Here is a 119,311-nt window from a genome sequence, read left to right on the forward strand (position 1 = left end):
TATATTAATTAATTAAATTAGATATTATATTATTTAATTATTGCAGTTTATTGTACATTAATAGAATAATTATGTGAGCTAATTAATTGTGCACATGATTAATTATAAAAAATAAATAAATAAACAGGAAAAATTGATCATATGCTAACTTTAACATACTATATTTTTACGTATTATTACATCGTCCAGAGGAAAACCAGGCTCAGAATAAGATTTGCAAGTTTATTTTATTTTTTTATAAAAAAAGCGCACATGCGAAACTCGCATGTGTGAAGAACTGCACGTGTGAGTTCGCACACTGTGCGGGACGGAGCGTCGAGGGGAGAAAATAATTTTCCCCCTCAACTTAGGTATCGGGGGGTTCTGTGCCGTTCTGACGAGAGCAGTGGCTGGTTGATCTGACGGCGGCAGTAGGTGGTGGTAGGGGGTGACGACGACGGGAGAGGGTTAAGAGCAGCTGCTTTTGCTGGGGTACGACGAGGCAAGGGCGACATTACAAGAGTTGACGGCGACGGCGATGAGAGGTAGAGAAGGCGAAGCGTGGGGGGAAAGATTAAGTGCGGCGGCGGCGGCGGAAGGGGCACTAGCGGCGAGAAGGAGAAGGGAGATGGAAAAAAAAATTTCAGAGGAAGAAGAGAAAAGGGGAGGAGACCAAGAGAGCGAGAGAGCGGGAGAGAGACAGAAAAAAAAAAATTCGAGAGCAAGAGCAGCATGGGAAATGGCAAAATGCCAAAAATTTTCCAAATCTCCCCGAATCCGCTGCTCGTTAAATTAACGAACCGTCAAGCCAAACTTGGTTTCAATCGAGCTCGGCTCGGCTCGTTATTTTAAACGAGCCGATTTCAGAACTCGAACTCGAACTCGAACTCGAACTCGAACTCAAACTCGAACTCGAGAACCAAGCCGGCTCGGTTCGAAGCCACAAACGAGAGAAAAGTACTTTTGTCGCGAAAGCACCTCTATAGCAGACGAGTACGCTTCACCGCCTCAGGCGAAAGGGAGGGAGGAGATGCCGATGTCGGTAACCATAGCCAGCTAATGACGGCCGACTCGAGAGTCATGCCACTGATTTTGGCAGTGACGGTTGGCCATGGCAGGCAGATTGACAGGTGGGGACATGCAGAGGAGGGTTTTTAAATTCAAAATAAAAACAAAAAAGTAACGATGGAATTCATGGCAAAGTAGTTGATACAGCACTCAGCTGAACCTCCGAGAAGATTACTATGGTGGGCCGAGTCACAGATGTTCAGGGAGAGGCACATCATCCCGATGGGTTAACGGCCCATAAACCTATAATAGGTGGGCTGAACTCTCGTGGAATTAAAAACCACAATCGATGCCCAATGGCTTTTGGGGGAGATTTACACGATGTAAAACACAATTCCGTGAACAGTAAACATGAATAATAGCACTAAATAGTAAAAATTATTAATTTTAAAATAAGTTTGAAACAGTAAAAAACAAACACCCTACACACATTCAGTACCCTGTTGGAGTACCGTATGTTCAGTCATCGTGCACTTGACAAAATACTCAATGTGAAAACCCTCCTTACTATTTACGAGCTACTGTTCGACCATAAAATTGTAAGGCGCTTTGCTGCGTGGAAGGGGATTACCTTACTCTGGCTGGCCGCTTAACTCTCATCAAATCAAACCTGGCCAATATCCCCAACTTCTTCCTCTCCCTCCTTCCCTGTCCCGTGGCTGTTGCAGAGCAGATCGAATCTCTTTAGAGGAGATGTCTTTGGAGGACATGGAAAATACCTTTTGGTATAATCTGGTGAATTAGGGTGAGATTTGTAAGTCAAATAAGGCATGGGGCTGGGGACTAGGAAAATTGCATTCAAGAGTGACGGTTTGCTGTCAAAAGCATGTGGCGTTTTGGAACAGATCGTTACAGTAAGACCTCAGATTCTTTGTTTAAATTACAGGATTCTAGCTAGTTCCACCTTACTCTCGGTAGATGGGGTTCGTCATGCTTCGGCCATTTGGAAAGTTGTTCGCTCCAAGGCTAGCAAATTTCTTCAGCATGTGAAGCTGGGTGTCAGATTTGGGGTCCGGAATTCGCTTCTGGGAGGATGCTTGGGTAGGCCATCAGAGCCTAGCCAGGGAATTCCCCTTCACCTATTGGCCGGTCTGGGAGAAACAAGTCTATGTCAGCAAGCTATATGATCATTCCTATGGTGGGAATTGGAATTTGAATCTGAGGTGGCCTCTTCGTGACATGGTGATGTTGCAATGGAGAATTTGCTGGGTAAACTTCACAAAGTTTATATCAAGGGATCAGAGATGATCGTCTCATTTGGACAGCTACGACTTCTGTTGTGTTCTCAGTTGCCCTTGCCATCATAATCTGTCCAACTCTGAAACCGAGTGTTTGCATAGCCCTGTCATTGCTTGGATCCCTCCTTAAAACTAAATTCTTCATGTCGTGCTTGTTGAACCAATGACTCCAGTTTGACCTTCAACATTATTGCTGTAATTTGGTGGTATTAGTTTATACCTAGAGGAAATGGCCTAACCCTGTTATGGGTTTTGAAAGGAAGAGGATGAACTTGTGTTACCTGTCTGTAACCCTAATAAGAATCCTCAGGATCGTACACATCATAAGCCAATTATAACTCCTGCATACCCATGCATGAATTCTAGCTACAATGTGTCAACAAGTACTTTGAGAGTAATGATGGAGCAATTTCGGTATGGTAACAAGATCTGCGAGGTAAGTTGGAAGTTTCCAGTTCTCTGTTAGTTGGTTTTATTGGCATATTGCTTTGTTTTACTATGTATTTATTCTTTTTCTTATGTGGGTTATTGAATATTCAGGAGATTGAACTTAATAAAGTCCATTGGAGTGCTCTATTTGAGCCTTACCATTTTTTTGAAGCATATAGGAATTATCTACAAGTTGACATAGTTGGAGCTAATGCCGATGACCTTCGTGCCTGGGAAGGGTTGGGTAGAATCACGGTTGAGGCAACTCACTCTCAAAGTAAACTTCTATGATCTTAAGTTTATTGTCTATGCTTCCAGGATGAAACTGACCACGAGATCTTTCTAGTGAAGTGCTTGTGCCTGATGCTTTTGATAAAAGTTGATTTAATCAAAGATATACAGGACTTATGTTCCTTGTATATACATGTACATATTTGTGAATATTTTCTCACAATCAGTCTTGTTCTTGAAACTGATTGGCACCTTCTTCTTTCAGATTGAACGGGATACATGTGGGATGTTGCAGTGTCATCCATACCCTAATGAATACGTGGATCCGTGTAAGCAATGTGCACATTGTGCTTTTTTCATGGGTCTACAAAGGAAAGAAGGGATCAGGATTCAAGAGGGCCAGCAATTTGACATCCGTGGAACTGTAGATGAGTTCAGGCATTCAGTAAATATGTATATCTTCTGGAAGCCGGGCATGGAAATATACGTTTCTCATGTTCGTAGAAAGCACATTCCTCTATACGTATTTCCAGACGGTTACAAGCGGCATCGTCTTGCAAGACCTGCCAACAACAACCTTGAGCAGCTGCCGTGTAATGGAGGGGCTTCTTCTTGTGAAGTCAGTGATGAGAAACAGCTGAAGAGAAAGTTTTTATGTAATGAGGAAAATGATAAGGTGTTATCTAAACGGGCTGCTAATAGCCCAGACCAACAAAAGACCGCTTCTTCAGCTGTGACATCATGTGATAGCAGTCCTGGATATGCTTGTTCTACAGAAGTTGGCACTTGCAATCAGGCCAGTGCTTTTGTATTATCTGAGCAAGGAGATTGCCATGTGAAAAAAGAGGATGATGATAGAAGACCAGAGAAGTCCGCATCAGTCTGTCCTGATAGTCAGCAGAAGTCTGTGTCAGCTCGGGCTTTAATTGCTAATAGCTGCCAAAACAGGCATGATACCACACTGGAAGGTGGAACTTGTAGAACAGCACCACCCAACGTTTCCAATGAGGAGGTTGAAGGTGATTTCTTGGAGGCAGGGAGGAAGGAGGATGGGGGGGACAGTGAAGGAGTCTTCTGTAGATGTGACATTTCTTTAGAATCGTGGTTAGGTGTCAGTTGTAGTTCCTCTGATTTTGTTGATCAGACAAGTCTGGACAAATCACACATGGCCGCAAGCAGTAATGGAGATTCAATGATACTCCAGAAGAATGGGAGCTTGAATGGTAGCAATAGATATAGTAATGGCTTGACAGAAGAGTTGGAGGTCTCACATATATTTTTGCTGCCCAAGTCTCTTTGTCTTTAATTCTTTTCTCTTTATCTGCTGTTTTAACTTTTTGTTATACAAGTATTTTAAAATTCTGACCTTGATCTTTTGAAGCCAAACATTAGGCTTGGGATGATGTCATCTAGTCATGGTGAGGTTAGCACAGACCCTGTGCCACAGAAGTCCGGAATCAGGCATGTGTTTTCATTCACTATAAACATTTTGGGTGAAATTAATTTTGTGTTTATTTTTATACTGTCTTGTTTTTTCTTTCCTTTGCCGTTACTGTTACAGATTAAGTCTGAAATCAACAGCATGAGGATGCCACCCATATAAGCGACATGTAATCTGGAATAGAGGACTATCTGAGCTGAAAGCTGGAGGCCCGCCCTTTGCTTAGGGTAAGTTTCTTCTTATTGTATTCTGGGTGCTTTTTAGTGTGCATTTGTTTGCATGTGTTTATCAGCACATGTATAATTCACGCCAAGGGGCGGGGAAGCACTTGGACAAGACAGGGATTCTGGGATATGCAGTTTACTGTGCTATTGCACTTGTGTTTGACATTAAAGCTCTGTCGTGGAAGCTTCTTGCTTAGCAGCACTACAGAGCCAATGCTGGGGGACATTTGATTTTCTCTGAAGCCTGCAAATTCTCCTTTGATTGGCTATTTATTTTCATAGTAGGGAATGCAAAGGTGTACAGAGGGTGGTGATCGCATCGTTGTTGGTGAATGCAATTTGTATACTTCCATATTTCTCCTTTATTTGTGATTGCAACGTTGTTGGTGAATGCAATTAGTATACTTCCATATTTCTCCTTTATTTGTGATTGCATTGTTGTTGGTGAATGTAATTGGTATTGAGAGTACACTCACATTTAAACTCTCTCACGCACCCGAACGTAAATGTTGTAAGTTTTTCTTTTTTTTTACTAGTTGATATACTCGATGTAAAATTCTCTCTTGTGAAAGCTCTCCGGAGCTGGTTAAATGAAATATCAACTGTGGAATGTGGTTGGGCATCCAATACTAGTTCTTTGTAATATAAACAATATCAGTAGTCATCAGGATTTTTCTTATGGTGAATCCCTGAGTGTTAGGGCAGAGTTTCTGTAAATTCTTTTAAAACAGCGTTTGGTTTGGTTGCCCTTTCTTAAAAACGTAGCCTTTCACTGCGTCGTTCCTGTGTGAAATTGCTACTCGTGTTTATATTTACAGATGTGCCTGCCTGATATTAACCGGTTAAAAGTACCCAATCGTCAAGAATCGTACCGAAGAAGGTGGCGAATGTGCTGGCCTAACGCAGAAGAAACAGAATCGATGATTGCCATAATTTTCTTCTGCATGATTGATACATACAAGCCTGAAAACGGAAGTCATATCCTAGGAATTTTTAAACTGTATAGTGGGAGCTATTCAGGAATTTTAGTTTTTGTGAAAATGGAATCACAGACATTTCTTATTTGATCTTTCCCATTTCATGTTTAAATTTGGTTTCCAGTGGTTTATAATAACTTTGTTAGTGCTTCGTTTTTAAGTTACTGTTTTCCATATTTACCTATTTTGTGTCGTAATGCTGACTATATTTGATGCAAAACACAAGTCCAGCAGCACAGTAGACCAAATTTCCCGAAACCCATCTACATCGACTCTGGGGTGCTGCTAACCAGAGCTTCGACGACAGAGCTTTAATGCCATAAACGATGGCAACAGCACACTAGTCCCCGAAACCTGTCTTGTGCAAGTGTTTCCTAGCAACTTAACATACACTAAAATTCGTGAATAGCTCCCACGATACAGTTTAAAAACGTTTCTAGGATATGACTTCCGTTTTCAGGAGATATGACTTCCGTTTTCAGGGCTTGAATGTATCAATAAAGCAGAAGAAAATTAATGCAGTAAACTAGGAGGCCAGCACCATCGCGACCTCTTCGGTACGAGTCTTGACAACTGGGTTACCATCAGGCAGGCACATCTGTATATATAACACACTGGTAGCGATTTCACACAAGGACGTAAAGACTGTTTTAACAATTTTATCACAGGCCAACAAAACCAGATACTGTTCTAAACTGTTCTAAAAGAAGTTTGCAGAAATTCAGCCCTAAACTTTTAAGGATTCACCATAAGCAAAATCCCGCCGACAGCATTTGATATTTGTTTATATTAGAAGAAACAAGTATTGGATGCCACAGTTGATATTTCATTTAAACCAACTCCGGAGAGCTTTCACAGGAGAGAATTTTACATCGAGTATATCAACTAATAAAAAAAAAAGAAAAACTTACAACACGTTCGGGTGCTTGAGAGAGTTTTAATGTGAGTGTACTCTCAATTACAAATAAAGGAGAACTAACAGTGTACAAATTGCATTCACCAACAACAAAACAATCACAAATAAAGGAGAAATATGGAAGTATACAAATTGCATTCACCAACAACGATGCAATTACAAATAAAGGAGAAATATAGAAGTGTACAAATTGCATTCACCAACAACGATGCGATCACCACCCTCTGTACATCTTTGCATTCCCTACTATGAAAATAAAAAGCCAAAAAAAGGAGAATTTGCAGGCTTCAGAGAAAATCAAATGTCCCAGCATTGGCTCTGTAGTGCTGCTAAGCAAGAAGCTTCCACGACAGAGCTTTAATGTCAAACACAGGTGCAATAGCACGGTAAACTGCATATCCCAGAATCCCTGTCTTGTCCAAGTGCTTCCCCGCCCCTTGGCGTAAATTATACATGTGCCGATAAACACACGCAAACAAATGCACACAAAGAAGCACTCAGAATACAACAAGAAGAAACTTACCCTAAACAAAGGGCGGGCCTCCAGCTTTCAGCTCAGATAGTCCTCTATTCCGGATTACATGTCGCTTATATGGGTGGCATCCTCATGCTGTTGATTTCAGACTTAATCTGTAACAGTCACGGCCAAGGAAAGAAAAAAACAAGACAGTATAAAAATAAACACAAAATTAATTTCACCCAAAATGTTTATAGTGAATGAAAACACATGCCTTATTCCGGGCTTCTGTGGCACAGGGTCTGTGCTAACCTCACCATGACTAGATAACATCATCCCAAGCGCAATGTTTGGCTTCAAAAGATCAAGGTCAGAATTTTAAAATACTTGTATAACAAAAAGTTAAAACAGCAGATAAAGAGAAAAGAATTAAAGACAAAGAGACTTGGGCAGCAAAAATATATGTGAGACCTCCAACTCTTCTGTCAAGCCATTACTATATCTATTGCTACCATTCAAGCTCCCATTCTTCTGGAGTATCATTGAATCTCCATTACTGCTTGCGGCCATGTGTGATTTGTCCAGACTTGTCTGATCAACAAAATCAGAGGAACTACAACTGACACCTAACCACGATTCTAAAGAAATGTCACATCTACAGAAGACTCCCTCACTGTCCCCCCCATCCTCCTTCCTCCCTGCCTCCGAGAAATCACCTTCAACCTCCTCATTGGAAACGTTGGGTGGTGCTGTTCTACAAGTTCCACCTTCCAGTGTGGTATCATGCCTGTTTTGGCAGCTATTAGCAATTAAAGCCCGAGCTGACACAGACTTCTGCTGACTATCAGGACAGACTGATGCGGACTTCTCTGGTCTTCTATCATCATCCTCTTTTTTCACATGGCAATCTCCTTGCTCAGATAATACAAAAGCACTGGCCTGATTGCAAGTGCCAACTTCTGTAGAACAAGCATATCCAGGACTGCTATCACATGATGTCACAGCTGAAGAAGCGATCTTTTGTTGGTCTGGGCTATTAGCAGCCCGTTTAGATAACACCTTATCATTTTCCTCATTACATAAAAACTTTCTCTTCAGCTGTTTCTCCTCACTGACTTCACAAGAAGAAGCCCCTCCATTACACGGCAGCTGCTGAAGGTTGTTGTTGGCAGGTCTTGCAAGACGATGCCGCTTGTAACCGTCTGGAAATACGTATAGAGGAATGTGCTTTCTACGAACATGAGAAACGTATATTTCCATGCCCGGCTTCCAGAAGATATACATATTTACTGAATGCCTGAACTCATCTACAGTTCCACGGATGTCAAATTGCTGGCCCTCTTGAATCCTGATCCCTTCTTTCCTTTGTAGACCCATGAAAAAAGCACAATGTGCACATTGCTTACATGGATCCACGTATTCATTAGGATATGGATGGCACTGCAACATCCCACATGTATCCCGTTCAATCTGAAAGAAGGTGCCAATCAGTTTCAAGAACAAGAATGGTTGAGAGAAAATATTCACAAATATGTACGTGTATATACAAGGAACATAAATCCTGTATATCTTTGATTAAATCAACTTTTATCAAAAGCATCGGGCACAAGCACTTCACTAGAGAGATCTCGTGGTCAGTTTCATCCTGGAAGCATAGACAATAAACTTAAGATCATAGAAGTTTACTTTGAGAGTGAGTTGCCTCAACCGTGATTCTACCCAACCCTTCCAGGCACGAAGGTCATCGGCATTAGCTCCAACTATTTCAACTTGTAGATAATTCCTATATGCTTCAAAAAAATGGTAAGGCTCAAATAGAGCACTCCAATGGACTTTATTAAGTTCAATCTCCTGAATATTCAATAACCCACATAAGAAAAAGAATAAATACATAGTAAAACAAAGCAATATGCAAATAAAACCAACTAACAGAGAACTAGAAACTTCCAACTTTACCTCGCAGATCTTGTTACCATACCGAAATTGCTCCATCATTACTCTCAAAGTACTTGTTGACACATTGTAGCTAGAATTCATGCATGGGTATGCAGGAGTTATAATTGGCATATGATGTGTACGATCCCGAGGGTTCCTACGAGGATCCCAGACAGGAAACCCAAGTTCCTCCTCTTCCATAGAACAAAGCATAACAGGGTTAGGCCATCTCCACTGGGTATAAACCCTGAAGAACCGAGAAACCAGCATACTGGGAATGGCATTAGGATATAGCTGGCATACACGTGCAACCAAGAGAGCCCAGTTCACACCGCCGAGAAATCCAGTTACCTATAATTTCAAATGAAAATATTTTTACTTACAAAAAAGTAATATTTTCTACTGATTATGAAAAGATGCAAAGTGAACCCATCTCACATTAGAATAAACACCACGCCTTTTCGCCCAAAATTTCAAGCATCTCAGAGCTGCACAGAAGTGCTGCAAGATGGAATATATATGTTTGTCAAACAGGGAACAAATAGTATAGTAAAATATAAGGAGCAGAATAGGCCTTTTGAGATTATACCTCTACATTAGGAACCAAACGAAGAATTTGATGAGCAACTCTGCACCCATTAAGACTCCGAACAGTTTGTTCATCAACATCGTGCAGCACAGATCCATTTGAGATGTCTAAGTCCTGCACAAGTAATGGTAGTAGAAATGAAATGATACAATAGTTTTGACAGGAAAATAACGTGCAAGTAAGGTCCAGGCTCAAGAAGAAACATGTCAGCAATGAGTACAGAATAATATTTCCATTTCAATTCCATCTTCCAGAATCCAGCTATTTTCAGATACAAATTACGTCATAATAAAGAGATATAGTGAGGTTTCTACTTGACAACAAAGCAGTAAACTGAAAACATTAAAACAAGATGAAGCAAAAAATTTCCATCATGATTAAGTAGAAAAATATACAATAAAACCCAATTCTGAAAACAGAAGGCATAAATGTATAGTAATAGAACAAATAATAATTACACAAGTAATTAAATGAAGTGAATAGAGAGCTGCCAACCCATGATGTTTTCTTGATTACTTACTTCTGGCACGACCAAAAGGGAGATGCTAGCATAAAGAAGGTCTATTGATACCCCACAGAATTTAAATTTCATAACTGGAACATGAGCATCAGGAACTGGTTGTAGTTCAGTCACCTCCTCCCTTTGCGCCAGTATGTCATGCAAAATTATGAAGAAGTCCTCCTAAAGCAAGCAAAAGAAGCACTCAATTACTACTTTGAAATAACACAAACAAAACCTATGCATCAGAACTAGATAGTCAGGTCAAGCAATACCAAAAACGAAAGTAAAATTTTAATATGCTGTTAAAAAATGGGAAGATTTCAGTATACTCAAACATAGAAACCATAAGCAATTATATCCATCATAAGCCACACACACACCTCTCGATTTACATAGGATGGGCCAACACACAGAGTGTCAATATCGGCTCCAGGACCATGTACCTATAACCAAAAAACCATGAAAATATATAAAAAGATAAAATACAAAAATAACATTAACTATGTTTGTTTTAATTGTCTTTTTTGAACACAAAACCAGAAAAAATAAAAACAAAATAAAAAACAAAAAAACCAAACATAAAACAAATTGACTAGCCACAGTCATTGGATGTGATCTAAACCAACGCATCCTAACATCTATGTCATAGTACAAATTATAGCTTCCTCACAGAGACAATTCCAAAAATCATTCCAATGTACATTTCCAATTACAAGATCTTTAAAAAAGAGGCAAGGGGGTGAGGAAGAAACCAAAAAAGAAAGAAACCTACCCCAAGACGATAAGATCCAAAAGTAAATATGACTGCGTTAGCATCCTCCACCATATGATCGGTATAACCCCTTTGACGAGTCAACTGTTTCACCCAGGACTTCACAATCTACAAGAAACGGTCAACCAATTGTGAGATATGGAAGAGAGTATAGAATCAACAAAAAGTATCAGAATATTATAAGGTTTTTGAGAATTAGATGGCCAAAATAGTACCTGATCAAGCTGAGCGAGAACCTCCTCCCTCTTCATCGTTTCCTCCTCGCTCTCGTATAGCCCCGAATCTATTAAGAACTTTAATGTAGAAAAGAGAAAACCATCACATCGGAGAAAGAATAGAACAAACAATTTAATACTAAAGAAAAAAAAGAATTCCTTCAAATATACCTTTTTCAATTCCACGTTCCGTTGGAAATCGGCCTCTGTTGGTCCGGCCATAGAGATTGGTTTTGTTACGCCATACTGTTTCACAGCCGAAGCCGGTGAACCGTGCAAACCCTCAGCTGTAACCATTGCTAACGAAAGATGGATGTCGCCGAAGGTAAAAGAGGAGGAAATAAAAAGCGAAACCCCAATACCGATGGAAGAAAAAAGATTCACAAATTCACCATAATCCTAAAGATCTTGCTAGATCCTGCAAGATTGAGACAGCAGATCACACAAAGACTAAAGATACAGGGATCGAAACATGACGGTGTACGGAAACCCTGCAGAACCGCTATTGACGGAACAAAAGAGAGAAAACAAAGGGAAAAGAGGCCATGAGAGTAGGTGAAGATGACCAAAAAATAAATAGTAAAAGGGATTTGGACAAAAGGAAAAGAAGGATTGATAGGCATACCTGAAGCGGAGCGCAGAAAACCTTGAAGACCGGCCGGCGGAGGAGGAAGGTTTTGAGGGTTTCACGTAGGTCAGGCAGGCGAGGAGAAAAAATTAAAACGCAAATAGAAGGGCAGTCCGAGCGAGAGCAAAAATCAAGAGGCGTTACGAGGCGTTACTATAAGCGGATCGCCTAGAGAGACTCTTGCCTTTTGAGACGCGCGGCTTCAATAAAGGAAAGTAGACTCCGGTTTGAGTAACGGTTGTTTCTACGAAAGTCCGTTTATGAGATTTTCTCGAGCCGACACCGCGTTCCAAACATACCCATACACGTGTCAATTACGCAGTCTCGGCAAGTCGATAATATTGAAAACTATCAGGGGTTTTATCGACATATCATAAAAAATCTACGGCGGAACTTATCAGTCTGACGCTGGCCCGCTGGATTCGGAAAATCCAAAACGAAGTCACTCGGAAGTCGGAACGAGCCCAGTGAACGGACCAGAGACTGCAGAACCCATTCTGAGTCAAGTCATGAGTTAATCTGGGCGTGCTTGGACTCGGACAGACTCGTTGCGGTCCAAATTGAAAGACGAGTTTGTTCCACCCTAGACGATTGGGGACTTAACCGTGGTCATTAGTTTGTTATCATAAGGTTATCTATGCTGGAAACCTTGATTTGAATAGCTTAAAAGGTAGATGATTTCCACTTAATGCTTAATCACCCCCAATGATCAGTAGTCTCTAAAAGAAAGTTATAAAAAAGTCATGCGCCCCCACAAGTGGCACTCGGGACCATTTCGGTTTATAACAATCTTCACCAACTACACGACACACATACGTATAACTGGCTCTCTTGCTCGGTCAGCCCACACATCTTCCCTCGTGTGTTGGGTCGACCCATATGTTACATGTGGGGTTAAAGTAAGATGAGTTTTTTTAAACGATTGGATTGTTTCAACCGTTAGGATGGATCAACATGAGAGCCGTTAGATGGAAATGGTTATATGTTGGAACAATCAAATCAAGCGGTTACAGATGTGAACCTTCTTATCAATCAATTATAGATTTGAATTGTTATATCAAAGGGTTACGAGATTTGAACCGTTGGATCAATTCATGTAGTTATAGATTTAATGGTTAGATCAAAAGTTGTTACAAATCTAAACTATCAAATCAAAGTGATTACAGATCTGACGATCAGAGCATCGATGATCTGAACCATCATATCAAAGTGGTTACAGATCTCATATCAACCTCGAGATAAAAGAAATAGAGCTTCAAAATATGAGAGAAAAAAAAAATTGAGTTCTAAAAAGCTTTCTGAAAAGAAAAAAAATATTTTTCATGTTCCCAAAGAAGTTCTAGTGTTCTTGAAAGAAAAAAATGAAATATCCTCCATTTTCATTTTGTTCGAATAGTTAGAAAAGGTCTTGCAGAGTTCATGTGCCCGTTTAGTACTGTGCACGTCTAAAATGTCAGAAATGTTTGTTGTTTCTTGATAATGGATCATTAACATCAAATACACTATAGGAAGTGAATCTCTTTCGAATACAATGAATACATGCATTGGGTCTGTTAGAGGTGTTATTTATTATTTTTTATTGAATAAGTGAAGCGAGTCGACAAAAGGTATGCATCGGCACTAAATATTAATTTGGGTTTTATTAAAGTGTTTATTAAAATTATGTAAGTTTATTATTATTATCCAGTAATTTTGAAAGAAATTCAGACTTCTAGAATGGGGAAATCCGAAAACTTACTAAAAAAACACTGAAACCCAAACCGTTTGATGGGAAAAATTTCAGTAGATGGTAGAAACAAATGAAATACATCAGATGGATGTTAAAACAATCTTTCTCAATGGTAAATTAGAGGGTAAAATTTATATATAGAACAATCATGCAATTATTATAAAAATTAAAAGTAAAAATCGTAATTCAAAATCGTCTAGGCATATTGAGTTTCCTAAAAAAATTATAGTAATTACACAAAATCATAATTAAACAATCTCTAAATTTATAGCAAATTAATTGAACCCTTAATTCAACTAAAAAACAACAATCCCTTCATCTTTGGATCATGATGTTGCTCAACCTTAAGGATCAGTTATCTCCCTTTTTTTACCTCGGCTTTCCACCCATTTTCCATTCTAAATCCAAACAAATAACACTTTAAAATGCATAAAATTGCATATGGGAGCTATAACATGTGGATTAGGATTAACATAGTATCATCCCTTAGAAAAATAAAATAGTTATTTATCATCTATCGAATGCCCTTCAACTTCATCGTCCTACTTAATAAATGGACCTTTCCTCTAACAACAAGCATCCAAACAAGAAGCCAAGGAGAACACATTGCCCCTCTACCTTCTACAATGATTCATCATATATCAAATGGGAAAAGGTTTCTTCCCTTCCTATGCAACTTCGTTTCCAATGAAAGTAAGAAGTGGGGAAGAGCCAAGGTCTATAGTGAGTAACATAGGAATGTCCACCTGCCCTCTCTTCTTTCCTAGCACCAGAAAAGAGAGAGGGTAGTGGCCCTTTCTTATGTTATTCTAATTTTATTATTATTTTGAAATAATTTTATAACAAATAATTGTGTATTCAAAAAATTAAGATCATCATTATAAAAAGAATCTTCATGTCTTTTTGTTTCCAAAAATCCTCAAAACACATTTCTTCTTGTTCTTTTGTTTCCAATAACCCTTAAAACACATATCTTCGTCGGACGATGATCTTTCAGTTTGAAATTTCCAATGATGAGGTAGGTTAAGCAACGGGAATTTCCAGAAGGGTTCCAGAGAGGGGCGACGTTGTGGCATCGAAAAGAGGAATTGAGTGTTTAGCAATTGATGACGACAACGAAGGTTGGTACGATAGAAGAGGATAAGGGAGAAGGAAACGGAAAGTGCAAATGCCGAAGAAGAAAGTGATGGGGAGAAGGAAAGGGAATTTATGGTTTGAGTAGTAGAAGCAAAGGGCAATTGGAAGTCACTATCGGTGGTTTAGCTTGAATTGTTGGAGGGAGTTGCTAAGAGGGAATGAGGGGCGGAGAGGCAAAGAACATGGAATTTTTTTTAGAGGATGGTAGATGCAGAACATTGATCTGCTCTGATACCATATGGGATGTTGTCGACCTAGCAAAGTGTTGCCCCCCTTGGAAGATCCTTCACAAGAAAATAAGTAGCTAAAAATTAATTGGAAGTATGATTAGATTGACATAACTAAGAGATAGAAATAATTTTTTTATCATTGTTGGAACACAGAATATTATTTAAAGAAAATGTGTGGGAGAGTGTCGAAAAAGATTTGGAACCAATAAAAATAATAGGGAGACTCATGACATCACCAATCACAATGTCATCAATGTCGTCATAAGGGGTATGAACAGAGAGATTACTTAAGTCGGATGTAACATGGAGCGATGTGCCACTATCCAGGAGCCAAGAAGAATCAACATCAGAGGTGGTGGTTGCAAGATGGGATCGTGGTTGCCATTGTGTCAAAGGGCGTGGTTGCCATTAAGGAGTTGAACGAGGAGTTGACGATGGTGATAAGTGTGAATACATCTAATAAAAAATAGGACACAGTGGAACAATGTATCTTTGTGCACGACACCACTGGCAGCGTCCAAGGTAGGTATGGGGCCAGGGTCAACCATCAGCGATGAGCACAAACTCAGATGACAAGGAAATAATAAGTTCTTAGTGATGAGTTGAAAGATTAGAGAGAGAAATATGTTGGACCTCCTAAATCAAGCTGAAACTTGCAGGGCTCATGTCATCTTTAACCTTGCACGCATCGTTTGGTTGTGACCTTTGGTAGAGTTGAAATCGAATTTTTGTCGGGACTGCTAGTGCGAGACAATGGAAGTTCGCATCAGTGGCTTTATGAGTCTCCACCGAAGTTGGGTCACCTGATGGCGGTAATTGCAGTGATTCATATGAGTGCCAAAAAAGGTTGCGTTGTCCAAAATGAACAAAGGTGTAAATGAACAAAGAGCATAAACGAGTTGATAGATTTGTTGGTTGGGATTGTTCTTCAGATAGATGTAGTCAGATAGATTTTGTGGAAATAACTCGTGCAGATGCTTCGACAACAATTATTAAGTATGAGTGTTTGCCGCAAAAATCTGATAAACGGAAGCTCTGGTTGTTGGGGCGCTAATGAAGGTTAGTATAAAGGGCGAATATGAGGAGTTTTTCAACACATTAAAAATGTTCTTTGCATCTCTGTTGTCAATAATAAGGCAAAGAGAAATATGGGAAGCATAATTCAGAGCCTTGTCACAGCGAGAAGGAGAGAACTAGAAAGAGATGACGAAAATTCGTTGGAGGTAGAGAGAGACGATGATAGAGAGGATCATTTAACTCTACTCTGATACCATATAGAATAGTCAAAAGAAGGAAAATATTTCAACCGTATACATTGATGGAGACGAGCTCAATTTATAGATTACAGAGAGAGTAATCGAAGAGAAGATAAACATTCCAAAATAAGCATTACAATGAAGATAAGAGTTATCCTGGAGATTACGTTATATCCTTTATCTCTATTAAGGTTTTCATTGTTCTTGCGTTAGCATTTGGTTCGATTCTTCACTAAAGTAAGTTATCTCCTCTTGTTTACTTTCACCTTCTCTTCAGTATCTTCTCATACTGTAATACTAAGTGCAACAAAAATCAATAATATTAGAATAACCAATGTTAATATGCAATCTAATTCTAAATTCCTCAAATAGCTTCATGCACAGACAAAAGGCACCCAAAACAGCTATATTTGTTTCTCCTTTGATCAAAGGCTACATCTCTCTATTGTCTTCTTTTGAGATGAACCTTAAACGCCAAAAGTGTAATGATCGGGAAATTGTTGGTGAGTTTGTACTCAAAATGCCTGGAAATAGCTACGACGCGATGCAATATTCTACAAAATGCCCCAAAAGGATAGATGTTTGAATGTACCCAAGTTACATAGACTAAAATGATCGACGAATTTGTTAGGAGTGGAGGCACTACAAATGGCATGACGACACTTCATGTAGGTTCCTGAAGAATGTGCTGATTCGGATGGTGATGGTTGATGGATATGCGAGGAACGGGGAAAAGGAGACAACGAATCAAGTATTTTTGGGTATTTTGTCTTCTTATTTTTGTATTAAATTTTCTCTTGATATGAGTGAATTTTTTTTAATAAATAGATAGATGCTAATAGAATCCTTTGGTTTGGAACCCATGGATTTTGATCATTATTATTTTAAAAAATAGTTAGTGAAAAAGTGAATTTAACCATTATCTTATTTTTACTAAATATTTTTAGAAATAATAACGATCAAATTCTTATTTATTTATTTCATTTTCTTTCTAGGGTTGTAACCGTCATGCGAGCGTGTAGGTGTCATTTCATGATCGAGATTCATTAGTTATTTTGCCTTAATAATTTAAGTTAAGAACCTCTTTATATATATATTTAAAATAATTAATAAACTTTATGTTATATGAATTAATCCAACTAAAGAAATTTTATTTTTTAAATACTTGTTTTTTGTTTTATTTTTTCTTACCATGCTTCTCACGGTTGGAAAGCCAGGGAGGTCTCTCACAGATGCGACTAGTGACAGAGTATGAAACTGAAATGGCTCCAAGAGACTTTTAGGAGAAAAATGTACGAGAGGAGGAATTTAGTAGCATGAAGATTAGGGGAAATGGGAGAGACTCAATACTCATTTTCAAAGCTTACTTACAATCAATTCATGGAAAAAGTAAACCGGAGTGAAACCATAACGAAAGGTAGTAGGGAGATATCGCTTGATCCATTTCGTTCCCTTTTCTAGTAGAAAGTAGAAGCAGAATCTCCAATATGGTTTGTGATGGAAGTGCAACCTTCTCATGAGAGTATGATTACTTCATATCACTGGATTCATTCCATTCACTTTTCCAGTTGAAAGTAGAAGCAAAACCTCCAACATGATTTGCCATGGAAGTGTGACCTTCTTCTGTTAATGAATAGTCCCACATAGATTAATGAATACAAAAATCTTGAGTTTATTACTCGGGAAATAAACTCTTTAATTTGACTAATCATTTTGGGATGGGTCATGGACCTAACTTCAAATGGTATTAGAGCAGGTACTCAAATGTGGGTTTCTACCTAAATTATCCACATGTAGTCCCACAAAATAGGGCCTAAACGTGACGGGGGGGTCCCATATGAATTATTAAGTACAAATATATTGAGTTTATTAGTCGGGGAAAATAACAATAAGAACATAAAAACAAATCATTCCAAAGTTATGAGATTATATTAGATTGTGGAAAGGAACAATAAGAGCATTAAGACTGAAAATAAATTGTTTACACTTTTCAGACATTTTGCCGGCCCCACAAATGGAACCCCTCTTGGCAAAAACACGAAAGACAAGCGAGAAAGGTTAGACCGTGCGCTTGGTTAACAAGTCCCATTATGACTATAAAGCAATTCAGTTTTCTAATATATGACTAAAAGCTAGAAACTGCGAGATAATTTCAGAATGCCACAGACCAATACCGGGCTTCCTTGTTTGCAAAGCTCGAACTCCTCCACCCAAAAGCAACTCGCACTGTGTGGCTGCATCATTATAATCCTCTCTCCTACTCATCATTCATCTCCTTCTTTCCTTTCCTGCAAAGCTATCTATATCTAAAAAGTGTTTCCTAAACGGCAGCTGCGGACGATGATTGCACTTCTCCTTCAGTGAATCAGTAAGGTCTCATCGTCATCATCATTCCCTCGTTAAATTTCAAAAATGTTACTCGAGTATTTGTCCCCTCCTCCTTCCCCTGCACAACCCCACACCCTACTGGAAGCTCCGTCCGCGCTACCCAGAGTTCGAGAAAAACGACGGAGTCCTTCCAAGTTCCAATTCCAAGCCCAACCAGATTGCCATTTCTGCACTCAGTTAAGAACAGAAAATCACGCCAATCAGGGTTCTGGTCGTGTTTTATATTTCGGAAAGACGAAAAGATAATTCCATGTCTGCCCAACTTAAGATAAACGCATCGTGACGCCCATCCCTTTCCCGTCTTCGCAGTCTGTCTCCGATCCAGCAAAAGTACGCTGAGCTCTCTGTGCACGAAGAACAAGCCTCTCCACTGTGCACCGAATGATATTTTACACGTCGAACTTGACACGTGTACGGCTATGATAATATCAATTAAAGGATTCTCACCGACGGGTGTATCTAGTGGTTCAATTAATAGATTCAACCTGTTGACTCGAATGAAATAGTCAAAGACCACGTAACAAAATTCAAATTCAAATCAGATGGGGCAGATGTAAGTGCATCGGACGGTCACAGTACACTTACATTTAAAAGTGGGATATGGATGCTGGCAGAGTTACGCGCCATTCCTGAGATGGTAAAGGGTAAAGCTTTACTGCCGCGAAATGAAACCTTCGCTTTTCCTTTTTCTCCTTTCGTTTTTTCTCTTTCATTCGAAGCTTTGTAGAAGATTTCCTCTGCTTTACAGACGAGATGTTAGGTCCGGCTTAAGAAGCAAATAGGGGTATCTGCCTACATGACTTTCTCCCTGATTATCAGGCATTCCCTTTCCGGTGCTTAATTGCCGACGACGGACGGGGAGACACCGGGAAGTCTCTGAAAGTTTCTTACGATAATAGAAACCAAGCCGAATTCTTTTCTTTACTTCTCTTAAATTGTTATAGAAAACAGGTTTTTTTGGTGGGTTTTACTTTGCTGAAAATGAAATTCGGCTCTTGGGTCTTAACGTTAAAGCTTCCCCGATGTGGCGCCAGGGAGCTGAACAGTCACTCTCGTTTGTCTTTTTTTATTTTTAAAATTAGAATTGAAGAGCCATTTATTTTCTTCGGAGTCAGCTACTGAATGCAGTGTAATTAATCGAGGCTTTTCATCAGTGTATGATCAGACAAGATCAGGGGAGAAATCGGAAGACCCGTGTACTTACTGGCTTCCCATTTTTTGGCATTTACAATGAGGTTTCATATTTAAATCCACGATCACCTTTCCTTCCTATTTGCTCTTTTTATGTTGCTGAAGATCTTCCAGCAGAGGATAGTGCAGAGTGAGACAGACCCCATATCCATTTCTGATTTCCTTCTAGCTTGCAAGATTTCGTTCATTAAAGCCGTCAACAACCTCCGTAGCAGGAGAAGCTACAGAGTAGAAGGCTAGAAGCGTCATTTCATGATAAAAAGGAAGAGCAGTTTCTCTGGAGGCTGGAGCGTAGAAAATTTGGTAGAAGGGAGAAAAAAACGTATAAAAAACTGAGAGATTCACGAGATTGTCAGCTGCTGAGAAAACTGAGGTATCTTTCCTTTTGAAGGACACGTCTCTCCAAAAAGGTGGAGAGTGACAGAGGTGGAGAGATAACTCGAGAGAGAATATAAAAAAGTTCTGAGAGTTTTCAAAAGTTTTTTCATGAGTTAGCTATTGGAGGAAAGAAGATCCCAGTTGCTTTTGAATTCGAGAGACCAGGTATATTTTTTCCTCCTCGTTCGCTCTTTTACTGTTTATTACACATCTTTTCCTCCTGGCTCACCACTGTAACTTGTATAATTTAAGTTGTCTTTATGGGCTGCCCCTTTAGGTTCTGAATCTTTCTGCCACATCTCTTTTGTCTTATAATGCAGTTCTTCACGAGGAGGCGATAGGTTTTTCGAAAATCCCTTATCTTCATTCAATTTTTAGTTATTTTTTTCAAAATTATTCTCTGGTTATTATATTTATTTCATTCAGCACTCATTTACTTCTCTTTCTTGCAACCTGTAACGAAACCGCTCTGTTGCACACTCCATTTCTCGTAATACTTCCTTTTCTTCCTGTTTATTCCCCCCTCTCTCTCTCTCTCTCTCTTCACAGAGTGGAAGCTTTTCTTCTGGTTCTTCGCTTTCGGAATTAGAAGATTCTGGCAACCGGGCGATGGGCCGGGCGACGAGGTGGCTGAGAAGCTTGCTAGGAGGTGGAAAGAAAGAGAAGGAGCAAAGAGAGAATTCAAATATTAGCGACCGGAAGGAGAAAAGGAGGTGGAGCTTTGGGAAGTCGAATCGGGACGACGGCCAATATACGGCGAGCTTTCCCGGCGGTGTTCCTGCAGTAGATGCGACCTGGCTGAGTTCATATTACAGTGAAACTGATAAGGAGCAGAGTAAACACGCCATTGCAGTCGCAGCCGCAACTGCGGCTGCTGCTGATGCGGCCGTGGCAGCTGCACAAGCGGCTGTTGCGGTTGTAAGGCTCACGAGCCATGGAAGAGGAACCATGTTTGGGGGTGGGAGGGAGAGGTGGGCTGCGGTGAAGATTCAGACAGTTTTTCGCGGATATTTGGTATGGAAAATTGATTTTCTCCTCTTCTTGCTTTTGACGTCGGCTTAGTTGCGGGTCCTACGGGAATTTTATAGAACTGAGCACGGTGGTTGGTTTTCGTTCCTTGAAATAGATGCTCTTATACACTTGAGCTCTCTAGTTTTTTTTTTTTTTAACTGGACTTGAACATGCGCAGTTTAATTTGTTTGAAACGCCTCCCATCTTTGTTTTCTCCACCATGCTCCGTAGAAGTCTGCTTCTCTATCACTCTCTCAAGTTTCAGTTTTAGTTGAAAGTCATCGTTGTCTATTTGATCTTGGTTTTGTTTCCACTTCTCCATTTTTTCCTCTTCATTTGCCTGGGCTTTCTAGCAAACAAGATTCTGTTCCGGTCATTGCAGTTAGTCAATTAGGTTTCTTCCTCTGTTTTCCTGTCTTTTCATTTTCTTAGACACCTTCTTAGCTACTGAACTTGGCCGTGAATCTGACTATAGTTCTGGACAGGCAAAGAAGGCTCTTCGGGCACTCAAAGGACTGGTAAAGTTGCAAGCACATGTTAGAGGTTATCTGGTGAGGAAGCAAGCTGCTGCTACACTTCACAGAATGCAAGCTCTCATTAGAGCCCAAACATCGGTTCGAGCCCAAAAATCTCGTATGCTTGTGAACAGAGATCGTACGCTTCACCCAGAATTCCGTCGCAGGAAGTCAATTGTATGTTCAATTTAAACTTCTGTTTTTTTCTTGCTAGCTAAGTTTCCCAATGCATTCCTAGATGACTATGTCGGTGGAATCCTTTTTTCTGTGTTTTAATTTTCTTTCATTCTCCGTTCTGCAGGAAAGACTTGACGATTCGAGAAGCGAGCACATCGCGTCCATCCATAGCAGGAGGTTGTCTGCTTCCTTGGAGACTGCCATTAATGCTTTTGACGAGAGCCCGAAAATTGTCGAAATTGACACCTGTAGGCCCAAATCAAGATCTAGAAGAACAAACGCTTCTATGTCAGATTGCGGGGAAGACCCACCGTCCCAAACACTCTCCTCTCCACTGCCTTGCCATATCCCCGGCCGTCTCTCCATTCCTGACTGCCGTAACTATCCAGACTTCGATTGGGGTCTCACTGGAGAAGAATGTAGGTTCTCCACTGCTCAAAGTACCCCTCGCTTCCTCAACTCTGATAGGTCTCACTCGGGAATGCCGGTCACTCCTGCCAAGACTGTTTGTGCAGAAAGCTTCTTCCGTAGATACCCAAACTTCCCTAATTACATGGCAAATACTCAATCTTTTAGAGCAAAAGTAAGGTCTCAAAGTGCTCCAAAGCAAAGGCCGGAACCAGGGCCCAAGAAGAGACTCTCATTGAACGAAATGGTAGAGTCGAGGGCTAGTTTGTGTGGGGTGCGGATGCAGCGCTCGTGTTCCCAGGTTCAAGAAGTGTTCAATTTCAAGAATGCTGTACTGGGTAGACTTGATAAATCGACCGAGTTTGTTAGAGAAGAGGCAGATCACTTACAGAGGAGATGGTAATATGGAAGAAGGAAGTTATAGCTTCTTTTGTTCTTCTGCCATTTCGTCTGCAATCCTGACGTAAGTAATGTAGGAAAGCCACGCGGTTGTAGCTACTTCTCTAACACAGATTTGGATTTTGAATTTGATTGTATTGTATGAGAAAGGATGTTATGGTTCTGATCATGTTTGAAGGAAATGGATAAGCTTTTTTTTGTTGTTATTGTTGTCTCCTTTGAGGCAACTAATGGGAATTTTTTATTTTTTTCTTCTTGGTTCATGATTCATTGCTATCTTGCCGAGTAGGGCGAGTTCGTCATCAATGAATGCGTTCCTTGTTTCTCTCTGTTGCTCCTTCCCATGGAACAGTTCTTGGAGGGCACTTGGTCCTACCTGGTCCTGTTGTTTTACTACTTGACATCGTGGTGAATGGAAAAATTAGACTAGGCATCGACTACTCTATCTCTACGCAGCCTTTCCTCTTTCCTGAATCGAATTCATGTGGAGTCGTTTCATCTTTTCTGCTTTTAACGGTGAAAGTGATACATCGATCGGATTATCATGCTTTTTACTTTATTGTCGACTGATACCCATAAATTGTCAGGGCCGATGAGTATCACAAGCCCCATCACTGGAAGACTTGAGCATCGTCCTTTCAATATTTTTTACATCACTTTGTTAGAATGGCTGGAAGAAATCAAAGGTCGACGATATTTTCAGTTAAAACAATCGCTTGTATATCTGGGGAGTTACTACTTACAGAACAAGAACATAAAAGAAGGGCGCCGCATAATCTGAACTTCTGGGCGCGTTGATTTTGCTGCCAACTTAGAGGACGGTGATTTTAAATCAGGTTTTAGCTAATGATTAGGGATTGATTTGACGGAACGGTGGAAGTATCGAAACGTGTCCTTTTGGTTTTAAGATCATCAGAGCCCAGAGGCCATGCCTTACCCTGGTAACAGAAAATTCAAGGGCAATTTCGTTACTTGTGCACCATCTATGAGACTTTGCCTGCAACTCTATCTGGGTCTGTAAATGGTCTGGAAAACTGGCATTTGGAAGACACGAGTGTCGTTGTGTCTCACGACCCATGAGTAGCGAGGTCTCCATGGCTTAGCTTTTTCCTTTTTTTTCTTCTTCCAAATAGAAACTTGAAAATTCGAAAAGCCAACTTGGAAGTTCTGAAGCTTCGGTCGTTTTTGGGCTTCTGGACGGCTAAAAGACAGTAAAGATAAAAGCCAGCCGACACGAGGAAGCCTCCTGTGAAAACGACTGAGACAGAGGCAAACAGTAGGCAAAATGTTGTAACGTTCGGCGAAAGCTGTGCAGTGATTTGATGCATGAAACGCTTGAGCCATCCTCGATCCTTTTCACACCCCGTTGTACCTTTCGCAGCTCGGACCACGAGACAAAAAAATGGAGTTGCATGTTCCGTCTGCGTTTGCGGCAACTTTAGTCGTCATCTCGCCTTCAAAGGTAGACTGGCGAGAGGAGAGTGGTGACTGCAGACTTTTTGTTTAAAAAATAACCCTTCTCGTGTCGGAATATTTAAGCTGGTTATTGATCTTGTTTAATGAAAACCGAGGCTTATTTAACTACTTTTAGTTTGAATTTTAAACAGGGCGTTTGTCATCGAACCTTCATATAAGCAGTAAGCACCCTCATGAACTGTGTTTTTTTGCCAGACTCACCAGAAACCGTCTAGAAATCAGCTCCCTAATCCTCAATTAACTAAAACGGATCCGAATTCCAAATAGGTGTTTATGAAAATCTTGCCCTCGCCCTTCGGCTCTCGATTTGAGACGAGAACGGAACCCTCAAAGCATATCCACAAAGAATCTATGAGTGACGTGATTCCAGCACATCTCACTGACCCATTATGTAATCAGAGATTCAGAAGACGAATGCGTTTCATAAATAGAAAACACTAAATTCGGCGATTAGGCTTTCGGAGAAAGTTCCGAGTAGGTTTAAGCGCAGAAAATAAGGACACAGCGCATCAATAATGGCGCCCGTGAAGGGGGGTTTTCCGAGCAAAAACCACAGCCTTATTGGCCCATGGAGGGAGAAAGGAATACAGAATGCAACTTCGAAGCTGGATTTGCAATGCGTGGGATTTGCTTTTTAGCCGAGCTCGAATAGTTTGGGAGAGAGTTTTTTTCCCTCAAACTCGGTGACTTGGAAGGAGTGGTCTACCGTGGCCTAGAAGAGCTGGACCAGATTAAAAAATCTCCAGAAGGTGGCTTGCCAGTGACTATACTCGTCATTTTCTTTTTCTTTGCAGCTGTAAATTGGTTAAAGTAAGGAGGTGGAGAGAGTCTATAATTTAATCCATTCGGGGCCATCAATAAAACTTAATGAAATGAAAGGTTTGGCCTCTTCATCCGTCAGTTCTCTGGACCATGAAACTCTCCCTGCATACTTCGCTCCCGCTCCTGTGCACTTGTACTGCCCGTAGAAAACCGTCCTGCAAGTTTTCAACACAGATCAATCCTCAGTAAGAGCAAACGAAGATTGCTGAATTGCCAAAGAGAACAAAAAAACGCGAGATCCAAAAGGATCGTAGCCTCATTGGCACTATTTTATGCAGTTCCTTCTACCACCGCCGCCGCCGCCCAGGTCTCCTTTTAACTATTTAAGAAGGCGAGAGAAATTCATGGTCAGACTTCTTGTCTAATCATGTCGTAATGGTTAAACTCAAGCCATCCCAAGAGTACGATTTTGATAAATCCTCCCTGCGAGAGAAACTTACAGTGGACATGTAGCAGCTCTAATGAGGGTAACAACCATAACGTGAAGGGACTTAAAAGAATTCTTAACCAACGCCTCTTGCGAGAAATGCCAAGAATCTACGTCCTGACACGCCAGTGACATAGATTCGCCGCCAAAAGTGAAAAATGCCAAACTTACTTTAGGTCTAAATATTTGTGTTTCTGGCCAAAGCCTGTCCCACCCACCTTCCTCACACTCCAGTTTATGCTACTTTTAGGAACAGCCTCAGTTAATTACTAACTGGAGAAGACTAGTACAACTACGGATCGATCCCTGCATATATTCTTGTGCAAAGTGGAGAACGTTAGTTAATGGTTAGGGCCTGTAGCTTTTTAAGTGGAGAACCAATATGGCAGTATTATCACGCGGAAGCTGCTGCTGCTGCTGCTTGTATCTGGATCTCAACACACACAAGCTCTAGGACTAGCAACGGCAATGGCCCTTTTCACACAAAAGTGAAGTGCTTTGTAGTCCACTATTAGTGGGACTGGTTCTCTTCTGTCTTCCTCTTTCTATTTTGTCTACAACGGGTCATTTTCTGTGAGTTTTCTTTGATCCCCTCACATGTAAAGGGGATTTACTACGTTTGTAAGCGCTATTGGGATTATAAGAAAAAGGAAGGTAAGAAGGCTTACAATTCTCTGTTAGGGTCGCCCCAATTGTACCAGCCGGTGGGGATAATGATGTTGTCCATGTATGTGTAGGCAAAGACAACTCTTGAGAAGGCGCCCCAGGCTCTACCCAGATAAAGCACGCCTGATCCGGTCACCTTGCAGTGCAAAAACGAGAAACCCGTGTCTTCTAGGAGGCTCATCCTGTTCTGAGCTGTGAGAGCACCATAGTTCTGAGCTATGGCATGTACATGACAACCCTGCAAACAGAGACCCAGATTTTGTGATCCAACTTTGGGTAGATGATGGTTCACACAGTTACTATAAGTAATGATCTTGCTTATGAGTCTTGCAATTGATTCTCTTTAGTGAGTTTTTATTGAAACACAGAATTTTATGGCAATGATTATTAGATCGCTTCCCATTTTTGCTTTTCTCTGAAGATTGAAATGTCCAGAACTTAAGATGGGTACTTTTTTTCCATAAACAACCAGCAACATCTTTTCTCATCATGGACTGCCCACAACGTCTCTAAAACTATTGATGGCTGTCATTGGTAAATTGTATTCAATCTTATCTGCCATACTCAGTAGATTCAGATACCGAAAAGAAAATTCAAAATGAGGAAGATATATTCTTCCAATAATGTCAAATAAGATTCAAGGTGATAATCTACCTCAAAAAGGGAGAGTCCATTTCCGAATATGAAATCCACAGAGCCCTCAATATAACAGTCTTTGTAATAATGCCTGCCCAGATGATCATAGAGTGTATCTTGTGCTCCCAAGAATTTACAACCTAAGAAAGCAGCTGTATCTGCCGATATTCTTAATGCAACTGCTTGCTTTCCTGCAGCTCCTGGTGGAGGGACAGGGGTAGTGTTCTGTAAAGAAAAGTGCAGGAGAGTTAGAATCAATCATACGGCCAAAACCCACTAAACGAGGAAAAGACAGGAGAAAAACACATTATCCTTCGAAGAACAGCTAAAGTATATATCCTGGGCAAGCAAAAAGCAGGAGAACGATCCGAAATGTTTATAAATTGCATGTGAAGAATAATCGGGTGAGTTGCATTTAGTTACAAAAACGGATTTTTTTAAATAATGCTGAAGAATAAGTTATCAAATATCCACCTCAAAGAATAACATTTTGTGTAATATCAGAGAGAAGTCAAAGCCACGGAGTGCGTTTAGAGTCTAAAACAGGAAAAATCATGAGAAATGTCAACCTGGAGCTGTGGATTTGTTAGTTAGTTGACAAAGTGGGAGGAAAAATTCTCAGATATGTTGACTTGGTCGTAAAAACCATAGTGATCGCAGAACAGAGAAGCTAGATACTGTGGAAATGGTATGGAGAGAAGTAATTCGCTTCTTCCTTCAAGGGAAAAATGTTTTATCTTGAAACTAGTAAATGAGTTAAAGGAACTTGTAAGTAGGAAATAGATCTTTCTTTCTTATGTTTGTTTTTTCGCCACTTTTACCTTGAATGTTATGTTCTTGGCAATGAAGTAAGGAGAATTCACGGCAAATGTGGCAGAGTTGAAGGTCCCAATAGGCTGTCCTTTTGGTCCAAGTGTCTGAGCTGTGTCTCCCCATTGAACTACGGTAACATCTGCTCCTGCTCCTTCTATGGTTATGAAAGCTTTTAATGGAGGAATGTTTACCTTTTCCCTGATCAATTTTCAGCTTGTTACAATGAAGTCCAGTTAAGAGCATGTCCATTACAAAAAAAGAAGAAGAGAGATGGCTCACACGATTCCGGAGGAGAAAATCCAGTATAATTAAAAAAATAAAATCGAAGAAACCTTAGGAAATTACATCGCAACCTCCACATATATCAGCAAGAAGAACAAAAGTAGCAAATGGAGAATCGAGGAGAGGAGAAAAAAATTGGAACTTACGTGTAAACTCCTGCGTGAACTTTAATCACTACTCTCACAATGTTAATGAAAGGAAGCGAATCAATGGCGTCCTGAATGGAAGTGAAGTCGCCTTTCGACGGTTTTTTGTCGACAATCAAAGTGTACGAAGGGAAAATCTTATTCTTCGCGGTATGGAAGAGGGAATGCCTGAGCCTTCCGACAAAGCGAACCCACAGCATGAACTGCTGTTCGACCAATTGGGTACGCGTGGTGTTAGCAGGCAGTGGCTTCGCCGGCGACCTGCGTGGTCTGAGTCCTTTGCTGTGGGAAAAAACATGTGGAGGCGAGTGAAGCAAGAGAAGTATAACGCACAGACACTGTACAGACCTAAACATGGAAATAGAGATCGTGATAGAGCAAAGAGAAGCGGCGCAACAGCAGGAGAGTTGTTCGTTGGAGATCGTTCATCACACCGAGAAACTTTTATACGGTCCCAACACGTTGCTTCCTCCTTTTCTGGATGCACAGAGAATGTAAGATGAAAGAGAAAGTCAGGGAGAGAAAGAGTAAGAGTTCACGGGAGAAGGGTAGTTGCTTGTGAGCAGTTCGCAATGTCCACCTCAGAGAGCCCACCCTTTGTTTGGTTTTGATAATTTTGATTTATTAAATGCTGCTCTCGGAATATGATAGTAGGCATGGATGAACTTATGTGAAGGGGTTTTTGTTCTTGTTCTGTGGCTTTTGGTTGCCCGTGATCGAGCTTCTCTTCCTGTTTTTGTATGTGGGCGAGAATATATTCTATGTAGGAGCCAACACTGCCTAGGGGCCTTGCCTTTCTTTCACGTGTTTTAAATTCTAGCACAGTGCGCCCGTGCTTTCGATGCTGGTGGGGTGGGGACCCTGGACTCTGGCTGGACCGACCACCCACTTTCGACTTCCCTGTCGCTGTACTATGACAATGGAAGATCACGAGGACTGCGTACTCGAGTTGCTTCTTAGTCTTTTCATCCAGAAAAAGGTGATCCTCCAGTCATGCAGCCATTGATATCAGAGGTTTTTCTACAAACTGTGTGCGCCCGCAAGAATCCGCTTTCCCACATTACAGGAGGGGGCTCCCGTTCTTGCTTCAGCCGCACCCCTACCATTTAGTACTAGCAGAAGAATCTCATGGCAAACCAATTTGGTTGGGGATCACAAGCAGAGTGCAGATGGTGTAATGCAGTGGAGAGACAGGGAATCGCTTTGCCAAAGACAGCACATCAGCACGGTGGCCAACTAACTAAAGCTGTTTACTCTCGATGCGCCTTAGGTTGGTTGAGACTGATCGGTACCATCATTGCGTACTCGAGGGCAAATCACTAGAACCCTTTCTCCTTTTATAATCTACTTTCAAGGCAAAAACTCTTTTGCTTTTCTTAACTTTTTTTGTACTTGGTGTAGAGAGTCAAAATAGTAGAAACAAAAGAATGCTTTGCTAACAACTAGAAAACAGCTTTTCAAGAATCAAACAGCCAATCCAAACAAGCCCTTGGAATTTTCCTGGGTTGGTGTCCAGAACTGCAGGAAAGCGAGGACTGGCCTGTTCGGTGTTGCATACGCACTAATGAATAAATAATAATACTGAATAAAATTACTAAAAATTTAAGAATTATGTGCAGGAACATAAAAACAGGAAAACTCTATATTAAGAACAAACCAACTCTTGTTCTCTTGAATAATATGGAGGAGGTAGCGAGTGCTGCAGATTAGAGAAAGTGTCTACAAAAACGGGGTCCCTCTCAGTCATACCGGAATCCAGTACAGCATCTGGAATGGCTTCCAAGGTCTCCTCCAGAAAAGACTTCACAGTCTACAGAGATCAAGCATCCACAAGTAACAATTCTTAATCCAGAGATTTTCATTTAAGCAGAAAACACATTACAGTAAAAACAATAAATTTTATGATGTGTTTCCTTGTGGTGCCATCCAGACCCAAAAAAAAAAAAAAGCATCAAGAAACCTATCAAGGTCATCCAGGAAACAATTAAATGATGATGATGCAAACTAAGAATTGCAAGGAAGCCTTTATTGACTATAATGATGCCACTATACTTCTCAATGAATAAATAAATATTCCCACTATATATTCAATGCAGCTGAACATTGGGGAATTTTCATTGTTTTGCACAGTGATATTGCAACTATGGGTATAGAGTGAAATTGGTTTAGCTTTAACTATATGTAAGCTATTCAATAACAAGACCAAGTAGCATAATAGCCATAAAATCCAGATTTCATGAGAGGAAGATGACCAAAGGCAGTTCATTGTCTTTTATATGCACCAAATATGGCTCAAAGCAAGAATGGGGATGAGGGTCCAAGGGCATAATTAAGCATACCTGGCAATGACGCAGTGAAGAGTCTGCTTTCCTTTTCCAGAGACCATTCCCTGGTTCTGAATGGAAAAGATTCAGCAAAGGCTGCACCATAGAAGGAGATACATCATCAAACTCCGAAGTCAAGGACAGACAGATAATTCCAGTTTAGCACCTAATTAGCATAACACTTCTTTTTCACAAAATTTCCTCTACCAAAAAGAAGACAACTGTTATGAGATAAGAGAAAAGAAGCCCATGCAAAAGTTACTGACTTTCACCACTTGTCGAAGACTTGGTTTGCCGTGCCCATATCTCCCTAAAACAGAATCTGCATATACTTGAAACCCTTCAAGGATCTGCAACACATATCAGATTGAATGATGATGTCTTGACCAGAAAAGTACACAAAATGAGTAAATATAGAACCGACCTGACGGCGAGAAAGGCCATAACCAGCTACACCAAACACTTTACTATCAACCTCTCCTAGAAGGGACCAGGGGCTGCCAGTATGTCACAGATAAAAGAAATGACGGTGGAGCCATAAAATGCAATATATGATATTCTATTTGGTAAAATAGTGCATTACTTATTGTAAGCAGCCCGTCCAACCATCACCCCATGAGCTCCTTCTTTCCTTGCTGCATCAATCTATTTGGTGTACTAATAAGTAATTATGAAGAACTTATGGTAAGATAGAAGAGTTTAAAATGCTATTATCAGTCAAAAACGTCAAACAATGGGCAGAAAAAAGAGGCAAAGCATGGACAAGTAATCAATCCAAAAGTATTAAAAACCAGCCATACCTCATCAATGGAAGTTATTCCCCCATTTATTGTAAATTGCAATTCTGGGAAGTCACGTAGAAGACCAAAGTAGTATTCGTATCTGTGAAAAAATGGAATGAACACAGCATAAGAAAATGATATGAAATTTCGAGCAAAATGAAATGCCCAAATTGCAGTTGAAAAGTTTGCACTTCAAAGTATCAACTTATACTAAACATCTTCTCATAAAAACATACAAAACGTGGACCTTACGTCAAATATGATCAATCAGAACCATTCATTTGTAACTAGATATGGAGATGTGCTCAAGTTTGTGGTTTAATTATTCATCCAATGGATACATCTTTCTGTAACAAACAATGTTACTTCACTCTAGGCCAGTTGAAGCTACGTTAATCTAGTTACACTCACACATTTAGATATTAGCCGAATGATGCAGATTATTCCCATTAATAAATTCACATTCTCAAAGTCATATAGGTAGATTACAGTAGTTATTTTTTGTAGGCCCAATTTTTTGAATGTTTTGTACAATGGTGCACTTCATATTTAATTGCATCCCTTTCATTGATACATTTATTGTCAGCATGATTGTTCTAGTCATTTAGCCTAATTCAAAAGGAAAGAAAGAGAGCCATAAAAATGTACATACTTCAAAGGAGGAACTTTCCGATTCTCAGCAGGGCTGAGGCCACTCAACAATGCCTTTCTTGCATGTATAATAAAATGTTTTGTTGGAGAATGAGAAGCAACTGTATCAATAAAGGTGCCTGGAAGAAAACGCAGTAAAATTATACACCTAATCAGTCTCAGTGGATAAAACATTTGAGGAACTAATAAACAAACCATCCAGAGCAGATTAGCGGCTTGATTGAGTTGGTCCTGGTGACATCTGGAGTTATATTTAACAGAAAGCCTTAGTAGGTTCATGTTAAAATAAATAAATAAAACAACAGAAGGGAAGACAATTAAACAGGGAGCTTCAACACATCTTTGCCAAAAAGAATTCCACCCAAAATATCACGTGAGGGCCAAAACTAACTGTTAAATTGAGAGATTGAGTTGAGAGAGAGAAGAAAGAAGATAGAAAAGAGAACAGAGCTGAGAGAAGTGTACAGAAGTATGCACGTACTTCAATGAGACCTGGAGGTGAGGCTCTCTGTATTAATACTCACTCAAGTTAAAAATACAGAAATGCCCCACTACATTAAAATCCCTATATCTCCCTATATACACTTCTGAATTAATGAAAATTGGAATATAAAGCTCCTATAAACATCTGAGCTTACTACTACCCTAGAGGGACAATCAGACAAATGTAAACTTACCAATATACCCTTCTTCACATAATTCAACACTAACTTCATGACCTGAGAAAGCCAATTTCTGTACAATCCCATGCTAAGAATCTTCTCTAACCACTATCAGTGGGACAATAATCTACGGTTTTAAAGTTCACCCTTCTAACCAATAGCTACCCTTTGGATAACCACAGATCAAACAACCAGACCAGCTACATAAAGATGATTCTTTGGATGCTTCAATCCACAGCTCCTTTAGCTTAAAAAAACGAAGAAAAAAAATCCAGATACAATATTTTAGGCCATCAAACAACATATCAGCTCGTTCCATTTCATGTTACATATATATCGGAACACATTACTTCAAGATAAAATGCAAAAAAAGTGTATTTTGCAAACAGATAGATTTGATGTGGTGAACGTTCTTTCACGTAGTATATAAAGTCAAAATTATCAAATTACTAAATAAAAAATGAAAGTCAAGAAAAAACTCACAGAGTTCGTCATAAGAATCATGATTATCAACACCAATCCGGCATTTCACACTGACAGGAACATTAGAATTGGCAGCAATGGCAGACATGGCCTCTGCAACAAACTTCCCTTGTGTAACAAAACTTCCATGTCAAGCCTCAAAAACATAGTCACATTAATACTTTGAAAAATAAAACTATTAGTTTATGATAGATAATTCAGCCATATCTCAGCTCACCTTAGGGTTAAGCATGAGACTAACACCAAAGCATCCATGGCCAGCTACTTTTCCACTTGGACATCCGCAGCTGTTCCATGATATTTCTAGGTCTCAGGACAGAGAAAAGTGAAGAAAAGAAGTAGAAACGAATACAACAATGAAGCAGAAAGGCTAGGGTATTAACTTAAGATTGATCTCATCATAACAGTAAGTATTTGCAAGTTCTGTTGCTTTTGCTAGGTTAGATATATTACTCCCACCAATTTGAAGGGCAATCGGATGCTGTTCTGGAGGAAATTCCAAGAATCTGTCCTGTAAAAGTTACAAAAATGAATTAAAAATACACCATCTTTAATGGAACTAAGAATCAAAACCAAAGGGATCTTTCAGTCATCAGTTGTTTGCTGGAAAACTGTGAAACAATGAAATAAAGGGGATTGAGAAAGAGAAGAGAAGAGATGGCTGCAAGAGAGCAATAGAGGCTATCGTGATTAGGATTGAAGTCGACTCCTAATCCTTACATAAAGTTAAAAAAAAAGTACATAGACAATTATACCTGCACTCACTTCAACCCTTATAACTCCTACATTACACTTCCTTTTTTTTGAAGTGATGCAAGATTTTATTAAAGCAGCAAAACAGAATACAAGATTAGGCGGGCCCTCCCTTTACAATGAGAGATCGGAGGAAGGCCCCATCTTTAGCAAGTGTATCAGCAAAGGAATTTGCTGATCTAGGAGCATGAGCAAAAGATATTAAAGAAGTGATATAAAAAATAGACAATAAATTTGTCCAATGCTGCCAAGGTGGCGATGCCGAACCAGAGCACCAGCCAATGACCACTTTAGACGTTCTACAACAAGTTGATGGACATATATGCTTCAGCTTGAGGGGGAATGTTAGAAAATCTACTGAGGGTATTTTGGTCATTTTGCATCAGCACATTTTTCTGATTTCTATATTATCTTATTCTACATGTTTGATTATGTCTCTAGTCTTAATTTCATGTAATTTAGTTGTGTAAAGTGGGAGATATAAGGATTTAAGTGATTTAAGTATGTAAGGGGTATTTTTGTAGTTTGATAAATCCCACTTAATAATGAGAATCAAATTGAGGTCTCTTTCTCTCCTCTTTCTTCCATCTCTCAATTTCTCTCTTTTCTCTCCTCAAATTTCACCTTCCTATTTTTAGTAGAACTTGTTTTCATTTTTAAGAAAAAGTTTCCAGCTCATACCAGATTTTCTTTTTGATGAACAATGGTTTCTGCAACAACCATTTCTGTGTACAGCCATGCATGCTTTGATATAAGCCGTGCTAGAGTCCTGTAATGGTTATCTGTCCAGTCCATCATTGGAGCTACACTGCATGAAGTAATTAAATAACATATTAGTAGATGGCTATTGGCTATAAGAGATCATGAAGAGAGGCCTTCAAGAAAAGATAAGAAGATGGGCTCTCAACGATTGGATTCTCAGAGACATATTAAGACTTTTGGACATTCACTTGTGGTAAACAATAGAGCATGTTGTTCAATTCTTGCCCTGAAGTTAATATTGGAGACTTAAGCTAAACGTACATTTATACACTTTAATTTTCATACAATGACAAAGAGCTAAAATTTAATCTTTACAGCATATATAATTCAAAGAAGCAACGCACCCCCCCTTCTACTCAGATATTGGTAGCAGCTAGTAACAGCTAAATGATGATTCACTTACCTGAACCAAGGAGGAAAAGTATGCTGACCCATAGAATCATTTAGGAGTACTGGATGTATCTGCGCCTGACAGCAAAATCTTCTAGGTAGATTCAAGTGCTCATATGATGTATTGAAGGACCGAGTCCAGCATCTTTTCAAACAATGAAGTGGAGCTCCCAAAGAAAGAGGGGAATTTATTGCAAGCTTCATTGCCACTCCCATCAGGTCATGTTTATTGGGTTAAAGAACCTGGCTGTGCAACAAAGAAAGGTTTAACTTTTTCCAAACTCCAGTATTTGAAAAAAGTATGTCATCAATGTGCAGTAGAGAAAAACGAAACAGAAAATGTACACATGCATTCCAACACAGAAATACAGATCAAGCCACATAACACACCCCAGTCACGATTGGTATTTGTTTCCATTAGTTCAGATTATTTGATACTTCATAGATGGTTGTAAACTGTAAATCAAACAATACAGTTAAATAAAATTTAGTGATAAATTACCCTGGGTATTTGTGTTAGCAATTCAAATTCAACAGTTTATTTAGTACAGGTGTTGAGTGTAGTTTTGCTGGCAGATGTAACAGGTTACCATCAATGTCTAGAGGAACTCTGCAAAGTTACCTATTTCTTTGAGAAACTATGATAACTTGCAGGTGAGCAGAATTCTAGATCATGTGATGAAAGCTTTGATAGGTTATTTTTAGAAAAAAGCTTTTGATTGAAGTAGGTGATAGATGTTGCATACAGAAAGAAGAAAGTTAAATCAGAAATGCAGATACTTTATTCATGTTTACAAATCAGCACAACATAGAAAGGAAACCTATTTATGATGTATCAAAAGTGCATAATTCAAAAAAAGTGTCATAGGTTGCACTTAGAAACTATTTTTTTTTTCCTTTTTCTGTTAAAGTTGGGTTCAGTTCTATCTTAAAATGACTAACCATTTCCCAACTAACAACTACTGGATTTTTCTTAACACTTATTTATGTGGGAGTATTCCAGCAAATACTCCCCCTCACACCTGGGTTTACACAAACAAGATAAAACTAAATGAGGCACAACTATGCCCACCAAGGTAGACGTTGTGCTTTGATACCTAGTTACAACTGGGTCTAAATCCATTCCAAAATGACTAGACAAGTTAGGAGATCATTTCCCAATAAATAACCATAGACTTATTTATGTGGCACTATTCCTACTAACATTTTCTTTATTAGGAATTTAGAATATGTATGACGCAATCCCTTCTAGTGTGAAGTCTAGGAACTTTATCAGATGTATGATTAGGTAAAAAGTCTATAACTTAAAATTTTCAATACATTCAAATGAAGGTTGTTTTGATCCCATTTCTTCAATAAAAGATAAAAAAAGAACAAATTGGTTATAATCTACTGCACTATGGTACCTTATTGAAAACAAGAGAATCAATGGTTTGACTTTCTTGTATATACATATATTCAACAACATTAAGCAAAGATATGTGACCCATTGAAGATAAGACTCCGTTCTGATCATAATCTGGCTCAAGAAAGGTATCTCCATGGAGATAAGACATACATCAGATGAAATCAGATCTTATTGTGGCTCTATTCAGATTATTTGGCAACATATTCTGCATGCTACTAATCGTACTGCTGATAAAGTAGCTAAGATCCAGTCCTGATTTTGTATTTGGGGAATCTTTCCCTCTGCAGGTTGATGCTCCTGTCTTTTGTATGAATGATGATTAAACCAATGAATAGAAGTTCAAATAAAAAAGAAAAAAGATGTGGCCCAAGTGAGTCTTCTTGTTGGGTAGAGATGTTACAAAATCTAAGCTCGTAGCTTGCACCATTGAGCTTAGTGTACATCATAATGTATGCAAAGATGCATGGGAAGCATATGTGTCAATCTAGAGGCAGCACATAAGTTCATAAGCTATTCCCATGTGAAAAGAGATAATGACAGATAATTGTGGCCGGTGCCTTATGGACATGTTAAGCACAGTACCTATTTTAATGAGGTCCTCTGCATACTCTTATAAACTAAACTGCCAGCAAAATTGTCACAAAAAGGTCAACAAGCACAAAATTGCAGAGCATGGATTTGGGAATTTTTTTCTTCCATGAAAGCCAAGAAGTTGCAATTTAGTAGCATAGTTTCGCCTTGGATATACCAAGGTAAGGTTTTGAAACGTAGGTGGGAAAAACAGTAACACCCTTAATGTAACAGTTGCTAATCTGTGTCACCTGCATATTTCAAAGCGTGCTGAGACACCGAAACTAGTAATACTTTAAGGAAATTCTTGGGCTCATCCAGTCCCAAAATGTTTGCCCGACCAAATTGACTGAAATGAAGCACAAACTATGAGATACTAGGTACGCCTGTCACAAGAACGAAGAACGGAGAGCATTGGAAGTTTTCATACTCAAACAAGTCAACCAACGCTTCATCATCCAAAAAAAAGTTCCACTCCAAAATCCAATTAAACATCATAAAAAAAAGTTAAAAAAACAAAATCTTCTTAAGACACCCGGGAACTCTCTCATTCCGGCCACGAAAAGTGCTCGAAGAAGAATCTCACTTAAGAGAAAAAAGTTATAGAATAAAGGAAATAACCCTAGGGAGAATCTTAAAGTTCCATAACCTCACACTGAACGTTAAAGTGAGGAACATACATTTACGACAGATTGATAAGGAAGCAGATGTTTGAGCTTACAGGGAGCAAGAGAATAGGCAGCTGAACTCTTGGAGCTTGAAGAAGAAGCGAACAGTCGATAAAAAAAAAATGCGGGAAAGAGGATAATTGGCTTTTATTTTTGGTCTTGATGTATTGAATTGGCTTCGCTTCCAGCCTTCGCGCTTGGGTCTGGCATCTAACAATTATCGGAACAGGAAAAAACGAAGGTCACATTCCAGCTCATATAAAACCTGAACATCTTGTTCAAATCAAAAAATTGATATTTCATAAAATAGATACATGTTTTCCCAAACCCATAAAACCAAGGAAAGACTATATATCCAATTATGTCGAAATATAGGCCCAAACCCATAATACCAAGGAAGACCCAGATATCCAAGAGTATTGAACGATGACCCAAAACCATAAGATATGAGATCCACTATAATCACTTGAGATAGTATAAGAAGTCTTATAGAGCCACAATTATTACGGAAACAGGTTTCATGGATGAGTTTTAGTTGGTGTTTTAATTATGTTAATCTTCTATTTATATTAGTTTATTTAATTATGCTAGGACTTATATTTAAGTATTAGGTTTGGGTGTAATTGGGACAATGGTAGTTTAATTGTAATCGGACTCTATTACTTTCCTCTATAGGTTCATGTACTTTGATTATAATAAGTCAATGAAGTATTTCTCTTTTCCATAAATTCAATATATTTATAAAAACTAATAATTTAATAATTTTTTTTCTTTTTATCTAGGCAACGAATCGATAATTTAGAGTGTTATCTGTTATCATTATTCAACATGTCTTGGTTTTCCTAGACCATGACACTATGGTTTTTGGCTTGGGCTATTTAGACTTAATTAATCTTTGTATGATTCTTAATAAGTATAAAACATTTCATATAAATAATATGTTTATGTGTACATACTTGACATTAAATTGTTTTTAGTCATTTAATTTATTTTTAATTATTCAATTTATGAATTATTCAATCATATTTTTTATGATAATATAATTGTTCTTAAAATATTATACTCATTAGTATTTTACATAAAAATTATAAGAATTATTTTCAAAAAAATCTTATATTCTAAATATATCTATAATTTTATACGTTTTCTTTTTTAATCACAATATATTTATGTTTCCTAAAGATTCTAACCTTGAAAATTTATAATCTTGATGGTTAAAGTGTATAAGTTGAGAAATTGTAATCGTTGAAGTGTAGTTGTTGAGAGAGTGCACTACCTCTTGAATATTAAGTCAAAGAAGTTATTTGAGCATAGTGTTAAAGTTGACAAATGGTATTAGCTATTGTAAACCATAAAGCCTTGGATAAGCCGGTTATGGGTCTAGGCTAATGTGTCTAGTGAGATATTGAAAATTCGTGTGTAGGTCTAAACTTGTATAGTATAGTAAGTTGATAAAAGTTCCTATTGTGGGTCTAGACTAATGTCCTTAGATAGTGTATTATAATCTAAGTGAAAGGTGTGCTATTATAAATTGGCTATTATGGTCAATTGAATGGCGTAAATTCATATGTCAGCAACATCATGCAATAGGACAACCCAAGTTTAGTAAAGCCTTAAGGTGTTAAATCACCTTGTGGGTGGTAAAACCATGTTAAAATAATGGTAAAAGTTAAGAAACCCATTATTTGATGTTATGATGGTAGCAACTAGCAAGAAGGTTTCCAACGGTTAAGAGATCAGTCAAATTCCTCTCAGATTTCAGTTTCCTTTTGTTCATTTTCTGCTTGGGATGCCACTCCGACCGCCCTCTCTGTAGAGTCATGAAGTACCAAACACTGAAATCCTTCTTTTTCTCTCAATCAGGGGTCCAAAAGGAGCACCGTGACCACTTTTCTTGTTCCACTTTCTGTAGCTTAATAACGGTCACATTGACGCAATAATTTTGTCATATCTAAGATCATGATTAGACTCTGTTATGCCTGCTGTGGATTCTCCTGCTCCCGTTCCTCGATTGTGTATTTCTACTGGAATTATTTTCATTTCAACTAAGAACTTTGAACAGTTAAAAGGACAGAGTCGTGGAGGGGTTGTCGTTAGGGAGTACTGGTGCATTTATTTGCTCGGTTCAGCTCCCTTCGAGCTGAAATTTACGGTCTGAAGTTTGCTGGCTTTGTTTACTGCCGACTGAAAGTGGGGCGGATAGCCGGTAGGGAAAGAGACCAAACAGACTGGCCGGCACCTGCCCAGCACTCTCTTTTTCTTTTTCTTTCTTATTCTGCTCTGGGCTTCATTGCAATTAGTAAATGTTTCTTTATCGTTTGAGCAGAGCGAATCCAACAAGAGCAGTAGACAGAAGGCCAAAAGAAGAAGATTTCTACATTCTTACAGATTTAGCAGTAAAAATAGAAAGAGAATTAAAAAGAAGTAGGGAAGGAAACCTGCGTATGCTCCATTTTAAGAGTAAAAAAGTGATACGAGTAGAAGACATAATATAGGCAAATTACAAGTATTTTCATTCCCTACAAACATTAACTCGTTGTCAGCTGTCTGTGTTAAGAACTTCAACGATCTACCTGGTCTGCATTTTCTTCACTTCTTTGCCTCTTCCGCTTGGGGGGCTTCCTTCGATTCTTGTACCGGACCGGGCGGCTGCGGCGGCGGCGCCGGGGGTGGCAGCCCTCCGTCAATGCAGCTCCTACATTTCCTTTCCACCCACCCTTCGATGTCATGTTCCCCACTTCCGGCCAGATGACGGCCTCCACACACACGTGCGAACACCCCTGCCACGACGCCCACTATCGTAATCACAGCCAACACGACCAGCAGAGTCCCTATCGATCTATGCGTCGGGTGGGTTGCCGTTGGCACCGCCGGTGGCGGCTCCGTTATCGTCGGTTCGTCCAGGTAGGCCACCAGCCCGAAAAACACCAACATTGCGGCTTCCACCGGCTGGAAAAGACTTGCAAACACAGAGACAAAGTGGTAGGACGCCCGTGAGGAGGTATCTTTTCTCTCTCTTCTGGTTATGGGGAGGAGGGAGCCTGTGGTTTGTGCGCAGCCAGAGTGCTTCGGGAGTTGGATATGAGAGTCGGGAAGGGCACAGTTGCTGCGTTGGCTTAAAATACCGTGAGAGAACCTTTAAGCTCCTTGGATCTTCCGGGGGGTGATTATTATTTTTCACTCGACCTCCTTGGATCTTCTTTACTCAAGTAATCAAGTTGATGTTGTCTTTTGAGGAGCGAGGGGCCCAGTAGAGCCACAGGGTATCTGAGCATAACCCTCCATTGCTACTTTCCATTTCACCAAAAAGTGAGAGGTGGCCGGTCTGGCCCGTCCTCCCGTTGTGATTCTGGCTTACAGAATTTTGTTTCTATGAAAAAGAGAAGGCTGCAGAGTGTAAGAAGATAAAGAGGATTAAGACTTAAAAATCTCCAATATCATATTTAGAAATTACCATTAAAATAATTTGGTCGTATAAGTCTGTGTAAAAAAAGTACAGAGTGCAACTGCAGTGAGCCATCTTTATATACGGTGAGCTTCCGGGCTTTTTACCTCTGTCAAAAGTATCGAATCGATTCTCTCGTCCATGTTTTTCTCTGCAGAGTGCAGTCAGTACGTTTCTGTCTCTCTTCGTCTCTGATTTTAGTTTGTAATGAGTAGGGCGTAGAGATGAGACAAGAAACTCAGGGACAATAGCAAGAGAAGAGTTGGTTCAGTGAAGAATTCACAAGCAGCGAGTTTTTTTTTCTCTGTATCTTTGTATGATCCTCGAAAAACAGGTAGATTTAAGGGTGATCGATGTTCAGGGTTTTTCTTGCGATGAACCGCAAATAGGATTTCATCGCTAAATAAGTCTGGTTAAATATATAAATCATCAAGCCTTCATTTATGGAATTGTATCAGTTCGAGTTAGCAGGTCAGGTTCATTTGCCGCCATAGCTGGCCACGGCTGACCAGTCACACTCCCCAATCCAATTTCGGTACTCTTTTTCGTTCAAGCTGTTGTTTAGACTTTTGACCACCAAAGTAGACCGCATACGTAAACTCCTATAAATGCCCCTATTTGATAACAAAGTTGCTTTGCATTGGTAGGGGTACTTATGTCATTTAAAAGAGCTATAAGATTGTCAGCCAAGACGCCGTGACTTACGAGACGTACCCGACTTTAATAATTGCACGTGCGAAATGACCTTTTTGCTTTTCTCCAATAAAACATCACCACGTGTACTGCTGGTAAAATAAGAATCTACAGAATCTAATTGTAAGAGCCACGTTGCGGGTTGCCTCCCTGACGCAAGAAGCACCACATGGACGAGCGGAGAAGAAAAGAGAAGGCGCCTCTGGTTCATACGTCATCGTGAGAAGCCATTTCCACCTCATAAAATCGTGGCAGTGATTCAGGAAATTTTTCGTAAACGCTTCGAAGAGAATAATCCTCCTTTCTCCTTCTGCATCCATCTCCAGCGCCCTTCACAGCCGCTTCAAAGCCATCCTCTGTTTTTTTTTTTTACGAAATCCAATAGTTCTTTTCTTCTTCGCACTTGTTCTCTTTCTGGATTTCTGAACTTCCTCTGTAAACCTACAAAGGAACGTCCACCAAAACCTTATTTCCTTTTGGTTTTCCCATTCTGAACGAGGATGGTGGGGGCTTTGGCGATGGTGGGCTCGGCTGTGGAGTCACATATTTGCCCCTGTCTCTGTGTCGACTCGCTCTCACTATCTAACGCCAATTTCAAGAGAAGTGTTAATTTAGGTGTGTATGGGAACTCCGGGAATAAGAATCATTCAAGGAAGGCAGCATCGATGGAATTGAGCAGCTCGTTCGTTGACAGCCCGGGGCACAATTGGCGCCTCCTGGCTAGGGGGTATTCACGGAAACAGAGGAAGCACAGGAGTCTTATTACCGTAAATGAACTCGGCGGACAGTACGAGGACAATTTCGTAGATGTCGAAATGGTATGGCTCCTCAACTAAGCTGCCTAATTATGCCTAAGCAATAAGAATGCTTGCTTTTCTTTTTTCGATTACTTGTCTTAAATGTTTGGCCCATCTAAAGGAGTGTTCTTTTGTAGCGGCAGCTTCTACGGAAAAATTCTTGATGAAAATTAAATTGAACAGATCAAATATCAATTATGACTTGGAACTTTAGCTTCAAAAAAATTTGATTCTTGAGTTACATAATGCTAGAGGTTCTGATCGTGTAACTACATAGATTTTAGACTTTCACTGGTATAAGTAAGACAGGTATAAGTAAGGGCTGTAAGGATTTCATGTTGAATTGTGGCGTTTGGTGGTATATTTTACTTGTTCTGATTCTTTCATAATACAAAGCACTGCCCACTATTGCCATTTATGACAAAAGTCCATTTTTCTAGATGAGGATACTTCGGTTTTAGATCTTGATAAAGGAAATTGTGGTGCCTTTTGTTCTTCAGTTGGTTTTCTGTATTCATGTTTCACACGATAAACTGCCCTAGATTATTGGAATCTATTTCTCATCTTGATCAAACAAGAAAATGACAACCTGCTCTAGAGATTTTCTGCATAATGATCATGGTCTCAATAGGGAGCTGAATGTTATGTTATCTGGCTACCTTTATCCTAATCATGCGAGTAGCATCTAGACATTTATCTGACTACTGCTCAAACCAGAAACGATTAGGTTGACACTCACAGGACCTCTTGATATCCAGTTGCATACATGTAAACATACTTCACAGAACTTTATTTGATAAAAACAATCAGATAGCTGTGTTCAGAGGACATCTTATACGAAAAATGAGGCGATCTTGTCTTTGAATACTCTCGTTGAATTGGTTTTGGAGCCATTTTAGTCTGATCAGGACTGCATTATTCTGTCGGATGATATGCTAGCCTGTCTGGTCGCTGCCATCTCTACAGAATCTGAACCAGATAATTCAACTATAGCAGTTTCAAGCAGGCCCAACTTACATATCTTACTGATTTTTTATTAAAATTTATTTCTGTTGTTTATATTAGTTGCATACAAGTACTTAAATCATACTCACTTTACTGAAAGCAGATAAGCGATGCTTTAGACTGTGATTAAGCTGTTTAACCTCAGAGTTACTTTTTTTTTTTTTTGCAGCAAATACAAAATTATTTCACATACAAAGCTGTAAGGACTGTGCTTAATCAACTTTATGAGATGAACCCACCGCAGTACAGGTGGTTGTACAAGTACGTAAGTTACTCTATTGCAGCATTTTTCGGCCAAACACTAACAGGAATAATTGTATCAACTGGTCTAAGTCTGCTGTGGCCTTTCCACACATTGTGGCTTTATTTACCTTCTTGTGCTTTGGTTGTGCATAATCTACATAAGTTGCTTTCCACATTATCTCTTGTACATAATCATGTAAATAGCCTTGTACTGTCTTCTGTGAATGTGGTGGCTTATTAGCCTTTTGTTAACAAGTCAGTTCTATCTCTCTCAAAAAAAAAAAAAAAAAAGTAAAAAGAAAATGGAGCCATTTTTCAACCTTTATGCTACCTTTATCCTCATTTTCTTCTGTTCTCATATAATATATCTATTATCAGTCACCTTCTCAAACCTTTATCCTCATCCAGTATTTTTCGCTGTATTTGGAATTTAGTTACTTATTTGTATTTTGGTTTCATATCCTGCAGTTTTGTTGCAGCAAACAAGCCTGGGGATGGAAGACATTTCATTCGAACCCTTGGGAAGGTATGCCTTGAGATGTGAAAATCATTGAATAGTGGGGATTTTAGAGCTGTTTGGCTGCTTACCTATGGTTCTTGTAAACTAGGAAAAGCTTGAAACATAACTTGGCTTTTGATGAAACCAGCTGACTAGTCTGTGATTTGTTATCTGTACCAAGGGAAGCATTGTTGCTATTTGAAAAAAAAATCCACTTGGTCCATCATCTTCTGGAGTTTGTCGATGGTCAATTTAATAAAAATTTCTGTAGCCCAATTGCATGGCATGGGTATAATTGGATGCAACAAGTGTTTTAACTCCTTTTCATTATGACAGGAAAAACAAGATTTGGCTGAAAGAGTGATGGTCACACGCCTTCACCTCTACGGAAAGTGGATCAAGGTATGTTGCACAAGTAGCAAGTTATAGTTTCTTCAGTGCTAACTTATTTAATATGCAACTAAGTTGGCTTTGACAAATTATTTTACTCTTGCTTGCTTGATTGCTTGATTGTTTCAGAAATATGATTGGCTTTAACAAATTATTTTACTTTTGCTTGCTTGATTGTTTCAGAAATGTGATCGGCTTTAACAAATTATTTTACTTTGCTTGCTTGATTGTTTCAGAAATGTGATCATGCAAAAATTTATCAAGAAATATCTGACCAGAACTTGGAATTAATGAGGGAAAGACTCATGGAAACAGTCATTTGGCCGTCTGACGACACAAACACAGAGAAGATTGGTTGAAGCGGCTATGGTGTTCTTTACTAGTCTCCCATGTTCTCATCTTAGTGTAGCTATACTTAAGGTTGTTAGGTTAAAGTTTGCTATTCAATTTGTATCATTTTTCTCTACCTAACAAAAATAGCAGAACCGTACATGAAGAATTGCTGAGAGCCTAATGCAGATATCATGGAGTCTGTTGTCCTTCATCACCCATTGATGATGTAACAAAGTAAATTCTTCTCATGGATGCACTGTAATTACCCTCAATGTGTTGAGAATTTTTTTCCTTTCCACTTCAACACTTGTTTTACTCCAGTTATTTTCTCGTTGTAGTATGGGCAGATGGAATTCCTGAATCCACCAAAACTATTACTTGAGTGACACGGGATGAGCATCGGACTGTTGCAGTGAAGGAGAAGGAGAGGAAGAAGAAAGGAAGAGAGAAGGAAGAAGAAAATAGTGGGGGAAGAAAGAATTTTTCCAATTCACTCAATAATGCTCAATTACATGTATAATTGGTGTAAATAGCAACTTAAAACCTTAAAATATTTTAAAATAACCAAAATACCCTTGATAGTAAAAATATCCCTAAAGACCAAAATATAATTGAATAAATAAAATAATTACTTTTAAGGATAATATAAAATATAATAAATAAAATAATAATTAATTTATCCTAAATGCCTCATTCCCCAACCACAACGTGGTGGTCTTGTCGTAGTTCAATGTTTCCAAGTGTACACTCATGTAATCTGTGGCACAGGAGAGATGTCCCCATCAACTCTCTTGGGCTAGGAAAAACTCGACTCTGTTAAGTCGGACTCTTGTTGACTTTGGCAATACTAACAAATCAGGATCCAACTATTGTAGTGTGTCTTTGGTAATCCATGTGTAGTCAGAATCTGGTCACCTTATCCATCGCACTAGGAAACGTTGAATTGCTCAACTCTTGGTAAAAACAACTTGTTCATCCAAAATAACAGCAATATGTTCTTTATGTTTTGGTGCTACGGGTAATGGAATAGGATCCAAAGGGATACCAGGTGAGGAAGGAGGGGGTGTGTCAAGCGTTGGGGTGGAGTCAAAAAGTGAGGAAAATGGGTCGTCTGGAATGGAAAGGTGGTGTCCATATTTGCCATCAAATCTTCAATGTTAAAAGTTGAGCTAATAACTGAATCTGCTGGCATATCTACAACATAAGTATTTTGACCAACCCTTTGTAGCACTTTAAAAGATCCCGCCCTAATATTTTGCTACTCTGGGTGGATCCAATAGGAAATTGCGCAGGCCTAATCCAAATCATGACATAGTCACCTACTTTAAATTGTTTATGACGTTTATACATGTCAGCCTGAAGTTTGTATTGAGAATTACTCGGAGTTGTTTAACGATTTCAACATGCAGGTATTGAATTCTATGTGCAAATTCTATAGCGGACTTTGAAACCCTAGCATGAAGTCACATAGGTGTGAGATCTAATGGTTTCCTAGGTTGATAACCGTGGACAACCTGGAATGGACTCATACTGATGGACCTATTGACTGAGTGATTGTAAACAAATTGTGTTATTGGAAGAACCAGATCCCAAGTGCGGTGGTGCTCTCCTATGAGGTAGCGAAAGAGGTTTCCCAAGCTTTGATTAATAACGTTGGTTTGACCATTGCTTTGGGGGTGGTAGGCAGTGGAAAATTTTATTTTGGTACCCATCATATGCGAGAGAGTTTTCCAAAATTACCTCATAAATGGATGTCCCTATCAGATACAATGGTTTGAGCTAAACCACATAGTTTGGTGATCTCGTCAAAGAAAAGTCGAGCGACTTTCAAAGAGATAGATGTTTTAGTGCAAGGGATAAAATGTGTCATATTAAAAAAAGGGTCTACTATGACGTACTTGGAGTCGTACTTTCAAAAAGTACGTAGGAGGCCTAAAACAAAGTCTATGCTGAAGTCATAGCCCAATGTTATGTTTGATGTGTTTGGCTAATTGGTATGTCCAATATTGTTCTACTAGCTTGACAACATTCATTTTTAAATTAGGCTAGTAAAATTGATACTCTACTTATATGATGGTCTTATTGCACCCAAAATGTGCCCCAACCCCCCTACATGAGTTTCTTAAATTAAAAAGTCTCGTATAGACGTGTGGGGAAAGCGTAGTTTGTTGGACTGAAATAGATTATCGTCATGGATGTGGTAATCCTCAATGGTACGATGTTGGATAAAATGACATTGGTGCAACTGCCACTACCAATGATGACCTTGCAGCCCTTATCTCCATACTTGGTGTAAGTGTGAAAGATAGTAGTCTAACTCTAGTCGTTAGACTCCTTGGGCTAAATCAATGCACATCGAACAATATTCAGCCTATTAATGGAAGTGTGAGCGGACCTGACATAATTCACGGTGGTTGTATTTTCCTCACATGTCTCATCTAGGAGATCAAAGTAGACTGGATCATGCTCATACTCCACGTTTTCTTGGTTTTCCTGCAGGTATTCCTGATCCTCGATAAGAAGAGTTAGAGTGCTACAATTGGATGTGATGTGTCCAAATCCTCAACACTTATAACACTGAATCCTTGAATTGAATTTTGACAATTCCTTTTCTACCCCTGATAGAAGGGTGTCCAAATTGCGACATAGTCTTTGAGGGGGAACTCTTAAAATTGACTTTCCTGAGACTTGAGGACTAGTAGGGGAAGACCTAAAAAACATTTTGTTGTTGTCTGACCCTCGTGTGGGTGTAAATTTTGAGGCCAATTAGTAATTATGTGCAAGTGTATAAGCATCCTCCATGAAGGTGACACCTCGAAGCATTATCACTTGACTAAGGACATCATTTAGGCCCTTTTGGATCCTACTTAAAGTGATGACCTCGCCTTTCATAACAAAACACTGCATTTGAAACTCATCAAATTGTGGAATGTACTCAGTGACTGATTTATTATCTTACCTAAGATTGTGCCACTGATCTAGAAGGATGCTTTTATAGGAAGGGGACATGTATTTTGTTTGGAGTCTGAGTTTCATTTCATTGCAGTGAGTAATAGGTGGCTTGCGTCTTCTCACGATATCCTTTTCAATATTTTCCCACAAAAGTTGAGTGATGCCTTTCAATTTCATTTTCGCAAACCTAACTTTTCTATCCTCACATAGTTCATACCACTCGAAAAATTGGTCCATCTCAGGAACCCATGTCAAGAATACCCAAGGGTCTAAGCGACCATCGAACGAAGGGGCCTCAACTTTTTTGTGTTTCAATATTTTGTCTTTAGGTTCCTCTCGGCGGGGAATATAGGTTGTGTGATTCCTAAGAGGAGAAAATATATGCGGGCGTGATCCAGTAAGTTCTTCATCCTCAGTGTCATAGCCCCTAGGTGACCTAACTCCTACAAGACTTTTCCCTTTTGAGGTCCAAACCTCTAGGGCAATGAGCCTATCATTGATGTTGCTTATTTGTTCTAGGATTTGTTTGACTGTGTCATCCTTGTTTTCTTTAATAGAAGTTGAAGCAACACCAGACATGTTGAAACCACCAACTGCATGTACTAGTGGGTCCTAGCAAGTAAAGCCAAAAAAAACTCAATGCACATTAAAGTTAATTATTTATTAGTTTGATTGATGATTATATAAAGATTCAAATAAACAAAATTTCAAATTACTAGTGTAGATACCGCTAAAATAATGAAAAGATCAATCCTATGCAATTATGCAGATAGCATCGATGGGCTGGGCGTTAAAATTAACACTAAATATTGATCACACACAAATGCTAAAATTACTCAAATTAGTTTTCTTGACATATATCTCAAGGTCAAATTCAATTCTTGTGGGCCCTAATAATGAATAAGCTAGCTACCAACACAAAATAGATACTTGATGCAATTTAAGACAACTAATAGAATACCGTCACCTCATAAATCGATTTGGAACTAGCTAACTCGATGTATGTAAAATAGACAATGAGTTGAAGGTGAAAACAACGAGTTGCAGGTGCGTCACTAACATGCACTCACACGTGTGAGATTCACATGTGTGGGTGTCTTCTCTTCCAGAGTTTCTGCTTAATTATAAGCTCGATGGGGAGCTGAAGATGGATGGGGAGTCGGCTCCGGCGATAACAGTAGCTGACGATGAGAATTGCTAGCGACGGTGGCAATGAACTCTTTAGTGACTGCTGTAGGGGTTTTCTTCTGTGTGACGATGATGGTGGTTATTGGGTCCAAGGTGACGGTGGGAACGTCAAATTCGGAGCAAAAAGATGAACCAACATCAATTTTACAATGGCGAGTTTTTTAGCAACTGCGGTGGGTGTTCTCTACGGTGCAACAAAGGCTGGAAGACTTTGGGTGTCGTTAACAATGGAGAAAGGGGATGTCAGTGACAAAAGAAGAGGGAAGTTCGATCATGGACTTGAGGGAGGTTCTTGTACCCGGAGGCTCAAAAAGTTGTCTCGAAAGATTTCCATCGACGTGTAGGCTTCAACGATATAGGAAGTTGTATGTTGAAGGATGCTTCGACTTTGATACCAAATTTGATGTGGTATGAGCGTCGGCCTATTATAGTGAAGGAGAATTGGAGAAAGTAGAGGAAGGAGAAGAAAAAGAATGGAAGAGAGAGTGAAGAAGAAAACAACACGGGAAATTTTTTTTTTTTTAATTCATTCAATAATGATCAATTACAAGCATAACATGTTTAAATAGCGACCCAAAACCCTAAAATATTTTAAAATAACCAAAATACCCTTGATATTAAAAATACCCCTGAACAAATAAAATAATTACTTTTAAAAATAATACAAAATGTAAATAAGTAAAATAACAATTAATCTATCCTAAATGTCTTATTCCCCAACCACAACATAGTGGTATCAACGATAGGATGATAAGAGTTAGCCTTGTGTCTCATTCTGCTGCCATAGTTTAGTTCCTCAATACCATTGTTGGCCACACTAGAGTCCGTTGATGTTTATTCTGATATCTATGCATTCGCTCCACAGAAAGTGCTCCTGCTTGGGAGTTCATTTCTTGCTTCCTTACCTTTCTTCTGGGTCCATTGAATGAGGCTGGTTAAGTACTTGATCTCATCAAAATGGTCAGCAATCATGAAGTCGAGGATGACATGATCTTCTCTCCATGCGGACGCCCACCAAGATATGCAGAATCTCCCTCAACCGCCCAGCTGATTGTGGAATTTGTCCTCTGGAACGTGTCCATGCCTCAGCGAGGAGCATGGTCCAATGTCTGCAACTAGAGTCTAATTCTTTCTGTTATGCATTCCTTTCCATTACTGATTTGGTCTACTTGAAAACCAATAAAATAGTTTAAGGGCTCTCTCTTTGAAAGCCACTAACCTTGACCGTGTGAACTGGTTAAATCGGTCGTCCCTGTTAAATCCAGTCCCCAAAGTTTGAAACCTTTGAAACTGCTGAGATGAATACAACTCGATGTGCATGAGCAGGTTGATCACTCGTATTGACTTCTATTTTTTTTTACTTTCTAAAATAATTAGCAGAAATAATTAAGGAGATATCTTTGAATTAATAAACATATTTTTTTTTGTTCCCACAAACACATTCTAACTGTGGCGTAGCTTCAAATTCAGTTCTTTCTAGCAAACATAAGAAATTGGAGAGCCATTCTGATCATTATTCAAAGTAAAATGACAGGGATGATGGTCCAAGATCTTTTCTGAAATTCCCCTCTTCTAATAATTATTAAAAGGAAAATGAAAGCGGAAGAAAGTCCCTCTTTTCTGCAAGTTCCTGTAAATCGTCTTCTCTGGGTTTTGCTACTTAGATTCCAAGGTTTTGCGCGGTGGCTGTAATGCTTATGCTCGAATCTCGATTTTGTTGATGGAAACTGCTCATTCCAGTTCTAAATTGGCACTAAGAGGTAGTTAATCTAATTACGGAGCCAGGGCAGACCCCCCGAATCAGTTTCTGATGTCCATCTAAATGGAATCTTCCATGAAACAGATGTGCCAGTTAAAAGGGGAAGAGACCACGATTTCCACCACCACCACCAACATCTACAGCGATATCAACAACCAGAAAAACAAAAAAGAAAAAAGAAAAGAAAGCATATCTTGGAATGGAATTCAAGTAATCTCTTTAAACCTACTTTTCAACTGCAACTGCAGTCATCAACTTATATCCTTCTCTTCTTAAAGTTTCTCCAGAATTGAACTTCACCACTGGAAGGCAATAAATTTTATTATTTCATATAATTCACAATCCTTCATTTATTACAATCATGAATGATTAAATTATACAGTCTGTAGTTTCCCATAGCTATCAGGAGGGATCTTCTGTATATCATTTCCTAGCCAGTTCAAACCTGAAATGAGTACATAGAGAAGAAATCAGAACCTAAAAAGAAGCGAACATTCTTCAGAAACATTAAAAGAAAGTGAGATTTAGTGGAGGTAACACATATTATTCATCTTACCTTTGCTGTCCTTTGTCAAGATTAATGGTGGGAGAGGACAGCCAACGATGTAAACTGGACTAGACGAAGCAACCCGACTATAAATTGTATCAAGCATACAGAAAGAATATATATATATGTATATATATAGATATGTGTGTGTATGTGTGTTGTAAGCTCCTTCAGAAACAAGAAGGCGGGGCAAGCTTCCCTTTCGCAATTCCGATGACATTGTTGCATTCAGTTTTTGATGCTTGCCCTTGAGTTTTCACCAGATTGATGTCTTGCAGAACTATTCCATGACAAGGCACGCTCTTGCTGCAAGCAAACTTGATGGCCACATCTGAGGCACTTGTTCCCTTGATGTTTTTGTAAACCACGTTACTTACTTCTACTGCTGAACCCTGTACAATGAATTGATTTTCAGCCGTGTCAGATGATTTTTGAATTCGGATAAATGCAGAGAATAATCAGATTTTAGCAAAGGTGGAGATATTAATCACTTGTTCTGGGCATGGTTTCTTGGAATCACAATAGTTTTGGTCTATGATGATTGGGTTGCTGACGTTATTCATGGCTATGTTTAGAAACTGGATATTCTTTGCATTTCCGGATCCTCCCTGCATGATAATTGCGAGTTAAGTGGGATCAAGACTTAAAAAGCTATTAATATTATCTCTGCAACTTCTTACCAGAGATGAGATGTATCGTAAATGCATACATTAACAGAATCACGCTCGAAATTAAGTTTGCAGCTTATTAATCACCTGCCACGTTTTGATCCTAACTCCATTCGTTGTTCCCGCAAGATTTGCCCCATCTACCAACACTTGCGAGACATGGTCTTCTGATTTGCCACTTCCCAAGCTGCCGATACTGGTTTCACAAAAGGAATTGTTTTCAGAGAATGAGTACGGTAAACTTTTTAAGTTATCGGAGTTTCAAGGGAGTTTCAGGTTCATATTTCTGACCTAATCCCATGACCAGGTCCGCATGTTATATCAGTGGCTTTGACATTCTTAGCACCACTTACGATTGAGATGCAGTCATCACCTGAAAACCCAGCAAAAGAGCAGAAGATTATAATGCGACTTAAGCGAATAAACAGTCAAAAGAGGCATTCAGTTGGTCGCTTTCCTATGCACGCAAAGGTTAGGCCATCTTCTGAACCAGAAGAAGATGAAATGATGGGAGAAATGAGTGGGTTCATTTATTTTCCTACCTGTTCTGATGACGGAATTCATTATACGGATATTTTGTGTGCCGGTGACATGAATCCCGTCTGTGTTAGGGCTTGTTTCTGGTGCGGTTATCATGAGATTGGAAGCTTCGACGTTGACGCATCTCTCAAATGACACATGTATTTGTTGGCTGTTCTTGATCCTAAGGTTGTTCACCACTAAATAATTGCAGGAAGAGAAGGTCATTGCCTGTTGAAGAGATTTCTTTCTGTTAGAAAAGCCTCTGGACCCTTAATTAACATGAAAAAAATCGTTGAAAGTGAAGAAGAAATCACGGTAGGAAAAAGGAAGATAGGATTTACCGTGGGAGCATCCTTGCAGGGCTGGAAGGTCAAAAATGAGAAAATAAAAGGAGTCAGTGACATTGCAGAGGAGAATTTTATGTGGAAAATGGATTCAGAAAGAGAATTCGCGAAGCTCACTTGAGATTTGTTTCGCTTGCAGGAATTTTCCCACCATACTTCTCCATTTCCGTTTATGGTTCCAGAGCCTTCGACTGTAAGGCCTGAAACCTTCAAAAAGACAATCCAGTGTCTTCGGTTAAGTCCTTCCCAGTCGCTCATACTGGAGGAAGCATGGATAGTTCCATCGATCTGATATACAGATGAAGAAAAAGCAGAAAAGGGAAATGAGAAAAAAATCATCGGGTTCCATATGAAATCAAAATGCCAATAAATTAAAAAAAGAAAAGACCCATGTGTCATGCTTCATCGAGATTCATCAACCTTTACTGTGATATTAGATCTGCATGGGCCCGAAAAGCTAATTTGCTTGAGAAGGTAGTTCTTATTCTCAGGCACCACCAGCACGGCCGGAGCAGATGAACAAGCTTTCGCCCACGCCTTCTGGAATGCCTGTCACAACATTCATCCAAACACGACAAAGTTTTCAAAACAAAAAGTCCAAACAGAAAACAATATTTAAACGGCAGATGCCAAATTGTGGACGTCGTTTCCGCTTGTGGTGGGTACCTTTGTGTCATCAGTACTTCCATCACCTTTGGCGCCATAGTCATCCACACTAACCACGCCAGACGAAGATGCAGGGCCTCGTGCATCAGCGAATCCCTCCAAACTGAGGATCTCGGGTTCAAATCCCATCGCCGCTGCAAAATCTGTCTCAAATCTGCGGCCAACTCCACCAATGGTGCCGAAATATGAAGGATAGGGTATCCCGTTTGGACTAGTTGCTTCTTCATGAGAATCAAACAGAGGAACTTCTTGCGAATTGCCAAAGAAAGAATAGCAGCAGCAGCACAATGTGCAGAGAAGGAGCAAGTATCTTTGCGCTTCCATTTTATATCTCCCTTACTAATAAATAACGTGAAAAGCTGTGTTCAACAGTAAGCAAATGATTTTCAGAGATATGGTAGTGAAATCATACCATGATGGGCGCATATATATAGAAACCAGAGGGAGAGTCTGCACGATCTGTTGTTCTCAATCTATGGCGGCTGTGGATATTGTTCCCCATAATCCCAGGGGATGGATTGAGCTGCAAGAGATTGAGACGGAAGGATTTCTAAGGGAGTTCGTGAACCTCGACACATCCTCTCTCCCTGAAAGGGAATAATATAATGATAAAAAAACGAAAAGCAAGTTAGAAAAACTGTTGCCCTAATTCTTGCATGGGCGTACAGGACGACGTGAATCATCTCCAGTGACGTCCATGATTATATACAGCAAACAGGTATTGCCATGAACTCATCTTGTGTTTTGGCATTTAGCTGAAACTTGCGGGGAAGATCCGTTCGTTCAACAGAGAACAAAAATACATTTCTAGGTACTAATTTTTTATTTTTTTTTATTTTATAGATTTTAAAAGTAATAAACATGACTTATGATGCAAGGAACACAATTTTCCTCCTCTTTTCTGGGGTTTTCATTGACAAGAGTTATGGAGCACAAGGGAGGTGAGTGATGTCAAAGGCTGGAATATGTTAGGGTTTCGCCCACTCCCTTTTTCGGGTAATTGCCCCTTTGGAGCAAGGAAGAGAGGGGGTGAGTCTGTGGTAAGAGAGAAACGGCATTTGCGTGCGGGTTTGGGAGATATGGTTTCGTATCACAAGACTTGCCGTAGTGAACATTTGGAAGGGGAGAAATTGTTCGGTTGGTTTTGGGTTGGTTCTCCGGAGGGCCGCGTGCGGCTTGTGACTTTAGGGTTTCTTCTTCCTTTGGGACCTTATCTTTGTGACATAAACACATGCGGCACTTCGTCTCCTCTGTCTTCTCTGGAGCCCAACCATCGCCCGTCAGGTGACTGGATGCTTTGGTTTGACATGGAAGGCCTGATCTTGACCATCAATGGGGGGGGGCTATTTGGTTTGATGACGATCTCCTACCATTAATGTACTAGTTCCATTTATTTACTCAGAGAAGTCACCGTTCCATCTTTGGCCCTTTTACTGTACCAGTAAGTAGGCAGCTTCATGGTTTCAAAATTTGCCTACCCTCACAAGAAATTAGATCAAGTTATAGGTGATACTCAATTGTGTTCAAAATTCAACGAGTGATTATGAGGGAAAACGTTTACGAGTCGAAAGTTCTGTCTTTGCCAGTAGTTTTATTAAAGGATAAGGAACGATGAACACAGGACACTTATCTTCATCTTTTTCGCACAAAAACTCGATTTTCTTTAAATCATTGATGCATCTCAGTAAAGGGAAACTACTTATCCTTGACAGCACTCCCAGTTTCCGTTTTTCTGATGTAAAGAAACTTAGTTCCAGATTCCATGTATGGTAATGAGGACAGTATATTCATTCAAATCTGTTGTCTCTCTCCGTTGTCATTTTCATCAATCGCCAGTTACATGATGCGTGTCGACTGATTGCCGACTCCTCACCTCATCGTATTCTTGTAACATCTGTATAGTTATTCTTTCCACGAAATTAACTCGACGAATGACGTTTCTTAAACTCGGGCCGGTGCACTTGGCCGGTGGAAAGCTAGCTAGTTTATACTGGAAGTTGACGTTGAAATTAATGGGTTCCGTTTCGCCGATTTTGAAGGCGTGAAGTTGTTGTCGATTGTAGAAGGCTTCTTTGGAGCAGACTTTCTGATGGATCAGTAAGCTTGGTTCGACTTGGAAACGAAGGCAAAAACTTTTATGCTTCCAAAGGTGGTAGTGATGTCGGCTTCTCCACATTCCGCACCATCATTTTAGTTTTGAACACATTACAGATTATTTTGGGTGGAAGAAAACATCATAAATAATTTTGGTGGAAGAAAACATTACAAATTATTTTGGGAGGATCAAATTGACAAAACTCTCTGATACGATAATAGAGAAGAAGCTCTGAATCCAACCATAGTGAATTATTCATAACACTTTCCTCCATCTGTATAGAAGATTAACAGAAAAATGTGAATCTTGACTAGTGTTTATGTGCCTTACATTTCCGTTACATTCGACCTGCAAAAGACTATCAGTCTATCGTTGGTGGGTCGGCAAAGCAATCAAGAATGGCCGCCACCACTACCAGACTTCCAAGAAACGTTTCCGCAATGAGCTACTTCGGTCAAGTTATCATTCTACTTTGACCACTTTTACCCAACGGAAAAGAAGAAGAGTTTAAATTGCCAGCACAAACAGTTCGAAACGTAAGATTTATTTACATTTTTAAAATAGAACTACTTCCGCTTCGGGTTTCAACTTTCACATATACAGAAAGATTTGGACGGAAAAGTAAGAAGAATCCGTCTCTGCCGAGACGTGTTCTGATATTTGCTGCAAGTATTGCACTGTTTTCAGCGATGAGGCACTGAATTCAGCTTCGCACTATCTATGGAAGTAGTTCATAATCACGGGCACAAAATCTTGACTTTATGCAGTCCCAGGAAAGTGAACTTTACCATGTTAGCTGAAGAAACAAAGATCAATACGTTTCTCAGTTTTCACCGTTGAAATTCCAAACTGGCCCGAAGTTCTTCGACATTGGGTCAGATCTGTTAAGTGCGTATGTACTAACATTCGACTGTATCCTCCAATCCTACAGAGAAGATTAATAGGACCTATTTTTAAATTTGAATGACTCTCATCCGTCCTCTTCATATCATATAATGCAAGGATATTAACCTATTGCTACTGAACCAGTATATGAACTCTTCCCACCTCTCATCAGGATTCCTTTTGTTAATGACAAAAATGGGGACAGAGAGTTAAAAGGTCTTAAAGATGTTAATAGTGCTGGTTGTGAAATGTGATATGAGTTGGGTGCCTCAACTCATTTATCTACTGCACTTATTAGTTGCTTCTTTAGGACCTTATGATGTCCCTTTAGGATCTTAGTTATAGGAGGATTAGAGAAAACCAGAAGCTTTAGCTTTATGTAGCTTAGTATTAGCTTCTTTAGGATATATTATCTAGAAAAAAACAGTTTATTTAGTCAACATGCACTAAACAGTTTGTTAATGCACTAAATTTAGTGATAATTGATTTCATTTGAAGTCATTTTGTTGATAAATGGTATTAGCTTCTGGATGTTGCAGATTACCATTGGGATCCAATGGAACGCTGTAACTCAGTAGCTGGAATGCTATCAGGAAACTCAGGGCACAAATTTCAGGAATTTCCACTTGCATTCTCTGTGACCCATCAACACTGTAAGGAGCTCATCTTGTGACTCTTGCTTTTTTAAGGGTTAATGCAGATGACTTCCCAAAAAAAAAAAACAATATTTACAGAAGTAGCACAAGTACAGTTTGGGAGGGAGAGGATGTAAATGTCAAAATAGAGGGAAACTGCATTTACCTTTGTCAATGCTATCCTCGGAAGTTGAACAAAAAGCTTCAAAGTAGGGCTAAACATGCCAAGAGTGCTAAACATGAAGAATCTTAACCTGCCTGTTATGCGGCCATTGCTCCCATCTTACACAGATTTGGTAATGGAGCCATATGTGGTCGAAAGCCAGGCATTTAAAGCTTTAGATTTTAATTAGGGGTGCGGCCATTAACTAGGCAAGGCAGAGCCTACCTTTTACTTACAGGAATTGTTATGATATGTTTCTCGAGGGGCACCCATGAACAGAATAGACATACATCAAATAAGATCAAAACTCTGACCTTTGTTTTCTTTTTCTTCCTTTTCCCCCTTCGGCCTTCAATTCTCTGAGTTCCATTCAATGCCCAAAATCAATTTCGGAATTCTCCATCTTTCTCCATGACCCACCCAGCCTGCTTCAATCAAATAATGAAACTATCCCAATCTGGGACCCAGAATTGAAGGAGTATTTTTACAAAATGTTTAAGGGATTGTAGGTTAATACATGAAATTATTGTTTTCTCTTGAAAATCATGGACACAGTTAATGAAAACTAAGAATGCCTGTATGAAATATTTCTATACAAATTTTTTGTTGGATTTTTAAATATGATGTGATATTTATCTTACATTGTGGGTTACAAGGAATCGTTTTATATTGTGTGTGAATGTGTCACTTGTCCATGGCTAGTCCTGCAAGCATTGTATTGTTGTGCAACAGTATGCACTCTCTTGTGATTTTAATGGATTGATGTTGAATATAAAATTCCTTTTTGAAACGTAAGTTATGAGGCTCATATTGTGAAGTGGGTGGAAAGTGGGAGATAGAGATTGGAGCCAAAATGATATATTTGTGAGAGAAAAGGCATAGGAAGTGAAAGTCAAGAAAAAACAATTTTTTTTCAATTGTGGTCAATCTTTTTGGTAGATAGAAGAGGATTTGAGAGGCTGGACTTCTAAAGTTTGATATGTTTTTTTTATTAGTAATGTGCTTATTATTTTTTTATATAATTTTAATAAAATGCATTGTATGGTATCTTATAGATGTCTGAAGGAAGTGCTATGTAACAATGGGAACCATATGAAATATAAACTCCTCATGATGATATGACCATACTTACTATCTTACTAGAAGAGGTCCATAAATGATCTAAGTTAGGAAATGGCTAATGGAGGAATGAAGAAAAAAGACGAAAGATAATGCTATCAATAGTAAAAAAACATTGAAAAAATAATACAGAAGGATGACCGCATTGCTATCATCAAGTGGGTGGGTATGAGACCATGAAAGTAAGCAAATGGAAGTGCCTCCACATGTTTGGGAGAGTTTATTCAGGTAATGTGTTATGTACAATGATTTATTGCGTAATAAACTTTAAATGATATTTTTGTTATTTTTTTCTTTTTTTTTGTGGAAAAACAAAGATGTTGAACACTTAGGCATCAAAGTTGTCAGAACTATGAACTCCTTTATACCGTGGTTGGAGAAAACTTAGCAACTAGAAGTTTTGCTATTATAGCAAGTGGTGAAAGTGAAATAAATGAAACTACAGAAGTTAGTCATAATGAACAAGATGAAGGGCAAATATGATATGATGGTGTAATGGATTCAGGGAGTGAACAAACACTTGGATCAAGTGATGGAGGTGGCTCAACTAGTAGCCATAGTCGAGGCCGTCGAACTCTTTGGTTGAGTTAGCATAAACATCGAGCTCGAGTAATAGGGGAAAGGGATGAAGCAATGGTGACTTGTGTTGAACAACTTTCTACGATAATTCAAAAATCAGCAAAAGTTGGTAACAGTTCTGAAGCAAAAAAAAAAAACTGATACAATTCAAGAAATTCCTTATTTGGACACAAATCTTTGCCACCGTACTCCTTTATTGGATACAAATGAAAAGATTCTCTATGAAGAAAAGAGAAATAGGATGATATAATACGAAGATAATAAGATGATGTAATAGGAAGCAATCATGTTTACTTGTTCATGTTATAATCATTATACTAGATTTTTGTATTTCTTTTATATTTTGACTTCTCTTGTTGATAATGAAAATGATTGTTTTAATGTTATATATGAATTTTTAGTCATGTATATGAATTTTCATATTGGTATCAATGAGCTCTTAATTTTTATGTGTTTGTTATATAGTTTGGTATTGATATTTTATCATTATATAGGTGTTAAGATTACCATGGTTATTACCAATGAGATTGCTATTGTTATTTTAAGAGAGATAACAACTTCTCTAGTTATCATATCAATTTATTTTAAAAAAATACATACGCCTTAGAAAATTGGATTGAGTGGAGGGACTCATGCTTAATGTTAGAGCATAATGAACATATGTTTAGATATATGTATATGATAAGACCGTATGTTTTTACCAACATTTGTAATTTGTTAAAAAGTAGGAGACTTCTTATGGACACCAAGAACATTAAAATTGAAAAAAAAGTTGATATATTCATGGTTACCATAAGTTAGGGCCAAAGGCATCCAATGTCAATGAAACGTTTCAAATGTTCATTTTGGACTATTAGTACATATTTCAATAGAATACTATAGGCAATACTCAAATTAAAAAAATGATTACATATGTACTCCTCCACCTAGAAATGTCCATAAAAAAATAGCGAGTATAAGTATTATCCCTATTTCATGGTAAGCAATTACATGGACTATTATTTATGTATTTATTTATTTAAAAGAACAATTATATTAACTTTCAATATGCAAATTTCAGAATTGCATTAGAGCAATTGATGAGACTTACATAAAAATCCATATTATTGGTAAGTACATTGTTAGGTTTTGGAATTGGAAATAATATTTATCACAAAATGTGATGGCAATATCTAATTTTCATATAGAGTTCACTTTTGTAATAATTGGGTGGGAAGGATCAACAATTGATGCTCGCATTTTGATGCATACAATTAGATGCATTGAACGAGTTGGTCGTCCCCAGAGGTAATATATTATTTATTTTTGTACATGTTACCTTTATTCATGTTAATTGTTATTATTATTTGTATGAATGTTGGGTATACTAACTTGCTTTGTTTTTTGGCACGTTGTCGTTCAACTAGATATCATTTAAATAAATATGATGAAAATCTTCTCCCTCATACTACAACAAAGTTATTCAACCATCGACATTCATCATAAAGAAACACAATTGAGAGAACAATGGTTTACAATTTTGGATCGAGCACTTCTATACCCATAAATGACTCAAGCGTAAATTGTCATTGCATGTTGTATTATTCACAATATCATACGATTATCAGATTGCAATAGTGCAGGGATCGAAGGAGATGAACTAATAGAAATTGTTGGGGATGATATAACATTTGGACAAAATCAAGAAGAAGATAAAGATGATTTGGAAGAACTAATTAACCAACCTTCTAAACATTTTTGTAATAATATAGCAACTCGAATGTGGATAATTATATAGAATACAATTGTTGATTTAATATGAGCAATTTATTTTCAGATAAAAATTAATTAATTTTCTATTTTCTATTTTATTTTACTAAAATTTTTATCAAATAAATACGGTAATATGTGAGATTAATTACTAACTTTTATTTATTTCTCTAAAAAGGCACTAACAAGTCTATTTAAGTTTCCTTAATTTTTTTAAAATGTTTCTATTTAATAAATCACTAATAAGTTTTTATTTGAAGATTTCTTGGAATTGTGTATCTTAAAAAAATATTTCTAACTTTTCCTGGGATATAAGTTTCCAACCAGGACACTAACGCTGCCTTAATCTCCAACACATTTGTTTCAGTTTTACAAAGTAACAAAATAATAATCATAATAACAATAAAATAATTAAACAGAGAACAAAATCCCTCCAAAATGTCCTATCTACATACACTTCACAATATGTATTACCGACAAAGTGAGCAGAAACAAGCCTGAAGATTCGAGTCCCGCCTCCTAAAGAAAAGAAACCTTCACACTTTTCATGTAAGTGTTTTCTTTCTAGCAGTTGATTCCACATTGTAGAACATCTGGTCCTGTCACTCTGGTTGTAAAAGGGTCAATTCGAACCCATAACAAGGAGAAAATAGAGGCGAGAAGAATAGACCAGACAACCACAATGGTTGGAGTCCGATTCTGGCGGCCCATCAACCCCTTGAGGAAAGGATAAAGGTGGACAATCACCCAGAAGGCAAAGAACAGCTTGCCAAATAAAGGACCCCATGACTGATACCCACTGTTGATAGCATAGGATATCCCAGCAACCACCCCTACCAAGTTGATTATAAGAAGAGTAGTTGGGGGAATGAGCAGCGTGGTCCATTTGAACATGTACAACTCTGTAAAATCACCGTCTTCATCTGAAGCCTTAGATGTAACAGTGAAATTGGTATCAATACCAGCAAGAACTTTAAGGAGACCTTGGAAAACGGCAAAGAGATGGGCTGAGACACCTCCAATAACCCAGAACTGTTCGTTCCTCCACCACTCGTCTATTCCAACCCCACTCCACCTCATCTCCAATATACCAGTAGCAAAGATAGACAAGAAGAGAGAAATGAACCAGATACTGGCAATATTACTAATCTGCACACATAAGAAGTAAACATATAGGAGATCATCAGTATATGAACGACATCAAGAGTATGTCTTAGTTCACAGCTTAAGATGGTTGTTTACAAAAAAAAAAAAAAAAAAAAAAAAAAACAAGTAGAAAGGATGTTATGCCTCTGAACAAATTATTATTTCTTTTCTCTGAACACAACTATGATACGAAGATTGAAGTAGATTAAATAATAAACCTGAAATATTGCAAGTGAAGTACCTGGGGTATAATGAACTTCCCTGTAAGAAGACACACAGCTGGCAATGTACAATACATTAGAAGAGGAATAGCAGTGATTGGATAAATGGTGGTGTTTATGTATGCAAATCTCTCAAGAAACTTCAGCCTCCCACCATATCCATACCAAATGGGGCAATGCCGACTAAAAAGAATCTCCACAGAACCCAGAGCCCACCGAAGCACTTGGTTCAGACGATCTGAAAGATTAATAGGAGCAGATCCTTTAAAGGCTGGAGGCTGGGGCATGCAGTAGATTGAGCGCCAACCACGGGCGTGCATCTTGAACCCAGTCAAAATATCTTCTGTGACAGAACCGTAAATCCATCCAATCTGCAGAGAAGGGTGCAGTTTTACGAGGAAAAGATGAGAAATTGCTCAAAATGCATCGAGTAATCGATTGAACAAATCATACACAATACTGTTCCCTGTCAATATTACTACATACTTCAACCAACACCCTTTGTGCCAAAACCATGAAGGAATACATTACCGTGAAAACCACATAACAACATCAAACGGTAAGGAACCAAGAACTACATTTAATGTGGGTAAAGAGGTGACCAGTTTTGTTCATCTACATTTTTCAAGCTGCTAGAAATTGTTGGGATCAGAGATTACTCAGAAACACCATTATGGCACAACATAGTCACAATATTTTTTTTGGTTGAACACCAGGGTATTTATCCAACAAAAATTTTGGGATGAAAGAAAGAATTTAGTCCTCACACAAGGATAATATCTCAGAAGATTGTAATTCCTCAGAGAAAAAGAAAATGAGTAAAAAGTTTAAATGTTGCACATCGGAAAGTCTTAAACTAATAATTCCAGAAACCAAATTGTAGTTTATGTTAACTGATATTTTACAAAAATATCATTAAGTTCAAGAATCAGCGTTTCACAACATAAATAATTTTTTTTGCTTTGATCCCCTTAAAAATCTTTGGCACCAAAAGGACTGCTTACTTTGAACCAGGTACTGAAAGTTAGAGGAAGAGAAAGAGAGAGAGAGAGAGAGAGAGGAGTATTTATGATACTCATACAATATCCTCACAAGGACCAAGCATACCTCACTTCCCCATTCGGTCTTGTCCTCATATCCACAGCTAATAACATGGATGGCCTCTTTCAGAAGAGATTCCGGAGTAGCTGACTGAGGAACACCGCCATTTTCCATTAAAGTAGAAGCAACAAATACAGCAGATTGACCAAACCTTTTCTCCAACGTCATCTGTGACATGAGAAGAGACTTCTCGTCATCAAAACCAGCACCTGCATCCAAAAGCACAGAAACAGCAACATCCAGAGAACTGCTCAGCCAATAAAGGTAAGGAGACATAGAACAAATGAAAATTAAGTACAACAACAAGACAACTGATTATACAATTAAAGTTAAGTCCACAGTCATGAGGAAATGAGAAACACACACAAATAAACAAGTCGAAGAGAAGGAGAGGCCTAAAATTATGTTTTGAAACTAGGAAGAGAGCTCATTCGACTGTCATACCTTCAACCCCCTCTTCAATGTCTTCTAGATTGAATATGGGCACAGTGGAGTCCACATGCTTACTTGACCTTTTGTTGTCCGAACCCCTTTTGCTAGACTTTGAACCCTTCTTCCTTGATCCCCCACAACATGAAGAGAACAGTCCTGGTTTTTTATGCTTCTGCTTCAGGGGAGGTTCATATCCATACAAAGCAGTGCGGTTGAAGACACAACCAGTACCCACATAAACAGGCCCTTGAATGCCATCTAGACCTCTTAAATTGATCTGAAATCAAGAGAAAAGTAAAGGGAGCTGTCATGAATGAAGGGATGACAATTATTATGGTAAAAGAAATACCGTACAACCATGAAATTACAAAAAAAGGAGAAGAAGCAAAAGAGATGATAGCAAACTAACATCAAAGAACACAGTGTTTCGGTTGGCATATCGATCATTCCTATCAATGCCATCAAATCTTTGAGGGAACTGAACATAACAAACAGATTTGCCAAGATTTGGGTCCATAAGAAAACACATGGCTTCCCGCAAGGCCTTGCTATTGTTTATGTAATGATCACAGTCAAGATTTAACAAATATGAACCGTTGGTAAGAACTGCCGACACACGTACCTATTAAAAGAAAGAGCAAGTTGATTAGAGATGAAACAGTTATGTAATCATGGTTAAGTTGTGTAATGTAATGGATAAACTACTTACTAGAGAGTTCATAGCACCGGCCTTCTTGTGATGTTGAAAGCCTGGACGTTTCTCACGGGAAACATAGACCAAGCGTGGAAGTTCATTGCCCTCACTATCAAGCCCGCCACTGTGGCCTAAGAAGACCTGCAAAGAGAAAAAAGGCATTTACAGAAAGGTATAGACAAGTATCAACTTGTGACACATTACCTGAAGAACAGCTTTCTATGAAAATCATTGGCAACACTTAATGTTCAAAGGATAGAAATGTTTCAAAGAACATCTGAGATTACAATTTCCATGGACCAAACAATGAAATACCAACCTGGATCATTCCTGGATGATCTCTGGTGTTATTTCCAGGCCATGGGGTCCCATCTTGCATTACCCACCCTTCTTCAGGAATTTTTTGTGCTTTCGCAACAAGTGCATTAACACGAACTTTAAACTCCTCATACTCTCTCTGCAGTATATCCAAGTAAACTATTTCATGAAACATGTATAGAAGCAGAGATTAGATTCAGGTTTGTTAATGTACTATGCCTAACCTTCATGGCTCTTCTGTCTTTAACAAATGAAGGATGGACCTTGTCTTTCAAGTAGTCAATTCGCCGCGCAAAATACCACTCTGGTGCTCGGGGTTCAATGCTGTATTTCTTGCAAAAAGGAACCCATTTTCTTGCAAACTCTGAAGTTTCAGACAGAGCTTCAAATGTCAACATTGCAGCTCCATCATCGGAGACATAGCAGGAAACCTTATCAACTGGGTAATCAACTGCAAGAATTGATAATACAGTATTGGCAGTCACAAGAGGAGGCTCCTTCAAAGGGTCCACAGTACTGACAAATATGTCAACAGCAGCTAATTGAGATGGTTCTCCTTCACGATCATACCTACATCCATAACAGTACACAATAAGAATAATTTAATATGGTTGGAGAAGGCAGAATATATTAAAAGTGAGAAAAATGATTACCTCAAAGCAAGTCGGTCAAGGTAAGTCTCACGGTTCACTGGGAGCCACTTAGGGAACTGATCTAATATCCAAGACATGGCAAACCATATCTCACAAATCACAGAAATCAACCACAAGGCATATGCATTTGGAACAGGGTTTGTGATACGATAGTGCAAGAAGATGCAGAGAATAACCAGACGTAGAACAATGACCATCCGGTATGGGTTTATCTTGGAGGAAGGAATAGATACCTTCCTTGAAAGAGGTTGTCGTGTTTCATCATTCCTGCATAATCAAATGGGAGTTTAGTTTTGTGCTTCCTTGTTCAACCAATACGTCAAAAAGAATGTTTACCAAAATTAGACTGAACAAGAAAAGATATAATATAAATAAAAATAAAAACAAAATGAAATGGTATATAGAAATCATAAAGAGTATCTCTTCATCAAATTGTACAAGAGATTATGGGTTACACACAAACTTCCAAACAAATCACAATGCATGCTATAGAACATGAAGATGAGCAGCAGCCAGAGCTTCTTCACATGCTCTACTAAGACTTGGCACTGAGAATAGAGACGGGTTTATTTAGAAGATTCAATTTTACACAGATGTACTTCCCTCTTGATGCAGATTGTTAACAATTCAAAACTTCCACTTTGCTCTTAATTGGCTACTGGTGATCTGATAACATTGAAACAAGCTGAAGTTGCAGATCACATATCAGGACTATAACAAACATGTTCAAATTTTGTGTTCTGTTATGAAGTTACTTGATTTCCTTTTTTTAGAAAAAATTCCGTAGTTCTATTTATCAGCCTCAAGAGTTGCATTTACAATAAGAACATAATAGGGAAGCAGATTCTATTGACATGATTCTAATAAGAGAAAATTTTTAAAGACTTATAAAAGCATAAACTAGTACAACCTTAACATTAATTAGTTTTGTTTAACCAAGGTTGTTGAAGTTCTCTTCAACCTGTGAAAGTGATATCTTTCTGCAGTTTTTCTTATTTGACTCTGACTGCATACAAAAAAAACTAAGCCCAGTACCATGGTACAATAGCAATTTTTGTGAAGGTCATACCATAATTTTTTGCAGAATTTTTTTTCCAAAAATAAGTACAGTACCAAAAACCTCCCAAACAAAACTAAGGCCAGTACAATGGCTTCCAGTACCTACACTAAGCCCAAAATTTTCAGTCGCACCTAAAAGGCATGTAGAAAATTGCCCAATTGTCTGAGGCATCAACATGGAATAAAAAGTATACAAGAACAGAAGAACTGCAAAACTTAAGGCACTGCCATGGAATCTTTTGGAAGCTGTTGAACTTATACACTGGTTAATCAAGGATCATTCACCCGAAAGTCAATGTCAATTAATAAATGATAAAAAAAAAGTGTCACACACAACTTGGCGAATTTACAAGATTCTTCCTTACAACTATGAACACTGAAAGTTCCTATTGCTTCACAAGAAAAATGTCCTTTATTTTGCCTGACCAGGCCTGGTCCTATGAATTCCTTTATGAACAATTTGCAAGATGGTAGTTCCACAAATAAGGGCACAAACCATATGTAGGATTACCATATAATCAATCCTGAGACCAGGGTAGTCCTGCAATCTGGCCCATACATCTTTTTCACATTCAAAATCAACCGATTTAACCAATAGAAAGGAACATCACCAAATATAATCCTTCAATGATTTCACAGTGGTTTGAGAAGAACATGCACAATAGGTAGCAAAATCATAAGACTCAATGGACTTTTGCAACTTAATCAAACATCATGCAAAGATGAAATTAACAAAGAATCCAGAAATGTTAATTCCGATCAATTTAACATCAAGAGTTATAAAGTTGTAGAAGAACTAGAGAGCAAGTTGTATGAAACACTATTGAATAAAAACTCACAGCAAGGAGTCATCAATCAGCACATCCGTGCTCGCATCAATATCCCCTGCTCCCCTGCCTTCAGAAGCTGCATGGCCACCATTGCTCATTTGAACAACATTCTTCTCTTGCTTCATCTTCCATCCATCAACCCTCTCTTTCCAAGCAACATTTCCGAATCCCTGAGAACCAAATTCTCTTGATGGATCCACAACCCTTATATTTGCTGCAAAAACATATTGTACAGAATGTGAACAACTATTTACAAGAGCATATAGCAACATCAGAACGATATAGAGCTCATTGCACTACTGAAGCACCAAAAATAGAAACAAATAAACAATCATTACGAGATTGATTGACATCAGAGTAAGGCAGAGGATGCACACGCTTCCCACCACCAACACCTCCAGGAGATGGCATTGTAAGGTGGTCGGGAGATGCCGCTGGCAGCTCTCCAGAAACCTGCAATTAAAGGGAAAAAAACAAGCAGGAAAGTAAATACCAACCAGCACAAATAATTTCAAATATGAGAACATAAATGAAAGAGAATATCAATAAATAGTGCTGGAAAACTTACAGTGGAACCATTAGTAAGCAACGGAATGTTATTGTGAGGAATTTCATCTCTATCATACTTTGGAGGAGCAACATCCTCTCCACGGCCATAGCTCATTTGCCAGCTCAACATGCGCTCAGCAACTTTCTGCTTTGAATTTTGATTTCCGGAAGAATAATTGAAGTCGCTAGCTACATCATCTGCATCCCCATCGTCCCCTTCATCTCCCCGAATAGGAGGGCTCCCTGAAAATAAGCAATAGGGTCAGATATAAAATTAGAACATAGTACCCAAGAAAGATCAACTTTTCTACTTTAGGATATACCCAAAAAGTAAAAAAAACTGAACCTTTGTGCCTCTTGTATCTGGTTTTGCATTGAGGACAGGATTGATTCCCATCCTTGCGCTCATACTCATAACATGGCCTGCAAACAGGAAATGCGCACACATCGCAGGCAACAAATAGATCTCCGTCTAAAGCGATCCCAACGCCATCGCCACAGATCTGGCAAACCTGACCACTAAGGTGTTTCAAAGGCTTCGGCTGTAGAGAAGAACACGTACATCAATTGAGAAGGGAAATAATGAGAAAACTATAAACTATAACGAGAACAACAAAGAAGCAATCAAAGTTGAGGGATTTAATAATTTTTGGACTCCAGGAACCAAAATTCAGGGAATTACACTCAATTGAGCCAAAAAGACACAGAAAAAAACGGAACAGAAATAGTTTAAGTTTTAGAGAACACAATCAATACTAACCCCCGGTTCCCCTTCTTCCGCCATTGTCTGCTGTATACTGTTCCGACGGAAGGAATTGCCACAATCTCTAGTAGATCTACAGTCAATTCATGCACCAAAAGAAGAGTTGAACTTACGGCACCCACCACATGCACAAAAGCTTCCGAATCTGCTTTTCCTTTCAAGGATATTTGCGAAGTTAGTACTCGTCCAAAACACCTCAGAAAGGACTCGGAATCGGAACTTCCTTTCCAATAGTCAGATTGCCCAGTCCTCAGCTCGACTAAACCCAACAAGAAGCAATGTAAATTCTTTAAGGCAAATGCACCATTAGTTTTCAGTCAGATCTGCTCAAAATGGAAGAACAGAAAAGAGAGCTCTCGAGAAAATAACTTCAGATCTCTGACAATTTGGAAACCAATGCTTCAAGATCCGAAACCTTGACGAAACGCGGCAGAGATCGCCCACCGACTGCAGAGACAATCTGCCGCGGCAGGCTTGAGAATTCCGTTGCGCTATCCTTCCCTCTTCATCGACTCTCCTTTTCAATAAAATGCCTTGAAAGAAAGAAAGCGACACTTCACCGATAAGCTTTAGTCATTTCTACAGACGACATAAAAAAAAATTATAAAAGAAAAAAATAGACAAAAAAAAGAACAGATTTCAATAATTTCATACCTGTTTCTCTTCCCCGTCGAGTTAAGGAAATAGAGAGCAGAAGTTTTAGGATTTCCCTCGCCAAGTAAAAACTCTGCACAATCACGGTCACTACCATGAATGAAATGAAAAACCACACCAGTAATTTAATCCACAGTATATAAAAAATAATTACATAATTAAAAACAAGACGATGGAAAAGGTGAAATTACAGAACTCTAGTTAGATACCTTCAGCTTCAAGGAGATGAAAACTTTACTTTCTCAGTTCTTACCAGAAAAACCACTGCCACACTTCTCAGTAAGGTAAGGCTAGCTGGCAAATGGTGGAGCAAATCCAGCACGAGGCGACGAGTGCCGACAACTCGCCGAGCGAAAGGAATATTCGATTAGTACGCGGCGATTTTTGCAACACTGTTACGCAAGGTATACTTTTGTAATTTTCTTGTATTTTGCTGCTGTCTAAAACGCAACACAACGGCACGACCCGATCGCCCTCCTCTCTCTTCTCGTCCGGAGAGGGATTCCGAAAAATGGAAATTTTCAAACAACAGTATCCGCACCGTGAATTCGACCAGAAAACAGACCGCCTCCCGGTTGCATAGACACGGTCACGTAACGGTATAATCCAGTTGACCTTGTCTCTAACTAGGAATTGATAAATGAATATTAACGAACACGATTAAGGCTAATGTTTACTTATAAGAAGCGTTGCTGCAGTGATTTGTACTCGGCAAAGGTGGTCAAACTCTGTGGTCAGTCTTCAAGTTCATCGATTTACCTTAGTTTGGTGTGATGGGTGGGGCTGGAGTCTAGGGTTAGGTTCGGGATTGAAGGGCTGTCGGCAAGGCGATCTTTTGAACTGTCCGGTGAGTTTCGGGTCTGGGGCAATCTTTGCATGAAACCGAGGAACAAGAATTTTGTAGTGGCGAGGAAGAAAATTGAAAAAGGCTGAGCTGTGGCCCGTGTGGCGCAAAGACATACAGCTGTGAGTGTCGGTGCCGTGGAAGACTGACCTCTCATACGACTCTGCTATCAGTATTCAATTTCGTTGATTATATAAAACACACACGCAAAGCAGAAGATGATTGAAAGATCATAGTAGAAAGGGAAGAGCGAGAGGTGAGGAGGTCGTTTTAGCTTTCTTTGACCTGTCTACTTTCTTCCATTCTTTTCTCTTACTTTAGATATAATATTGACGGATCAAACGCTAATGTGCACTAAGCAGCTGCTGCTGCTGCTGCTTCTTGGATTGTCGGTTGTCCTTTCCTTGTACATGCAGGTCCCACTCCACATTTTCCCAGCTACGCCTATCTCACCAAATTAGACGCTTGATCGTTCATAAACCTCCTACATTGATCTCAACTCAAGATGAACTGGGGAATACTGTTCAGAGAGAGAAGTTAAGCTGCGATTAGTCAATTGAGGAGAAAAGTAAATGGGTTAGAGTGTTTCTGCTGCAACTGTTGGTTGGCACACAATCATCAAGTCTTTCTCTATTCTGGGTTTTGTTTTTTTTTTCTTCATTTGGTTTAGTGAAGGACGGTAGAAGGACATGTGCTGGAGAATCATGTAAGAGGTGTCTAATCAATTGTTAATAACATGCGTTACTCTGTCTTCATCACCTTATCATTTTCTTTTGGAAAACTGAACGAAGAAGAATCGGAATTTAACCAATAACGAACAGTAGTTAAGACAAAAAAAAAAAAATTCCGTTCGGGACAACGGAGAGAAAGGGGGACCCCGGTGGATATTAGATTATAACGCTTCACCTGCCACACCACCCATTATATCACTGAAAATCGCGTTAGTTGCGATTATTAAATAATCTAGCTTACTCGATCTAGTTTTTTATTGGCATTTTGAGCAAAAGAAGAAAAAAACTATGGCTGAATAATTTTATTGCTGATCATTCTTTACGAATGAAAACGACGAGAATGAAAATATAATAAGAGAGATTAAAATCATGTAAGAGGACTTTTGAAAATGCTTTTTTATGCCATTTCAGAAAAGAAAGATGAAGGAATCATCTAAAGTAATTTGATCAATTAACTTCACACAAGTAGGTAAGCCTTTCTTTCTTACGACTTTTCTCAACTATTGCACTTTTAAATTTTTTTTCCTCATCAATATTGTCACTTCTTCATTGAAAATAACTCGGACATACAAGAATAGGCATTCAATAGGATTTTGGGGAGAAAATATCGGCTTTATAATATCATCTCAGACTCAGTCCTATGTGTGTGTTAATGTCTGTTCGGGTGCTTCTGTCTTGGATTCAGTCTGGAACTGCTCCACTCGTTTCTGCAACCAATGAATGCTAAAGAAGAAGGGTAATGGAAGCAATAAACATCAAACTCAACACAGAAAGATGAAGTTAGCTGAGAAACAGAGCTCCCATTTACCACTAATACTTGTTCATTGAGAAACAACACAAGATTTGACAAGGCTTGCAGAAGGGGTAATCAAACATACATACAAATAACAACCTACACTAGCTTAAACTAGTGCATTACGTTCAGCAATGGCTCTCAGTTGTGGCAAACGCTTGCCGTGGGCATGGTGACACATATGGGGGCGTACTTCTTCTTAGCTTCAGGGCTCCCGCGCTTGGGTTCATCAGCCAGGGCGACCCCACAACCGGCGGCGGCGGAGCAGACGGCAGAAGCGGCTGCGGCAAACATCAGATTCCTCCGGGTGTTGTTGCTCTGGTCGCCGCTTACATACCGTTGCTCGACTCCGTCGTCCACTCTGGCTGCCTTAGCCATAACGACTTGCCGGTGGTTGACCGAGGAACGGACGGCGTTGCCGAGACCACCTATGAGTGAGGTTGTCATGCTGATTGAAGCCATTTCTGGTGCGCTTAGCTGGGCTCTCTGTACGTCTGCAACGCTGATCTGACTGAGACGGAACAGACCGAAGAACAAGAGGCAGGGAGGTGAAATGATAAGAATCGAGAGGTGGCAGAGAGGCGAAGGATAACACCTTATCCGACGACACCATTTATCCAATAATATGCTCCCACGTATTAGTTTATCTGTGAAGAATTGTTTCACAAAGGAAATCAGAAAGCCACGAGTCCATGTAAATTTTGTGGTTTATTTCCATGGAAATCCGATAAATGTGGTCGCGTGTAGCTTTTCTCGATGCTTCTTCTCGTATTTGGTGACTATTTGAAATTCTATTAATCTTCTACTTTGAAATCTTTATTTGCTTATCATCTTTCATGTCATAAATATTGTTCTCATAATCTAATTAAACAATTCATTCTATAAAGAGTTTTTTTGGTAATCGGTCTTATGTAAAAGAGGAATCGATATTTGAAGCTATAAAGGTCAGACTATAAGAGGGGTTCGAGCTACGACAAAAAGTTTCAACTTTCGAGCAGTTTTATACCATCAAGAACGATATTTTATATGAAAAATTATATATCAAAGGAAATATTTGTAAGTTTATTGTCTTACCTTTCCATTCAATTCTAAATCTGAGTTTTCTACAGGGTGATATTGATATCGAAAGAGTCAATGGTCATATTGGCCAAAGAAAAAAAAAGTATTTAGTTCGGCCAGATTAAGGAGTCTAAAATCTATCAGATTATTTCTCTCAAAATAAGTATATTTTATGAATAAAAATTATATTTGGATGAAAGGTATCGAAGTCTAGCTTCATAAAGAGAAAAATTTATATCAATTTGATATATATTTAAGGAGATATTGATATTCTCATTGGAGTCAGCAAGGGTCAAACTACAGAATAAAGAAAATCAAGAGGTCATAAAAGATCGAAGAATGAATATTTGTAAGTAAAATTGGGTATCAATTTAAACATCTTTGGGTCTAGTTTCATAGTCAATAAACTGTTTGTGATTCTAAACTATATTTTTGGAGATATCAATATCATAAGTACCAAATGTCAGTTTTACCAAAAATCTTTCATTTTTTTCTTATTTCCTCTCTCTCCATGCATTGATATGAATTGAGTTTCTTTTTTCTCATAAAATTCAATTTTTTAGCCAAAATTCTCTTCTTATTAGAGAGTTTTGGTCAGACTTAATCACTCAATGATGTACTCATTTCAGATATGCAATATCTTCAATGTTGTTTTCAACTTTTGCATTTTTTTTACTTAGTTGTATATCTTTCATATAGTTAACTCCAAAAAATTGTGGTCACTCCAAAAATTTATATTTGGTCCAAATTATTAAGTTTTACCATTATAGTATCCCTTAGTTTTTTTTTTTTTTTAAATGTCACTTTGGAAGTATGAATATTACATAGTCACCTCCTTCCGATTAAAGTTGTTTTCTCTAGTATTTCTTTAGTTTATCTTTTTGTGTTTTTATCACTTCTTTGCAACTCCTAGACCCACAACCTAAAAAGTATAAGAGTGTGTCCAATATCCAATTTGAGTGAAGTATTTTATTTTTTACCCAAGAGGTGATTTGTGTTTGAGTTACCCTTAAAAAGTATTTTACGCTCTTACTCCTTTTTGTCATTATAGTAATCACCGAGAGAAGAGAAAATCTCATTTGCCCTTTCTTTTGTTCTCCACACCTTTTCATCAACCGTCTAATATGGTTGACGGTTGTTGACCCAACCCTCGGTCCCCCTAGGACCGAGTCAAGGCGAATCTGACCCAACCCCTCCTTACACCCCTGCCCTGGGGGCTAGTGTCTTATTGAAATCTAGGTATGTAACAATATGCCCCCTCAACCCTTTAACATACATATGTGTCTCACAATTTTAGGACACCTTCCATTACCTTGTATTCAAATTTGAATGGAATTCATTCCTCGATATGCAAAACCAGTCTCTACTTAACCAAATTTAAGTAGAGAACAAATTATATTGGATTTAATGGGAGTTAGGTCACACTTGAAATATTAAAACTCAATAATCACATTTAGAAATATGCCAAAATTTAAGTCTATAATAAATTACAGGAATCGTGTACTTGAAACGTACCCTTAAAATTTGTACTATGAATTATTTAATAATTTACATGTATATTAAAAGTTTACTTGAAACGTACCTCGCTAGACGGCGGCTTTCCACGTAAGCACGTGTCAAGAGGCCTGTAATTTAAGAATCAAGAAAAGCCATGGTGGGTTGGTTTCCAGAGTCGGGGTTGACGCGTTAAGAATCAAGAAAAGCGAGGAGGGTGGTTTTGGTTTCCAGAGTCAGGGTTGACGCGTTACGACTGGTCGTCTTGCCGCAGAAAACCTTCGTTTTAGGTACTTGCTGAGTTGAGGTAAGGATCTTCCCTTCTTCAGCACCGATGGTTTTGTCGACTGCGTTTGTGATGTCTTTCGATTGCCTATTTTGCTTTTGATTCTGTACATATATGTTTCTGCTCTGAATCCCCAATTTTTCACCACGAAGGCGCTAACCCTAATATCAAGAAACAATGCTTCAGTCGCCGGGCCATTCTCCCCGTTACATCTCTCTCTCACCCTCCGCAGAAAGCTCCATCGATATCCCCGTTGCTTCTTCCTCTTCTGACCGAACTGTTAGAAAGAGCCCCCTTGTCCTCGATGAAGATTATTATGTTTCTGCTATTGAAAAAATCATTGAAAGAGATTACTTTCCCGACATTCCGAAGCTACGGGACCGTATCGATTGGCTTGAGGCTGTCCGGTCCGGCGATCCTGTACAAATCCGTGATGCCCAATTGAAGATCATCGAACGACGAGCCGGCTCGGGTGGTACAAGAGTGGTTTCTGACAATACCGATGGTAATATTCGGACCCCTGCCTCCAGCTTCTTGGTCTCGTCACTCGCTCCCACTCCTTCTGATTCAGAAAAGACCCCATCTAATCTCCCGCGTGATCTATCCTCTAGGGGAGAATCCCTGTCGAACGGCTCGGTTGATGTTTCTTTGTCACTGGATGAGTTCTTTCGGAGGTACACAAGTGAGGATAATGATAGCTTTTCGAAAATTATGGAGAAGGTTAATAGGAAAAGAAAGGAGAGATACGGGTATTTGATGGATGGAGAAAAAGAAGACGTGAAGGTCCCCAAAACCCAGAAGAGAGATCGTATAACTGATGGATATGGTACTTCTGATCAGCCTGTGAGTACCTTGGACAGTTGGAAGTACGCTGCCAAGAATCTTTTGATGTATGATTCAACTTGTCGTGATGAAGCTCCTTTAACTGAAGAAGAAAGAGCAGAGAGATTAAAGGGTCTAACAAAGGAAATTAACCGCTCTAGCACGAGATTCCATGGGAAGATGTTGGATTCCAGACCAAAGGAGGAAGAGAATGTTGCTATTCTTTATACCCCTGTGGCAGGGTCTACCCCTGCTGTGGTGCTCTTTGCAGACCGTGAAGCAGAAAGATCAAAGAAGTATGACTTGGAAGATTTAAGGAAAACCCCAAATCCGTTCTATGCAGAATCAAATAAAAAGTCAGACAATGGTTTTAGTTTTGTTAGAACTCCTTCACCTGCACCAGGTGTCGATGGGTCCCCTTTTATTACATGGGGGGAGATAGAAGGCACCCCGTTGAGGTTAGAGCCTGAGGACACACCCATTGACATTGGTAGTGGTGACGGCCCCCACTTTAAGATTCCAAACCAGCCACCTAGGGATTTGAAGGCCCATTCACTGTCAAGGGATGCTGCACGTAAATTAAGAGAAAGGTCAAAGATGTTTCAGAAGCCTCCTTTGCCCTCTCCTGCTAGAGGGGGCAGTATGAGCCCAAGTGTTCGAACACTTTCACCAGCTGCTCAGAAGTTTGTGAGAAATGCTATAGCAAAGTCTTCATGTTCTGTTGATGAAAGCCTTAGAGCAAGTTACCGTGGATCAAGTCCTGTGATAGGGACTCCAAAGGCTGGGCAAAGTGTGACAAGATTTGGAAGAGATTGGAGCATTGGGTTCAGGTCACCTTCAGTATGAGAGCGCTTCCATTGACTGAAGATTTCTGTCTTTTGTATGTTAATCTTTTCTCCTTTTGGACTTCAGAAATTTGTAATGGTAAAACAGTGCTTCTGTACACCACATATTCAATGGAACTGTTTTATACACATTGTCTTTTAAAATTGATAAGGTGTCCTACTGATTGTGCTTGCAATACAGGTTATCTACTATCCTATTTCAGGCATCATTTTAAGTACTTTTACAATTCTTTGTGGAGTGATTGACAGAATACTGCTGAGCCAAAAAAAATCTGGGATAAGTTTGCTGTGCATGGGATGTAACATATATAAGAAGCTGTTGCTTTTTCACCAATTAGGTAAATATTATTTTCTGGGTTTCAGTAACCAATAAATAATGTTTTCTGTGTTTGAGTTTTGATGGATAAAAATATAGCGTTGATTAGGTTCAGAATCGGTCACTTAGCTCAGTACTAAATGCCATTCTAGAACACATCCTTCATTGGAAAAGCTTTTTGTCTCCTTCAGTTTGTCCCGCTTCACTGGGCGCTGGACATCTCAATATGTTTCCCAGATTCATCTTGGGGCTTTTCAGTGCTTTGTAAATTTAAAATTATGGGGCACAGTTAGCAGCTCTCACTGTCTAATATGCTGAACACATGGTCTTCAATGTCAAGTGGAAAGTAGGGGACCTTCCAGATGCTTAGGGTGTCCCCAGCACTGCATATGTGTGGATGCTTTCATTGTTCAGAATTAGGCCCTTTTTATGTGTGAAGAGTCCCATGCAGACTTCTTTTTATATTTATGTTCATTTATCTTCTTTTTTTTTTATAAATACCCGAATCCTTTGTTTCATTGCATTTTGATCACTTCGCACATGCATAGATTTGTTAGTGGACAGAAGGAGCCATTGAATTAAACAAGACGAAGAAATACAGCTCGTGTTGACAGTGTCAGAAGCAAATTTTACAGTCTCTTACAGTTGATTACAGCTTTTGCATCCTGTCTTTCTAGTAAGATCACAGACTTTCAGGTCCCAAATCAAGAGAGATTTTGGTAAGGAGGCAGGAGACTGTATAGGGAATGCACCACAAACTGACTTATGAGTGCTTAGACCTTGTTTAGAGGAAGACACTGCAGAAAAGCCTTTCTGGCAGTAGCTGGTTCGTTGTTTATTTTGCCATTTCCTGACATAGTTAGAATCAATGTGCTAAGCTGCAGATTGGGCCTCACCTTTTTTTCTAGGAAATTTCTTTGTGAACTGAACTTGGAATGATTGCAAAGATCATGTTGAAGGTAAAGTTTTTGTACAAAGTCACTATGTTCATGAGGCCGTATGCATACCCCCCCCCCCCCCCCCCCCAAAAAAAAAAGGAAAAATGGAAAGGAAGCGGCTATCTGCATTGCCCACACTGTAAGCGAGTCTGAAAGAAATTGCTATTAAGGTGTATAGAAATGAAATTAACGAGTGATAGCATCCATGTGTATCTTACGACTTCATAAGAATCGTTAGGGAGGATAGCAGATTTGGGGTCTTGGGGTGCATGAGAATTTCTAAAAGCTGAGCGTTTTGAGTTCTCTAAAATGCTACATGTGGGCTAACGTTTTAGAAACTTTAGAAGAAAATAAAAAAATTCAATTTGTTTTTTTCATCTTATTGCCATTCCCTTGTGTTTCCCCTTGCGAATCAAAAAGTTCCCCTATGGCAATCTTAGGATGATTTCAACCTGTATCACGATTTTTGTTCAGTTAATGTTTACTAATGCCGCAAAGTTCCTGTCTTGCTCAAGCTTCTTCGCTTTTCGGCAGTAGCATGTTCCTGGGAACCGTGGCTTGCTTTCACCTGGATCTGGTGACATTAGTTCTATAGTCATATTTTTTAATTTTTTTTCGGTAAAGGGATCAATATGAACATCTATAGTCTCAAATAAATGGAAGAAGATACTATTCAGCTTTTCCTATTACATGACTAACATCACTTAGCATGGTCGCAGTTTGAGTTCTTCAAAAATTGTAGCGGCATGAAGGTAGAATAGCAGCTTTCGTTGAAAACAATAAGATTTGCTTGAGTTAAGAGCCCTCTGTTTTACAGTATTCATAGTTTGAAAAGACATCCATCGGAGCACCCTGAAGTCCTCGTTACTATCCCCCCTCTTGTTAACACTTCTCATGGGACATATACATCTCGGAGGAGTAAAGAGCGGTGGGAACCAACAATTCAGCAGTTAAGCTTTAGTCGGTTTCATAATCCAAAACCAATTGCAGATCTTGTCTTTCTGAAGATCTTTGCTGAGTGAATGGTGATGGTGGCAGGTCAACAGCTAGTGTGCCTTCTAATACCTTCACCACCTCCCCCATACCAGGTCTAAACCGTTCATCAGCTTGCACACACCAAAATGCAACTCTCAATGCTCGCTCTAGTTCTTCTGTATCCCACCCGCCATCCATTCGAGCATCCACCACCCTCCAGGCACACCCACTAGACCACTCAGCATATGCCCACCTACTTGTATCGACTGCCCCTACTCGTCCGCTTATCAGAGAGATGACCATCTCCCCAAACATTGCAACATCTTTTTCAGCAGCCCTGACGTCTGAGGAGGCAACACCCCGTACAACTTTCCCTAACCCAAACTCTGTCAATTTGGTTCCCATCTCTTCATCTAATACAACGTTTTGCAAACTCAAATTCCCATGATTCACAAATGTTCTACAGCCTGTATGCAAGTAGGTCATCGCCCTCGCTACTCCTACGCATATCTCCATCCTCTTTCTCCACATAAGCCTCTTGCTGAGCTTTGCATCTTCTAACCATTTTGCAACCGATCCATTCTTTGCATACTCATAGACCAAATATCTATGCTCTGACTCACAACAGTAGGCCTGCAACTTCACCAGATTTTTGTGATGTATGCTGCTGATGACTGAAACAGCACATTTGAAGTGCTTCTCGTCAGTATCTACCCCACATTGAGGGTCCTCGAGGTTTCTAATCACTACAGGCTGGTCGTCTGGCATGATACCCTTAAACATCATAGGCCCCAGTGGATTCTTGAAATTCTTGGTGATATCCTTGATTTCTGAGTAGGATAATGCAGTCAAACCTCTTGAATTCAACTCCTTAAAAGCTGAAATGCCTCTTTTCTCTATGAATGTTTTTCTTTTCAAGTAGATGCCAATACCAATCTGAATCAAAACAAAAGCAAATAATGTGCCTGAGACTGCTGCAATTAAGCAGTGTAAACAGAACCCCCTAGATTGTCTATTTTCAGGAGGTTGTGAGGAAGGTAGAGGAGGAGCAGGAAATGCAGCCATGGGATCTAAGCAGACCTTCACATATGAGATTGAAGTAATAGAGGGGTGCTCATAACCAGTGATGAAATGGGTCTGTTTGAACCGACACTCACCTGTTCCATCACTCATTACAGTCACTGAGTAACAAAGGGGATCATGGAGGCAAGATTTCCTACAGTCTTCTAAACTTGAACTGTTGACAAAATCATTTGGAGGATACAGTCCATACAGGAATGTGTGCCCGAGTGCAAACATGGTGAAACCAGAACTGCATTCCTGTCTGTAAGGTGCCAAACATTCTGAGTTTGGAACATTTCTGGGATGAAATGGGCACTTACAAATTGTTGCTGCTGACTCGTTGAAGACACAAATACCATGCAGCCCACATGTAGCAAAAACATTGCACTGATTTTTTACAGCTTGCCATACAGACCTCCATGACCTAGAATCTTCGCTCCACGAGTACATGCGAAGATTTCCATCCACATTTAACCTCAGAAACCGAAACATAACAGAAGAATCGTTGTGATCTAATGCAAAACTTGACAAAATGGGCCTCGATTTTTCGTCTAGAACCTGCAGAGCTCCATTTTCTGTGAAGACAGCTCCTATGATTGTTTGAGAGGAGGGACCACTTTCCCAGAATGTAACAGAAGTCTCCCAACTGAGCTTCAAATAGCCAGTAGTATTGATTGATAGAGAATAGTAGCTTGAGATGTGGTTTCTGCTGGCAGCTCGGAGAGTCTGTGGAACCAACAATCTTTGCCCAGGGAGAAGGGTGTCTGATGGGGTCCGAAAGCTGTCCCATACAATGTATTGATTTCTGTCCAGAAGGACAAGATTGCCATTATCCAACAGGCATGCTGAAGCAACAGAGAGATGACTGGTATTGCTGCTCCACACAGCAACACCCTTTGAAGAGTCGAAGAGAACAAGATCTCCAGCTGTAGTAAGATGGATATATGAATCGGAGCTTACCGAAACATCACCTCCTGCAATCCAAACCACTGTTTGCTCATGAAATGGGATTGAATCTGAATTGAACCGAATACCCAGATTGTACCCATTAGTCTGGTCCAAACGGTTGAAGAAGCCAAATGCAAAATAGCTATTTGGTGACACCCAATAGTTGTTTTCCAGGACATACATTTTGGACCCAAGGAGTACTTGAGCATTAACAACAGAACATAATAGAGCTAGCAGAAAACAGAGATAGAAAAGTAAATGGAGAAGAACCCTGCATCTAAACATCTCAAGCTATAATATGACACGGAGGATGAGGGAATGAGAAGGAAATACCCAACCTGCTCCAAACTCTTGGATCGAATGAGCAAGTCAGACCCCCGGAGAACTACTTGAATTATATATGCTCCTGAATCACTAAGGATCTTTTTAATCTAGAAACAACCAAAACTTGGAACATGGGTTTTAAAGCAAATTCAAGAACTGTTGCATTAATCTTCTGGAGAAGGAAAAGAATAAAAGATGATGAAGTTTGTTTATGGCAGCGAGAACGTGACCGTATCCCTCTTTAGAAAATGTTATACATGGGTGACTAGTAAAAAAACTAGCATGGACCAATTTGAGTTGATGAGTTAGATAAAAAATTAAAATATTGTACCAATAGCACTGAATTTAAGTGGAATGCAAACATGGTGCACATATAACCCTCTTCAAATTAGGAATTCCGGTGAAGTTGGCAGTAGTTGCATCCAATGTGGAAAGCAAGATTTCAAACTGAAAATTAGTACAATATGGATCGAGTCGATCAACTTTAGGTAAAAGTTCGGCCGGTCTAGCAAACTGGAGATTTTCTGTTAGAGAGATTCCTAGCTTAATCCATTACGATCATAGAAAACGGGAAGATTAAACTGCAAGCACTACAGAAATTCCTACTGAATCAACGAAACCCTAGATTGCATTAAATCGCCTCCATTTTTTTCCCAAAGCCGGCACGAGGGAAGAGCCGAAACAACAGAAATGTCAGATCTTTGAAAAATGCCAGTAAAAGAGAGGACTTTGAAAAGGTCTACTTCACAGAGAAATCGAGGAAAAAGCTTCAAAAAGCAGAAGCAATCGAAGATAGCGAGTTTTCTAAAGAAGAAGGCAGCTACAATGTAAGTAAACACCCACATTCAGGAAGAAATTCAACCAAAAAAGCACGAGCTGAGGAGAAGTCAAGAGACGCGAAACTTACTAAAATGAACCCAACGAAACGCCTGATACAGGAGAAAATAACACACATGCAGGAGATATACCTTAATTATTCAAGACGAGGCGCAACATTTCCTTTTTCAAGGGCACAAATAATACAAAGGAAGATGAATACTGGACCCCTTGAAGCTCGCATGGAAAGTGAGAAGATGACGAAGTAGTTCAGGCCTTTGGACAGAGATTTGGACAAGAGAACGAGAGGAGAAAGAGTGGTTAGACGTTCTGACAAGCTTGAAGACGAGAATCGGAAACCGCGATGCCGACTTACTGCCGTCGGGAGGCGGCAGAACGCAGGAAACCCGGCCGCTCCTTCAATGTATAAAGGGTATATTTCCTATTGGCCTCGCACTCACTCTCATCTGTAGCTCCGGACTTCAAACTCCAAAGGAAATTTGAAGTACAAATCGACCAGCAGTCTTGCACTTACAGCGTTGCCGGGTTCTCTCTCTGGCTCTCTCTCTCTCTCTCTCCTCTCTCTCTGATTCCAAGTTGGCATCTATATCAGTTTCCCTACTCACCGAACATGATTTCCAATCAAAATCCTTGACAACAAAGGAAAAAATCTGTTCCCAACTGAAGTCAAAGTACTGTTCACATAGCCATCACATCAGTTCTCTGTTGACGTAACAAAACATTCCACTCAGCCATTGACGATGGTGAGTCCTTGTTAAACCAGTGAAAACGAAACGAATACTAAATATGCTTCTATATTTTCTGGGGGTCAAGCCTTCAATTTGCAGATGACTTGAAGTGTTCAAAACCAGAACTGAGTGAACTATCGGCCGTAATTTCTTAATTTTTCGCCATATAATCATCAGGCCGGCGGTGATTAGGTACTTGGGTAAACAGTCTACTCTAGCAGCCAATGAGGTACACAGCGTTGCTCGCTGCAGGACTGGCAAATTATAATTTATCTTTCTTTCCATCCGCTCAACGTTGAATATCCTGGATCGATGACTACAGACAGACTACACAGATGGTTAAGCTTTCGACTTCCGAACTCGCAGGAGCCTTTATTTTTTTACCTACTCAGACAGACATGGCCTACGCAGCCAACCACTTTTGACTATTGAACATCTCAAGGTTCCGGTTGTGTTTATTTTGGTGAGAAAGGAAAAAAGCATTGAGAGCCCAGAAAAGGACACGAGACTGGTTTTCCGCCACTAAAATAGAGTGCAAACCAAGATCAGAAAGCTCTGTTCCAAAAGCACGCGAGTAAATTAATGGAGGATGCAAGTGTAGTGGGACGTGTGAAAAGAGGAAGGCAGAAAGTCTACAGTTTCATGTGACAACGGTGTGGAATTTGGCTGTGTACGAGGGATTGGGAGGGGCCAAAGGGCTTTTAGACAGTAGTCCACTAACAAATGTGGCCAAAGAAGACGACATGTTATCGTACTCCCACTTAATATGATTGAAATAATAAAGCTTGTTACCCAGCTTTTCTGGCCTTATCTTTATAGACAATGATATCAGATAAAAGCAGCTGTGTTTAAAGATTAAGAACCAAAAGAGAATCTATCCTCGATCAATATACAGGAAGGAGAGTACAAAGGGGCTAAGGGTGAAAATATAGAGCAGGAAGAGAAGCAGAAGAACATAAGAGTGGAGAAAGGGATTGGCAGAGTTAGGCCTAAGTTTCACAATTTTCTAAAACTTTTGTATGTTAAAGTCTCACCCTCCATAGGATTTGCTCTAAGGCCTAAACTTCAATTACCTGTCTCAGTTTCAGGATCTCACTTCACCTAATCATGGAGAAGAACCCTCTACAGCATTTTCCGTTTGCTAGTTCCAATGTTACTGCAGTAAATAAGAGCTTGCTCTCTTGAACACAGATATGATTTTGAAGTCTTAAGGCTCCGCATTGATTTGCTACAACCCCCAGAAATTTTCTCTACCCGTTTTATGTTCATCAAAATATTTGCAGTTCGGATCTGCAGGGACCAAGCTGTGACTATAACAGAATTATACATACAAAAGGAATAGGGGTAAAGGGCCAAACAGATTATATCTTGTAAGGTAAGTGCGTAAAAAAAGCAACTGATGCATGCTTGACAGGTAAACCATAGGCATGATATCAAACAGTGGTGAGATAACAGTGAGCAGGAATCTGTGTTCCAGTCAGAAAAAAAAAAAAAAAAAAATGAAAAGAGATAACAGCGGGTTTTACCTTTTCTGTAGAAAAAAAAAAAGCAGGTGAAATTTTTTATTTCAAAGCAAATCCTTTTTTTTAAGTTCATTCTCTATGGGTTTAACAATTAAGGGTTCATCACATACACGAAAACACTTCCAATATGTTTGAGCCAATATATGCTTCTTTTCCTGTTACCCACATTCAGCTATATTCCCCAATTAGAGCTAACCAAGCTCCTCCCTACTTCATCCACATCTCATGCGTAAGCAAATCCAAGATAAGAAGCATGAGTAGATCAGTTTCACGGAAGTTCAAGATGTGTAGTTTCACTTGGCAGAGAAATTACCTTATATAACTTCTCAAATTATTTCTTATGTCTATAAATGCAAGAGAGGTTGAAAGATATGCCTCTTTCGTTGTTTCCAGGAGCTTTTGAAGGGAAAAATAAAAGAGAAATTGTATAGAAATGTTCTTCCCCTGTTAAAAACACCAACTAGTCAAGCATCGTCTGTATCAATGTATTGTATGCAAGTTACATCTCTCCCTACTTTTTATGAAGACAGAATCAGAAGATAAAGAATGAAATAAGCTTTACACACAGAAAGACGAAAAACTATGACAAAATCAAATGCGGATACAAGTACTTACCTTTGTATTTCACTTTTACCCTAATTATTTTTACTAAAAAGAAAATAGAGAAAAATAAACAAGTGAAAAACTTGAATTATTATATGTCAAGTTCATGCCTAATTTCAGCAACTAACCAAATAAGTAGAAAACAATTAAAGTTCAACAAGGGAAAGACTAGGACCATACATTCTCAAGACTACAAAGTTGCTTTTTCTCATCCAGTGATGAAGGGAAAAGCTCAATATAGCGACTCCCAAGTGTCATTCTATCCTTCACCATTGCAGCCCTTGATTGTTCTGCATTTGCAAACTCCACAAACGCTTCCCCAGAAGGCCTTCCTTCAGAATTTAGCACAATATGAGTACAGTCCTCTGAAATATCAAAATCCTTGAAAAATTCTAAAATATCATCCTTTCCTGCTGAAAAGGGAAGCCCTCTCAATCGCAAGACCCCTGTATGTTCAGCTTCTTCCTTCCCTTCATCATAAGACCGTGCCCGTGAAACACTCCTCTTGGGAGAACCACCCCTCAATTCTGCCAACTCATTAGCCACTGCTTGATAATATTCTTGTCTTTTGCTCCGGAAGACCTCAATGTATCTCCGACCCATGTTTTGTCTATTTCTCTGAAGGGCATAATCCACTTGAAGAGGGAAGCCGAGAACACAAAATGCCGTTCCACTGAATCTGCCATGTTTGTGGATGAAAAGAACATCTACTATGTCAAGGCCATGGAAGAAGTCAGCTACATCACTTTCAGTGCAGTCAAAAGGGAGTCCACGTAAACGAACAACTGGGAAGGGAGGGGGCTCAGCCATATATGAAGATGAATATGAAGAAGCATTGTACAAGAGATTAGCACCTGGAGTACCCCCATAAAATGACTGGCTGGAGTCAACTAATCGCTGTCGTTTAGAACCCAATTCACGCCCATCGCCTCTGTCCATGTACTTCCTTCAGTTCCCCAGAAACCCATAAAAGCAACCCACCCGTTAATAAAACTTGAAGATTACCCAGAAAAGGAAAAGAACCTGGTTTATCTGTAATATTTTGAGATTTTTGAATAACAAGAGAACAAAAAGAGAAACAGACGAGCACGAAGGACCCCATTCTGGAATTTAAGCATGGTCCTCCATATATTGTTTTGTAAAATTCATGTTTTGACAGAATAACGATCAATGCACAAGTGGATTATGAGGGCTCAAAACAAAGGGAATCCCCAAGCCTTAATGATTATCATCTTTTGTGGACTGAGAGGAAACTGAAAATCGAGGTTCTCCATTATATAATATAAGTCCAATAAAAAAAACTGCAAAATTCTCTCCTAGAACAGAAACATATAGTACCCGTGAAACTGAATCAAGTTCGGGTTTTAAATCCAGAGTACAATTTGCAGCTGCAAAAATGAAAACAATAATTTCGTAGAAAGCAATTCGAAAGTAGTCAACGACGTGGCTGATATAGACAGTCAAAGCCCCAAACGGACTTAACTAGAGGCCTCCGATGAGTAATATACGGAATCTTGCCCTTCCTACAAAGAAGCCTTTCGATTAATGGTTAGAGAAAAAAAAAGACCCAGAAACCAGAGCTTTTGCATACATATTGGCTAAGAGTATACAAGTTTCAATTGCTGCGAAACTCCAATCATAACAATAACACGAACATGGATTTTGAGTACTACCATATCTACGAAAATTAATAAATGAATTCCAAACAACCCGATTAATAAACCTGCAACTGAATTGAACGAAGAACCCAAAGTAGAAGAAACCCTCTTACCCTCTAGCAAACATTCTACTTTCCCGAACGGCCCCGTTCCCAGTTTACCCTCTTCTGCCCCGTTCTTCCTCCGAGAAATTACGAAGAACCAAAACCGATCAAAAGCCAAAAAAGGCTTTTGTAGTTTCTTCGGACTTCCAGGTACGGTGCGTTTGTGCGAGTGAGAAGGTAGGGATGAACCCGGGTCAGGTTTGGACCTCGAAGCAGATTCTTGGAAACCTCACCCAATTAGCTCGGGGAAGCAATTTTGTATGTAATCCAATGATTGGTACTACGTCGAGTGAGTAAAATCGAATTCTTCCCTGAAGCTTGTCTGCAACTAGATTTTGAATCAAGATTAGTTATTCTACTCTAATATCATGTAAAAATGGATCAAAGCAATAGACATAATAAACACGTAGGAGTAATGTTTCCAAATTTCTCTTCTTTTCTTTGTTTTTTGTTATCGTATAAGGAGCATTATTTTATGATTTATACCAATTCGCCTAAGTAGGCCGTGGTTACAGAAGTCACATGAACCTATTATTGGCACTAGTTTCCCTCCATCAATATCAGGCTTCCTATCTTCCTCTGTACCACTATAACCACTAGATCATCTCCATAGTTCTTACTTCTCACTTGTTGCAGGATCAGAATCGACATTAAACACTGATCTTAGCGTCAGCAACACTCATCATGTGTCGCCCATGACTTCATTACTCGGTCCAAACTCCAAACTCAGGTAGATCATTTATGGCAAATCAAACGTCATGTACGGGTAACCTTTACATATGTATTTTCCTTTCTAGCAAAAACCTGTTAAAGCTATACACAAGTTTATCAAAAAAAAATTGTGCAGATTAAGCCCCCTTAAAACATAACTTTGAACTTTAAAAGTTGATAATGATATACAAGAGCATCCTAAAAGAACCCCCAGCTCTGTTAAAACTGGCTACTAAAAGCTTTTCTTCAAGCCACATTACACCATTCTGCACTTATGGAAACATTCCCTCCAGAAACTCCTCAAAATTGTCATCCAGGTCAGTCTTCCCACTATCTGCCATGGTTGAAGCCCTTTGTTCTGCACCAAAGGTGCAAATTATGAATATTCAAAGACGGAAATTATAACATTCCACTCTTTACTCTATAGTAACAAAAACGATATTGAACCCTTAAAAATGCACCACCTTTTTTCTTCCAGTAACTAGTAGAACGTTCATCATCTGAATCACTGTGATTTCTCTCCCTAGAAAAAATGAAACACGAGTGAGCTTGCCTGGAAAGATGCTACTCCTACGAAGAAAAACATGGTTCAGTCAGTACCTCTTTCTTTTGTGCTTCTCCTTTTCTTCCAATTTCTCTTTTTCCTTCAGTTTTTTGTATACGAGTTTTTCTGCGCATCTGCAAGAAAATAAAGGACAAGCTAGAATATCAATGCCAGAGTGATACATCAACTACAAGGTTAATTGGTTGGAACATCATGCTACAGACCAAAGGCTCATTGACAGACCTTTTTTAATGCTTTAATGGCGTATCTGTTGTGGTTCTTGTTATTAAATTAGTTAAGAATGGTAACAACTATATCCTGCATGCTCAGCATGACAAATTCAGATTGGTTCTTTCAATAAACTACACAATAGATTAAGGATTCCCAAAGTTTAAAGGAAGTTCTAGAATTTCTACTTTTCCATTCACCAACTAAGAACACCTCTAGCTTGATCCCATGTAATCCAGAAGCAGACTAGTGTCGCTTTCACAATCAAATGGATGAAACAAACAGGGTCATCTTCTCATCAACAGCTAATAGGCTCACACTCAGAAATCACTTGAATAGATTTATGCATCATCAAATTAGTGAAACTGTTTTTTTTTTTTTTTCATCAAAAAAAAATTAAAGTCAAGTTCGCCGGTGGCAAACCAGAAATTCTGCCTTTGACAGATGGCCACACTTTTAAACCGTTGAGGTACCAGCAATTGTATGAAAAGAAATAGAAGAATCAAAATAATCAGGTTCAAAAGAAAAGGCAACTCCCTACATCCACTCCAGGTAATTGAACATGTCACTCATTTGACTCTTGACCAGCCACACAAATAGTTCATCTGAATCTCACTTTGCATATTAAAATATTTCAAAATATTTTAAGGAAAAAGAAAAGGAGAAAAAAAAAAAGTTTCACCAATTTATGAATGCACTTCAAAGCTCCCTCTCTATGGATTCTCTTCTCCACCAGGCCAGCAACAAAATGATTTTCACTTAGGTAGCACTAGAGTCCCTAGAGAAGAACTACAGGGCCAAGATCCATCAGTTTCTGGTTCTGTAGGGTTCGATTGACTCTATAAAATCTGATGCCCACATTTTCAGAATAGGTTTGAGTACGGTATGCTAACCACTTTCATTCTCAACCAGTCGGCCAATCCAAGCAAGCATTAGTCAAAGGGTAAGATGGGAAACCAGATGCATGTGCACCTAACAATAAGGTCTCTCAGAAGGCACTAGGTTGGGCCAATTTGTGTGTACCAGTATACTGTCTGCTCATACCATACTTTGCTGGACTTTTAGGTGCCCAACATGGCAAGTGTCCCAGCTGCAGAAACAATGTTTTCCCTTCCAATCTATGAGCTCATCTCTCTTGATTTCAAATTTCTAAAGAGACTAAATGTTTTCACATATAAGGGATCAAATCTTTGCCAATTTGAACGTCTTCACATATATGTTCATCCTTTTAGCACTTCCATGTTCTTTTTCCTTTTCAAGTACCAATGGAAAAACAGTACACTTAATTTCGTTAACCCCGCCTTACTATATCATGGCAATTAATTTAGCAAACCTGCTATACAAAAACAGTTCCACTAGACAAGGATGAGACAATGTCAAGAAGAAACATACCTTTTGCAAGCAACAAGTTTCACAAGAGCCTGTTTGTTTTCACCTGCTTCAAAGTAGCAGAAATTCACCTGCGAGAAAAGCAAAAACATGATATACATAACAGTGACAAAAATGTTGGTATGCAAATCATTGAGAAATAAGATGTCATTAAGCTTTGGAAATTACATGAGCTACTACCAAGAAGGTTCAGATAGTTCAGAATTGACTCTCCTTGACAACAGCTTTTCACTTTCTCCTTCATAAAGTTATGTTACGAGAAGATCTGACAGTAAATCGCATAATAAAAGGGCACTACACCAGTAACACAAAGACAAGAGAGACACACAAACAGAGAGACAGAGAGAGAGAGAGCAAATATTCTTTGTTTGAAGTTGACCATGAGAAAACACAAAGGGGCAGGAAAACTGTTGAGTGGCCAGATTAAAGTAAAACTGGTGCAGACCAGGTTAAACCACCACGTCCACCAGAATGATATATTAATTGAAATAAGAGTAGAAAATCTTCCACCGACATATTTATTCGTTACTTACTTAGAATCCTGGGAAAAAAGACTGTTTGACTGGATCTTTGGAATCTAGAGTTTTAGGTAAATCTGATCTAGCATTTCATGATTATTGCTCTTGTTCATGTCCTATGTTCAAAATTCTACACCAACTGTTAATTTGATTCAAACCACCTTGAAGGGCTGGGAAACAGAAGTAAATGCTAACAGATGCAGAGACTTGCCCCTATGTCATACATAAGAAAGGCAGTATAAAAGTAAGAAGATCACCATAGAAAAGAGAAAATGAAAAAAAAAAAAAATCCTGACTCCTGCACTAAAGGAAAGAATTCTTACTTTAACTAGATTATAATTAGGGATAATCCGAATATTAGTCTTCAAAAAATAAGCTGGAGATTTTGGAACTATATCATGTGCTTGCTTTATTTTCTTCTTTATTTTTAAGTACCTGTAGAGCTGGTGATTATAACAATATGTAACTTGACATCCAATACAATCAGAACAGGATATGAAATACAAGAACATTGAAGCTACAATACTGATGTAAATTGTAAACACCTAACTTGAGTAATTTCTTTCAGCTAGTTAGCCATAGGATGGAAAGTAACAACTCAACACACAAAATACAAAGACCAAGGTAGTGCAAAACGTGCCTCATAACTTGCTAATCCCTCTCTCCCATCACAATGCTTGTTACCACACACAAACTGCCCTGTAAACAAGAGGTCATGAGTCGTCTATTAGCCCTACTGAAAATTAATTAGCAACCTGCAAAATTAAAATGGAAAAGAAATAATTGTTTTAAGGAATTATATAAGATTGCAATCCCTGAGTAGAATATATAATTAAAAGACAACACAATATGTAAAAACAACAGACTACAAAAATGACAAGGAATAGATGGAATTACCCTTTCCAGATATGACCTCCTTCTCTGTCCTCCACCTGAGCCCAATCTGTACATCAGGAACACAGCACTCAAAAAGGTGATGTTTCACCATTTAAAGACTAACAATAAAGTAGAACTTTTGGCACGACTAGAAACTCTAGTTTGCAAATCTGAGAAACCAGTATGTTATTCACTAAAATTGTTTTTTTTTTTAGAGTGGTGGCCTGAAATTTAAAATCATCAAAACTTATCCTCCCAAAATTCCACCTCAAAAAAAGAAAAGATATAGAGCAGCAGAAAAAACAGAAACAAAAAGATGAATAAAGAAAAAATTAATCCGTTTAAAAAAAAGTAAAATCTCCATCAAGACAAAAACAAGTACATTGAAATTAATTTTTTACAGTTTTTTTTTTTGGCATTTTGACAGACAATAAGCACATATGCCCTGCACAAATCATACCTTCCCACTCTTATATCGTGACATATCAGCAATGCAGTATCTTTAGTAAGTCAAGGAATCCAACCAGAAAGGGCTTCTAGTATCTAATTGTGTAAAGAAGCCATTAGAGGTAGAAGCAAGGAAATCCCATCAATCATTCAGATGACACCAAAGATTAATAAATGTACAGTGAGAGACCGACGAAATTGGGAAGAAGTATCAAAACCATCTCCTATCATTTAATACTGGTGAAAAATGAGAAATTTTCAATGTAGATAACTTTTTATCCACTATCAATTATTTCCATGGTGACAACACCACTCATTCTCTACAATGTGTAGACTATCACCTTTAATACCCTTCCATTTTTTTCAATAACAAAATGCCCTCATCTACCACTTTTTTTTTGACTCCTGGTGAAATTAAAAGTCAAGACATTACACTAGAACCGCAACTCCCTCCCCCCATGTGAGGCCCAAGTCATCTCCCTCTTGAAGGAAGATAAAATTGTTTAGCTCCAAAAAAAAAGACCAAATTCCTTGTGGATATATAATGAGTGGATGTCACTTGACATTTCATTCTCTCATCTCCTCAACGTCAGCCTTCACCACTCAAGATGAGCAATAACACCTTTCTAAGGGAAACCCAACCTTTGCCTTGAAATTTAAAATAAGAAATAAGGTATCAATCACAGAAAAGGTGAGAAGTTTGTATTCACAACCAAGACTGGTAGATGCACTATTAATAGAGGAAGATTATTGTTCGACACAAAAACCAAAAGAGAGGTAAATAACCAAAAACCACAACATGCTCCCTGTTGAGGTTGTCAAACACTGGGAATAAACATAATAAAGGGCCTTTAAGCCTAATTACTACTAAGAAAATCTTGAAAGTTAAAAATAATTGTGACATTAGATCAAATTACAAAGGATACTCTTTAAATAGTTTGCCATAGTAGCGCTTCACCAGTCTTTGCTCCCAAGATGGGTTCATGTCATCTTCCTCAGAACGGATAAACCTTGGAGTAAAGGAGAACATTAGAAGTTTACAGTCCAGAAGAAATAATACAAACCAAACATAAGATTGCTACACAAGTTTACATCCCACAAAAAGGCAGTGTAATCATCCTACTTATCTGTGTAGATGACATTAAGAGAAGGAACATTTTGGTCTTCTTCTTCTTCTACTACTACTGCTTCAATACCCATACTGATTGAAAACTCAGTTTTTTTTCCTTTCTATGCATCTTTCTGGTCACAACAAGACCTATTATATACAACCCTTAAGAACATAACAGTATAACTTTTAGAAAATCAAGTCAATAAGTTTTTGAAGTTTTCCGGACTCATAGGAATCTATAGAATGGTAAGATCAACTCCTTTTCCTTTTAGAATGATCGAATCTGTTTATCTTACTTGCAGGTTTTAACTCATCCGTTGATATTTCCCTGTTTCTAACTTTTGCCTTCTCCTTTGTTAGATTTCAACAGGGATCAATTCAAGTGACCTTTTCTTTCTTGGTGTGTTCTAATACAACTGGATTTGGTCAATCTATTTTTCTTGCTCTAGTTCTTTATTTATGTCCCTATGTTTACCCCTATCTCGTCTCCAAATTAACATCTAAATAGCCTTTAAGGAAGTTTTAGATAGTACTTTGTCAATTACCCCAGCTAATACCTCCTCAATCATCACCTACTTAGAAACCAAGTTTGAGATTCAATGAAACACAACAGTCAAGCAAGTGCTTATAAGTCTGCGAAAAGATTGTTTTTTTGTGCAAAATCCTTCCACAAGCATATGACTAAGGATCCTCCAAACGCCATTGCTGATAATGTTGATAAATATGAGAAGTAGATCCAAGAGGATCACAAATCCTAAATTGGATGAGTAACAATATGGAGGAAGAGGCATCCCATACTGTTATCCATTAGCAAAAGAGATTTGGAATGAACTACAGAAGTCGTATTCATTGAAAATTTGCTGAGATTATCTGATATATTTCAGGAGATGAATAGAGACAAAGAAAGGGATTCTTCATGCTTTTTTTGCTAAATTTCAGGCTCGATTTGAAGAATCGGCCACCTCTTACAGACTTGTCACCATAGTTGAAGCACATGAAGTAGTGGTGGCTGCTTTTTTTTCTTGCCAAGATTTCTTTTTTGAACTTTTCAGTGATGAATAATGAGTAGAAAGCATAAAAGGGGGGGAGAGGCCAAGTCTCAAGCCTCAGAGAAGAGGGAAACAGTTAAACAGTGTGCAGTATACAGAGTATGTAGCAGCTCAATCAGTAATATCATTAATTTCATCAAATAAGTACCTGAAACTCCAGGAGGAGGTGTATGCTTTGCCTGAAAGTTCATTAAGTTGTATGGTTTTCCAACCCACTGGATTGACCAACAACTTGTCTGTGTCAACCTGGATTTTAACGGGACAGGTCGAGATGGGCAGTCAGACTCTCCACTTTGTTTTAAGTGAGTCCACTCCAACCCACCCTGAGTCCAGCATTGGACTCGGGATGAGCCGACCCAAACTGGGTTTTGAAAAATGGGTTGGTCCAATTCGGTGTCAGAGAACCTGTTAAGTGGCACATCTCCTTTAAACATCATTGGGCTGGTGAAGTGCAGTGAGTATAGCTTAACTCCTGAGAAGCACCTTAATTCTGGTGCTACCTGTATACCCTTGTGTCAGCAGTGCTATTTGCGCTCCTAAGTTTATGCCGCAATGATATAATTAAACTATTACATAGGTCTTTCATAAATTGGTACCTTAAGTTAGGTAGCCATTGGTATTTCAGCCTACGTATTGCTCTCCAGAAATGTGAAGATCTGCATAGTGCAGTGTCAGTGGGAATCCATAGCAACAATGGGTAGTTGTATTTGGAAGAGCCCATTTTTTCCATAATCCATGCTGCTCAGTTGCAAACCTCCAGCAACATGGCTGACAATGCTTGGTTCATTTGTTTCTCTTTATTCCAACTCCACCACCATTTCTTTCAACAAACAGTACCCCATTAGATTAGAAGGTATTTAAAATTTTCCAAGGCTCCCCACAGTAAAAACATTTATCCACTGCCTATGTTAAAGTCTATGATGCTTGCTTGGGATGGAATAAAGATACGAGGTAGTTTGGCAAACACAAAAGAATTGATTTGATTAAAGTGGCTTGCCTACTAGGGAGAGAAGTTCTCCTCTTCATGGGGATAACCACCTCCGATATCTTTCAATAAGTCCATACATGCATTGGGCGCTTTCCAATGATGAGTGGAATTCTAAGGTATATAGAAGGTAGATCAATTTACTCTACACTCAAGTCCTTGCTAATGCCTGAACTTGATCTTCAGCCACAATAATTCCTGAAATTTCAAACTAGTCCAAATTCACCTTTTGCCCTGAAATCACTCCAAATAGTTGCAGCAGCACTTTCAAATTTAGCACCTCTTCCTCAATACAAACCGTGCTATCAGCAACCTGTAGGTGGGGACTTGGAGTGAAGATGAACCTGGGCTGAACCTTGTTATCCAACCTTTCTCTTAACATTGTTGCAGCAGCACACTCAAATTTAGCCCCTCTTACCCAATACACACCATGTTATCAGCAACTTGTAGGCAAGGACTTGGAGTGATGAAAACCTGGGCTGAACCTTGTTATCCAACCATTCTCCTGACCCATATACAGCAGTGGATACAGAACTCCCCTACATTGAAAAGTACAGGGGAGAGGATTTTCTTGTCTTAAACCTTTATTGCTCTTGAACCATCCCTATGACCGTGCCATTAATCAAAATTGAGAAGAAAGGACCTCATATGCTGGATGAAATCCACTTTCTTCGTTTGGGGTCAAATCCCATTCTTTCAAGAGTGTAGTCTAGAAGTCCAAGTTTAATCTATCAAACACTTTATCCGTATCTAGTTTAAACACTAATCCTTGCAGGCTCCTTCTTGACAAGATGAAGCCTTATCTTGAACCAATGCAGTCCCACATCATGTCCAAAGAGATTTCACTGTCCCTTGATAGTGGTTTTGACTTTTTGCACAAGTTATGCGATTTCTGGTTCCCTCGTCGAATATTAATTCTACTATTGACAGTACACCATAATATTAGTTCTCCTATGTGATAGTCCTCCAATGAATATATCACTTAGCTGCTGGGTGACTTTTGGAGTGAATTGTGTAATTCTCAATCAGGCGGCAGAAATAGTAGTAGAGGATGTAGACATGCATAGTCTACTCTCCATTGTACCTATTGATGTTAAGACCAAGCCATGAAATTGAATGGCCTAGGCAACCTCATGGAACTCCAGCTTAGGCTAATCAATTTGTATCATCAAAAGGCACTTCTATAGTATCTCAATCTACCACCAAGAACACTTCTATAGTATCTCAATCTACCACCAAGAAAGGTAAGGTGTCTGATAATAGCACACATTCACATGAGGAGAATGCCAGACTATTCAGCTATTATTGGCCTCATCATTTTTCTTCCACTACTGTGGCTACACCAAGCATGGCTTTAGTTTCTATACCTCCTCCCTATTCATTGATCATTGTCCACAGACTACTGATCATTAATTGCATCAGTTCTTGAACAACATGATCTCGCACCTATCCGAAATTCTTGATCTATTTTTTGGCTGATGGGCTTTTGGCATCAGGTAGGCTGTGCTTACCTATCTTTTTGTCAACTTTATCCTCAACAATGTACCACAGGTTCCATTAAGTGTAATTTCTGTCAGTAAACTAGCTTAATCCTTTTAAATTTTTCTATCACATTTTTTCCCACTCATTATATGTTTCAGGACTTGCGGATGAAAATGGCAATCAGTGGAGGTGTGAACCAGGAGATCTCCACCTAGACAAGCCACACCCAAAAAAGGCATTTATAACACCTCTGCCATCAAGTGGCATTGAAGTTTGGGTGAAAAATCTTTGGAGTCATTAAAGCATTGTGATTTGTGAACCATTATCACCATCAGTGTCGTCTTCAAAATGTGATTCCTAAACACCAAAGCCTGTCTTTTCCAAACAAGGATATATTAGCAGTATCTCAGTTCATATAATTAGTTAATTCTAATGTATGGGGGTTCTTCAATGTTCCTAGTGCTACTCGACTAAATATTTTGTACCATTAATAGAATTTTTTCCCAAATGATGTGGTTGTTTGTTATGAAATAGACAACTAAATTATTTCACTGTTTTTCATACTTTCTACATGAAAGTATTTATCATTTGCTGCCCATAACCTAAAAGTGAAAAATTGGGACTGAAAAGGAACTCAAATTAAACTGTATGTATAGGCTGGACTAAAAGCTTTTGATAAAATGTGAATCAGATTAAGAATTTAAGAAAAAAGAAATACAGTTGAGAAGAAACAGAAGAGAAGGAAAATAAAAGAGAGGAGTATGAGAGACGAATAACAGAAAAACAAGCCTGTTGAGCTGAAGAGAAATACTGCTGAGTGGTGGAAGATGGAGAGAGATGGAAGAGAGAAGAGAAGAACTAAGAAGATCAACAGAGGAAAGAGAAGAAGAGAAGTTTGAACGAGAGAGAGAGAACAAAAGAGTCTCAAGGAGAAGAGGCTTCCTTAAATTAGGTCAAGCCCTTCTCCTCTTTATTTATAATGGGTGAAAAATAATAAATAATGACAAAAGTACCCTTATCCATGGTTGGGTAAAATAAAAACCCCCAAATAAAGAGAAAGAGCAACTAAGGAAAAGTAAATATGAATACAGTTTTATCTTTAACACTCCCCCTAGAGCTGAGCTGGTACATAAACATAAAAACACCAAGCTTGGAACATGACCTACAAAGTGAAGCAGCTACAATTGCCATTGTAAGGAATATAGGGCCGCTAATCATTCTTGGAAAAAATATAGGGCATGCTAATGATTCCAACTTGTACCTTCTTCTGCACTTGATCTTGCCACCATACTTTGTTTCTTGCTCCTCCAAACAATAAGGTTTCAACAACCATAGTATAATAACCAAAAGTTGATTCCTATGATTAGGAGAACCTACCCCAATTTGCCTATGCAAAACTTTCAATATTGACATGTCCATGGCATTTATATAACAGTTGTTGTGCCGGATTACTTAAGACATCACAAATTCTTTCTAATGTTTATCAATGAGAAACCTGCCCACATCTACCTCATTACCAAATTCAGCACATAATTTAACATTTGGATCCATAATAGTGTCAAGAGGTCTACTTCCTAGCATGACAGTATTTTCTAGCAAATCCAACACAAACTTCTTTAAGACCATATCGAGATTGCAACACCTCAATGCCAAGAAAGTTTTAGTAAACCAAGTTCCTTGGTTAGAAACTCCCTACACAACCCTTTCTTTATCTGTTGAATCCAATCTTTATCACTGTCTATCAAAATGATATCATTAATATATACTACCATAAGAATCACACCCTGATTAGTATATTTGAGATAAACCAAATGGACCACTCCACACCTTTTAAAACCAAAACCAACGGCAGAACCTGTCCCTATACGTAATCTTAGTTTCTCGACTTACTATGACCGTTCTCTTTCCTTCAAGGATCACCGATCCAAATCAGCCATTGCCAAATCTATCTTCAGCTTGAGCTGATCCTGTTGTCTCAGAATGGTCACCATGTGGTGAAATCAGCCGTTCCCGACTCTTCTTCTTCAAATTCCGTCTCCTCTGTTTGATCGAAGTACAAGATCACCCCTTTCTCTGAACAGCAGGAAAACATCTTAGGCCATATTCAAGTCGATTGTGTAAACTGTTGGCTGGCCTGGAGATTCCAGCACCACACCATACACATCATGTATATAAATCGAACTAAGCAGTCTTCAGAAACGGCTGCTTATCAATCACCATCAGCTTCTTGTTGTCCATGAACTTGAGGAGCCTGTAAGAGTTTTTCTTGGCCCAGATATAGAACTGTCCTCCATGGTTTGTGTAGCAATAAATCCTATAGCATTGGTTGAGATTAGTTAACTTTATATACTATTCCGTTGTAAATAAACGATCTTATTGTAACGTAGATCCACCATATCATGATCTTGAAATTTTCTAATAATGGAAACAGCAACCTTAGACATCATCTCTATATCCGGTTCATATAACAACTTTGTTAAATTTTCCAAACCAATCACGTCGAGACTACTTCAGCACATAGATGGAATTCTTAAGCCACACACCTTCCTCTCAACTACAAATCTGTTAGGTTGTGACATGCAAAACTTCCTCATGAAGGTTACCATTAAGTAAAGCATTTTTTACATAACTGATTAATAGACCAACTGAAGTTGGCAGCAAGGGAGATAAGAACTCATACTGAATTAAGTTTAGCCATTGGAGAGAAGGGTTTTTTTGTAGTTAATGTCATATGATTAAGTGTAACATTTTGCAACTAACCTTTTCTTAAGACAAGCAATGCTACCACCAAGGTTGTGTTTGACTATAAAAACCCTACTATAGCCCACAGGTTTCTTACTATGTGATAGAGGTGTCAACTCTTATGTGTTATTGTCATACACAGCCATAATCTCTTCTTCCACGGCAACTTTCCACCATGAATCTTGTAAGGCCTCTTGATGATTTTTGGGAATAGACACAAAAGATAAGGTTGTGAGAAAAGAATAACAACTCAAAAACAACTTATGAGCAAAAACAAAGTTTGAAAGAAGGTAAGAAGTAGAAAACTTTCATAGAACACAAGACAAAAAGCTTTCCAAATGGCAATAGGTATATCATCATTATGTGGGCCAAATACAATAGGTGAGGAAGGAGAAGTACTAACACCAGCATCATTAGCAAAAAAACACAGGTGATTGGTTAGCTAGTGGAGAGAAGGTTTCATTGATGTTTTCATCCAATGGTTGAGGCAGAGGCTGGTCCAATGGCATAATAGGTCTAGGCATTCCTGCAAAAGCATTAAAATCAAGGGGAGAGTACCAGTACTAGAATAAAATGGCTGGTCCTTGAGAAAAGCAACATTAATAGATATAAAGATTTTATGTATGATGTAAGATAACAAACAAATCCTCTTTATTTCAAGAGTACCAGAGAAATATATACTTCCAAACTTTCGGATCAAATTTATTTCTACCAAGAGATAGGTTATGAGCAAAGCAAACACATTTGAACAGTCGAAGTGGAAGTGGAAAAGAATTAGAATTAGAAAAAAATAGTTGAAAAAGGAGATTTGTGACCAAGACACAAGAATGCATACGGTGAAAACTGCATAAGGCCAATAAAACTGAGGAAAATTCATGGAAACAATAATGCTCAGCCAACTTCCAATAAATTCACGTTTTTTTTCTTTCAACTACACCTTTTTGTTGAGGTGATATTTAGTGAATAACGTCTTCTATTTCACAATAGGAATTGAATTGGGAGGATAGATACTCTTGAGCATTATTAGACATAAAAACTTGCACATTGTTTTGGAATTAAGTTTCAACCATTGCACAAAATGATTCAAAAACAGAAAACACTTTAAATCTTTCTTTCATTAAATAGATCCAAATGATACAAGTACAATCATCCAAAAATATGACAAAATATCAAGATAGAGTAATATTAGATACTTGTACTGGTCACCACACATAGGAATGAACTAAAGAAAATGGGCTAGAACTAATCTTCTCAAAACAAGAAGAAAATAATTCTATGGTGTTTACTCAACTTACAAAACTCACAAGACAAGCCACTAACAAACTTCAAGGAAGAAACTAGAGACTGCAACAAAGATAAAAACGAATGACCTAGTCAATTATGCCATTGCATTGTAGTGCCTATTGATTTGATGTGGCCATTGCTGAAATCACTTTATTGTCCAAATAATAGAGACCTCCTCATTCATAGCCTCTACGAGTCACCTATTTGGTCTGGATGTCCTAAAAACACATTAAGATGGTAAAAAAGGTTACACAACAGCCAAGTTCTTTTGTTATTTGACTTACTGATATGAGGCTTAGAGAAAACTGTGGGACAAAGAGCATTGGAAAGAGATAAAGATAGAGATGGAGAGGAAGTATAAAGGTCTTGTAGTTCAGATTGAGAGCCATCAGCAATAAAAAAATCGACTAGTTAGACAAGGAGACAAAGAGGATAAATACCAATTTTCCCAGTAAGATGATCAAAAGCACCTGAATCAATAATCCAAGGAGAAAAAACTAGAATATGAAAGAAAAGAGAAAGTATTGTAGTTATAACAGTAGCAGATTGGAGTACTAGATCATGTGATCAACATACCCTTGAGTTTCTAGAAGGTTTCATCATCCTCGTCTGTAAGAACTCTCTAGCCTTTAGAAGAGTCAATGCATCCTTCTTCATTGGGTTTAGATGTTGCATTTGTTTGACTGATAGTAGAAAAAGGCTGATTTTCCATGCTTCCAGCACTTTTTAACAACATGATTAGATAAACCGCAATATGTACAGCCATGGTGTTAGAGGGATCATTTACACCTCAACCTCGGCCTCGTCCATTATTACAATTTCTTCTTCCTTGAGAAAATATGGCAGATGTCTTTGTGAGCATGAGTTGAGAATCAGTTGCTTTTGCTAGAATCCGACGCATAGTGGCACAAATATTATCAAAGGATGGCTTTCATGCAACTGAGGACTTAAGATTTTGTCATATCAAGGTATGGCTTCAAATTAGCAAGGAAAATAGCATCAACCAATGCCTTCCCTTGCTTTTCTAGAACATCTATGTCAGCTGAATAAGGTTGCACCAATTTCCATTCTTGTACAAAACCTCTGATTCAAGCAAAGTACTCATTGAGATTAACTCCTTGCTCGGTGGTGTACAGAGCCTAAAATACATCATAAGGCCTTTGGAAGCTGTCAGAACTAGAATATAGCTTTCCACACGTGTCCCATATAATCTTTGCAGTTTAGGTAAACAATGTTGTCCACCACAAACTCTTTCATGCTATTTTATTAACCAACTAATCACCAGAGTGTCCTCCTTCAGCCACTTCTTGTAACTAGAGTCTTCCTCATTATTGGAAGGAGGTGACATAGAAAGATGATCAGCAAGGTCAAGAGAGAAAAGACGTTTTATTGACTAAGATCATGAAAGATAATTGGACAGGCCTTTAAGTGGGAAAGTAGTTATTTTCAAAAAAATGAGTTTTTCCAAATTCATTGGAAGAAGAGTGCAAAATTTCAGCCATGTTTATAAGAACATGGGGCTACAGCTTACTCTAAGAAACAAGATTTGATTTTCTCAAAGAGAGAAAAAGAGGTAAGATGAATTCAAGTGTTTATAGTGACCACTTGAAAAACAATTAATATGCACCAAGAATGATGCTTGAAACTTTCAAAGACCAGACTTTCTTAATTTATAAAAAACTTAACTCCACCAATACATCAAGTAATCTCACAGCCAAGAAAGGACTTTAAAGGCAAGGAAAGTGAGTAAACTTGCCAAAAAAGCAAAGGAACAATGCTGGTTTCTTATTGGGCACAGAAATAATGCATGAACCAAACCAAACATGATTTTTTTCGGAAACCCTAATTATTTCACGTTATATCAAAATTCTCCAGCCCAAAAAACAGGAGACTCGAAGACTGACAAAGAAGAGAAAGTTTTAAATTTAGAAGATCAACTAAATGAACTTGAAGGCAATGACCATGGCGTTCTTAAAAAAAAAAAAAGCATGGTTTTGACGGGCATGATGGCCATAAAACCGCCTGTTGTCTCAGGCGGAAAGATGGATTAGACAGCAGGAAACACAACGAACTAAAGAGGGAAAAAAACCTTGCTCCGTACTTACCTAGTTGAGGAAGATACCAACCTTCTTGCAAAAACATAATTGAGCAGTTCAAAAATAGGCCCTAGCATTCCTGATTTGGTGTCATGTTAAATTCCAAGGCCATAATCCATGTTACACTTAGTTTATGTGAGAGTGGTGGGAGAGAGAGAGATGGAAGAGAAGAACTAAGCTCAAGAAGGAGAGAGAAGAGAAGAGACAAGAAATTAGGACAAGAGAGAGAACAAAGGAGACTCGAGGAGAAGAGGCACTTCTGAATTAGGTTGAACCCTTCTGCACCTTTTTATTTACAGTGAGTGAAAAACATTACACAATGACAAAAAGTACCCTTCATCATAGTTGGGTAAAATAAAAAATCCTAAATAAAGAGCAAGAGCAACTAAGGGAAAGTAAATATGAATACAACTTTATCTTTAACAACATTACTAACTGTTCAACTCTCTTTAATCCCATTTAACTGTACAATAAACTTACAGAATGCTCCTTGGGACAATTAACACAAAAAAAAAAAACTTTATAGAGACACAGATAACCCTAATATAAGTACCCAAACTTATACAAGTCAGAAAAGAAAACAAGAAAAAAGAGTATATTATTGAACATGCTTAGGGTTTTAGAGTTAATCAAATACATAGTTAATAAACCTACCAAATTCTTGATAAAGTTATCCAACTTTATATAAACCAGCATGAAGATATTTTTACAATGACATACTTTAACAAGATGAAAAGGAAGAATCTGTCTAAAGTTCCATCAGAACGTGCAATTCAAGCTGATCTGATGCCCATGCAGAGTCAGGTGAAATCTATGAACCAGTTAAACAAAAAATAAAAAAATAAAATTACAGAGCAGGAATCAGATAACCAGGCATAAATGTAATTCCAGTTAAGTAGATGATCAAACCTGTACCCTTCTCTAAGGGTATCTTGATCAGTTTTAATAGGCAACACATTATTTGGATCTCTTGCCTTTCCATAAAAGTCAACTGCAAAAACAAAATAGAAGTTGAAAACCTGTATGAGTTGAAATAAGAACCTGAAAATGCCATACGAACTTTGAGAATAATAAAAAAGCCAAATTCTTAAAAATTAAAATATTTAAAAGTTCAGACAAGACAACAAATTAAACATCTGATTAAGCTCTATGTCAATAGCCCCAGATGCTTATTAATCAGCACGACAGGAACAACAAAATATACATTAAACATTAGAAGAATTTATGAATAAAAATAAATAAAAGGGAGAACATTGCATACAAAACAGATGTGTTAAAGATGAATCCAGGTCTATTCCAAAATGACTAGCCGAAGTTAGGAAGTTTTTCCCCAACCGATAACCATAGGATTTTTTCTAACATTACCCTATGTGGAAATATCTCCACTAACGAGATGCAAGACATAAATTGTTGGAAAGCTGTTTGAACCATTCCATGCCATATAATAGATTAACTTAGTAGAAAAATGTCAAACTTTTTAAAGCTTTATTGTGACAAGTACGCACTTGATATAGCAAAGACTTCCAAGCAATGATCAAAAATTAAAATCCTTGTATAGATAAACATGCCTAAATCATTGTTAGCTTAAACAAAGAGTGCTCATTGAAGATCCAGTCATTGACTACGTCTAAAAAAAATTAAACTCAGCAATCATTGTGAATTTTCTGTCAGTGTTACGTGCCACTACCTTAGACCAATGACTTATAAGTATGAAATAGAGCAGGTACTTTAAATGATTTCTATAGCAAATCATGCACAGGAAACACGTGTCTGACAAAAAACTTCCAGAATGAAAGTGTATAATAGGACCGAAGTAGCTCGTTATGTTTCCATGTGAGGACGTGTGTAGCCCCCTTACTTGTTGTTTGAGGAGGGGACTGTTCATCATCCTCTTGCTCTTGGATGCAGGGGATCCAACAAATAAAATGCTCGCTATTTGTTGTACTATTCCTCAACATCCCTTTCCTATAATGAAGTATTAACTAGTTATATTTCCATGTAAGGACGTGTGTAGCCCCCTTCCTTGTTCTTTGAGGAGGGGATTGTTCATCATCCTCTTGCTCTTGGACGCTGGGATCTAGCAAAAACAATGCTCGGTATTTGTTGTACTGTCCCTCAGCATCCCTTTCCTATAATGAAGTATAAGAAAACAGTTACTTTGTTATATTTACCATGATTAGAGTAAACTTTCTTTAATATCATTTAACGGCTTAATAGTATTGGTTAGCTCCATAGCCACAAAGGGTTTCCTAACGGTCTTGAGTTCAAGTCTCACGAGAGAAAGGGTTGGTGACTTCAGTATAATCAAGACTCAAAGAAATACGATACTGATAAACAATGAGACTGTGCCTTTCAAAAAGACTGAGAGACAACCTCAAAAAGCAGAGGCATACTAATATTCTTTTCGACAAAAAAATGAATGATTTGAAACAAACGAAAGATCCATTTGACTACCATAATCCTTCACAAATTTCTTGTGGCGATCGTATGCATTGAGCCCTCGAATGTGAGCTTGATATTGCCTGCAATAAGAGGGATATGATGTCTTTTGTCGATAAAAAACGATTTCCGAAGTCAAATTTGAGAAATAACTTACTGCTTTCTCTCTTCTCTTTCGAAAATAGCCGATTTCAGAGAACCCAACGACGCCATGTCGAAGGAATTCGACGAAACCTTTGTGAGACTTTCGGCAGTCGCGGTGGTCGGGTGTCGCGGGGTTGGCTTTTGTATGCTATGAGCGAAAGAGCTAAATTAAAAGAGAGATAATTTTGAATTAGTGTGCTTAATAAAACTGTAATAAAATATGTTTCATACTAATTCAAAAATATATTTAGTGAAACCTCCGTCCATGATATTCTTTTTATACTCCATATTAATTTTGGTTTTGTGCTACGTATTACTATGAGAGTCACGTATGACTCTTCTATATATGCTATTCAACATTCCCTCTCAAGCGTTTTAATGAAAATAATTATTGGTCTTTAATTTTTTCTGTGCTAAAAAAATTCTTATATATACAAAACTTAATCTTTTCTACTCCCCCTTTCTTAAATAATTTGGTCATACAAAATTTAATATAACATCTAGAACAAAATACCTCTTTCTTGTACTTTTTCTTCTATTTTTCCCCCTTATGTTGGGGATAAAAACGATATAAAGTCCCACCTTGGACAAAACACAATATGAGATAAAAAAAGTTACTCCTAGCAATTCGGCAAAACTCTATACACCAATAAAAATGGTCATAGTCTAAAAAATACTCTGTTCAATTTTATAGGCGAAAAAACGGTCCAACTTTAGGGCTTAACAAATAGACAACTCTCTTTTTAAGGGTAGCTCAAATATAAATCCCCTCTTATGTGAAGAATGAAATATTTGACTCAAACTGAATGTTCGGCACACTCTTATACTTTTTAGGTAGTCGATCTATGCATTACTTTGAAGTGATGAAAGCACATGAAGACGAACTGAATAAATACTTGAGGAAAACAACTTAACCGAAAGGAGACCTATGCAATACTCACACTTCCAAAATGACCTTTCAAAACAAAAAATTAGGGGAGACTATAACGGTTGAATTTAATAAATTTGAACAAATATAACCTTCTTTGGGTGACCACAATTTTTTAAAGTTAACTATGCAAAAGATACACAAACAAGTAAACGCAAAACTTGAAAACAACATCACAATAGGAAACTTTTGCATACCTTGAAGTAACACATCATGGAGTGATTAATTATGACAAAAAATCTCTAATTATAAGATAATTTTTTTCTAAAAAACTAGGATTATAAGAGAAAAGGAAATTTAATTCACGTTAATGCATAGAGAGATAATAGAAGAGAATGTAAAAAAAAAAGAGATTTTCTCTAGAATTGAGCTTTGGTAATTCTGATACGAATATCTTAAAAAATATATCTTAGAATGACAAACAGTTTGTTGCTAAATCGATAACTATTTTGACATTAAACGATTCGCTCTTGAATACATTATGACCTATTGATTTTATTTGTTTTGTATCTTGACCCTTACCAACTCCAATGCAAATACTTCCTTAAATATAGATCGGATTGACATGAAATTTTCTCCTTATGAAATTAGACTTTGACAACTTTCATCTAAAGTATAAAAGTTCTTTATAGAATATACTTATTTTTAGAGATATAATATGATAGATTTTGGACTTTTTAATTTGGTCGATTTGAGCATTTTTTCTTCTTTGGCCAACATGACCATTGACCCTCAAGAAATTGATATTTTCCTTTAAAAAACTCCGATTTATAATTGGTTGGATAGGTTATAAAACAGACTTATAAATATTTCTCTTTATATATAATTATCTATATAAAGTCTCGCTATTGATTTATAAAATACCTTGAAAGTTAAATTTTCTATTGCAGCTCGAACTTCCCTTATAGTATGACCTTTACTACTTCAAATATTGATTTATCTTTGTAGAGAACTCTGATTGTCATAATTATTTTTGAATTGGAAAGTAGACTCGAAGATCTTTTCGTCAATATATAATTTAAAATATGCAAACATTTATTAAGGTGCGAACACCAAGAAACCAATGGATATTAGGATAAAAAAATAGAATACAAACCTAAAATTTTAGAGATGATAAATCAGAAAAACATCACATTATCTCTGTGGCTGACCAAGCTAACTCACATAACCCGCTCTTATACCCTTTGAATTTCTAAATAAGAAAAAAATGTCACTAACCTTATGTAATTTGAATACAATGAGCTTCTATTTATAATAGAGGAAATAAACATAATCCAATTACCTTTATATCAGTTACACCCAGAGTTGAACATTAAAACATTAGTCCTAAAATAATTGAACAAGTAAACATAAATAGAAAACTAGTATAACTAAAAAATTTATGTGATACTTTTTTCCACGAGACTCTTCTTAGACTCCACAATATTAATTATAGTTTTATGTGACTTCTTCCTATAAGAGTCTTGTAAGACTTTTATATACTTGTTCTTCAACAAAAATAAAATAATTTAAATTTAAATTTATCGTTTATAAAAAAATTAAAATATCTAAAAGTGTAATTATTAATAATTATTTATGAAAAATAAATGAATATTAACAATTGAAATATATTATTATCGACGTACAAAGGGATTTAATCCGTGAAGTAGTGTAACCTTAAGTACATGAAGAAATAATTTACAAGAATTCAAATAAGGGTCCTATCTTTGTTTGCTCATTTGATTCAATTTCCAATAAAAGCCATTGTTAGTTTTGCAGTTAATCCAACAATTGAATTTGTTTCTTTACTCATTTAACATTTTGTACTTGCTATTGGCCTCATTATGATATGTAATGAGGGAACTTCGATCTCACTTTCAATTGACGATCTAAAGGATACGTCAAAACTAAAATAGAGTACCTATTTGTTGCAACTCCGTAACAATTTTAAGAAGTTTTTTTCTTTTGTCTAAAACCCCATTGAATTTCTTCGACGAGATTTATGGTCCCTCGAACAAAAAAAGTATCCCTACTTATAAGGTGGTAGAAGTGGTTAAACCAACCCACATTTTTTCTATCCTCAAATTTTCTCAACTAATTTCACATGCTAGGAGAGAAAAACATTTTGTTTGACTTTTTTTTCGTTTTATGAAAAGACACCACTTGTCATCTCATGTAATTTTAAATGGTGACATCTCTTGCACTAAGATGGTGCTCTCCTACAGGTTCATGTGTTAATTATGTGTCAACTCCTCTATTTATATAGTACTTTCTTACAATATCGTGTATCTCTGAAACACCACTTCCCTTACTTAAATAACATTTTCCTTAATTTGATTTTGTCAGTACCCATCTAAGAAATATTAGTGTTTTGACCATCAAGAGTTTTGACTTGTATTGGTCTGGTCAATTTTTTTTAATCTTAGTTGTTGATCAATACCTACGATCTGGATCGTCAATGGGGTTCTAATTTGGGTGTTGCAATTCTTATATTTATATTTATATAAATCATAAATTATTCAAATTTTAGATAGTATGTTTTTAAGATATCATATAGTAGTTTAAGGTAACAATTAAATAATTATTAAATTGTAAAATAATATTTGAAGTAGATAACAAGATTTAAAATTTTACTGTAACTATAACATAATTATAATTTAGATTATTTATTAAATATATTGAATTATATATTTTTATATTATTTAGATAATATACTTATTCAATGTTAATTTAAACCACGATTTTAAAATAAAATTAAGATAAAGATAATAAAATCCTCCTTGGTTGATCATCTTACAAAGATAGAACTTAATCTGCACCTAATCCTATTCCCAAATAAATGAATCACATGTAGAAGGGATTAGTTATGGCATAGTCATCTTCTAGTAAGTCCTTTAAACTCTTCGTGGCATTAGATAATTTCCGATTTTTTTCACCTAACAGGCTTGATGTCATGCACGGCAAACAAGGAGATTTTCATTGTCATAACCTGCATCCACCCCTCGCCTCTGCTGCCCAGCTGCCTCCCGTTTCTCGCCGGGACTGAGGCGCCTTTCCTCCGATATCACGACCAACCATAGAGTTATAGTTAATGCACCCCTGCTGCCGCTGTCGGGCTCCCACAAACACCGACGCCCATTGCTCTGCTCCTTTCCTCCCACCGACACCTGAATTTATTTCTCCACGACAAATCTTTGTCTCAGACTCTTATATACACAAGACAAAACTGAAAATTTACAGGATTGGGATAAGGAATATATTAATAACCTAACCAGACGGTCGAAAAGGGTGGGTGGTGAATCCGATCTATTGGGTCCCATTCCATCCTCCGTTTGACGCATTTGCCGCGCCTACCAATCCCAGGTAGACGATGTGAGTGATGGGTCGCGATCGGATCGAGTTCTGATTTCTCAAGTCGTGTTTTCATGGGCTGAGAATTGTCATTGAGCAGGTTGGTGACGATGACGGACCGACGCGGTCGACTCAGGGCTCAAAGGTTGACTGATGACGGGACACTCGAGCTGGGCGAGAAGCAAAGAGGAACAGAGGCGGCGCTGACGACAATAACCACATGGCTGCCAAATTTATCCAATTCATGTCGCACGGGTGGGGATACAGGATTCCTCTTGCTGTCAATCCATCCGAGCCCTCTCCCTCCTCGCTTGCGGTCACCCGATTACTCCAAAAGTATAAAGTAGTATTTCTCTCTCTCTCGTCGCTCCAGGATCCTATGTTTAACGGAGCTCGCTTTTCCTGTTTTAGCCTTAACCTGGTATATATTATCGAATGCTGACCATCTTCCTCTCTCTCTTTCTCTCTCTCTACCCTCCTCCCCTGACTACTCCCCGAAGAAGAAAATAAAAGATCCACAACTCTCTGACGCGGGCTTTTGTTGAAATTCATGAAGTCTTTTGTTTTCTCTTAGGGATTCCCTCTTCACTATCTGCAGGTTTTGTAGGGTTTTGGAAGCAAGGTTTTTTAAAGTTCGTAGTGGCGGAAACAGAGCTCTTTAATTTTCTCTCTGTGGGTGTACTCTTCCAGCTGGGGTTTTCTGGTGCGGAAAGGGAAGTCAGTTACTCTCCTTGGTCAGTGGTTTTAGCTTACGAAGGTGATTCTTTATTCAGGCGGCCATTTTCAGTTGAAGCTCGATTTTCTGCCATAGTAGTACAAGACCTCCCTTAACTGCCTGGTATCGTACCTCATTTTCAGCTCAATTTTTAACTGAAGTGTACTCAGGTCACCAAATCCGAAAACATTTAACGACCTTTGAGCCAGATTTGGCAGAGATTTCATGGTGAGAGCTTAAAAAAGGGCTTTTCCCGGAGAGAGCTCTGTTCCGTTTCGCCATTTGAAGCTCCTTCAAAAGATTCCCGGTTTTCAAATGGCTCCAGCAAGAAGAAAACGACGAAGAACCCACTACAGAAGCCGCATCAGTGGACCAAAAGATGCTGAAGAATCGGCAAGAGAGCACGGCGTTTCTGTGGCAACTAACCCTATTTGTCCCATACAACCCGCTTCCGTTGAAATCGAAGAGGACAATGGAGGAGATGATGTCTCTAGCTCCGGTTGCTCCACTCCGAAAGCTGAGAGATACCGGATACCGAAGATTCTTTCATGTCCGCCGGCCCCGAAAAAGCGACGCGTAGCTGTCCGCTGCTCCCCAAGGAAACCCATTTCCTTCTTCAGTCCTCCAGAACTAGAAGTGTTCTTCTCCTTTGCTCTCCGCAACATATCAGTCTAAACCGCGTGAGTGTGATGTTTGCAGAAAACTAATCACTCTTACTCCTTGACAAATGTTTTATTATGTGTGACCGTGTGAGATGATTTTACTTCTTCTTCTTCTTCTTCTTCTTCTTCTTCTTCTTCATCTTCTTCTTTCCTTTTCTTTCTTCTGGTTTCTTTCAGTTAGTATCAGCAGGTATGGGAAGCTTGCCGTAAGTTACTGATCAGGTAGATTTTAACACTGATTGTAACTTTCTTCTTTGTGGGTTCTAATGGGAGGTGGAAAGTACTGTAGTGTGAGGATTTGAAAGGATGTGGTTCAGCAGCTCTTTGTAGTCTTCTGCTAGGGTGTGAGAGAGGTAGGAGCTTTTCCAGCTCAGTTTGGTTTGATTTTGTAGGACTCACTAATCAGCTAGCTAGTTAGCTGCAATGTATCTGTTTCTCTTTAATTTGCGAACTGAAAGCAATACAGTATGAAGATTTGAGTTTTCCTTTACTTTTCAGTCATGAAAACATGTTTGAATAAATCTTAAGATATTCCATAATTCTTCATCCTACTTATTTTATGCGAGAATCCATATGAAAAAGGTTGGAAGTCTCCAACTCAAAGTCGTATCTGGGAGTGGAGCTCTGCACACCAAAAGGCTAACCAGCTGCACCAGAAGGAATTACGAGGACACGATAGAGTAAAGGCCGTCTGCTACATACAGAGAAGAATGTATTCTTCAGATTCGTTCAAACAGTAACAGCAGCTTTCCAATGCTAAGTCAACCAGTTGGAAAATCAAAAGCACAAAAAACCTTTTCGCTTCTCATCTCAGCACCCATTCTATTCCTTTTCCCCTTTCATTTCTCCATTAACTGCCGACGTTCATGTGGGATCGGACAGTTCTGGTTATAGAAATTAAAATACGGAGCTCTTATGAACATCAACAGGTGTTCTACTTTCGCATTCCAGTATGAATGGCAGCATTCGATTGGGGATTTTTTTTAAAAGAAAAGAGGGTAATCGATATGGAATTCTTTTCATGTAAGGTGAGATCATGGTGTCAGGTGTGGGTGTCTGCGTAGAGCCAGCATTGACAAGAGAATCCAATGACTGAGCTCGTGCGGGTGGTAATTTCTTTCTCTCCTCTCACCTCCGTCAAAATACCCAACCGTGTTGACATGAAATGCAAAAGCTTAAGAGGCAGTAAAAAAATAAAAAATAAATAAAGAACGGTTTGACGGTTCTTCAGAGACGCGACATGCACGCGAATTTTTCATAGGAATTGTAAAGGGTAATTGTTCTTTCGGTGTCTCTGCTTGCGTTAGTGGCATGGACGCGTCGTTGACCAACTGTTTCCTCTACTACAGGTGAAAATTGAATTTAGTTCAATTTTTGCATGAGTTTGGTTGAACTTAAACTTGAAATAATGCTTGTTAAGTATAAACTGTTCTAATTGCTATTAATTGCTCAAATAAGATCAGATCAATAGGCCCTTTTGCTTGGTTGGGTGGTACAAAACCTTATCGTCCTTCTACATTTGGTCTCCCTTTGCTTTCGCTCATTTGGACCAGGAGGAAAGAGGTTTTAAGCTTAAGGGGGCTTTGTCCTTGTTTTACTTGATAAGGGAGGCAACTCGGTTAGTGGCGTCCTATCTAAGGGCACATCATCTTTCCTAATCCAACCCTCGATTGAACCGATGGAGATTCAAATATTTTACAACTGATCAAGCTTTTCTAGAATCCGAGGTTGTCCCTACTACCTATTCTCTCCTCTTTCCTTAAAGCCTTCTTCTTTGTCTTTCTTTAGTAAAAAACGACCGCAATCAGGGCATTCCTGCTCAGACACCTAATCGCTTTCCTTCTTCCCTTGACCCTCTTCCATCACCCATCGAGTCACAAACCCGAATTAACGTTTCTAATGAAATTGTTTTGTCCATGCGGTCGCTGCTGATCGAGTTTTCTACCCAAACCCATTCATATCCATTTATGAACGCGAACTGCAAACCATTGCCGGCCATCCAATTTCTTCTAATACCCAATAAAGTATACTCAGTATCCTGAAAAAGGGTTCAGGTTTCTGCATTCATTGTAATGAAGTAAAGAAAAAAGAAAGGTTTCCGCATCATCCATCTACCATTCTTCTTTCTTTAGTTCAGAACAATTCATTACTGCAATTAATCTCCAAAATACGGAGCATTCATCCAATGTGCCAACTGGAGAATTTGTCTTTAATGCCTTCTGTTCAAGCTCCAAGGTGGGTTGCAAACTTGCAATTGCCAATCAATGGAACTGGTCAGGTTTCGCCATTTTGGTGCATTCTGTTGAAACTTGTTTTCTAAGTGGGAGAGACATGGAAATAACCTATAGTTTTATAGGACAAAAGAGAAGGTTAGTGACAAGCAATTATCAAGTACAGGCTGGTGTGGGTCTTAGTCGAATTTCAGAGTCATATTCAACATCGGCACCTTCCAGTGCTATTATCTTGAGAGCTTTTTAGGGTACCAAGAGCCACTGCAAAATAACTCAATGAAGTGACTGCAATCAACTACTTTAATGGCAAAGTGGTTATGATCTGATGGAAATCCCTGTTTGATAGGCTCGTACCTGCCCCTCATTCTCAGAAGATATGAATTATAAGCTTACCTTCAATGAAGAATAAATCATTGTTGCCACTTGCCAGCTTGTTCGGTTCATTTTGATAATATGGATTTCCAGACGAAGTACCCTTTGGGTCTGCCACTGCCCCTTCCCAGCAATCAATTTTCCGGCCAGAAATTTATTCAAGACAGAGGATTTACTCTAATACCATACGAGAGACTCAACTGCACTACGATTTTGTATTGACGTAGACTAGTATTTATATACAATTTTACAACAATAAACACCTAAACATAAGGTTTATATATATCAAGTAAAAAAATTATTTTTTCACATAAATGGACACGGTACAGGTAGACTGGAGAGCAACAGATTTGAAGAATCGAAAGCAAGAGGACTGGTTTTCGTCTCCTTCCTCAGGCGTTGGGTGTAGTTGTTCGAGTGGATCCAAAATCAACTCTCGGGATCTTTGAAGAAAAAGCTTGTGTGTTCAAAAAAAGAGTTTGAAAATGAAGTCCGCCCGTGCAAGAACGGGACCCATCAATCAACAACTCCAGAAAGTCTTATTTACAATGATTATCGTCTTGCATCGAATGAAGTGCAGCTCTCTCGCAGTGGAGTCCAAAAAACCTTATTTGAGAGTTGCATATCTGCAAGACTGCAACTGCATTATAGTCGATATCAATGAAGGAGTGCATAGTTTAATCAGTATCACGGTGGGTTTTAGTGGAATGAAGAATTTTCGATGCGAGGAGACGAGAAAGCCTTCAAATTTGTAAATCAGAAGAAACTGGAGCTAAGCCCTTGCTAATTCGGTCAAGTTGAGGACAACGTGTTCTTCACTTTCTCTGTTGATTGCTACTATTTTCCTTCTATGATTGATCGAGATGACGACAGAAGAGCTGCAAGCATCCGGACTTTTACGAACCATCGTTGATAAATCTCAGAATCGAAACGCGACGCAGGTTTCTGGGAGGTGATTGAGACCGACTGTTGGCCCCTCGGGTTGGTACGGGAGGAGAGGGAGATCCCACTTCTCAGTGGCTTATCATGACCGGAGAGGATCAGACGAGACTGTTAATTATTTATTTCTGATTAAATACGGATTACTTCCGTTTACAGAATCATGATTAAGTGACAATGATGTAACGTGAGGTGGGTCTCATTACGTCTACAGCGGTCGGTTGGTGGATGGCACCGCCATGACTGTGTTCACAGATAGATAGTCATGGACAACATGATAAGGCCAGACTATAATATTGTCTTAGAGAGAGTATTAGATAATCGTTTTATCAAGATTAATCCCATAAGAGAAAAGGAAAAGGAATAGATGGTAGGGATGTAATCCATCACGTCCGAGTTTTCGCCTGAGAGGGCGTCGTAGAGAGGGAGCGATGGACGGAGAGAAACAGATGCAGCAGATGATTCATCGATATGCTTTGATATCATATGAGATGTTGAATAAAACCATATTTTTGCATCGATTAAGAAGAAAAGTTAAAGGAGAAATGTGATTATCTCGTACCTAATGCTTCCTCTTTAATCTTTATGTGGTATTGAATAAAGAGAGGAAAGTAAAGCATCAAGGCACAGATTACTTTGTTTAAAAGAGGGAGGGAATGGACAATCTTTGGAGAAAAGTGGATGCTCCGAACTGTTTATTTTCAATTTTTTGCTCTCATCCTGGTTTCAATTTCCCTTGTCCTATTCAGGGAGGGGGTGAAAACGAGGTTAGTTGATCAAGGTAATTTAAACCCTTCATAACCTGAGGCCCTCAGTCACGTCAACTTCCTCACCTTTCTTCACTTTAATCATTGGAACCAAACCCAATTATGAGATGATCAAATCAGTCCAGAGTCACGTAAAGTACACCCATGGCTTGGATTCCTTCCATCGGGGAGCCCAAAGATCTCCAGACTTTCCACGTGTGCCGCGCTCGTGTTGAAGTCGAATGACGAAAAGGGCGGGAATCTTTTTTTTTTTTTTTCTGCCGTCACGTGCAGTGCCGGAAACAGAAGAGCAAAAGCGAATATTCGCACGTGCAGGTGTTGAGGAAATTGGGATGGCAAATGGGGGCTTTTTGGGTCGTCTTGACTTTCGTTGTTAGTTAGTGGGTGTAATGCGCCACCATTGTTACTTTTAAGGAAATTGGCATCCAAAGATAATTGCATGAATGACGGAATATTCAAGAAGTGGTTGGAACCAAAACACGTGCTTTCTTTAAAATTTAGGCCCCACTTTGAAAAAACCTAAAAATATCTTTTTTTGGGATGTACATTTCAAATAAACCCTTGATATGAAAACCCATAGGAAATTATTTAAGCAAATTTTAAATTTTCTTTATAAATATTATTGCTTTTTTCAAGGAAATACTTAAAAATCATTAATCACTCTTAACACATTATAACACTTATCCAATGATTTTTCAGTAAAATAAGATGTCGAATACAAAAAAATTATTTATTTTTATCTAAAATAGAATTGGTCATATTAAATCAGATCTTCCTCTCTCTACACATCTGATTTGCTATATTTTTATGTTGAGACCGTAGGCCGGAAATTTCTTCATCCAAATCATCTTCCTCTTTTTCTTGATCCTGTTCAAACTCTGTATCATCCCCAACAACTTTTAATAGTTCCTCTATTTCAACCTTTACATCACTATGATCTAATATTCATATAAAATTTTAAATAATACATCATAAAATAAGAATTTTACCAAAGTGTTCGATCAAAAATTATATATTGTTGCTACCACATACCAAAAGTCCTCGATTTTATCAACTATACTATGATGAATGTCGATAGTTGAATAACTTACATGATATCTGGGCGAACATTAATGTGTTAAAAACCTAAGTTAGCATACCCAACATCTATCAAGTAATATTTTTCTGTAATATGGAATAACAATAATGATTAATAAGACTAATGTTAACATGTAAAAATATTATATATATATAATAGTTACTATAGTTGTTTACTATGAAATACGAAAAATATTTATCATTATCTATTATTTTTGGATGAACATTTATAATTGAAATATTATGTATCTTATCAATTTTCATTTTGCACACCACATTTAGTACTTTATATTGAAATATATAACAATAATTCCAAATGAGCACTTGAATAGTTCTATTGACATTATATACCCTAGGTGCAACCCTACAGTAATTAAGAATATATCAATTTATTATTCAACATTAATGCTCTTGATGTCCACAAGATGTCTCTTATTTCGTAACAAATTACAAAGGATGGTGAAAACATTCAGTCTTATCCTATAAACACATCTACACAAATATTTTCCCCCCGACATTAATCCTATAATAACTATATATTTGCTTTGGAATTATTCCCAATTTCTGCTAATTTTTGGATTGCAACAAAAAAATTGTTCAATTGCTTTGTCCCTCTCCCCATTACTCGAGTTTAATGTTTACGCTTACTCACGGCTTCATGTAGTAAGAGAGAAGGGCCTTGACCAACTTTAGGTCCACCAGTTTTTTCTCTCTTATGAAAATTACATTATTTACAAGAACATCATTTATTTTGCTATATTCACAACAATATCGTAATCTCTATTTTATTTTTAAAATTCATACAAAATAAAAAATCATATAAAAATCAATGCAGGATATAAGGAATGATAGTATAATAAAAAAATCTAGTTTCATATTATTCGTAACCTTAAAAATTATGTATACATAACTTCAATGGCCTTAGGATTTCGTACCCTTTTTTTTATTAAAAATAATGTGTCCATTGTCAAACGCCTAGCCAAATAGGACTTCCCAGGAAGTCACCCATCCTAGTACTACTCTAGCTCAAACTCGCTTCCCAGACTCCAGCAGTATTCTAATATCCAAAAAAGTGACCTTTCTTTAATGAAGAACCAAGTAATTCCTCTTTTTTCCAACTAAAAAGTGTCCACTGTTTCCAAAGGGATCAAATATTAATAAACTTCATTTCACCTCAAAACTCTGAATAAATTTGTCAAACGGCCCTTCTACCTGACCCAGCCTTCCTAAAAGCATTACAATGTAACTACTATAACTAACTTGATCTTCATCCTTTATCTTTTTATTATCTCTCTTCTGTACATGGATAAAAACTTTTATTTAAAGCAACCTAAAAGATGACAAAATAGAGAGCCACTTCGCAACAACAGCAGCACAGAGGTTAGAAAGCGCAGGGAACATATATATCAAAGAGAAACACTAAGATAATGCAATATAGGGTATTAGATCCAGCTCAGATAAAGAAGGTAAGCAATGTCCTGGATTTCCTTTAACTGCAAATCCCACCTAGAAGAGTCTCTGGTATCCTTAAATAAACAAATAACCGCCTTTGAATCACCTTTTACTTGGAGGAGCATACTAATATATTCTAATATCACCAAACAAACTACTGAGCTCAGCCTTTTATCAAGTCGAAACAGAAAGAGTATGTGCCAAGTTTTCTACTTGTTTATTCAGTAAGAGTAGAAAAAAAGTTCAGAGCTTTTCACATACGACACACACACAAAGATAAAGACCTTAACTGAGGTTTTTGCTAAATTAATGTCACTGAACCACCAATAGAGTTGAGCTGTGCTCTCTTTTGTTCTCCCCATCAAGAGAAGGCCACTGCCTTCTCTGTCAAGTTGATGCACCTGATGCAACACATTACCAACATAGCATGGCAGAATTAACAAACTTGCATCTGTTTGTGACAATCAAAGAACACTAAAATTCTGCTTGAAAAATAATTTTTTGAAGCCACATTGAAATTGGTTTTCCAATTCAATGTCCACATAAGAAAAAAAAATGCATATTATCATCTGAAATATTGTTTAGAAGATAACAGCTATTTCACATCTACAAAAAGATTAGAAAGAAAGAACCAACCAATTGTTCAACTTTGTTCAACAGAAGCAGTTCAACCTTCAAATTGTCTCACATGATAATGATAGATCCTAATAACCAAATTTATAAGTAAAAAATTTACTTTGTGAAAGCAGATGTCTCTCTAATACATTTTAACTACAGAAAATGGAGCACAAGTTAGCCTCAAGTTTTACAAGCTAAAGACACACTAGAAGAACAGAAGACAAGCCAAGAGGTCTTCTGGGCATTCAAAAGGCTTTTTGAAAATTGATCATGTCATCATGGTTCAAAATTGAACAGCTTGTCAAAGACTTCTCATCAATGATCGTGTTCATTTTTCCTATCATTGTCGATCAATATAGAAGCATAAAATTTATTAGAGCTTTAGTTAGGCACTTAATCAGTATGTCAAAATTACCTAAACTGACAGAACTTGGAAAGATAAAGCTTTAATCTTATCTTATATTAGGATAGGGTAACCTGGCACCCATACCTTAAGTTGGGCCTAATAGGATCATAATTAATTTTTAGGCCAATAAACCATCCGTATGAACTCCTCCAAATGATAATCCAAGTCCCATATATTTCGCTCATGAACACATTTCTAAGTGATGCTACCCTCTACTGAGTGGTCTTGATAGCATTCTATGGTACCACTCAAATATTATATCTAAAGGAAAACAAAGTCTTTCAAGCTCATAAATTTTGGGCTCTCATCATCGCTGTACGATAAAGCTGCAGCTGCTAAAGCACCCATACTGTTATGAACTGGTAGATTTCCCTACATCAGAATGCACAAAACTGAACTTTATCAAACATTGTACAAAGATCTAAATAGATAAAACAGGCCTTAAACCTGTATTATTCTGACCTTTACAGGAAGTGTTGGTGGCTTATTCGATACAATTATAGAAGAATCCTGCAATTCCATAAAAAATGGTAGTCTGAGAATCATATTCAAAAGGAAAACAGAAAACAGTAAGAGATTCCCTCAAGTTGAAACCATGTACTACAATAAATGATCAAGAGAAGACCATGTGCCCTGTACATCACAAGCTTTTGTAAGTACATTTTTTTGGATAAAGAGTTGCAGTTAGTAAGGTGTCAAATCTCTTGGGAACTCTTTGTCTTTGCAACAGATACTGGTAAGTGAATTCTCATGCCAGGTGCCATGACCTCCTCTTTTCAAGTAATCTGCAGTCAGCAAGGTAATAAATCTTATTTAGGGACTCATCACAGAGAGATTTAAATTTTTTCATCTCACAATGAAAATAATTAGAGCATTGTGGATCAAGCTTTTCACAGTTAAAACTGCTTTCCAGTTTAACCTAGTAAAACAAAACCAGGTGATGGCTTCCAAAGTTGTGCTCATAGAACAATCTCAAACTTCACTCAGCAATGAGTAGCATAATAAGGGCAACAGGGACATATAATTCATAATAAGGAATCTGAGAAACAGGAGTATTAAATGGTGCACGCATAAATAAGGAGTATTGCTGTTGATGGGTAAGAACTAGAATGCATTTAGAAAGGGTTATTCCTTTAAGTGCTTTAATAAGAGAAGTAAAGGGTGTCCAGTTACCCATTTATTACCCAATCACCTACAGATAATTGGGTAAACAAATAAACAAATAAGTCAAATTTTTACAAGGTATTGAACTGTAAAATAACAAAGACATGCTATAAACAGGTCAAAATATGAATTGAGTACATAATTAAGTTACTTTTTCAACCGAGTTTCTTCAAAAATATGTTATTCACTACATAAGGGGAGATTCTTTTCTTAGACTTGCATAGGAAGAGATTAAAAACTACTAAAATACCACTCTATTGAATGTGAAATCAGGAACATTTAAAGCTCCAACCATCACTGTTATAATTTAATAACTGGTAAGTGAATGGGTAAATCCTTATATGCGTTAGGATTTTTATTCCATATCTGTTTATAATCAAACAGGTAGAACACCATAACAGATAAGCAGCTAATATTGCTGGCCTTAAACAGGAGTTGTTTGTATGTGGCAACTTAAAGACAGCCAATTCGCAAAATATCAGCTTCAGCCATTAATACAGAACAAAAACGTGCCATATACCAGGAGAAAAAATAGCATGCTCCAAAGCGTCCAAATGGTGAACATGGCAAAGGAGATTCAGCACCTATATTGATGAAGTTTCAAACTTTCGCTCCTAACTTCACGACACAGTTTATCAAGGAACTGCCAAACAGATCATACTCATGAAAAATAGTTTCGAATCACAAGTTCCATGAAGAAAATACGACCAAAACTTTAAATTTTAAGGCAAACTGCAATCGTTTTCGGCATATACATGCTTCAGTCCCGGAGCATAATAATTTAAACTCCAAAGTTTTCCAAAGTTTGTTGAAATGACATCGTCGGGCATATCTGCGAAGTAGTACTTTTCCCAGCTCACGGCAGTGACACGGGAAGA

At 38.3% G+C, this 119,311-nt stretch overlaps 14 protein-coding genes across 25 annotated transcripts; 4 read left to right on the forward strand and 10 right to left on the reverse strand.

Moving 5' to 3' along the window:
* The first annotated feature begins 1,586 nt into the window (after positions 1-1,586).
* Positions 1,587-5,605, forward strand: LOC137937563 (nuclear poly(A) polymerase 2-like). 5 transcript variants are annotated; one of them, XR_011109623.1, is made up of 5 exons: positions 1,587-2,721; positions 2,826-2,991; positions 3,211-4,209; positions 4,327-4,613; positions 5,429-5,605. XR_011109623.1 is itself a non-coding variant. In XM_068782640.1 (5 exons), exons 2-5 carry the CDS (start codon positions 2,926-2,928, stop codon positions 4,529-4,531), a joined length of 1,170 nt encoding a protein of 389 aa, XP_068638741.1. In that variant the 5' UTR covers positions 1,587-2,721; positions 2,826-2,925; the 3' UTR covers positions 4,532-5,219. The 5 variants fall into 5 exon arrangements, 3 of the variants coding, with proteins under 3 accessions (XP_068638741.1, XP_068638742.1, XP_068638740.1); XR_011109622.1 differs by lacking the exon at positions 5,429-5,605 and adding an exon at positions 4,896-5,221; XM_068782640.1 differs by lacking the exon at positions 5,429-5,605 and having other exon boundaries at positions 4,327-4,406; positions 4,507-5,219.
* A 952-nt stretch (positions 5,606-6,557) lies between these two features.
* On the reverse strand, positions 6,558-11,794 carry LOC137935958 (nuclear poly(A) polymerase 4-like). 4 transcript variants are annotated; one of them, XR_011109506.1, is made up of 14 exons: positions 11,599-11,794; positions 11,145-11,475; positions 10,974-11,051; positions 10,759-10,866; positions 10,367-10,429; positions 10,005-10,166; positions 9,485-9,598; positions 9,334-9,396; positions 8,917-9,246; positions 8,647-8,811; positions 7,432-8,430; positions 7,235-7,314; positions 7,027-7,113; positions 6,558-6,749 (listed from the first exon to the last, which is right to left on the reverse strand). XR_011109506.1 is itself a non-coding variant. In XM_068780406.1 (13 exons), the coding sequence occupies exons 2-13, from the start codon at positions 11,268-11,270 to the stop codon at positions 7,109-7,111; spliced, it is 2,313 nt and encodes a 770-aa protein (XP_068636507.1). In that variant the 5' UTR covers positions 11,271-11,475; positions 11,599-11,793; the 3' UTR covers positions 6,558-7,108. The 4 variants fall into 4 exon arrangements, 3 of the variants coding, with proteins under 3 accessions (XP_068636507.1, XP_068636506.1, XP_068636505.1); XM_068780406.1 differs by having other exon boundaries at positions 6,558-7,133; positions 11,599-11,793; XM_068780405.1 differs by having other exon boundaries at positions 6,558-7,314; positions 11,145-11,391.
* Positions 11,795-20,209: 8,415 nt separating this feature from the next.
* LOC137936783 (protein IQ-domain 26-like) lies at positions 20,210-22,626 on the forward strand. 2 transcript variants are annotated; one of them, XM_068781661.1, is made up of 4 exons: positions 20,210-20,251; positions 20,460-20,924; positions 21,407-21,613; positions 21,738-22,626. In XM_068781661.1, exons 2-4 carry the CDS (start codon positions 20,520-20,522, stop codon positions 22,422-22,424), a joined length of 1,299 nt encoding a protein of 432 aa, XP_068637762.1. In that variant the 5' UTR covers positions 20,210-20,251; positions 20,460-20,519; the 3' UTR covers positions 22,425-22,626. The 2 variants fall into 2 exon arrangements, with proteins under 2 accessions (XP_068637762.1, XP_068637761.1); XM_068781660.1 differs by lacking the exon at positions 20,210-20,251 and having other exon boundaries at positions 20,358-20,924.
* Positions 22,627-24,431: 1,805 nt separating this feature from the next.
* On the reverse strand, positions 24,432-28,237 carry LOC137936003 (probable pectinesterase 53). Its single transcript, XM_068780477.1, has 5 exons — positions 27,689-28,237; positions 27,269-27,458; positions 26,466-26,672; positions 25,814-26,049; positions 24,432-24,873 (listed from the first exon to the last, which is right to left on the reverse strand). Exons 1-5 carry the CDS (start codon positions 28,042-28,044, stop codon positions 24,726-24,728), a joined length of 1,137 nt encoding a protein of 378 aa, XP_068636578.1. The 5' UTR covers positions 28,045-28,237; the 3' UTR covers positions 24,432-24,725.
* Positions 28,238-29,006: 769 nt separating this feature from the next.
* LOC137936002 (uncharacterized) lies at positions 29,007-37,332 on the reverse strand. Of its 2 annotated transcripts, none has more exons than XM_068780475.1 (13): positions 37,195-37,332; positions 34,509-34,742; positions 34,025-34,151; positions 32,974-33,101; positions 32,808-32,877; positions 32,591-32,693; positions 31,447-31,564; positions 30,813-30,894; positions 30,596-30,657; positions 30,437-30,509; positions 30,279-30,362; positions 30,028-30,108; positions 29,007-29,498 (listed from the first exon to the last, which is right to left on the reverse strand). In XM_068780475.1, exons 2-13 carry the CDS (start codon positions 34,709-34,711, stop codon positions 29,334-29,336), a joined length of 1,296 nt encoding a protein of 431 aa, XP_068636576.1. In that variant the 5' UTR covers positions 34,712-34,742; positions 37,195-37,332; the 3' UTR covers positions 29,007-29,333. The 2 variants fall into 2 exon arrangements, with proteins under 2 accessions (XP_068636576.1, XP_068636577.1); XM_068780476.1 differs by having other exon boundaries at positions 37,154-37,332.
* Positions 37,333-39,730: 2,398 nt separating this feature from the next.
* Positions 39,731-40,075, reverse strand: LOC137937429 (uncharacterized). Its single transcript, XM_068782491.1, has one exon. The coding sequence runs from the start codon at positions 40,073-40,075 to the stop codon at positions 39,731-39,733; it is 345 nt and encodes a 114-aa protein (XP_068638592.1).
* Positions 40,076-41,464: 1,389 nt separating this feature from the next.
* LOC137937555 (chaperonin-like RbcX protein 2, chloroplastic) lies at positions 41,465-44,884 on the forward strand. Its single transcript, XM_068782624.1, has 5 exons — positions 41,465-42,097; positions 43,251-43,342; positions 43,793-43,850; positions 44,160-44,225; positions 44,450-44,884. Exons 1-5 carry the CDS (start codon positions 41,780-41,782, stop codon positions 44,570-44,572), a joined length of 657 nt encoding a protein of 218 aa, XP_068638725.1. The 5' UTR covers positions 41,465-41,779; the 3' UTR covers positions 44,573-44,884.
* Positions 44,885-51,162: 6,278 nt separating this feature from the next.
* On the reverse strand, positions 51,163-53,516 carry LOC137937430 (polygalacturonase-like). The gene is made up of 9 exons (XM_068782492.1): positions 53,193-53,516; positions 52,947-53,075; positions 52,644-52,814; positions 52,524-52,544; positions 52,203-52,410; positions 51,952-52,033; positions 51,748-51,856; positions 51,484-51,600; positions 51,163-51,384 (listed from the first exon to the last, which is right to left on the reverse strand). Exons 1-9 carry the CDS (start codon positions 53,514-53,516, stop codon positions 51,163-51,165), a joined length of 1,383 nt encoding a protein of 460 aa, XP_068638593.1.
* Positions 53,517-60,802: 7,286 nt separating this feature from the next.
* Positions 60,803-68,715, reverse strand: LOC137936302 (cellulose synthase A catalytic subunit 3 [UDP-forming]). Its single transcript, XM_068780888.1, has 14 exons — positions 68,181-68,715; positions 67,767-67,962; positions 67,440-67,663; positions 67,210-67,324; positions 66,881-67,085; positions 64,983-65,249; positions 64,554-64,899; positions 64,331-64,468; positions 64,027-64,152; positions 63,727-63,939; positions 63,330-63,594; positions 62,892-63,094; positions 61,805-62,155; positions 60,803-61,566 (listed from the first exon to the last, which is right to left on the reverse strand). Exons 1-14 carry the CDS (start codon positions 68,202-68,204, stop codon positions 60,982-60,984), a joined length of 3,258 nt encoding a protein of 1,085 aa, XP_068636989.1. The 5' UTR covers positions 68,205-68,715; the 3' UTR covers positions 60,803-60,981.
* A 2,631-nt stretch (positions 68,716-71,346) lies between these two features.
* LOC137937431 (photosystem II 5 kDa protein, chloroplastic-like) lies at positions 71,347-71,667 on the reverse strand. Its single transcript, XM_068782493.1, has one exon. It carries the CDS (start codon positions 71,665-71,667, stop codon positions 71,347-71,349), a length of 321 nt encoding a protein of 106 aa, XP_068638594.1.
* A 2,285-nt stretch (positions 71,668-73,952) lies between these two features.
* Positions 73,953-75,984, forward strand: LOC137936821 (uncharacterized). The gene is made up of 2 exons (XM_068781721.1): positions 73,953-74,065; positions 74,197-75,984. Exon 2 carries the CDS (start codon positions 74,222-74,224, stop codon positions 75,710-75,712), a length of 1,491 nt encoding a protein of 496 aa, XP_068637822.1. The 5' UTR covers positions 73,953-74,065; positions 74,197-74,221; the 3' UTR covers positions 75,713-75,984.
* Positions 75,985-77,606: 1,622 nt separating this feature from the next.
* Positions 77,607-81,588, reverse strand: LOC137937741 (G-type lectin S-receptor-like serine/threonine-protein kinase SD3-1). The gene has a single exon (XM_068782894.1). It carries the CDS (start codon positions 80,233-80,235, stop codon positions 77,923-77,925), a length of 2,313 nt encoding a protein of 770 aa, XP_068638995.1. The 5' UTR covers positions 80,236-81,588; the 3' UTR covers positions 77,607-77,922.
* A 2,241-nt stretch (positions 81,589-83,829) lies between these two features.
* On the reverse strand, positions 83,830-85,844 carry LOC137936905 (uncharacterized). 3 transcript variants are annotated; one of them, XM_068781870.1, is made up of 3 exons: positions 85,737-85,844; positions 84,820-84,911; positions 83,831-84,672 (listed from the first exon to the last, which is right to left on the reverse strand). In XM_068781870.1, the coding sequence occupies exons 1-3, from the start codon at positions 85,748-85,750 to the stop codon at positions 84,134-84,136; spliced, it is 645 nt and encodes a 214-aa protein (XP_068637971.1). In that variant the 5' UTR covers positions 85,751-85,844; the 3' UTR covers positions 83,831-84,133. The 3 variants fall into 3 exon arrangements, with proteins under 3 accessions (XP_068637970.1, XP_068637971.1, XP_068637969.1); XM_068781869.1 differs by having other exon boundaries at positions 83,830-84,896; positions 85,737-85,843; XM_068781868.1 differs by having other exon boundaries at positions 83,834-84,911.
* A 599-nt stretch (positions 85,845-86,443) lies between these two features.
* On the reverse strand, positions 86,444-103,897 carry LOC137936016 (uncharacterized). The gene is made up of 11 exons (XM_068780503.1): positions 103,786-103,897; positions 103,644-103,711; positions 102,099-102,180; positions 91,367-91,450; positions 90,454-90,493; positions 90,015-90,060; positions 89,758-89,816; positions 88,603-88,670; positions 87,039-87,116; positions 86,903-86,961; positions 86,444-86,796 (listed from the first exon to the last, which is right to left on the reverse strand). Exons 1-11 carry the CDS (start codon positions 103,839-103,841, stop codon positions 86,711-86,713), a joined length of 726 nt encoding a protein of 241 aa, XP_068636604.1. The 5' UTR covers positions 103,842-103,897; the 3' UTR covers positions 86,444-86,710.
* Positions 103,898-119,311: the final 15,414 nt, after the last annotated feature.

The sequence above is a fragment of the Aristolochia californica genome, unplaced genomic scaffold (genome assembly GCF_029961685.1).
Source record: "Aristolochia californica isolate CCGP_79_NKW_82.1479 unplaced genomic scaffold, dmAriCali1.0.hap1 SCAF_7, whole genome shotgun sequence".
Classification (NCBI taxonomy): Eukaryota; Viridiplantae; Streptophyta; class Magnoliopsida; order Piperales; family Aristolochiaceae; genus Aristolochia; species Aristolochia californica.

Excerpts from the sequence above, each read along its gene's own strand:
- LOC137937563 (XM_068782639.1), top strand. The coding sequence starts at position 2,926 with ATGCCGATGACCTTCGTGCCTGGGAAGGGTTGGGTAGAATCACGGTTG. Across the intron at positions 2,992-3,210 it reads TGAGGCAACTCACTCTCAAA|ATTGAACGGGATACATGTGG; the intron begins GTAAACTTCTAT and ends TTCTTCTTTCAG. Across the intron at positions 4,210-4,326 it reads GCTTGACAGAAGAGTTGGAG|CCAAACATTAGGCTTGGGAT; the intron begins GTCTCACATATA and ends GATCTTTTGAAG.
- LOC137937429 (XM_068782491.1), bottom strand. The coding sequence starts at position 40,075 with ATGTTGGTGTTTTTCGGGCTGGTGGCCTACCTGGACGAACCGACGATA.
- LOC137937430 (XM_068782492.1), bottom strand. The coding sequence starts at position 53,516 with ATGGAAGCGCAAAGATACTTGCTCCTTCTCTGCACATTGTGCTGCTGC. Across the intron at positions 51,857-51,951 it reads GGACCTGGTCATGGGATTAG|TATCGGCAGCTTGGGAAGTG; the intron begins GTCAGAAATATG and ends TTGTGAAACCAG. Across the intron at positions 51,601-51,747 it reads TTAGGATCAAAACGTGGCAG|GGAGGATCCGGAAATGCAAA; the intron begins GTGATTAATAAG and ends ATTATCATGCAG.
- LOC137936302 (XM_068780888.1), bottom strand. The coding sequence starts at position 68,204 with ATGGCGGAAGAAGGGGAACCGGGG. Across the intron at positions 67,325-67,439 it reads TGCTTACTAATGGTTCCACT|GTTTCTGGAGAGCTGCCAGC; the intron begins GTAAGTTTTCCA and ends CTTTAATTGCAG. Across the intron at positions 63,595-63,726 it reads GAAACACTGTGTTCTTTGAT|ATCAATTTAAGAGGTCTAGA; the intron begins GTTAGTTTGCTA and ends TCTTGATTTCAG.
- LOC137937555 (XM_068782624.1), top strand. The coding sequence starts at position 41,780 with ATGGTGGGGGCTTTGGCGATGGTGGGCTCGGCTGTGGAGTCACATATT. Across the intron at positions 42,098-43,250 it reads ATTTCGTAGATGTCGAAATG|CAAATACAAAATTATTTCAC; the intron begins GTATGGCTCCTC and ends TTTTTTTTGCAG. Across the intron at positions 43,851-44,159 it reads TCATTCGAACCCTTGGGAAG|GAAAAACAAGATTTGGCTGA; the intron begins GTATGCCTTGAG and ends TCATTATGACAG.
- LOC137937741 (XM_068782894.1), bottom strand. The coding sequence starts at position 80,235 with ATGTTTAGATGCAGGGTTCTTCTCCATTTACTTTTCTATCTCTGTTTT.
- LOC137936002 (XM_068780475.1), bottom strand. The coding sequence starts at position 34,711 with ATGGGAGTGGCAATGAAGCTTGCAATAAATTCCCCTCTTTCTTTGGGA. Across the intron at positions 32,694-32,807 it reads GTCTCATGCTTAACCCTAAG|TTTGTTGCAGAGGCCATGTC; the intron begins GTGAGCTGAGAT and ends ACACAAGGGAAG. Across the intron at positions 31,565-32,590 it reads TGATTCTTATGACGAACTCT|GCACCTTTATTGATACAGTT; the intron begins GTGAGTTTTTTC and ends GTTTTCTTCCAG.
- LOC137936821 (XM_068781721.1), top strand. The coding sequence starts at position 74,222 with ATGCTTCAGTCGCCGGGCCATTCTCCCCGTTACATCTCTCTCTCACCC.
- LOC137935958 (XM_068780405.1), bottom strand. The coding sequence starts at position 11,270 with ATGGTTACAGCTGAGGGTTTGCACGGTTCACCGGCTTCGGCTGTGAAA. Across the intron at positions 10,430-10,758 it reads TTGGATCTTATCGTCTTGGG|GTACATGGTCCTGGAGCCGA; the intron begins GTAGGTTTCTTT and ends TTTTGGTTATAG. Across the intron at positions 10,167-10,366 it reads CATCCTATGTAAATCGAGAG|GAGGACTTCTTCATAATTTT; the intron begins GTGTGTGTGTGG and ends TGCTTGCTTTAG.
- LOC137936016 (XM_068780503.1), bottom strand. The coding sequence starts at position 103,841 with ATGGCGTCGTTGGGTTCTCTGAAATCGGCTATTTTCGAAAGAGAAGAG. Across the intron at positions 102,181-103,643 it reads GAAATTTGTGAAGGATTATG|TTGACTTTTATGGAAAGGCA; the intron begins GTAGTCAAATGG and ends TTGTTTTTGCAG. Across the intron at positions 87,117-88,602 it reads AAACTTGTTGCTTGCAAAAG|ATGCGCAGAAAAACTCGTAT; the intron begins GTATGTTTCTTC and ends ATTTTCTTGCAG.
- LOC137936783 (XM_068781661.1), top strand. The coding sequence starts at position 20,520 with ATGGGCCGGGCGACGAGGTGGCTGAGAAGCTTGCTAGGAGGTGGAAAG. Across the intron at positions 20,925-21,406 it reads CAGTTTTTCGCGGATATTTG|GCAAAGAAGGCTCTTCGGGC; the intron begins GTATGGAAAATT and ends AGTTCTGGACAG. Across the intron at positions 21,614-21,737 it reads TCCGTCGCAGGAAGTCAATT|GAAAGACTTGACGATTCGAG; the intron begins GTATGTTCAATT and ends TCCGTTCTGCAG.
- LOC137936003 (XM_068780477.1), bottom strand. The coding sequence starts at position 28,044 with ATGTTTAGGTCTGTACAGTGTCTGTGCGTTATACTTCTCTTGCTTCAC. Across the intron at positions 26,673-27,268 it reads CCAAGAACATAACATTCAAG|AACACTACCCCTGTCCCTCC; the intron begins GTAAAAGTGGCG and ends TTTTCTTTACAG. Across the intron at positions 24,874-25,813 it reads GGCGACCCTAACAGAGAATT|GACGGTTTTCTACGGGCAGT; the intron begins GTAAGCCTTCTT and ends GAAAACTTGCAG.
- LOC137937431 (XM_068782493.1), bottom strand. The coding sequence starts at position 71,667 with ATGGCTTCAATCAGCATGACAACCTCACTCATAGGTGGTCTCGGCAAC.